The sequence below is a fragment of the Scyliorhinus canicula genome, chromosome 23 (genome assembly GCF_902713615.1).
Source record: "Scyliorhinus canicula chromosome 23, sScyCan1.1, whole genome shotgun sequence".
Classification (NCBI taxonomy): domain Eukaryota; kingdom Metazoa; phylum Chordata; class Chondrichthyes; order Carcharhiniformes; family Scyliorhinidae; genus Scyliorhinus; species Scyliorhinus canicula.
In genome coordinates this window covers 14839544-14983722 of record NC_052168.1, presented here as the reverse complement: position 1 = coordinate 14983722, position 144179 = coordinate 14839544, and the positions used below count along the sequence as shown (strand labels likewise).

General features: G+C 49.2%; 2 protein-coding genes across 5 annotated transcripts; both read right to left on the bottom strand.

The window, feature by feature from the left end:
* Positions 1-26732: 26732 nt before the first annotated feature.
* On the bottom strand, positions 26733-63481 carry LOC119956540 (cytochrome P450 2J2-like). Of its 2 annotated transcripts, XM_038783833.1 has the most exons (9): positions 63098-63475; positions 56529-56691; positions 52853-53005; positions 49200-49360; positions 43942-44115; positions 36340-36481; positions 31344-31531; positions 28816-28957; positions 26733-27938 (listed from the first exon to the last, which is right to left on the bottom strand). In XM_038783833.1, exons 1-9 carry the CDS (start codon positions 63311-63313, stop codon positions 27739-27741), a joined length of 1539 nt encoding a protein of 512 aa, XP_038639761.1. In that variant the 5' UTR covers positions 63314-63475; the 3' UTR covers positions 26733-27738. The 2 variants fall into 2 exon arrangements, with proteins under 2 accessions (XP_038639761.1, XP_038639762.1); XM_038783834.1 differs by lacking the exon at positions 43942-44115 and having other exon boundaries at positions 63098-63481.
* A 4684-nt stretch (positions 63482-68165) lies between these two features.
* csf2rb (colony stimulating factor 2 receptor subunit beta) lies at positions 68166-128004 on the bottom strand. 3 transcript variants are annotated; one of them, XM_038783626.1, is made up of 14 exons: positions 127720-128004; positions 101855-102001; positions 100709-100856; positions 98968-99137; positions 97516-97673; positions 96503-96698; positions 95178-95313; positions 90572-90729; positions 85219-85355; positions 83898-84081; positions 80712-80796; positions 75754-75823; positions 73199-73311; positions 68166-70910 (listed from the first exon to the last, which is right to left on the bottom strand). In XM_038783626.1, exons 2-14 carry the CDS (start codon positions 101967-101969, stop codon positions 69845-69847), a joined length of 2736 nt encoding a protein of 911 aa, XP_038639554.1. In that variant the 5' UTR covers positions 101970-102001; positions 127720-128004; the 3' UTR covers positions 68166-69844. The 3 variants fall into 3 exon arrangements, with proteins under 3 accessions (XP_038639554.1, XP_038639552.1, XP_038639551.1); XM_038783624.1 differs by lacking the exon at positions 127720-128004 and adding an exon at positions 118693-118917; XM_038783623.1 differs by lacking the exons at positions 100709-100856; positions 101855-102001; positions 127720-128004 and having other exon boundaries at positions 98968-100096.
* Between the last annotated feature and the right edge of the window lie 16175 nt (positions 128005-144179).

The window sequence follows — 144179 nt, the reverse complement described above, 5'->3', positions numbered from 1 at the left end:
CAGAATCAGACTTGTGAAGGAAAACGAAACGTTATTGGTGAGGTGGTCTAAAATTTTGAAACTTGAAACTTCCCCACGGTAGGCTATTGCAGAAAATACGGAAGTATGGGATTGTAGGTGATTTAGCGGTTTGGATCAGTAATTGGCTAGCTGAAAGAAGACAGAGGGTGGTGGTTGATGGCAAATGTTCATCCTGGAGTTCAGTTACTAGTGGTGTACCGCAAGGATCTGTTTTGGGGCCACTGCTGTTTGTCATTTTTATAAATGATCTGGAAGAGGGTGTAGAAGGATGGGTTAGAAAATTTGCAGATGACACGAAGGTCGGTGGAGTTGTGGATAGTGCTGAAGGATGTTATAGGATACAGAGGGACATAGATAAGCTGCAGAGCTGGGCTGAGAGGTGGCAGATGGAGTTTAATGCGGAAAAGTGTGAGGTGGTTCACTTTGGAAGGAGTAACAGGAATGCAGAGTACTGGGCTAATGGCAAGATTCTTGGTAGTGTAGATGAACAGAGAGATCTCGGCATCCAGGTACATAAATCCCTGAAAGTTGCCACCCAGGTTAATAGGGCTGTTAAGAAGGCATATGGTGTGCTAGCCTTTATCAGTAGGGGGATTGAGTTTCGGAGCCACGAGGTCATGCTGCAGCTGTACAAAACTCTGGTTCGGCCGCACCTGGAGTACTGCGTGAAGTTCTGGTCACCACATTATAGGAAGGATGTGGAAGCTTTGGAAAGGGTTCAGAGGAGATTTACTAGGATGTTGCCTGGTATGGAGGGAAGGTCTTACGAGGAAAGGCTCAGGGACTTGAGGTTGTTTTCGTTAGAGAGGAGAAGGCTGAGAGGTGACTTAATAGAGACATATAAGATAGTCAGAGGGTTAGATAGGGTGGACAGTGAGAGTCTCTTTCCTCGGATGGTGATGACCAACACGAGGGGACATAGCTTTAAATTGAGGGGTAGTAGATATAGGACAGATGTCAGAGGCAGTTTCTTTACCCAGAGAGTAGTAGGGGTGTGGAACGCCCTGCCTGCAACAGTAGTAGACTCGCCAACTTTAAGGGTATTTAAGTGGTCGCTGGATAGACATATGGATGAAAATGGAATAGTGTAGGTCAGATAGGCTTCAGATGGTTTCACAGGTCGGCGCAACATCGAGGGCCGAAGGGCCCGTACTGCGCTGTAGTGTTCTAATGTTCTATGAACATAATTTTGAAAAACTTAGATGTTGTCAATGAAAGGATTTTAGGGTATCTCAAGGAATATTACGGAATTTTCTGAAAGGTTCCATCAAGAATCCATTGAATCCTCAGAATCCCAACAATGTAGAAGGAGGCCATTCAGCCCATCGAGTCTGCACCGGCCCATCGAAAGAGCACCTCAGTCCCCTGCCCGAAACCCGGAAACCCACCTAACCCGCACATTTTTGGACACTGAGGGGCAATTTCTAGCATGGCCAATCCACCCAACCTGGAGAGAGGAGAGAGTCAAGTATCTAAATAAGAGCAAAATACTGACAGATGCTAGAATCTGGAACAAGAGTAGAAAATGCTGGGAAGATTCAACAGTTCTGGCAGCAGGGAGCGGAACAGAGTCCTTTTGGCTATTCAGATGCTGCCAGACCTGGTGAGTTGCTCCAGCGCCCTCTGACCTTGTTCTAAATAACAGAGCTGCTGTTGGTTCTGAATTATCTCACAAACAAAAAGGTGTTTGCAAAGCCACAGAAATCTGGAGCGATCAGAGGAGCGATAATGAACAGTAGAGTAGAACAGAAGTAAAAAGAATATGGAGGTGCTTTGGAGAGAATTTAAACTGTGCTTCAGTCAGCGATTTTTCTGTTGCCCATTCCTTTGTTTTTCCTAATAAATTTAGAGTACCCAATTCAGTTTTTCCAATTAAAGGGCAATTTAGTGTGGCCAATACACCTAGCCTGCACATCTTTGGGTTGTGGGGGTGAAACCCACGCAGACACGGGGAGAATGTGCAAACTCCACACGGACAGTGACCCAGAGCCGGGATCGAACCTGGGACCTCAGCGCCGTGAGGCAGCAGTGCTAACCATTGCGCCACCGTGCTGCCCATGTCGCCCATTCCTAACTGCCCTTGGATTGAGTAGCTTGCTGCGCCATTTGAGAGTGAACCACGTTGGTGGCTGGAGGTCTGGAGCCACATGTAGGCCAGACCAGGTAAGGGTGACAGATTTCCCGCCCTAAAGGACAGTAGTGAAGCAGATGGGTTTATAACAACAACTGATTGGTGGTCATCATTAGATTTTTAATTCCAGCTTTGTATCGAATTCAAATTGCACCATCTGCCTTGGTGGGATTCGAACCCAGGTCCCCCGCGCATTTCCCTGGGTTTCTGGGTTATTAGCCCAGTGACAAAACCATCACCTCCCCGAATTGTACTATCCTGTCATTGCGGGAGCTGTGTCAAAATTACCCCTTAATGATGCAAACTTCTTTTTTTTACAATAAACTTTTTATTGATGTATTTTCTTTGGCAGTTTAACAGCAACAAAATCCACAATATAAATAACAAGAAAAGAGAAAAAAGGGGGCAGCAGGGTAGCATGGTGGTTAGCATAAATGCTTCACAGCTCCAGGGTCCCAGGTTCGATTCCCGGCTGGGTCACTGTCTGTGTGGAGTCTGCACGTCCTCCCCCTGTGTGCGTGGGTTTCCTCCGGGTGCTCCGGTTTCCTCCCACAGTCCAAAGATGTGCGGGTTAGGTGGATTGGCCATACTAAATTGCCCGTAGTGTCCTAATAAAAGTAAGGTTAAGGGGGGGGGGTTGTTGGGTTACGGGTATAGGGTGGATACGTGGGTTTGAGTAGGGTGATCATTGCTCGGCACAACATTGAGGGCCGAAGGGCCTGTTCTGTGCTGTACTGTTCTATGTACTGTTCTATGTTCTAGATACATAGTGCAAATTCCGCCACTCTCTCCCGCAGGTCCTGCCATTACTTAACCCCCCCAACGCTACACTAACCTAACTTACCCCCCTAAGCTACATTAACCTAACTTACCCCCCTAAGCTACATTAACCTAACCCCCCCTCTGCTGACGTTTAATTCTCTGCGAGGAAGTCGACAAATGGTTGCCACCTCCGGGCGAACCCTAACAGAGACTGCCTCATGGCAAACTTAATTTTTTCCAGACAGAGGAAGCCGACCATGTCTGAAAGCCAGGTCTTCGATTTCGGGGGCTTTGAGTCCCTCCATGCCAGAAATATACGTCTCCGGGCTCCCAGGGAAGCAAAGGCCAGAACATCTGCCTCTTTCTCCTCCTTGATTCCCGAGTCCTGCGATACCCCAAAAATCGCCACTTCCGGAATCATTGACACCCTCGTATTTAATACCGTGGACACGGTGTCGGCAAACCCCTGCCAAAATCCCCTCAGTTTTGGACATGCCCAAAACATGTGGACATGGTTCGCTGCCCCGTCCCCCCCCCCCCCCGTACACTTCGCACATCTGTCCTCCACCCCAAAGAATGAATGATGCAAACTTAATCTTAAGGCGTGATCTAGCTGAAGGAAATGTGCTGCCTCCTGCAGTTGCACAACATTCTGTGAATTTGTAAAAGACAATGAAATATCAGCAAGATCAATGGGTTTGAAAAAAATATATATCCTGTCTCCAAATCGGTTGGAAAGAATAATTGTTCGCCTCAAGAGGTGTCCGAAATGTCTGACGCTTAGTCAGCTGAGGTAATAAAAGAAAAGCGGGGTTGTTGGGGGGGGGGGGGGGGGGGGGGGGGGGGGGGGGGGTTGTTGGGGGGGGGGGGGGCAGTGCTGCAGTGGTATTGTCGCTGGTCCGGTAATCCAGAAACCCAGGGTAATGCTCTGGGAACTTGGGTTCGAATCCCACGGCAGACGGTGAAATTTGAATTCCAATAAAAGTCTATCGATGCCCAGGAAACCATTGTCGATCGTTGTCTGTGCGGGGTGTGCATGTTCTCCCCGTGCCTGCGTGGGTTTGCTCCTGGTGCTCCAGTTTCCTCCCACAGCCCAAAGATGCGCAGGCTAGATGGATTGGCCACGCTAAATTGTCCATAGTGTCCAAAAATGGTTAGGAGGGGTTACGGGGATAGGGTGGAGGTGTGGGCTTAGACAGGGCGCTCTTCCTAAAGGGCCGGTGCAGACTCGATGGGCCGAATGACCTCTTATTGCACTGTAAATTCTATGATTTTATGAATGAAACAATTCACTGAAATCTCAGACTTGCAACAAAACGTTAGAACAGAATGAAGCTTAGTTAATGAAACTTTCTGGCAGTAGCTCAGACACAGGAGAATGCATATGATGAAAATCACATGTATCGCAATCGCATTGGAGCACCTCAAAGTGCAACATGATGTATGCAGAAAACATGAATATTATTGCACTTTCAGGTATTTTGCGAATAAAGTATATTTTTGCAACAAAGAAGAACAGGTGTCAAAGAAGAGTTCAACAGGGGTCTCTCCTGGCTAATGGAGCTATAAAGGAAAATGCGCGAGAAATGGTGACGTAGTGGTCACATCACTGGACTGGTAATCCAGAGAATCAGGCCAATGTCTTGGCGAAAAGGATTCAAATCCCACAAAGGTAGCTGAATGGATTTTAAATTAAATTGATAGATGAATTAATTGAAAGAAAGTCTGGAATCGAAAGCAATGTTAACCAGTGAAACTATCACCGATTGTTGTAAATACCCATCTGGTTCATTAATGTTCTTGAGGGAAGTGAATTTTCCATCCTCACATGGTCTGGCCTACATGTGACTCCAGATCCACAGTGGTTGACTCTTATTTGCCCTCAGGAGGCAATAAAGGATGGGCAACAAATATTGGCATTTCCAGTGATGATCGCTTCTCATGAATCTTTTTGTTGAACTGTTTAAAACAGTGAAAGAGAACTGTAACCCTGCATTTAAACAGGAGGAGAATGATTCGTTTATTTATCTGAGACTGAGACTGTTGCCTCACAGTTCCAGGAACCTGGATTCAATTCCAGCCTTGGGTGACTGCGTGGAGTTTGCACATTCCCCCCCCCCCCCCCCCCCCCCCCCCCCCCCCCCCCGTGTCTGTGTTGGTTCACCTCTGGGTGCTCCGGTTTCCTCCCACAGTCTAAATATGTGCAGGGGGTTGGCCATGCTAAATTTCTCCTTCGTTCCAAATATGTTCAGGCCATACGGGGTTACAGGGCTAGATCGGGGATGAAGGCCAAGCTCGAGTACTATTTTGGAGGTTCGGTACAGACTTGATGGGCCGATTGGCGTCATTCTGCTCTGTAGGAATTCTATGACCTGGCTAATAAAGGACTTCCAGCGACGAATGAGAATGGAGATCCAGGGATTCAAACAAAAATGAATAGGGTGGTTCACAAACTGTGTTTAAAAGTTGACAACGTAATGTCTGATTTTAAAGAGGAATATAAAGGAGAGATTGGAGCATGTAAGACGAGGAGTTGTGATAGAGGATTTTGTCTGGATTTACACCGAATAGAATTCAAAAATCATAGGGATTGCCTGCAAGTAATCATATGGTTCTCAGCAAAGTTACCCAGACTGAACTGATTGTGCAATCTTTAAATCTAGGGTAGTGGAAAACTGTACAACTGTAGAAAGTGAGACTACGGCCCATAACGGAAGACAAAGCCACTAGCTCGAGAGAAAATTCTCATTCATATGAGAAGAAGAAATTTAAAGCCTCATACGAAGCACATTTTAAATCTTAATTGTCACATGCAATTGGCGATAACAAATTAACCTGTGTGGGAGTGTAGTGTGGATTGTGTAATTGCGAAATGTGACAACAAAAGGGAGAGAGTATCACTTGTACTGTGTGCAGTAGGTTAGCTGTTAAAATGTGTAGGATGTTGTAAGTTGTTGCATTTTTTGGATAGCTTTGGAGAAAAATCACCACTTCAGTGATTAGTTTTCATTTTTTTTAGTGGGGGGGCGTTGCAAACATGACACTTATAAGGTTGTTATATTTTGGGACTGCTTCTTTAAGTTAAGGTAGCGTGACGGAATGAAGAGGGTTTGTGACTTCTGAATTCTGCCTGACAACACACTTGGGTAACTTTGTCCTGAACGGCTATAAAGGGGCCCAATTTGTCTTGCTTGGGAGAAGGTAGACAATGATTAGAGCATCTGTGTCAACTGTGGGTAGACTGTTAGTTTCTGAATCTTATAGGGAGGTGTTAGGAACATCAAGTTTATAAACAGTAGTATTTTAAACTGTCCACTTAATTCCAAGTTAGAATGGAGTTGGGGTCTCAAGGATAACTAATTAGTATTTCTACCTAGCTACAAGGCCCAAGTGATTCATGTTGCCATGGAACTTGTATTTGGGATGCGAAGAGCCCATAGCAAACCATTGCTTACAGGGGTTTCTTAAGATATATCTGAACCTCACAGCTAGGTCATTCTGCAAGACTGTGTGTGTGTGTGTGTGTGTGCGAGAGAGAGGGATTGAGTGAGAGTAGAGAGGTAGAGACAGTTCATCCTGGACCTGAAGCAGAGAAATTGATGTCTTCATTATCCACCTGGCAGAATGTAGGTGGGAAGAGACAGACTTTGTGAGGATTTAAATAAGGCTGGAAAGATTCACTTGGCTTTGGCTAGAGGAGTAACAGTAAGAAGTCTTACAACACCAGGTTAAAGTCCAACAGGTTTGTTTTGAATCGCTAGCTCCTTCCTCAGGTGAGCGAAGAAATGGGTTCCATGACCACAGATATAGACAAAGTCAATGATACAAGACGATACTTTGAATGCGAGTCTTTGCAGGTAATTAAGTCTTTACAGGTCCAGACGGAGCAACTGGAGAGAGGGATAATCACAGGTTACATTGACTTTGCATATATATTATGGGGGAATAAAGTGTCTAATTAAGGATCAGAATAAAGTATGAACTTGGGATTTTCATTCATTTTAAAAGTTGAATGGGGAAAATGTCTCTGTAGTTTAGAGTAATATTTGGATAAAGCTACTTATAATTTGTTTGTTACAGTAAAAGCTTTAAAAAGTGAAAACTTGTTTTGTGATCCTTCAGTCAGCCCATGGAAATGTAAACATATTTTTGCAAATGATTGGCCAGATTTCAGAATTTGGGGCTGGTACGAAGATTGGAAGCATTGTCAACTGTGATGATAGTTCTGAGCTTGAAAAGGACATAGACATGTTTGTGAATAGGGCAGACAAGTGGCGGATAAAGTTCAATGCCGAGAGGTGCGAGGTGATACATTTTGCCTTCCTTCTTCGGCGGACTGATGGTCATCCAAAACTCTCCTGGTCAACTAGCGCCTAGTCCTTGCTCATTTATTTTTTAAAATATTTTTATTCTCCTCCTTTTTCACATTTTCTCCCAAATTTACACCCACCAACAATAAACAATAATCAGTAACAAATATGTCAATCCCCATATCAATAACAACGATCGCATCCTCCCACCAATCCCCAAACATTAGCCCGCATGTTCACACAAACAAATGACAAAAAGGAATTAGGGATCATCCATAGTTGCCATTAACACACACAGCCCCCCTCCCCCCAACCCTCCCACCCACCCGCCCCAACTAATATTCAATGTTATCCAGTTCTTGAAAGTGCATAATGAATAATGCCCACGATTTGTAGAACCCCTCCATCCTTCCCCTCAGTTCAAACTTAACCTTCTCAAGAGTCAAGAATTCCAACAGGTCCCTCCGCGCCACGCCAGGGCACAGGGTGGAGAGGTTTCTCCCCAACCCATCAGGATCGGCCTTCGGGCGATTACCGAGGCGAAAGCTACAACATCCGCCTCCGCTCCCGTTTCCAACCCTGGCTGGTCCGACACCCCGAATATGGCCTCCCGGGGCCTGGGTCCAGTTTCACGTGCACCACTTTAGAAATTACCCTAAATACCTCCTAAGTCCTTGCTCATTGACAGATATTGGTCATTTCTTCAACAGCACCTCAATTGTTAATTTCCTTGCCTTGTGGTCTCATCTTTCGCTTACCGTTACCTCCTCTAGCCCTTCAAGCCTCAGGGTGGCACTGCCAATAGCACAGTGGTTAGCACTGTTACTTCACAGCTCCAGGGTCCCAGGTTGGATTCCCGGCTTGGATCTCTGTCTGTGTGGAGTCTGCACGTTCGACCCCGTGTGTGCGTGGGTTTCCTCCGGGTGCTCCGGTTTCCTCCCATAAGTCCCGAAAGACGTGCTTGTTAGGTGAATTGGACATTCTGAATTCCCCCTCCGTGTACCCGAACAGGCGCCGGAGTGTGGCGACTAGGGGATTTTCACAGGAACTTCATTGCGGTGTTAATGTAAGCCTACTTGTAACATAATAAAGATTATTATTATTATCTCTGCACTCCTCCAACTCTGGCCTTATTCTTCATTGCTCCGCCATCAGCAGTTGTACTCCTCAGGCCCTAAGCTCTTGAATTCTCTGAACAAAGAACAGTACAGCACAGGAACAGGCCCTTCGGCCCTCCAAGCCTGTACCGGTCATGATACCACCCTTGGCCAAAACCCTCAGCACTTCCTTGTGCCGTATCCCTCTATACCCATCCTATCCATGTGTTTGTCAAGATGCCTTTTGAACGCCGTTAATGTATCTGCTTCCACAACCTCCCCTGGCAACGTGTTCCAGTCGCTCACCACCCTCTGCGTAAAAATCCTGCCTCACACATCTCCTCTAAACTTTGCCCCACGGACCTTAAACCTGTGCCCCCTGGTGACTGACCCCTCCATCCTGGGAAAGAGTGCCTGCCCATCCACCATATTCATGCCCCTCATAACCTCTTTCAGGTCACCCCTCAACCTCCGTCTTTCTAATAAAAACAGTCCGAGTCTATTCAGCCTCTCCGCGTAGCTAACACCCTCCGGACCAGGCAACATCCTGGTAAACCTCCTCGGCCATCCTCTCCAAATAGATAGAGAAATACAGCACAGAACAGGCCCTTCGGCCCACGATGTTGCGCCGAACTTTTGTCCTAGGTTAATCATAGAATTTTGGACAATTTTTCATGGCCAATCCACCCAACCTGCACATCTTTGGACTGTGGGAGGAAACCGGAGTACCCGGAGGAAACCCACGCAGTCACGGGAAGGATGTTCAGACTCCACACAGACAGTGACCCAAGTCGAAATCGAACTTGGGACCCTGGAGCTGTGAAGCGATTGTGCTATCCACAATGCTACCATGCTGCCCTTAAGAAGTTAACCTACACTCCATTATTCTACCCTAATCCAAGTACCTATCCAATAGCCGCTTTGTGGTATTGTGTGAAGCAAATAATGGCATGATGGGAAAAGTAGTCAAGTCTTCTTAGTACAATTGAATTTAAACGGATTTTGACATAACCTAAGGCACAGATTCAAAATACACAGATATACACAGCCGAGGTCGACTTGACCTAAGAACCGAGTGACTCTAAAATTCTAAGATAAGGTGTTTTCATCATGAGCCTAAATGTAGTCTCAATACATAACAAGCTGAACAACTGTCTCTTCCTGTATAGAACATAGAACATAGAACACTACAGCGCAGTACGGGCCCTTCGGCCCTCGATGTTGCGCCGACCTGTGAAACCATCTGAAGCCTATCTGACCTACACTATTCCATTTTCATCCATATGTCTATCCAGTGACCACTTAAATGCCCTTAAAGTTGGCGAGTCTACTACTGTTGCAGGCAGGGCGTTCCACACCCCTACTACTCTCTGAGTAAAGAAACTGCCTCTGACATCTGTCCTATATCTATCACCCCTCAATTTAAAGCTATGTCCCCTCGTGTTGGTCATCACCATCTGAGGAAAAAGACTCTCACTGTCCACCCTATCTAACCCTCTGACTATCTTATATGTCTCTATTAAGTCACCTCTCAGCCTTCTCCTCTCTAACGAAAACAACCTCAATTCCCTGAGCCTTTCCTCGTAAGACCTTCCCTCCATACCAGGCAACATCCTAGTAAATCTCCTCTGAACCCTTTCCAAAGCTTCCACATCCTTCCTATAATGTGGTGACCAGAACTGCACGCAGTACTCCAGGTGTGGCCGCACCAGAGTTATGTACAGCTGCAGCATGATCTTGTGGTTCCGAAACTCAATCCCCCTGCTTATAAAGGCTAGCACACCATATGCCTTCTTAACAGCCCTATTAACCTGGGTGGCAACTTTCAGGGATTTATGTACCTGGATGCCGAGATCTCTCTGTTCATCTACACTACCAAGAATCTTGCCATTAGCCCAGTACTCTGCATTCCTGTTACTCCTTCCAAAGTGAACCACCTCACACTTTTCCGCATTAAACTCCATCTGCCACCTCTCAGCCCAGCTCTGCAGCTTATCTATGTCCCTCTGTATCCGATAACATCCTTCAGCACTATCCACAACTCCACCGACCTTCGTGTCATCTGCAAATTTACTAACCTATCCTTCTACACCTTCTTCCAGGTCATTTATAAAAATGACAAACAGCAGTGGCCCCAAAACAGATCCTTGTGGTACACCACTAGTAACTGCACTCCAGGATGAACATTTGCCATCAACCACCACTCTCTGTCTTCTTTCAGCTAGCCAATTACTGATCCAAACCGCTAAATCACCTTCAATTCCATACTTCCTTATTTTCTGCAATAGCCTACCGTGGGGAACCTTATCAAACGCCTTACTGAAATCCATATACACCACATCAACAGCTTTACCCTGATCCACCTGTTTGGTCACCTTCTCAAAAAACTCAAAAAGGTTTGTGAGACATGACCTACCCTTCACAAAACCGTGTTGAGTATCGCTAATCAACTTGTTCTTTTCAAGATGATTATAAACCCTATCTCTTATAACCTTTTCCAACATTTTACCCACAACCGAAGTAAGGCTCACAGGTCTATAATTACCAGGGTTGTCTCTACTCCCCTTCTTGAACAAGGGGACAACATTTGCTATCCTCCAGTCTTCCGGCACTATTCCTGTCGACAAAGACGACATAAAGATCAAACAAGTATGTAAACAGGTTTGTCCAGTTCTTAAAACAAAGACAAGATAATGATATGAGACTCCAGTCCCCTAAAGGTCAGCAAGGTGACGCCATTGTAACGATTATTACTTATGTTTTACTTTCGATCAAATTCCTGACCAAGTTGCATTCATGTTATCTTGATCCTATAATGTATAAAAATCATCTTATTCTTCTGTGAGATCGCAGACTTGGGACTGACTCAGCAGTTTATAATTGACTGCTTTCCGACTTCAAATCTCAGCCATACTGCTAGCAGTCAGTTCTAATTCGGAAATAAAGTTGTTTTGCTTACCTAATGAATCATGCTTGTATTTCTCTATCACAGTCAAGACGCCGGGAAAATATAAAATACAACATTTGGCGCTACGAGAAAAAATCCAATATCCCGAAGTGAGCTTCCATGAGGGGCTGAGAAAAAGTGATCAAGGCCACGACCGGAGTAAAGAGACGGACGCTGGCACAAGGTAAGATTGACCTTGGTCTCGCTCTCTCTCGGATCTGTGCTGCGACCCCTCATCCCTGACGGAAGTAACTAAACAGGTGACGGTTCTCGAATCTAAATTTGACTGTGAGTACATTTTTTTTGTGTAATTAACCGCAGGTCAGGGGCCTTGTTGATTTTGTTTTTCATCCGCATCAGATTTATACAGGCTGTCAATAAATTCGGGTCAGGGACCCTTTGATTAAATTTTGGGGTCAGGGACCCTCTCAGTATTTTTTTGGGGTCAGGGACCCTGTCAGTAATTTTTTGGGGTCAAAGACCCTCCAATTTGATTTGGTACCAGAAATTTTGTTTGAGCGTTTTTTTTTTGCCTGGGGCACATTTGTACTGACATTATGCGACAAACTTTAGACAAAACTAGCGGCAATTCCCCTCTATTTTTCATGTGTTTAGAAACCCCTTCTCAAGAACGTAATATTCGAAGATTGGCTGCAGCGCTGCTTTAAACAATAAATTAGGTAACGATATCTGGCCACTAGGTAACACAGGGATCTTGGAACTTTGACAATAGCATTGATGCAGAAAAAAAAACAGTCCACTTAACGCAACGAACAATCACTATTAATGAGTTGGAGAGATAAAGCCCGCAAAAGATATATTAATGAGTGTGTGAATGGTAAAGCGAAAAATTGGGAGACTTTAAAATTGTAATGTGAGCTTTGGGATAGAAAACAGTCAAAACACTAAAAAAGCAATTCGGCAATAACAAACCTCCTGTTAGCAGAAAAGTAGGACTGGCCAATCAGATTATAGGAAAGGAGGATCCTCCCAGTTGCTCTGGCATGCCGATGTTCCCTTATTCAAGCGATACTGAAGACGAGAAGGATTTGAACCCTGGACCCCACCCTCATTTTGCGCTCCCCGATCTTACAATTCCACTTTCCCAAGTCCTGACTCCCACTTCTGATCCCATTACCAATGAAACTCCTGCTAACGTATCCCCCTTAGCGACACGCACTCGGTCACAGACGCAAGCCGTAAATATCGAACAACCCTTCTCTACGGAAGACATGATAATTGACTACAAGGTGTTGATTAAAAGATCCACAATAAGGAAATTATAGAAGTGAAGTTAATAAGTTACCAATTTAGAAGCATGCTGGCAATAATGACTAAAGTTTAACATTGCTTTTGAATGAAATTTAGTAGATCAGATGATGTTAACTAACTACTGCTTGGAATGTTGTACTGGCCTTATTATGATAACAAGTGGTTCTTCTGAAGGACAACAAAATGCGTACTCAAATTGTTTTTAAACTAATGGCAAAACATTCATAATTCCTCTTGCAAATGTTCCCAAAGTTGTTCAGTTCACACTATATCAGTTTAAAAGAAAGTAACTTTACGAATAAGAGTAATTGAAATATGAATAAGTTTTTAGATTGCGTGAAAAGACGTAAATGGCATCACGCCAAGTTCTCCGCCCTTAGATTCTGCAGGAAACATTAACCATTTCAACAGACAGTTGGTCTTTTTTGAATTGACAAAGAATAAATTCTTCTCAAAGAATAGCTATTGCCTCTAAAATTAATCAGTGCAAATTGACTTAAATGGAATAACACAGATAAAGTTTTCGAAAGAGAATGAAAAATTTTTGTTCAAAATTTGTCCGCAAGGACAAGGGCTGAATCCAAGAGAGAGAAAGAGAGACAGAGGAAGAGATTGAAGGAGAGAGAGAGAGCCAGCGACAAGAGACAGGAACTGTTAGAGAGAGCGAAAGAGAGCGAGTCAGGGAGAGGCAGAGATGGAGAGGTAGGCAGATAAAGAGAAAGAGCAACAAGAGTTCCAAAGACAGACAGAGTTATGTAGAGAGGGAGAGAGATAGATAAGAGAGAGAAGGAAAGAATTCATATTTCATTTTTCAGACTTTGACTTTAAAAATTATGTGTCAAGCTGTGATTATTTGAGAGGTAAAGAGATATCAATGCCAACATGGTCCTTGTTATTACCTGAAACCTTCGCGATAAAAGGTTCCCGTTATCTTTGTAAGGCGGGTGGCATAGAATCTTTACAGTGTCACCTTCGAGCTGTTAATTGGTTTGCATGGAGCGCGATTACTCCGTGATTTAAATTATAATCTCCTGCAGATGCGGATAACTCTGCTTAATAACACATAAACAGGGCAAAAATCGTGCGGTCCCTGACATAAAACATCACACACGTAACTTCCTTAATCAATTGTTAAAATTGTAATCGGAAGGACCATCTGGCATCAGACAAAGTGTGCAATGGGTAAAACTTTAGATACAACTTTTTAAAATGGCAGCGTACTGCAAACGCTGTGTGAGGAACTAAAGACTTATCAACAGTAATAGAAGCTCAACAAGTGATTTAGGAAAATAATAGGGCGTCAACTGCTAAAAACTGCTCTATGGAGGGAATATTGTCCAAAATTGAAGGATACCTCCTTGTTAGCCAGCTGGCAGGATAAAGAATTAAAATTGAGTATAGAATTGACAGGTCTTGAAAACGGAATGCACATATGGAAAAGAACCAAGTTAGGCTATCCACCTTGATTAGAAAGTTGCTAAAACACTCCATTAGTTTTTGTTCAGGAATATCTGAGGATGACAAATCTCCCAAAATGAAAAAAAGGGGAGCAAAGTCAATACAAGATTACGGTTAGGAACTTAACAATGGATTCTTGTCTAAAATAACTTCAGATCGTTTCAGGCTGTCCAGATAGACTCGGCGGTGGTTCAGTTTATTTGAAATAAAAAGAAATAATAAACATCCAGTAATGTCTCTTTCCAAAAAACTGGTTAAATAGCAAATATTGAAAATTGACTGAAATATGTCCGACTCATAGCCTTCTCGCAGGACATATTAGGCAGACAGACACTGCAAATTCGGAGCGGTAATACATCGCATTGATAATGGAATGTTTATAGAACTGTCTCAAATACGAGGTCACCAGCTGCAGAATTAAATAACTTCTGTGCCTGCGCCTGATTGCTCTGTGTTCTATGCTGGCAGCTAATGTTAACCCTGAGTACCACTGTTTAAAACACCCAATAGAGTCCAGATGAGAGAATATAGTGACCCAAGCCTTGATAACCGCATTACCATATCACCTATCACGCAGGCCCAGCTTCGAAACTTTCCCCTATTCACTACTCCACAGTGGTGGTCGATTGATTTTGATCCCTCACATTTTTCACCTCCCTTAGATATTCCCAATCCACATGTCACTCTTTGCTACGATCATACAGTAACCTCGCCCGATTTGGAGAGCATTTACCAAGACAAAAGAAGGGTCTGCCTTTCTTGTCGATTTACCCCACAGACTATGGCGTCAGTCGAGACTTGTGTCACCCCACGTGACCCTTTCTGTCAACGAAGGCTACAGTGCCAAGTCCTTGGGATTTCTGGCAGCTGCACTACGAGGACAAGCTGATCCTTTCCTCAATGAAAGTCAAACCCTACCCGCAGGCACTTTAGAATATTTTAAACGCCCATTTGTCCACATTGGCACACTGCACCATCATCATTCAGCCCAATCTACGACTCCTGAACTACCCGCAGATTTATGGGCAGCCTCCAAACACGAAGTTGGTCTCACTAATGTCCCTCCTGTTGTTATTAGAGTCAAACCTGATATGCCCTTGCCCTCAATTTCACAGTACCCCTTGTGGCCCGAGGCTGAAAAAGGAGTCTTGGTTATGATTCAATCGTTCCTTCAACAGGGAATTCTGATACCGTGCCAATCGCCCTGTAATACCCCGATTCTTCCAGTTCCTAAGATAGGTAGACCATCCAAATGGCGTTTGGTCACTCTCAGTTAGTGACATTAGCACCTCCTAGTGGCTCCATCATCATTCAATATGTTGATGACTTACTCCTTGCCAGCCCTGATTTCATCGCTAACCAGCGTGACACCTTTTACCTGCTCATCCGTCTCCATTCATGGGGATATGTGATCCCGCCCACTAAAGTTCATGAAGGTCAACGACAAGTCAAATTTTTGGATGTCCTAATAAGTGCTACTGATCGCTCCCTTACTCAAGAACGCATTACTCCTATACTGCAGACCCCATTTCCTATATCGCCCAAGCAGGTGCGAGCCTTTTTATGATTAGTGAACTTTTGCAGACAATGGATTCCTAATGTTACTGTGCATTCTAAAGAATTAACTCCGTACTCCTCTCAAAATGCTCCTCTTAAGTTTGATCTACCTGATTCAGCAAAGCAATCTTTTATTACCCTGAAAAACGCCCTGGCTATCACCCCAGCACACGACCTATGTATGACAGACCTTTTCACCCAAATTCTTACTGCTGTCCATTTGTTAGTCCAGGCAGCCTCTAATCTAACCCTTCACCAACCAGTACAAGTGCATACTTCACACTATCGTGGCTCTCCTAACGTCTCAGCAAACCCAGCATCTGACTCAAGCGCGATTGAGCCGCTATGAGGTTTCACTATTGCAAAACCCCTACCTCTCTTTTCATTATTGTTCAACCTTAAATCCTGCTGTGTTCCTCGAACAGCCCCCCGATAACCTTGGGGACCCACCACACGATTGTTTGCTTCAGAATCACCCTTTCCACACCTCGCCCGGATTTAACAGACAGGCCTATTGATAATCCAGATCTAACTTTTTATGTTGACGGCAGTTCTTCCATTTCCCCATTTGGCGTCCCACAGTCGGGATATGCTGTGGTAACCGACACTGACGTGCAAGAAGCAGCAGCCTTCCAGACCCCTGTCTCTGCACAAAAAGCCGAGCTATTCGCCCTTACTCGAGCATGTATTTTAGCCACAGATAAAAGTACTAATGTTTACACTGATTCTAGATATGCCTTTGGCGTGACCCATGATTTCGGCCGCCTCTGGCAACAGCGAGGTTTTCTCACCTCTGTGGGAACTCCCATTCAAAATGCACTTTGGGTTAAAAATCTCCTCGATGCTATTCTGCTACCCCGTCAATTGGCAGTCATTAAATGCATTGCGCACATGTAGGGTGACACTCCTGTTCAATTAGGAAATGCCCGTGCTGATTCAGCTGCTAAAACTGCAGCTTCATCAACCTCTTTAATTGTTCCCAGTGGGGCTAATCAGGCTCTAAACCAGGTACCTGCATTACGGACGAAGGGCATGCCAGAGATAGCTGAAGTTCAAAATTTGCAGAGGGACGCCTCTGATTCTGAGCGAACAATATGGAAGTCAATGGGGTGTTCGCACTCCTTGACACGAGACCTCTGGCTGACTCCAGTTGGTCAAGTTTGTATTCCGAATTCTTTATTGCCGTTACTTATTGATTATTTGAATTCTTGTACCCATCTTGGCAAGGAGGGAGTTGTACAGCTACTCCTAAAAACTTGGTGGCACCCAGATTTGAATACAGCAGCGCAAACGCGGCTGGATCGATGCGTCATTTGCATGAAACATAATAAGAGTAAAGGTATTAAAGGTCCTCCGGGAACCACCCCCTTGCCAGATGATCCTTTTGCTTGTATACAGCTTGATTTTATTGAATTGCCAAAAGCACAGTGTTATAAATATTGTTTAGTAATAATCAATGTGTTTAGTAAATGGATTGAAGCCTACCCCACCACTAATTGTACGGAACATACAGTAGTAAAGTTGTTGTTAACGGAAGTCATGGTGAGCTCAGACAATGGACCACATTTTGTAGCTCGGATCAATACTGAATTGTGCAAAGCCCTTGTTATTAAACAGCAACTGTACTGCGCGTATCACCCGCAGGTAGCAGGAATTCTGGAAAGAGCCAACGGGACTTTAAGAGAAAAATTATCTAAATTAACTGAAGAAACTGGGTTAAATTGGCTAAAAGTATTACCCTTGGCACTGTTTCACATGCAAGTGACTCCCCATTCGCGGACCGGACTGTCAGCTGCAGAGATAGTCTATGGTCGGCCAATGAGGACTCCCTGGGATGCCCATGAAAAACCCCTAGAGGGAGTAGACCTCCATGTGATGGGGGAACAAATGCAGAACTATTTGATGCAATTAACACTTTCTTTGAAGTTTCTTCAGTCACAGGTAAAACAGGTACATCTACCAGTAATGACAGGGACAGCCATCCCTCGATATCCAGTGGTCAAACCCGGAGACCTCGTGTTGGAAAAAAAACAGGGACAGAAAGAAACTAAGACAACGCTGGAGCAGACCATTCCTCGTACTACTGACGACGCCAACTTTGGTCAAACTTGAAGGACGTTCAAGTTGGATACATCTATCCGATTGCAAGAAGATAGTCTCCAACCCAGACGAGAACACAGGATGAAGATCTTCAGTATAATTTTTGGACTTTCTGGACTACTTAGCCTTGATGGCCACTCGGTAGTAAAAAAAACGAACTAAACGAGACCTGCCCTCCAATACCTATTTACATATGTCATATCTTTACGCTGAAAAATTGAATATTAGCAAGTGTTGGGTTTGTACCCATATCCCCGTCTATTCAAGGGAAGGAATACCTCTCCAATCCCTCCCCCTTCATACTGCAGAAACAGTTGAATGGATTGTACGACAAAATCAAACAGGCATCAGGGGAGATAGGGGGAATATGAAAATATGGAGATCTGTTGGCTATGACATGACTAAATTTTCAGCTTCGTATCAACCTACCTGTAATCATGCCTTAACTCCACCCTCCCTCACTGTCCACTCGTATAATGTTCAAGGTTCCATATGTTTTAATAAATCAGGGGAAGGAAAGTTAATGGGGCAAAGTAGGTGCAACCTACCAATACAATCCCCTGGATGACATCAGCTGATGATATTACAGTCTACAATGGAACCTATTTCATATGCGGCACTAAAGCATATCCGTGGCTCCCCATTAATTGGACAGGATCCTGCTTTTTGGGATATGTCATACCCCAAATGCGTCACCTACCCACCCTTAAGCACTCCCCCTCGCGAGCAAAAAGAACAAATTCTAAAATGGAACAATTCCTTATGATGGCCTTTCCCTTGTATGGAACAGGCAAGGCTTCCAACGAACTGATCTACATGGCTTCAGCATTGGAAAATCTGGCAAACGTAACGGCAACAGAAGCCAGGGACACTGGACAGGCACTGGCCGAGGTCTCAGCTGAGCTAGTGGCTGTCCGGACCGTGGCATTACAAAATTGACTGGCTTTGGATTATCTGTTAGCCTCGCAGGGAGGAACGTGCGCTATCATAGGCCAAGAGTGCTGTACTTACATTCCAGATGGCTCTGAAAATATCACTAACCTGGCCGACCATATTAAGAAACAGGCTGCTCAAATTCAAGAAATTGGCGGTGAATTTCACGACTATAACCCGCCGGGTTGGCTAGGGTGGTTGGGCCATGGATTATTTGACTGGATCTTTAAGGCCTTTATTCTACTACTACTAATGCTACTAGGGATAGGATTGCTTGCCTGCTTGTGTAAATGCATTTTCAACTGAATCATGGACATACCTATTTAGCTGGTTGTCATGATATGACAAAAGGGGGGAGTGTGGTATTGTGTGAAGCAAATAATGGCATGATGGGAAAAGTAGTCAAGTCTTCTTAGTACAATTAAATTTAAACGGATTTTCACATAACCTAAGGCACAGATTCAAAATACACAGATATACACAGCCGAGGTCGACTTGACCTAAGAACCGAGTGACTCTAAAATTCTAAGATAAGGTGTTTTCATCATGAGCCTAAATGTAGTCTCAATACATAACAAGCTGAACAACTGTCTCTTCCTGTATGTAAACAAGTTTGTCCAGTTCTTAAAACAAAGACAAGATAATGATATGAGACTCCAGTCCCCTAAAGGTCAGCAAGGTGACGCCATTGTAACGATTATTACTTATGTTTTACTTTCGATCAAATTCCTGACCAAGTTGCATTCATGTTATCTTGATCCTATAATGTATAAAAATCATCTTATTCTTCTGTGAGATCCCAGACTTGGGACGGACTCAGCAGTTTGTAATTGACTGCTTTCCGACTTCAAATCTCAGCCATACTGCTAGCAGTCAGTTCTAATTCGGAAATAAAGTTCAGTTTTGCTTACCTAATGAATCATGCTTGTATTTCTCTATCACAGTCAAGACGCGGGGAAAATATAAAATACAACAGCTTGAAGGTCCCTAACGTTTCCGACTCAACTATTTCCACAGGCAGTGCATTCCATGCCCCCACTACTCTCTGGGTAAAGAACCTACCTCTGACATCCCCTCTATATCTTCCACCATTTATCTTAAATTTATGTCCCCTTGTAATGGTGTGTTCCACCCGGGGAAAAAGTCTCTGACTGTCTACTCTATCTATTCCCCTGATCATCTTATAAACCTCTATCAAGTCGCCCCTCATCCTTCTCCGTTCTAATGAGAAAAGGCCTCAACCTTTGCTCGTATGACCTACTCTCCATTCCAGGCAACGTCCTGGTAAATCTCTTTTGCACCTTTTCCAAAGCTTCCACATCCTTCCTAAAATGAGGTGACCAGAACTGCACACAGTACTCCAAATGTGGCCTGACCAAGGTTTTGTACAGCAAAGCTCTGGGTTTTGCTGGCACGGGCAACGTTTCCATCCCAAATGAAATGAAAATCGCTTATTGTCACGAGTCGGCTTCAATGAAGTTACTGTGAAAAGCCCCTAGTCGCCACATTCCGGCGCCTGTCCGGGGAGGCTGGTACGGGAATCGAACCGTGCTGCTGGCCAGCTTGGTCTGCATTAAAAGCCAGCGATTTAGCCCATTGAGCTAAACCAGCCCCTGGGATGGGTAGTGCCCTTGTGAAAGCAGTAGAGAGTCATTGCTGCGGGCCAGGAATCACATGTAGGCCAGACCAGGTAAGGAAAGCTGATTTCCTTCCCGAAAGGACATTAGTGAACCAGTTGGGGTTTTATGACAACTGATGGTTGTTGTCACAGCCATTGCAACTAGCTTTCATTTTAATTCCACCTGTCTCAATTCATTGAATTCAAATTCCACCAGCTGCGATGGTGGGATTTGAACCTGTGTCCCCAGAGCATCTGCCTGGGTCTCGGCATTACTGGACCAGTGACTCGTCTGGCACGATGCCACCATCTGTGTGGCCATTCACAAGATTACAGAATCTTTGCAGCGGCCCATTCGGCCCATCGAGTCTACACTGGCTTCCCTGAAAGAGCATTCTGTCTAATCCCACTCCCCCGGCTTTCTCCCCTTAACCTTTCAAATCCTTTCTCTGCAGATAGCAGTCCAATTGCCTCTTGCGTACCTCAAGCGAACCTGCCTCCACCAACTTCTCAAGGAGGTTCATACCAGACTCCAACCAGCCTGATTTCTTCACATCACTTTCTACTTTTCCCTGTATTTTGAATCTGTGTCCTCTCGATCTTGACATTCTCTTGAATGGGAAATATCTCTCACTATTTACCCTGCCCATACTCCTCAGGGTCTTGAATACTTCGATCAGGTCTCCTCCCAGATTTCTTTTTTCCAAGGAAAACTGATCCACCCTCTCCAATCTATCCTCGTAGCTACAGTTCTTTATCCCTGGAATCATCCTTGTGAATCTCCTCTGTACTCGCTCCAACGTCTTCAAGTATGGTGCCCAGAACTGGACGCAGTTCGACAGATGAAGCCTAACCAGTGTCTTATACAAGTTCAACATCACCTCCTTCCTCTTGCACTCAATGCCCCTATTAATAAAGCCGAAGATACTACATTGAACTTTATCTGCCCGATTCACCAATATGTCTTTGTACTTTTGAAGTTCAAGTCTCTCCTCACCACAGTAGGGTGCACGATAGCACAGTGGTTAGCAGAGTTGATTCACAGCTCTAGGGTCCCAGGTTCGATTCCCGGCTTGGGGGTCACTGTCTGTGAGGAGTTTGCACATTCTCACCGTGACTGCATGGGTTTCCTCCGGGTGCTCCGGTTTCCTCCCACAAGTCCAAAGACGTGCAGGTTAGGTGGATCGGCCATGCTAAATTGGCCCTTAGTGTCCAAAAAGGTTAGGTGGGGTTGCTGGGTTACGGGGATAGGGTGGAGGTGTGGGCTTAGGTAGGGTGCTCTTTCCAAGGGCCGGTGCAGACTCGATGGGCCGAATGGCCTCCTTCCGCACTGAAAATTCCATGATTCTATGCCTGTTATCAGCCCGTCCAATTTTCGTACCAGCCTTACATTTTGAAATCTCACTCTGCATTAATGTATATCAGGAAGAGCGAGGGTCCCATCACTGGACCCTGGGGGACTCCACTACAAACCTTCCTCTTTGTCAAACTTTATTCGTCAATGCTTCTGTGAAGGGCCTGAGGAAATCTTTACTGCTGCAAGGGTCCTATACAAATGCAAGTTGTTGAATTGAAAATAATGAGCGCACACAGTTTTCCAGCAAATGAATTCCGTGCAAAAGGAGCACTAATTGCAAGTATCCAGTTGTCTTTTGAGAAAATGTAGGCATCCCTTCGGTGAATCCAGACGCAGGACCCATGATGCACCTGGAACTGTTGGAATAATTGAGTTTTAACAGCTCAACGTCACCACCATCTGGATCGGAGTGGTACCTCAACCAACCAAATTAATCAAATGCCAAGCGCACAGCTTCACGTCTTAAACTTGCATTCCTCAACACGGGAACAACGGAATGCAAAGTAACTCAGCACGTGTAGCTGACCATCCCTGTAAGTGTACATGAAACACGGCAGCATGGTAGCATTGTGGATAGCACAATCGCTTCACAGCTCCAGGGTCCCAGGTTCGATTCCGGCTTGGGTCACTGTCTGTGCGGAGTCTGCACATCCTCCCCGTGTGTGCGTGGGTTTCCTCCGGGCGCTCCGGTTTCCTCCCACAGTCCAAAGATGTGCAGGTTAGGTGGATTGGCCATGATAAATTGCCCTTAGTGTCCAAAATTGCCCTTAGTGTTGGGTGGGGTTACTGGGTTATGGGGATAGGGTGGAGGTGTTAACCTTGGGTAGGGTGCTCTTTCCAGGAGCCGGTGCAGACTCGATGGGCCGAATGGCCTCCTTCTGCACTGTAAATTCTATGTAATTCTATGAAACGTCACATGGCCACATAAACAAGGAGGAATTCGATAAGGATTCAATAAGAGGACACTCAGCCCTCCATAGTGTCACAGATGAGAACAATACATTTATATACAACTCTCTTCCTGCGTTGGCTAGGAGACAGAAAGCAAAGTTGTGGGGAAAAGTTGCTTATTTAGACTCAATGGAAATATACAGTAGCCCCCCCCCCCCCCCCCCCCCCCCCCCCCACTCCCACCCCCCAAATGCATGCACATTTGACCAAAACTTCTGGGCTGGAATTCTACATCCACAGGATCCGTCTGGTCTTACGATCAGAAAGCCGGCGGCTCCCCCGGACCGATCCTCCGGTGGGGGGCTAGTAGCCGTGCAGCATAAAGCCTGTGGGCACGGCCTCCCCGAACAGGTGCTGGAATGTGGCGACTAGGGGCTTTTCACAGTAACTTCATTGAAGCCTACTCGTGACAATAAGTGATTATTATTATTATTATTATTATTATTATTATTATTATTATTATTAATGGCCGGGTCCGTGGCCGCGTATGCGCCGTGCAACATGGCGCCGGCCGTGCCCGGACCCGGCCCGCCAAAAACCGCCCCCCCCCCTCCCCGGGCAACCCAGCCTCGCCACCCCCGGACCACCCCCCACCAGTCCCCCCAGCCCCCGCCGAAGCCCCTCCGGTCAGCGGAACGCCCCCCCCTCCCCCGACTGTGACACGCTGGACTCAGTCCGCAGCCGCCAGGCAAGGTCCCCGAACGGTGTGAGCACACACGAGCGACTCCCCGAGTACGCCGCTTTTGAGGGGGATCAATCGGAGAATCCAGCTCCTTATATATAAACATATATGGATGTATATGGAGACGGACACTGAAGTTCCTGCTCCAGCGTCGGAAGGAGCGGAGCGAACGAGGACACCATCGCCCCCCCCCCCCTGATATTTATACAATAGGTGGGTTTAAGGGCCCCATTGAAAGGGGGGTGGGTTTATAAATTAAATGAATGCGATGTGAGGGTTGGGGGTTCCGATATTAGCCAGGGGGTGTGGGGGATTTGGGGGTACCTGGAGGTGGGGGTTGGGGTTAAGGACTTCAGGGAAGTTGGGGGGAGGGGGTAGTCAGGGGGTGCCCCCTACAGGGACTGGTATGGGTGTTCAACACAGTTAGTCTGGAGTTAGAAATGTCTATTCAGGGTAACTACGAAGGTAAAACTGTCAGAATTATCTGAGGTTGGTGGGTTTGAATTGCTATGCCAGAGGGTTCCCGGCCCAACGCAATTGTCCAGGGGAAGTTGGAGCTTGTGGACATTGCCGGGTAAACCCTTACCTCAGAACGACAGAGAGGGATTATTCCCCAGCACGTCCCTGGGGTACCCCCCCCCCCCCAAATCTGAAGCTGGGGATCCAGGAAGCTACGGGGGCCAATATATATGTTACGGCAATGTGCTTTTCAAAGATACAATTTCTACTCTTTCATTTTCCGTCTAGATTATTGAAACTGAGAACCTGTAGAGTCACTGGGAAAACTGCCCAGGCTGTTGCAATACACTCAACCCCCTGGGGAGTGCGAAGGACCCCATCCCCTGTCGACTCACCCCACCCGGAGAAGTTTCAAACATTTCCGACGTAAGACATCAAAACGCAATTACCCGTTCTGAAACAATAACTGCAGCAGGCATGAACTAATGGAATTTCTGCTTCGAGGACCCCTTACTAAGCAGGAATAGGAAGAAAAAAGAACAAATGTTGTACTGAACGCAGGCTGATTGAACCGGTGCGCTCTCTCTCGGTTTGCAAAGTCGCCATCCTGAGAAGGAAGACCAACCGAGAACTTTTTAAAAAACTGTAGATATCTGTTCTGTGCAACAGCACCCAGGGTGAGAGCTGAATGAAATGCTCGCAATGTTGAACCACCACATCGAGACCAGTCAAGGAACATCTAACTGTATACCTCTTAGTTTTAGTTTCCCTGAACTTAAAAAAAAAAGTTCTATGAACCAATCCTGTTACTCTGGTTGCTCTACACGTCTGCACGTGCCCAAAGAAATATGTGTGACATACTGAAGGGAAGGTCTGTCACAAAGGGCTGGTTTACCTCTTTAGACAGCTGGTTTGTCATGCAGAACAAGGCCAGCAGCGTGGGTTCAATTCCCGTACCAGCTTACCCGAACAGGCCCCGGAATGTGGCGACTAGGGGCTTTTCGCAGTAACTTCATACTTTTGATAATAAAGGGTTACTGTTAAGAAACTACAATTAATGTGAAGTTGACCACTATCGGGTAATAACTTGCATTTTGCTTGCATCATATTTCAGGAAAAACAATTATAAGTGTTAAATAGTTCAGAGCAGAGTCTTATCTTGACTTTCATTCCAGGGTTGGCAAAACTATGAACAACCTTTCTCCACTGATTCCTCTTCTTCGCTGCTCTCCCTGCCTGACCCATGGAGAGACCAGCCCACATTCTGATATTACCCATCTATGCCATCCTGGGTCTCCCATGTACACGCCCTCAAAATATTTAGCCCCGCATTACCTCTTTTTCTCTGCCTCCCACTCCGCCCCTTTCACATCACGTGTCCAAAATATATTAGCTTCCCTGATATCACTGCTTCAAACAAGCCCCTCTCAACACCAGCTTTTTTGGGAAGCCGCTGGTTTCTCCGCCCATAGAGGAGTGGATACCTAGATTGATTTGATCAAGTTTCTAAACTCACCAAATGCTTTGCGTCTGTTCCGTTCTTCCTGGAATTGGCCTAACTGAATCGGAGTAAGAGAACAAAATGTTCTGCAACTGCTGCCCCACAGCGCCAGGTTCGATTCCCGGCTTGGGTCACTGTCTGTGCGGAGTCTGCGTGTTCTCCCCGTGTCTGCGTGGGTTCCTTCCGGGTGCTCCGGTTTCCTCCCACAGTCCAAAGATGTGCAGGTTAGGTGGGTTGGTCATGCTAAATTGCCCCTTATTGTCCAGAAAGTTTAGGTGGGGCTTACTGGGTTAAGGGAATAGGGTGGGGGCTGCGCCTAGGGAGGGTGCTCTTTCAGAGGGTCGGTGCCAACTTGATAACAGCTTATTTGAGGGGGGATCCTGAGTCACGCTAATTTAATAATCTTTATTGTCAAAAGTAGGCTTACATTAACGCTAAAGAAGTTACTGTGAACAGCCCCTAGCCGCCGCATTCCAGCTCCCTGGGTACACGGAGGGAGAATTCGGAATGTCCAAATTACCTAACAGCACGTCTTTCGGGACCTGTGGGAGGAAACCGGAGCACCCGGAGGAAACCCACGCAGACACGGGGAGAGCGTGCAGACTCCGCACAGACAGTGACCCAAGCCGGGAATCGAACCTGGGGTCCTGGGGCTGTGAAGCAACAGTGCTAACCACTGTGCCGTCCACTATAGCTGGAACCGAGGTTAGATTTCTGGGCAGTTTGCGGCAGTCACGCTCTGGAGATGGGAGCAGGACCGCCGACGTCACCTTAATTAGATGCCCGTTTCCCTGACCCTCTGGCGAGGTTAGTGGGCACTGTAGGAAGGTTCATGTCACATGTGTTACCACCCAGTGGGCCAGTGCACGGTCAATTCCAGCCCCACTTGACCCGGAGGCTCGAAACAATTGAAATTAACTTTTAATTTTAAAAATCGCCAAAAGCTTTGGTCGTTGACTCCCTAATAACTACCGTCACCAGGTTTGTAAATTTAAACTATTAACTTTTACTATTGATAACTATAACGAAGAAGGCAGAAAATACAACTGGTCCATTATTTAATTTCTAACAGAGAGATCTCGGCATCCAGGTACATAAATCCCTGAAAGTTGTCACCCAGGTTAATAGGGCTGTTAAGAAGTATGCTAGCCTTTATCAGTCGGGGGATTGAGTTTCGGAGCCACGAGGTCATGCTGCAGCTGTACAAAACTCTGGTGCAGCCGCACCTGGAGTACTGCGTGCAGTTCTGGTCACCACATTATAGGAAGGATGTGGAAGCTTTGGAAAGGGTTCAGAGGAGATTTACTAGGATGTTGCCTGGTATGGAGGGAAGGTCTTACGAGGAAAGGCTCAGGGACGAGGTTGTTTTCGTTAGAGAGGAGAAGGCTGAGAGGTGACTTAATAGAGACATATAAGATAGTCAGAGGGTTAGATAAGGTGGACAGTGAGAGTCTTTTTCCTCGGATGGTGATGACCAACACGAGGGGACATAGCTTTAAATTGAGGGGTGGTAGATATAGGACAGATGTCAGAGGCAGTTTCTTTACTCAGAGAGTAATAGGGGTGTGGAACGCCCTGCCTGCAACATTAGTAGACTCGCCAAATTTAAGGGCATTTAAGTGGTCACTGGATAGACATATGGATGAAAATGGAATAGTGTAGGTCAGGTAGGCTTCAGATGGTTTCACAGGTCGGCGCAACATCGAGGGCCGAAGGGCCCGTACTGTGCTGTAATGTTCTATGTTCTATGTTCTAATCCCCCCCTCTTCAACTCGTCCCATGCTCTATACAAACACACAAGACAAATAAACACAGAGGGGAAAAGAGGAGTGTAAAAATAAAAGTAAAAGAATAAAAGACTCTGTTTCAGATGGACGCCTTCCAGTTAGACTCTTTCTTCAGTCTAGGCCTCCAGTTGGATGTCTTTGTTTTCAGCCTGCAATGGTTTGCACTGTAGGTTCATCAAGGTCTTGAGACATCTCTGCAGACAGCAGGCAGGCAGGCAGGAGAGAGAGAGAGTGCAACTAACAACCTCTCCTCTCAGCATCCAGGAGGTTTCTCTTGGGTTCTCTGAAAACGCGCCCCCGGCAGGACGCAATTGCTGTTTGTTGCCGGGCAGAGTTTGGTCCTTGACCAATCCATTGACCACCAGCCAACCAATCGAATCAAATACCTCCAATCCCTTGGGTGCCATAAAGTCTGAGTTCTTCTGTTCAAAATCCTAATCTTCACAGCACATTGTACTAATTGGGTTCCTCACTGCCCCTGCTCGACTTGAAGGTATATTGAAGATCCATGGATCAAAAAACGATAGCGACAGAATAAAAGAAATAGGAAATAAGGGAGTCAGCAGGAAGAACACTTGCTCGAATTACAGCCTGTTTGAATTTCAAGTGAAAAATCTTCAGTCAACATACATTTTCTGAAACACCAGGAATTAAAACATTCTTTGCTCTGCCTGAGCAATCAATATCATCGGCACATGGACAAAAAAGGCACTCTAATACACCACAATCGACAATACGTAACTATATTAATCTAATGCCAACGTCACCATCCAACACCATCAAGCAGATGGTCTCTCACAGTTCATCATCTGATGGCTTCCTGCATCTTATTGCCATCTCGTATGGCCGTGGTGCCAGCGTTAATTTGTATACACCTTCCAGGTCTGGAGTTGAAGTTTTGTCGGGCCAGTAAAACTCAAAATTCTGAAGTAGAGAAGCGAAAAACAGGAAGAGCTCCATCCGGGCCAGTTTTTCTCCCGGGCACGCTCGCAGACCTAGGGAATTCAACGTGACACGTTAATGAGTCGAGATGAAAAATGAGTGCAGTTTGAATCAATTTGGAATGGTTTAAGAGTTAAGACTACCTTGCAAATCATGTTGTCAGCAGGTAGTAAAGCACTATGCAGAGTACATTCGGCATCATTCTAGTCATGGTCACAACCGGGCGGCACGGTAGCACAGGGGCTAGCACTGTCGCTTCACAGCGCCAGGGTCCCAGGTTCGATTCTCGGCTTGGGTCACTGTCTGTGCGGAGTCTGCACGTTCTCCCCGTGTGTGCGTGGGTTTCCTCCGGGTGCTCCGGTTTCCTCCCACAAGTCCCGAAAGACGTGCTTGTTGGGTGAATTGAACAGTCTGGATTCTCCCTCAGTGTACCCGAACAGGCGCCGGAGTGCGGTGACTAGGGACTTTACGCGGTGTTATTGTAAGCCTACTTGTGACAATAAAGATTATTATTATTCTATTCATGGTCACAACCTTGGCTTTCCTGTTTGATTCTGGGTTGAGCTTTAAACACCCCTTCCCACTCCAACCCAGCTCACCTACAACGGAAAACCTTATTCGTGCCTTTGTTGCCCCGTGACTATCTCAATTTTATAACTGCAACGTTGTTGGACTGGGAGCGAATGTCAGTCAATTAACAGAGAGGGTGATGGGTGGATGGCACATTGGTGCGAGTTAGGAAATGGGCAGTGGAGCTCTGGGTAAATTTCGGAGAATTCCACAAAGCAGTTAGCGAAGGTCCGCACTTTCCACCTCTATCAAATGAAGGAACATAGGGTAAATCAAATCCTGTCCCCGTTTCTTGATGGGGTAACTTTAAATTTGGTTGATGATAAACAAAAATCCCACCAACCTCTAAAATCTACTCACCCATTGAAAATGGAATAAATGCATCTGGCTTAAAAAATTCCCCATTTTCATTCAGGAAATTCCCTGGATTAAAATGTTTGGAGTCCTTCCATTGGGTCTCCTCAGACAAAACCGAGGGCATGTTTATTAAGATCATGGTTCCCTAGAAAAAAAAACAGAACAAAATATCTGCAGTGCGTTATAAGGTCACACTCATCAGCTCTTCCACAAGACAAGGCGGGGTATTGTGCCCGAGAAGAATTTACAATTTACAATTTACAATTTGAGAGCCAGGAAGGGAAGTCGGAAGGTCAGGAGTTTAGTAGGGAAGGAGACAGGATATCCTAGTTTCTTGGTAGCACAGAACTTGAGAATTGCTGGGAAAAAGAGACATGCTGTTGAAACTTTCCATCCGGCACTCCTCAGGACAGATGTAAGAATACCAAATTTCAAAGGGAACAATAATTTATACTGCATGAGGAAAAAGTGCTGATTGATTGACAAGCTGACCCTAATTGAATGAGGCATGGAGGATGCACCAGGGAAATATTGTTCACTGTATTTATGCTTAATTCAACAGGATGCAACGCCTGGACATGTTCTTCTTACTTGCAGAAGACAGGTCCTTACAAATATCCATGTGCAGCTTCTAGCAAGTATAGGTGAGCTATATTGCGAACTCAAGCAATAACCTGAAATTGGCTGTCAGTAAAATGGCACACTCAAACCATTAGTTTAACATCTGTCATTGGGAAAATTTTAGAAGCTATTATTAAAGGCGTTATAGCAGGACAGGTGTCATGTGAGAGAACCTTTAAGAACTGGGTATTTATTAAATAGCTGTAGTGGATGTACCTTTAAGAAATGGGTGTTTATCGAATAGCTGCAGGGATGTCAGAGTGTGAGTGGAGCTGGGCTGGCTGTCTTTCACTTTCGCTTTGAACTAAAGCTGGTGCGTGTCTGTGGGTTTTTAGTTTCGTTTTGAGAGCTGGATAGCTGCCGGAAAAGCAAGCAGCTGTATAAGGATCACTCTGCAATCTAAAGACTGTCTCCAGATCAATTGGGTGATTTCAAAGTGATAACTGTTCTCAGTAGAGAATTTAAACCTGATCTCTGTGTTTAAAAAGGGTCTTTTGTCTTGTGGATGTTGCAAGGACAGATTAAGGGTTACTTGCAGAATTATGTACCTGGGGGGTGATTGGTGTTGATAGTTGTTAAGATGTTTACTGTGGGTTGATAAAGTGTTAACTGGTTTCATAAATAAACATTGTTTTCATTTAAAAGTACTTTACCGCTCTGTTGCACCACACCTGTAAAGTAGGCCCGTGTGTTCCCCATAACCATAATCTATTTAGGGGCAGCACGGTAGCATTGTGGATAGCACAATCGCTTCACAGCTCCAGGGTCCCAGGTTTGATTCCCCGCTGGGTCACTGTCTGTGCGGAGTCTGCACGTCCTCCCCGTGTGTGCGTAGGTTTCCTCCGGGTGCTCCGGTTTCCTCCCACAGTCCAAAGATGTGCAGGTTAGGTGGATTGGCCATGATAAATTGCCCTTAGTGTCCAAAATTGCCCTTAGTGTTGGGTGGGGTTACTGGGTTATGGGGATAGGGTGGAGGTGTTGATCTTGGGTAGGGTGCTCTTTCCAGGAGCCGGTGCAGACTCGATGGGCCGAATGGCCTCCTTCTGCACTGTAAATTCTATAATTCTATTAAAAGTTGTGGGTCAGGTGAACCCCACGATATACTTTGGGGTTCTCTAAACCCTGGCCAATAACACAGGTTTAAAACATTCAAGGTAATCAGGTAGAGCAACACGGTTTTGTGAAAGGGAAATCATGTTTAACTCTGAATCTGGATAGTTCCATGATCAACATTACTGAGTCCAGTTTAATATTGCAGATTTTATCAGTTGAATTCAAATTCCACCAGATTTGAACTCCTGTCTTGAGAGCAATTGCCTGAGCCTCTGGATTACTAATTCAGTGACAATAACACTATGCCATTGCTTCTGCCATCATTAAGAATATTATGGATGCCTATTCAGCTCGCAATAGTGGCTAAGAGGCTGAACGAGAGTCATCACCTTTTAAAGTTTTCAGACGGTGTGGGACGATCGATTCATTCCAGCAGTGATAATATAACAAATAGGACTTGGTTATTTTATAAACAAACCTTACTAAAATAAATGAAAAGAAAACAATATTTAAAGTTTTAAACTGCAACTCGAACACCAACAGATTGTATGTAGTTTCTTAACTGTAACACACCAGTTAACATCAAACAACACTTCAACAGAACATACAGCTCTCATGCCACTTTCACAGGAAGACAAAGGCAATACTTTGCAATTTTTCTTCTCTCTCTCTCTCACCCCTGCTCTTGCACTCTCTCTCTCTCTCTCCCTCTCTCTCTCTCCACCACTGCCTCCCTGATGAGGAAGAGCCGAGCAGTGACAGTTCTCTAAGTTGAGGGATGGAGTGAAGCCATGAGAGGGACGGAGACAAGTCAGGAAATAGAAACACACTCTGCCGGGAGAAAAAAAAGGAGTCACCTTTTTGATTGTGTATCCCCTGAAGCTCGTGTCCCGCGTTGCTGCGTGGCCAGCTGCAAGAGGGACTACATTCCCGAATCTTTGAACCTCGTGAACAACAGCGTTGACATACGGCATGTTGGGTGCATCCTCCATGGATGGGGTACGTGACCAGCCAATCACCTGGTCGATCTCCTTCTGACACCTCTCTGCAAAGCAAAGGAGAAGCATGATTGGTGTAACAGTTGAGGCCTGGCCACATGCCGCGTCTGAAAGTGAGAATGGTGCGCTCTGTCAAGTCATTCAATAGAAATTCCCCAGGTCTCCATTAATGGTTCTGTTAAGTCCACCTCCTCAGGAAAGTTGGGATGGTGGAAGCAGATAAGGTTTTGGGGGACAGAAGAATCTGTGCGAGGTCAGAGATAGCCAATGTAGTCATTCAAGACCGAGGCGATGTGATAGATTACAAAGTCCTAACAGGATTAGACAGGGTCTATTCAGTAAGAATGTTTCTAATGGTGGGGGGAGCCCAGAACTTTTACAGGTGTGCGATAGAGAGCATCCTATCCGGCTGCATCACAGTCTGGTCAGCAACTGCTCGGTCCAAGGTCGCAAGAAACTGCAGAGCGTGGTGAACTCAGCCCAACGCATCACACACACTTGCCACCCCCACATTGATTCTGTCTACACCTCTCGCTGCCTCAGGAAGGCAGACAGCATTGTCAGAGACCCCTCCCACCCAGGCATTGCCTTATTCCAGACCCTTCCATCAGGCAGAAGGTACAAAAGTCTGAAGACTCGCACATCCAGACATAGGAACAGCTTCTTCCCCACAGCTACTAGACTCCTCAACGACTCCCCCTCGGACTGATCTGTCAGAACACTATTCACGACGCCCTATGCTGCTCTTGTTCATGTATTTGCTTTGTTTGGCCCCTTGTTCCACACTGTAACCAATCACTGTTTTGCCGATGTACCATTTGTCAATGTTCTCTGTCGATTATTCTTGTGTCTATTATGTACGTACTGTGCATGTTTCTCGGTCACTGTGCTTCGGAACATGTGACAATAAATCAAATCAATCAATCAATCAACTAGGGGGTCATAGTTTGAGGATAAGGGGTAAACCTTTCAGGACTGAGGCGAGAAGAAATTTCTTCTGTGGAATTCGAGACCACAGAAAGTAGTTGATGCCAAAACATTGTGTAATTTCAAAACAAAATTAATAATAATAATGATCTTTATTGCCACTAGTAGGCTGACACTAACACTACAGTGAAGTTACTGTGAAAATACCCTTGTCGCCACATTCCGGCACCTGTTCGGGTACATGGAGGGAGAATTCAGAATGTCCAAATTACCTAACAAGCCCGCCCTTGAGGATTTGTGGGAGGAAACCGGAGCAGCCGGAGGAAACCCACGCAGACGCGGGGAGAACGTGCAGACTCCATACAGACAGTGACCCAAGCCAGCAATCGAACCTGGCGCTGTGATGCAACAGTGCTAACCACTGTGCTGATAGCTCTTGGGGCTAAAGGGATCAAGGGATATGTAGGGAAGGCGGGAACTTGATGGTCAGCCATGATCATAATGAATGGCGGAGCAGGCTCAAAGGGCCGAATGGCCTCCTCCTGCTTCTATTTTCTATCTTTCCATGTTAAAGCCACACCCCAAAATGTTTCCATAACACAAAGATTGGTGCTGTTGCACGCAGTGCAAATGGAAACTCCACATCAAGGGAAATAATGATCAAGGGTAAAGTCTTCATATGAATGCGCAGTGAGGTTTAAGAATTAATAAGGAATTAATAGAGAAGGGTCACGGATGTCTTTGTTGAAATGTCAGCAGATCTCTTTGTGGCAAAGAACAGCGTTGAGCGCATTTCAACAGCAGTTGGTCCTCATAACACTTAAAACTACGTCAATAGAATCTCCAGCTGCAAGGCCTGTATTGGCTGACCTCGTTAGCGATGACAAAGCTGTGGAGTCAGATAGCAAGAACCTCCGTATTTGTACCGATCGAGAAGGAGGGAGTAGTCATACCAAGATAAGCTAGAAGATTCTGGAAAGGGTGCATGGCTAGTACAAGGTGTACCTGTTTCAGTGAGATATATGTATTACGTCAGATTGGAAATGTAAACAATGACTGCGCGTGTGTTAAAAACAGGTGTAAATATGTCCCACATTTTGTAAGTGTTAATGGCCAGGGTTTAGAGAACCCCAAAGTGTATCGTGGAGTTCACCTGACCCACAACTTTTAGTAGATCGTGGTTATGGGGAACACATGGGCCTACTTTACAGGTGTGGTGCAACAGAGCGTTAAAGTACAAACAGAGCGTATAAACCCACAGTAAATATCTTAACGACTATCAACATCAATCCTCCCCATTGATACAATATTCTATAAGTAACCCTTAATCTGTCCTTGCAACAACCACAAGACAAAAGACCCTTTTTAACACAGAGATCAGGTTTAAATTCTCTACTGAGAACAGTTATCACTTTGAAATCACCCAAATGATCTGGAGACAGTCTTTAGATTGCAGAGAGATTCTTATACAGCTGCTTGCTTTTCCCGCAGCTATCCAGCTCTCAAAACAAAACTAAAAACCCACAGACACACACCAGCTTTAGTTCAAAGCGAAAGTGAAAGACAGCCCAGCTCCACCCACACTGACATCACTGCAGCTATTCGATAAACACCCATTTCTTAAAGGTAGATCCACTACAGCTATTTAATAAACACCCATTTCTTAAAGGTACTCTCACATGACAGTAAACAATAGAGTTGGTTCAGCGAGCTTTGTTGAGTCATCTCTCCCTGCATATGCTTGAATAACACATTGTAAACTTTTTTCTTTCTTAAATAAATTGAGCGTATCAGTACCCAATTCATTTTTTTTTACCAATTAAGGTGCAATCTAGTGTGTTCAATCTACCTACTCTGCACATCTTTAGGTTATAGGGGTGAGATACACGCAGACAGGGGGGAGAATGTGCAAACTCCACACGGACAGTGACCCAGGCCGGGATCGAACCTGGGTCCTCGGCGCCGTGAGGCAGCAGTGCAAACCACTGCACCACCGTGCCGGCCCTGTAAATCTGCTCTAAGATTCCTGTGAATCGTTCGCTCACAGAAGTTAGCGATAACTGATTGACCAGTGACAACACCAAGTTAAGAAGAGATCTTGATAAATTTGGTCAAAACTGTGGCAAATGTTGGCAAATTTGAGGTCATCTATTTGGGTCCCAAAAAGGATTGAACAGCATGCTTTTTTTTTTTAAATTTAGATTACCCAATTATTTTTTCCAATTAAGGGGGCAATTTAGCATGGCCAATCCACCTACTCTGCACATTTTTGGATTGTGGGGGCGAAACCCACGCAGACACGGGGAGAATGTGCAAACTCCACACGGACAGTGACCCAGAGCCGGGATCGAACCTGGGACCTCAGCGCCGTGAGGCGGTTATGCTAACCACTAGGCCACCGTGCTGCCCGCATGCTTTTTAAGTAGTAATAATAATAATAATAATCTTCATTAGATTCACAAGTCGACTTACATTAACACTACAATGAAGTTACTGTGAAAATCCCCTCGTCGCCACACTCCGTCGCCTGTTCGGGTACACAGAGGGAGAATTCAGAATGTCCAATTCACCTAACAAGCTTTCGAGACTTGTGGGAGGAAATCGGAGCACCCGGAGGAAACCCACGCAGACACGGGGAGAGCATGCAGACTCCGCACAGACAGTGACCCAAGCCGGGAATCGAACCCGGGTCCCTGGAGCCGTGAAGCAACAGTGCTAACCACTGTGCTACCGTGCTGCTCGTTATAACCTGGAAACAATGTAGGTCCCTGCGAGACCTCTGAATCGAGGTAAATAGATTGTTAAAATGTCATGGGATAGATTGTTAAGCATGACGCAGTGTCAAAGTTGATGTTATGCAGCAATAGGGTACATTATAAGTTGGTAATTAAGTACAGCTGCCCCCAAGTGGGTGTCATTGCTCAAGTATAAAAATATGTTCATATTGGGTGTTGGCGGGGGGAGGGGGGGGGGGGGGGGGTTGCAGGATTAGAAGAGTCTGTGGGTGGGATATTCCAAAATGGCCACTCTGCATGATTCTCACTCAGATCGCCAATTTGGCGGTGACCTGTGTAGATCTTATGGCGGATCTTCCTGCAGATCCCCAACCCTAACAACGTAATTGAATCTGCCCAAATGCATCTTTCACTTTGCGATTCTCACAGCCAGAGATGGTGGTATAGTGGGTGTCGTCGCTGGATTAGTAATCCAGAGGCCCAGGCTAATGCTCTACGGGGAAGCGGGTTCAAATCCCACCACGGAAGCTGGTGGAATTTAAATTCAGTTAATGAAGTTTGGAAACGAAAGCTTGCCTGACCAATGGAGACTCTGAAACTATCATCGATTGTCCCAAAAACCCATCTGGTTCACTAAATGTCCCCTCTAGGGAAGGAAATCTGCCGTCCTTACCTGGTCTGGCCTACATGGGACTCCAGAATATGGCTGATTGTTTAATGGCCGTGCAGCCTATCAGGGTAACTAGGGATGGGCAACAGAACCCACGAAAGAATAAACCAGAGCATTTTGTGGTCTTAATCCTAATTCAATACTTCCATCGAAGGAGCGATTTTTCAAGAACCATTATCAGAAAAGCGGAGGAAGGAGCCACTTAGCTCACTGTACTTGTTTGGGCTCTTTGAAAGATGGAGGGCTGGATACTCCATCGGTGGGATCATCCGTTTCACTGGCAGCGCACCCACGCCCACGGATTTCCCGACGGTGTCGGGATGCCCACACAGGGAAACGCCATCGGCCGGCCACCGGGATGGAGAATCCCACTGCTGGTGGGTGCGGGGGGTCGGAGAATCCCACCCATAAAGTATTAACCAGGACAGCATGAAACCACTGAGAATTCAGAAACGCTTTCACTCATTGAACTTATCACCATGGGAAATTCAGCCCATACAGGAAGCCAGAGGCCTGGTTTTACCTTGTATATCTGGATAAGCCATCATGTACAGAATGGCCCATTGCAAAGTAGTTGTCGTAGTTTCGGTACCGGCAACGAACAGGTCACTAACATTGTGCATCAGATTTCCTTCTGTCAAACAACTGTTAGGGGAGTTCTGCTCCTGTAAAATAAAGGTTACTCTTTCAACAATTTAACGTCGGCAGTCCTCATATATCCAACTGAACGGACTGTACACCAACAGCAAACAGTGATGCAATTGGTCAGGATATAAGAATGTGACGTTTACAGCACAGAAAGAGGCCAATTGGCCCATTGTGTCCATGCTGGCCAACAAAAATCTGGCAACGCTAATTCCATTTTCCATCCCTTGGCCCATAACCCTGGAGGCAATGGCAACGCAGGCGAATATCTAAATACTTCCTAAAATGTTTTTTTACCATCAATTTAGAGTACCCAATTTTTGTTTCCAATTAAGGGGCAATTTAGCGTGGCCAATCCGCCTACACTGCACATCTTTGGCTCGTGGGGCTGAGACCCACACAGATACGGGGAGGATGTGCAAACTTCACACGGTCAGTGACCCGGGGCCGGGATCTAACCTGGGTCCACAGACCTGTCAGGCAGCAGTGCTAACCACTGTGCCGCCCAATACGTCTTAAATGTTACGAGGGTTTATGACTCAATCACCCTTTCAGGCAGTGAGTTCCAGACTCCCACCACTTTCTTGGCGTTCTGGGCCAGGGTTTAGAGTACCCCGAAGTGCATCATGGAGTTCACCTGACCCACAACATTTACTAGATTGTGGTATGGGGAGCACACGGCCCACTCTACAGGCGTGGCGCAGCAGAAATAGGCAGCACGGTAGTATTGTGGATAGCACAATCGCTTCACAGCTCCAGGGTCCCAGGTTCGATTCCGGCTTGGGTCACTGTATGTGCGGAGTCTGCACATCCTCCCCGTGTGTGCGTGGGTTTCCTCCAGGTGCTCCGGTTTCCTCCCACAGTCCAAAGATGTGCGGGTTAGGTGGATTGGCCATGATAAATTGCCTTTAGTGTCTAAAATTGCCCTTAGTGTTGGGTGGGGTTACTGAGTTATGGGGATAGGGTGGAGGTGTTGACCTTGGGTAGGGGGTAGGGTGCTCTTTCCAAGAGCCGCTGCAGACTCGATGGGCCGAATGGCCTCCTTCTGCACTGTAAATTCTATGTAAATGGAAAAGTATTTTTTTAAAGCAAAACAATGTTTATTCTATGAACTCAAGTTAACCTTTTTAAAACATACAGTGAACATCTTAACCATTAATTCAAAGAATAAGTAATCTTTACTCAACACAAAGTAATCCTTTATGCTCTCCTTTTAACATCCTTAAGACTTAAAGCATCTTTTACCAGAAGCACATCAGGTGAAAGTCACTACTGCTGTTAATTTTAAATCACCAGGATCGATTTATAGTCTTTAGATTACAGAGAGAGAGACTCTAATACACCTTCTGGCTGTGACTGCAGCTACCCAGCTCTGAAAACAAAACTAAAACACACCCTGCAGCAAACAGTCCAAAACAAAAGTAAAAAGCTGACAGACAGCCCAGCTCCACCCACTCTCTGACATCACTGCAGTAATAAACACCCATTTCTGAAAGGTACTCTCACTACAGAAACTCATATACACACCCATTTATAAATACCCATTTCTTAAAGGTACACTCACATGACATTGGTGAAAACGTTTCTCCTCAACTCCCCCCTTAGCCTTCTGCCACTTTCCTTAAATCTATGTCCTCTGGTTATTGACCCCGCTACTAATGGAAAAAGTGCCATCCTACCCACCCCATCTATGCCCCTCACAATCTCATACACCTCAACCAGGTCCCCTCCCAACCTTTGCTGTTCCAAGGAAAACAGCCCCAGCCTATCCAATCTTTCCAGGATATGTCCAATATTTCAGGCAGTGCATTCGCGATTACAACCAATTTCCGTGGAAACCTTTCCTCCTCCTGTTGCCTCTGATTCCTTTGCCAACTATCCAACATCTGCCTATGGCCCAGACCTTCCTGCCACTCGCTAACAACTTTGACTCCACTGCCTGAGCGATGGGTGAATTGTTTTGGTTGACGTCCAAAATGATTGGCATTCTGGGTCTAATTTTGCAAACAGGTGTAACTCACGCCCTGTAATGCGAACACTCGTGCAACAGCAACCCCGCTGCTGTCCTCATTTGGGATGGAGATGAAGAGAGCTTTTCTCTATCAGACAGCCGTGAGTCATTTGATCTCTCTTTCTCAAAAGGCAATGGAAGCAGAGTCTTTGAATATTTTTAAGTACCGATAAATTCTGGATTAACATGGAGGATGAAAGGTTATCAAGGGGAACGGCAGGAATGTGGGGTTGAGGTTACAATCATATCAGACACGACCTTATTGCATGGTGGAGCAGGCTCGAGGGGCCGAGTGGCCTACTCCTGCTCCTAATCTGTTTTGTTCGTATCTCTTTCCCAGATCTGGGTCTCACACTGGACTTGGATCCTTGAGCTGATCCTAGTCTCATGGGCCACGCCACAAGAGTCCCTTTAAATTTCTTGATTACTGCATCCAACTTGAACAGCAGCCAAATTGATCTCTGTTGACCTCCGTTGTCTATAAGTAACGGGGAGGATCGGTGGGAAGTCTCTCTACGGGCAATAAACAGAAGTGAAGCTCATCAGAAGCTCACGGTGGGCTCCTAATTGCGTTCACGATGCTGAAAACTACAGATCAACTGTTGTGTATTTGGAAATACAATCTTGCTGGTTCTGCATCACATGATGTGTAGTGATGTCAGCAGAGTGTTTGCGTGGCCTTGGGCAGATCAACGTCTTGATTGTTTGATCAACACCCTTTGTAAACCTCTTCGCGTATTTTACAAGAATCCAATGTGGGCACCTCCATAACCTTTTCTCTTTGGGACGACAATGAAATATAACAGGGGAGAAAACTGGCGACGAGGATCGGGGCAGAAAAATCGCAGGAAAGAAGATGGTCGTCGACTCACTTTGGGACGACACCGGGAGTAACGGAAGATTCTCGAGGCCGGGCTTGCGCGCGCACCCAGTCATCGGGCCGAGCACTGCCGCCGATGTGAAGGTTTAACAAAGGTTTTCGACAGCAACTCTGAGTAAGTAGGGCTGCAGGGACTGCGCACGTGGTGAAGCTACGCGGGCTGTGGGGAACGGGGTTTTGAAGTCTGCCGACTCTGCACGGACCACTATTTAGATAAAAAGTTGAAATATGCTCAGGCCTAAAAGGGGAACATTTCATCATTGATTGTTCAAGGGATTGTTCGGGACAGCACGGTAGCATTGTGGATAGCACAATTGCTTCACAGCTCCAGGGTCCCAGGTTCAATTCTGGCTTGGGTCACTGTCTGTGCGGAGTCTGCACATCCTCCCCGTGTGTTTCCTCCGGGTGCTCCAGTTTCCTCCCACAGTCCAAAGAAGTGCAGGTTAGGTGGATTGGCCATGCTAAATTGCCCTTAGTGCCCAAAATTGCCCTTAGTGTTGGGTGGGGCTACTGGGTTATGGGGATAGGGTGAAGATGTTGACCTTGGGTAGGGTGCTCTTTCCAAGAGCCGGTGCAGACTCGATGGGCCGAATGGCCTCCTGCACTGTAAATTCTATGATAATCTATGATACTTCCCAGTAAAAATCGGACGGGAGGAAGTGTAGATCCGAGGAGCTGGAATTCAAAAATGGTGGGAAAAATGGGCACCATGGACGTTGTTGATGAGAATCATGAAACATGGAATTTATTAGAGAAAATATCCCAATTGTTATTAATAGATAATCAGACAGGGGAGGACCTAAAGGTCATAACATTTCTCAGCTCAGTTGGCCATTGGACGTTGATGCTGCTACAGAATCTTGTTAATTCAGCAAAGCCAGGAAACATGTCCTTCAGCGAATGAATGAAAATCTCAGAGGACCATTTCTCTCCTGAACCATTATTGATTGCCCAAAGGTTTTGGTTCCACTGCCCTAGTCAGGAAGAAGGAGAAAGTAATTTGCAGTTTGTACCATCTTTATGAAGATTGGCTAAATATTGCGACTTTGGTGTCGACACTTGATGACACTTTTCGAGAGAGGCTGGTCTGTGGATTCCGCAGTGAAGCAATTCAGAGGAAGCTGCTTACTGTAAGTGGTTTAACTCTTAAAAGCTCTGGTGAGAGTTGCCACATCTATGGAGCTTGCTACCAGAGAGGCTTTGCAGGTAGGGGCTCGAGTGAAGATCCATAAAATGGATAGCTCATGGAACAAGGCTACAGAGGTGCAACTGTCACTGTTGTACACAGGGTTAGATACTCAGTGGGGGAATGCTGGAGTAAATCAAATACATGCAAGTACTAGTGAGAAGAGCCAAATTGCCAAAGTGCGTTGAACTCAGAAAACCTCTCCTACAGCAAGAAGATGCAAGAACAACACAAGTGGTCCAGGGTGCTGTGACAAAAATGAATAGATGTCCACCACAGAGACTGTCCTGGTGAATTGTATATTTGCATAAAAATAACATATTAGGGTGATCTGTTGTATAAATGTTAAGTGTTGTCATTGCACTAATGAAGTAAAGAAGGAGGAGTGATATGTGTCTGGGAATACATTCCTGCTGGTTCTGAATCATGTGATGTGTAGTGACATCAGCAGAGTGTTTGCGTGGGCTTTGAGCAGATCTCCATTTTGATTGCATTGAGCAATAAACCTCACATCGTGTTTTACAAGAATCCAGAGTGTGGGCACCCTTTTCCCTTGCAGCAGCAAAGAATATAACGGCAATGTAAATGTCAACAATTACCGGATAAGTTGGCAGGAGATAAGAACATAAGAGCTAGGAGCAGGAGTAAGCCATCTGGCCCCTCGAGCCTGCTCCGCCATTCAACGAGATCATGGCTGATCTTTTGCAGACTCAGCTCCACTTTCCGGCCCAAACACCATCACCCTTAATCCCTTTATTCTTCAAAAAACTATCTATCTTTAGCTTGAAAACATTTAATGAAGGAGCCTCAACTGTTTCACCGGGCAAGGAATTCCATAGATTCACAATTTGGGTGAAGAAGTTCCTCCTGAGCTCAGTCCTAAATCTACTTCCCCTTATTTTGAGGCTATGCCCCCTAGTTCTGCTTCCACCCGCCAGTGGAAACAACCTATCTATCCTATCTATTCCCTTCATAATTTTATATCTTTTTGTAAGATCCCCCCCCCCGCATCCTTCTAAATTCCAACGAATACAGTCACAGTCTACTGAACCTCTCCTCGTAATCCAACCCCCACAACTCTGGGATTTACCTTGTGAATCTCCTCTGTACACCCTTCAGCGCCAGTACGTCCTTTCTCAGGTAAGGAGACCAAAACTTAACACAATACTCCAGGTGTGGCCTCACTAACACCTTATACAATTGCAGAATAACCTCCCTAGTCTTAAACTCCATCCCTCTAGCAATGAAGGACAAAACTCCATTCGCCCTCTTAATCACCTGTAAACCAACTTTTTGCAATTCATGCACTAGGGCACTCAGGTACCTCTGCACAGCAGCATGTTTTATCATGAAGATGATGAAGGAGGAGAAGTGCCCTGAGTCAGAGGCGATTTCCCCACCAAAGCTCTCAAAACTACATTAAGGACGAGAATGGAGGCCACGCCAAAGCTAGCACTCTCCACAGGCGTGTCTCAGGGAATCTTACTGTCATTTCTGGGCATAAGTAGGCTCTTCTTTCCAAGGGCCGGTGCAGACTCGATGGGCCGAATGGCCTCCTTTGCACAGTAAATTCTATGATTCTCTGATCAGCATCATTCTGAAGGGGAGGTAGTGGTGTATTGTTACTGGACTAGTAATCCAGAGACCAGGGTGATGCTCTCGGGACCCAGGTTCAAATCCCACCACAGCAGATGGTGAAACTTCAATAAATTCAATAAAAATCTGGAATTAAAACTCTAACAGTGACCATTAAACCATTGCCAAGTGTCGTAATAACCCATGTGGTTCACCAACGTCCTTTAGGGAAGGAAATCTGCCGTCCTTACCCGATCTGGCCTACATGTGACTCCAGACCCCACACAGAGGTGCGGTTGACGCTCAACCTCCCCCCCCACTGAAATGGCCGAGCGAGGCGCTCAGCTCAAGGGCAATTAGGGATGGGCAACAAATGCTGGCCCAGCCGCCGACGCCCACATCCCAAGAACGAATAATAAAAACAAATCAGCAAGAATCCACGCAGGCGGTTCGAAATCTGTGTAAATGGTACTCGCCCCCATCCTTCCTTGCTGCAACCACACCCCCACTAACCCCCCAACCCCCCCACCCCCAATTGCAGAGGTCAAAGGAGGAAAGCAGGGTTTGAGGTCAAAGTACTTCCCTCATCATCCACCAGCATCCTGTTACATCTCAGATTAAGATCTACACTTTATGCAATGCTTCTCACCTACTCATACCTTGCCGATGGTTGCCTCACTAAAAGGGAGCTAAGCATTTTGGCCATTGGTCGGATCAAATATCAGTGCTCTCACCTGGAGTGCAACCTGTCGACCCACCCACAAAGTAAATATTTTGCTCAACACTGAGCTCACTTAATGAATAAAGCGACCTCGAAGACTGCAAGAAATGGAGAGCCATTGTTTTAGAACAATAAACTTAATGCGTCATCTTATTAAAGTGACCTTGATAATCTTAATAGTAAGAAATGATAACATGTTTGAAGGAGAAGTTTGAGAAACGCAGTCTGGGATTACACCGGGAGTAGGAACAAGAGAGGGAATATTTAATCTAAGAGCAAGTGGTTAATTTATTGATTGATTTAGTGTCACACGTACCAAAGTACAGTGAAAAGTATTTTTCTGCAGCCGAGGGAACGTACACAGTACGTACACAGTAGACAAAATAATAATCGACAGAGTACATTGACAATGTTACACCAACGAATAGTGATTGGTTACAGTGCAGAACAAGGGCCAAACAAGAGCAGCATAGGGCGTCGTGAATAGTGCAGGGAACAGATCAGTCCGAGGGGGAGTCGTTGAGGAGTCTAGTAACTGTGGGGAAGAAGCTGTTCCTATGTCTGGATGTGCGGGTCTTCAGACTTCTGTATCTTCTGCCTGATGGAAGGGTCTGGAAGAAGGCAAAGTCTGGGTGTGAGGGGTCTCTGATAATGCTGTCTGCCTTCCTGAGGCAGCGGGAGGTGTAGACAGAATCAATGGGAGAGTGGCAAGCGCGTGTGATGAGTTGGTCTGCGTTCACCACACTGATTGGCACTGCTGCCTCACAGTGCCAGGGACCCGAGTTCAATTCCAGCCTTGGGTGACTGTGTGGAATCTGCACGTTCTTCCCGTGTCTGCGTGGGCTTCCTCCGGGTGCTCCGGTTTCCTCCCACAGTCCAAAGATGTGCAAGTCAGGTGGATTGGCCACGCTAAATTGCCCTTAGTGTCCAAAGGTTTGGTCGGGTTACAGGGTTACGGGGATAGAGTGGGTGACTGGGTCTGGGCGTGGTGCTCGTTCAGAGGGTCTGTGCTGACTTGATGGGCTGAATGGCCTCCTTCTGCACTGTAGGGATTCTGAAGCTGATCTGCTAGTAGGAGAAGGTACATTCATCAGCAATGGCGCTTACCTTCTCCATTTCCAGTAGGTAGGCATCAATGAAATCCCGGATCTCTTCCCCATTCAGTGTGTCTTTGTGCTGGTTGATGAAATCCTGAAGCAAGGCTTCAACCCGGGCCTGGTTTTTAAATATCCGCTGGTGAGGCCCTGGAAAGTAGCCAATGAAGGGTGTAATGAAATACACCTAGCAGAAAGCAGAAGGGAATTACCGCCTGTGATTTTGGTTCTCCAATAGAAGCCACTCACGAGGCTTTCAAGCTTTGAAAAGTCATCTTGAGATACACATGGAGCTGGATTCTCCGGTCCCCCAGCCACGTGATTCCTGGCAGGAGGAGCTATGCTGTCGGCGGGAACAAGGAATCCAAACGGCCGGAGAATTCTGGCCACAGCTTCAGTGAAGGGACGACTTTGAATTTATACAGTGCCACTCCATAGCCAGTAGGAACAGGAATACACATTTAGCCCCTGGAGGCTGTTTTGCCATTCAATGGCTGATTTCTGACCTAACTCCATGTACTTTTGGTATTGGACTGAAGTACGTTTTATTTTAAGAAGTTTAAATTCTTATTTTTTTATTTTTTCCAATTAAGGGGCAATTTAGCGTGACCAATCCACCTAACCCACACATCTTTGGGTTGTGGGGGTGAAACCCACGTAGACACGGGGAGAATGTGAAAACTCCACACGGCCAGTGGCCCAGGGCCGGGATTCGAATCCGGGTCCTCAGCGCCGTAGGCTGCAGTGCTAACCACTGTGCCACCGTGCTGCCCTCAGATTGAGGTACGTTTGAAGGATGGTGTACCGATTTGTATGATCTTGGATTTACTTCCTCTAGGCTTTAAATACCTCATCGAAATCAATGCCATTCCCTCTTTTTAAGGCTGAACTGTATATTAAGAAGTCACAGAGATTTACAGCACAGAAAGAGGCCCTTCGGTCCATCGAGTCTGTGCTGGTCATCAAGCACCTATCTATTCTAATCGCATTTTCCAGCATTTCGTCCGTAGCCTTGTACGCTATGGCTTTTCAGGTGTTCAGCTAAATGCTTCTTCACCGTTGTGGGGGTTCCCGCCTCTCCCACCCCTTCAGGTAGTGGCCACTATAAGTGGTCCCCGAAAGCCCTTCTTGCAGGTACTAGGGTCAGCTGCGTTCTCCTTTAGCCTATTCTAAAGAGTTAAAAGCAATACGTTAGGTAGCTTCAACGCCACTTGAAGAGACTTAAAATTGTGATGGTCCAATGTAGTGTCCTTATTGTTCTCTCACATTTTTGTTTCCATGTAACAGGCAAGGGGTTAGACAATAGAACTGGATCTCTTTTAACTTCTTCCTTGGCCAGTCATGTCCCACCCATTAGATTTCACATATTGTCCATTTTTACTGCCAATACTGTTACAGAGATGCATTGATGTCCAAATTTTACATTTGCAGCTGTTGAAAGAAAGACACATGTAAGATGGCTGCCAGAGGTCACCTGCAACTGCAAGTTGGTCAAGCTTCTGGAAATTTCCAAAGTGGATAACAAATGGTCAGGCCGAGTCAGCCCTCCTGCGGAATTTCACACCTGCTATTGTGACGAATTATTGCCAAAAACACAAGAACGATCAGCTCAAATTTCTTGCCTCTGCGCCTGGTCCAGTAACCAAACAGAACTATGAAATCTGGGTTATGTACAATGAGGAGCCCAAAGCAACTATTGCTCACCATTGCCTTTCAATGGGTTTGTAAGTTTAACCGTCTGGTGGGGTCCACAACATTGCCATGAGCAGACCGTTAATAGAATCCCATTGTGTATCAGGGGAGCTGGTGGCATAGTGGTATTGTCATGAGGTTGGTAATCCAGAAATCCAGAGTAATGCTCCGGGGATGTGGGTTCAAATTCCAACTTGGCAAATGGTGAAATTTGAATTTGAAAAAATATGGAATATATGGTGCCCGTGAAACCATTGCCCATTGTTGTAAAAATACACCCAGACCACTAATACACTTTAGGGCAGGAAATCTGCCATTCCCACCTGGTCTGGCCTAAAGGTGACTCCAGGCCCACAGTGTGGCTGTCTCTGAAATGGCCCAGCAGGACATTATGTTCAATGGACATTAGGGATAGGCAATAAATGCTGGACCAGCTAGCGATGCCCCCATCCCATGAATAAATATTTAAAAATAATGGACCCTCATCATGTGACTAAAACTGTTCACCGCCTTTTCAAATTCCCTTTCGTTGCAAAGACACAGCTTGTTTTCCAGCAGAAGGCGTTGGCAGCAGGGCAGAAAGCTGCTTTGCGCTCTCTCTCAACGAAGTTTGGACCGTGAGCGTGCTTTCATCTTTCCTGATCTGGTCGGAGCGATACAAAGGCCAGAACACTGCGGCCATTTGGATTCTCGTTTCCCGCTGGCAGCGCATCGCTGCCCGCGTTGGGGTGACCGGAGAATCCAGCCTCGGGTTATTTCTAATTTCTCCCCATCGATCTTCATTCAGCATTGATCAACGTCAGTCCAAGTCCCCTTGGCAAGCCCTCTGTAAAATATTGGCTGTTATCTCTAGCCCCAGATTTCCCCCGAGATGCTGTAATTTACATTGCGTTGGGTGCCAGATAATTGAGAAGGTGTCCTTTCCCCACAGTCTTCCAAATGAATCAAAATATTGGAGTTTCTGTCCGCAAATATTGGGGTCTAGTTCAGGATCGTAATGATACTTAAAATGTGAAACCAGAACGTGATTAAGAGGGTCTAGAAGGCACCCCAGTCCCCGCGGCACCCACTGGACATGGAAGGCGTGCTCTCTCTCTAGGGACACCTGACCACAAATGTAGCCGTGATAGAGGGGCAGACAATGGAGGTGGATGACCCCCTCGGTCATCTGCTGCCTGGACCTGTTTTTTACCAGACCCAGGTGCAGGCTGATGAGGGTGTCCACCTCCTTCCCACCCTCCTCCACACCAGGTGCCTATAGGTCAAGAGCATGGGGTTGAAGCGCCAGACAAAACTGAACCAAAAGGCTTTTTCGGAAACTGAGAAAGGGGGTGCGGTTTACCACAACCTGGATATAAGTGTCATGGCCTCCACAAGGCTGCAAAAGGACAGGTTATTTTGGAGTCCGTAAACCAATGCTACCTACAGCTGCGTGGGACTGCTGCGAGTAACACCCTCCACTGCAGGCCCCCGATTTAAAGGGAGAGGGACTGCTCCCTCAGGGGGATCTCTACTGGGGACTTTCACCGCTGACAGGCAACGAGGGATGTCCGGGCGATGGGCGAGAGTAAGGAAATGAAGGGTGTATAGCAGCAGCCCACACAGGACACCCCTTTTCCGCCGTGCAGAACGGCAAGGAGGGCATTTGCGCCAGGCAGCTCAGGCTATGGGCCTCCGGCTCCTGAGGAAAGGTTCAGGGCTTGGGGCCTGTACGAAATTCAATCCAAGCAGGGGTGAAAACGGATCATCTGCTCCTTATTCAAATGCTGTGCGTTGCGTGCACGCTTACTGCTGCATTTCCTGCTTCGCAATAGTGACTGCTCCTCCATCTGCCTGACCCTAGAGGGCGCTGGCGACCATGAACTTCCATTATGATTGGCCCTTGACGATGCCTAGCCAAGTAGTGTAGTGGTTTGCCGCTGCCTCCTGTGGTCTGGCTGACCATCAAACTCTGCCACTCTGGATAAACGATGCCCTAACTCTCCCACTCTTACAGCCTGCCATCAGCCATTTTGGGAGGATGAAAATTAAACCAGCAATTGGTGAATTAAATGGTGGCAGCCCCAGGTGGCACCATAACTCAAACATAACAGAAGAAGAAACTTAATAAATTCAATCAAAATGTCATTCCCAGGGGTGATGATGCACCCTAGCCCCCATCGGTCATGGGGGTGTCTCCTATTTATGTGTGCTCAAAGTACTTAATTAAACAATATCCTCCCCCTGTGTATCCTACCAATATAATTAACATACCATTCAAATTTAGGAAGGATGTGAAGCCTTTGAAGAACATGTGGAAACGACTTGTGAGGGATGAGAGACTACAGTTCCCTGGATAAACTGGAGAAGCTGGGAGTTTCCCATAGGGCAGCACGGTAGCATGGTGGTTAGCACAATTGCTTCACAGCTCCAGGGTCCCAGGTTCGATTCCCGGCTGGGGTCACTGTCTGTGCGGAGTCTGCACATCCTCCCCGTGTCTACGCGGGTTTCCTCCGGGTGCTCCGGTTTCCTCCCACAGTCCAAAGATGTGCCGGTTAGGTGGATTGGCCATAATAAATTGCCCTTAGTGTACAAAATTGCCCTTAGTGTTGGGTGGGGTTACTGGGTTATGGGGATAGGGGTGGAGGTGTTAACCTTGGGTAGGGTGCACTTTCCAAGAGCCGGTGCAGACTCGATGGGCCGAATGGCCTCCTTCTGCACTGTAAATTCTATGATAGAAGAAAGGATTGCGAGGAAATTTGATGGATGAGTTCAAAATAATGAGGAGACAGGAAGAGTAGATAGGGAGAGGCTGTTCCCATTGGCGGAAGGGTCGGGAAGCGGAAGGCACTAATTTAAGGCGCTGGACAATAGGATGACATGTAGCAGAACCTTTAAACGCCGTGGGTTGTTAGGATCTGGAATGTATCTACGTGGCCTGCGAGTGCGGTTGAGGCAGATTCAATCATGGCTCCCATTAGGAAATTGGATAATTATCTGATTAGAAAAAGTTTGAAGTCTACAGGGAAAAAGCGGTGAGTGGGACGAGCTAAGGTTGTATGGATGTGATGGACTGAATGGTCTCTTTGTGTGTTGCAACCTTTCTCTAATTTTATAACTCTATTTAATTGGCCAAACAGGCTCGAGGCTGAGGGTCTGAATGGCCTAACCTCTGTGTTCCAGAATCTATGAACCAAATTCTTGGCATTAGCTTCTCTCCATTTTAATAGAACAGTACAGCACAGAACAGGCCCTTCGGCCCTCGATGTTGTGCCGAGCAATGATCACCCTACTCAAACCCACGTATCCACCCTATACCCGTAACCCAACAACCCCCCCCCCCAATAACCTTACATTTAGGACACTACGGGCAATTTAGCATGGCCAATCCATCTAACCCGCACATCTTTGGACTGTGGGAGGAAACCGGAGCACCCGGAGGAAACCCACGCAGACACGGGGAGGACGTGCAGACTCCGCACAGACAGTGACCCAGCTGGGAACTGAACCTGGGACCCTGGAGCTGTGAAGCATTTATGCTAACCACCGTGCTACCGTGCTCCATCCCTGAAGGAAAGGAAGTTTGTATTTTTATTTTACCTGGGCCCATATCGTTGTCTGAAGCCTCATGTTCTCATCGATGAGCTCTACCAGTTGCGTGAATACCTCGTCTTCGTAATGGAAACGCTTCCCGAGAACAATCGAGCAAATCACATTGGACACGGCGCTGGTGATTTTAGAGTTGGGATTGAAGGGTTGACCTGTAGGAAAGGAAAAGGGGTTCTGTGAAAGTGACGGAGCAAAACCAACAGTCCATGGATCGGACTTGGAATGACAGCGAAGTCGGGTCCCAATGCCACCGCCGGACCTGTCTGCAATTTTCAATGTTCTGGTGGAGAGGGAGGGAATGGGCAACCCGCTAACCTTCAATTATAAGCGATGTGTTGGGTAAGCTGGGTCTACGAGGACTGCGTTTACTGCAGCGGTGAGAGAGACAGGCTTCCAACACTTGAAGAAATGCCACTCGATTTTATTGAACACTTAAGGGTAGCAGGGTAGCATGGTGGTTAGCATAAATGCTTCACAGCTCCAGGGTCCCAGGTTCGATTCCCGGCTGGGTCACTGTCTGTGCGGAGTCTGCACGTCCTCCCCGTGTGTGCGTGGGTTTCCTCCGGGTGCTCCGGTTTCCTCCCACAGTCCAAAGATGTGCGGGTTAGGTGGATTGGCCATGCTAAATTGCCCGTAGTGTCCTAATAAAGTAAGGTTAAGGGGGGGGCGGTTGTTGGGTTACGGGTATAGGGTGGATACATGGGTTTGAGTCGGGTGATCATGGCTCGGCACAACATTGAGGGCCGAAGGGCCTGTTCTGTGCTGTACTGTTCTATGTTCTATGTTAACTATAATACATGCTTTAACTGTGGGTTGACACTATGCTGAGTTGACTGGAGATCTGAGGCTAACCTGAACAGACTAACTGACTACCGCATGGTGTTTGCACTGGCTGCTGCTCACGAGCTCTGACTGTCTCAGAGGCTGCATCCCGAGAGAGCGGGAAAACTAAACCCTCTGGCTTTATAGTGGCCGTGTCCTGTCTGGTGATTGGCTGCTGTGTTCTGTGTGCTCACTGGTCATCCTGTGTGCCAATCACTCCCTGTCTGCACACCGTCATATATGACATTAAGCTCTCGGTGTTCCTTCCAGGTCTTGTTCACAGGCCGGGGAGAACGAGAACAGGATTTTTAAAGGGCAAATCGGTGAGAGTAAACAGCCTGATGCGTTCTTTGAGGGGACATCCGGAAACCTCTTTTTAACTGTCGAAATCTCAGTTCATGGAACATCTTGCGCTGAGTTGAGCGCAGCTCCTCTATTTTGGCCACTGTCCTCCGCGCTCACATTCCCAGCACTCGGGAGCTGCCTGCTCTATTTGGCAAAGCAACAACGGACTCCATCATGGCTGCCGCCTGACTTTACTGCTAACTGCAGGCAGGCACCTCCTGGAGACTCTTGGTGTCTCTCATTGGGTTTGCCTCTTTCCCGATTAGGGCATTCGCATTTAAAAACAGTAATTAATAAAAAGTGGGGAACTCAGCCCAACGCATCACACAAGCTTGCCACCCTCACATTGATTCTGTCTACACCTCCCGCTGCCTCAGGAAGGCAGGCAGCATTGTCAGAGACCCCTCCCATCCAGGCATTGCCTTCTTCCAGAACCTTCCATCAGGCAGAAGGTACAGAAGTCTGAAGACTCGCACATCCAGACATAGGAACAGCTTCTTTCCCACAGCTACTAGACTCCTCTACGACTCCCCCCTCGGACTGATCTGTCAGAACACTATTCACGACGCCCTATGCTGCTCTTGTTTATATATTTGCTTTGTTTGGCCCCTTGTTCCGCACTGTAACCAATCACTGTTTGTTGATGTACCATTTGTCAATGTTCTCTGTTGATTATCCTCTTTGTCTGCTATGTACGTACTGTGTACGTTCCCTCGGCCACAGAAAAATACTTTTCACTGTATTTCGGTACACGTGACAATAAATCAAATCAAATAATGTCACCTGAGCAGCATAGTTGAGACTTGAGGTCAGGGCCCAGAAATCATCCCGGTTCGGGTCCCACTTTGAAAATCTGGCCCCTGTTATTCCGAAGAGGTGCGTGAGATAAAGGAACAGAGCGACATTCATCGCCCCGCTTACACGATCACTTAAGAGAAGTTTCCGACTCAGGAGAACCTGCTTATGTTTGGGATGGCCCACACTTGGAAAACAAACACAATTGCCGCGTGTTTGGGGCGGTATTCACCGCTAGCGCAAACGGCGACGTGGAAGCAAAATGTCGCAGATGACAAGAATCTCGCCGGCAAGATCGCGTTTTCCGATTCTTCCCGCTGCCCCTTCCAGCGACACAGCGAGGTTACATGTGTCTTTATGACGTCAAAAATGGTTTCATTGTCACCATTATTTAGAACATCGTCTTAAGTGCAGATTTGATGGACCGAATGGCCTTAGTTCTGCACTGGAAAGACTTTGTGATTCTGTGATTCTTTAATTCTACCAGCTGCCGTGGTGGGATTTGAACCAGTGCCCGCAGAGCATTAGCCTGGACCTCTGAATTTGTCGTGGTGCCATTATAAGTGACACCAACGTCTCTCCATCTACTCTACCCCCGCCCCAATCTCCTGTCTTTTAATGAGATGGGAGAAATAATGGCAACCAATTCATAGCCGAACAAAGGGGGGAGGGGGGCGGTTAGCTGAGGTAATGTTGCTCCTGGCATTTGGGCCTATCATCAGGGCTTCCGATAACCCTGACAACGATCCAAACTTTGTTACCCAATTGGACAAATCCTGGGCACTTGTGAGGCACATTAGTAGTCAATAAATGAAGAGGGTTTTGAAGGAAAGGAACAGAATAACAAAATTTTCCTTAGCTACGATTAATTTTATTTCTTCCCCAAGGGGCTTGTGCCAGCGTCTTCATCATTAACCTTTAAACCTGCGAGACACCAGGGCAAAATTCAGGTTTGGAAACCGTATTGCAAATCTGGGGTGGAATTCTCCGACCCCCTGCAGGGTCGGGGAATTGCCCAGGGCCGGCGTAAATCTTGCCCCCGCCGTGGCCGGAATTCTCCGCCGATCGGCGTGCCCCCCGCGGTGATTCTCCGGCCCGCGATGGGCCGAAGTCCCGTCGCTGTCAGGCCTCTCCCGCCGACGTGGTTTAAACCATCTCTGTGCCGGCGGGTTTGGCGGCGCGAGCGGGCCCCCGGGGTCCAGGGGGGGGGGGCGCGGGGCGATCGGACCCCGGGGGGTGCCCTCACGGTGGCCTGGCCCGCGATCGGGGCCCACCGATCGGCGGGCGGGCCAGTGCCGTGGGGGCACTCTTTTTCTTCCGCCGCCGCCACGGCCTCCACCATGGAGGAGGCGGAAGAGACCCCCTCCATCCCGCATGCGCCGGTGGTGATGTCAGCGGCCGCTGACGCTCCGGCGCATGCTTGGACTCACGCCGACCGGAGAAGGCCTTTCGGCCAGCCCCGACGCCGATCGGCGCAGCGCCAAAGGCCGTTGGTGCTGGCCGGCGGAGCGGGAGCCACTCCGGCGTGGGCCTAGCCCCGAAAGGTGCAGAGAATTCCTCACCTTTGGGGAGGCCTGACGCCGGAGTGGTTGGTGCCAGTCCGCTATGCCGGGACCCCCCGCCCCGCCGGGCAGGGGAGAATTTCGCCCCAGATTTTAAAAAAAATTAAACGCAGTACTTACCAATTGATGCTTTAAAGACTTCAGTCAAATACTGGGCTTCTTGCAGAATTTTCTCCTCAAAGGCAATTTTGCCTAAGCCAAAGTTCCTCAGAGCAGTCAGTGTAAATCGCCGTTGCTGTTTCCAGGACCTTCCATAGGGGGCCATGATAATGCCTTTCAGAAAAGGAGGAGCAATGCATAAAGAATAATAACGAGTTCTTACTTTGAGGAAGCTGAAAATTCAAAGTACTTTTTTTGACCCAATAGAATCATAGAAGCATTGAATTTACAGAGCAGAAGGAGGCCACTCGGCCCATCGAGTCTGCACCGGCCCTTGTAAAGAGCACCCTACTTAAGCCCACACCTCCACACTATCCCTGTAACCCAGTAATCCCACCCAACCTTTTGGACACAAGCAATGCTGATTCCTGTACAATGAACAACAGAAGGTTCCTTTGAGTCTGTTTCACTATAGGCTGTCATTATAGGATCACAGAATCACTACAGTGCAGGAGGAAGTCATTCAGCGCATCGAGTCTGCGCCAGTCCTCTGAAAGGGCACTCTAACTAGGCCCATACTCTCCCTGTAAACCCACCTAACCTTTTGGACATTAATGGACCAATGTAGCATGGCCAATCCACCTAACCTACACATCTTTGGACTGTGGGAGGAAACCGGAGCACCCGGAGGAAACCCACACAGACACGGGGAGAACGTGCAAACTCCACCTAGACAGTCTCCACCTGAGGCTGCAATGGGTCCCTGGCTCTGTGAGTGTTAACCACCGTGCCGCCTCTAAATGCGATCATGTGATCTAAGACCATATACTGACCTGCCTTTTCCCCATATCCCTTAATATGCGTGGGTCAAAAACTACCCATTAATCTCAGATTTAAAATTAGCAATGAACAGAATCACAGAATTGTTACAGTGCAGAAGGGACCATCATGACTGCACCGGCTTAGTACCTTTTCTCCGCACCCCTGCACATTATTTCTATTCAAATAATCCTCCAACGCCCTCTCGTCTGCCTCCACTGAACCTGCCTCCACCACATTTCCAGGCAGCGTGTTCCAGACCCCAACCACTCGCTGTGTGCAAAAGTATTTTCTCACATCACATTTTTTTCTTTTTGCAAATCACTTTAAATCTGCGTCCTCTCGTTCTTGATCCTTTTATCAGCGGGAACAGTTTCTCCCCGTCTACTCTCTCCAGCTCCCTCATGATTTTGAGCGTCTCTATCAAATCTCCACTCAGCCTCCTTCTCTCCAAGGGGAACAGTCCCAACCTCTCCAATCGATCCTCACAACTGAAGTTTCTCATCCCTGGATCCATTCTTGTGAACCTCTTCTGCTCTCTCTCCAATGTGTTCACATCCTCCCTATAGTGTGGCGCCCAGAACTGTGCCCAATATTTCAGCTGAGATTGAAGTAGTGTCTTGTATAAATTCAGCTCAACCTCCTTGCTCTTGTACTCTATACCCCTATTAATAAAATCCAGAATACTATTTACTTTATGAACTGCTCTCTTCACCTACATAGAACAGTACAGCACAGAACAGGCCCTTCGGCCCTCAATGTAGTGCCGAGCAATGATCACCCTACTCAAACCCACGTATCCACCCTATACCCGTAACCCAACAACCCCCCCCCCCCCTTAACCTTACTTTTTTTTAAGGACACTACGGGCAATTTAGCATGGCCAATCCACCTAACCCGCACATCTTTGGACTGTGGGAGGAAACCGGAGCACCCGGAGGAAACCCACGCACACACGGGGAGGATGTGCAGACTCCGCACAGACAGTGACCCAGCCGGGAATCGAACCTGGGACCCTGGAGCTGTGAAGCATTTATGCTAACCACCATGCTACCGTGCTGTCCTGTCATCTTCAATGATCTCTGTACAGATACACTGAGGTCACTTTGCACCTGAACCCCCTTCAGAATTGTATCCCTTATTTTATATTGTCTCTCCATGGGCTTCCTACCAAAATGCATCACCTCCCACTTCTCCGCATTGAACTCCATCTGCCACCTGTCTGCCCACTCCACCAACTTTGTCTTCGTCTTAATGACGTTGATTCAGTGTCAGTTGCCATTTGTGGAAGGGATTTCCAAACTTTTCAGATCCTTTATGTGTAGAAATATCTCTACTTTCACTCTGGGTTTAAATATTTGCGGTGCACTTCCCGGTCTCGCTCGCCGCGGGAATCATCGTAGATGGGGTGGAATATTTGGCGGACCCTTTAATGACCCGTTGACCTCGGGCAGGAGTTCCCATCCCGGGATGGGTGTGACTGCGAAATCCCATCCCTAGACAATGTTCTCTTTTCTTTGACTCTCCAAACAGCAAGAATTCTTTCTCCTAATCCACCTTATGTGCTCCCATAATATGGTGAAAGGTTCGGTCAAATCAACACAGAGCCTGGGGTGGCACGGTGACACAGTGGTTGGCACTGCTGCCTCATGGCACCAGGGACCGGGTTCAATTCCAGCCTTGGGTGACTGCGTGGAGTTTGCACCTTCTCCCCATGTATGTGTGGGTTTCCTCCGGGTGCTCTGGTTTCTGCTCACAGTGCAAAGAAGATGTGGAGATGCTGGCGTGGACAAGGGGTGAGCACAGTAAGAAGTCTTACAACACCAGGCTAAAGTCCAACAGGTTTATTGGAATAACTAGCTTTCAGAGTGTAGCTCCTTCATCAGGTGAGTGAAGAGGTAGGTTACACAAACAAAGCATATAAAGACAAAGGCAATGATGCAAGACGATACTTTGAATGCGAGTCTTTGCAGGTAATTAAGTCTTTACAGGTCCAGACCGTCGACTAGAGAGAGGGATAATCACAGATTAAAGAGGTGTGATTTGTCTCACGACAGGACATTCTGTAGAATTTCGCAAGCCCAGGCCAGATGGTAGGGGTTAAGTGTAATGCAACATGAATCCAAGGTCCCAGTTGAGGCCGCACTCATGTGCGCAGAACTGTGTCCAAAGATGTGCAGGTTAGGTCGGCTCATGGGGTTGGGTGGGGGAGTGGACCTGGGTAAGGTGCTCTTTAAGAGGGCAACATGGTTGCATTGTGGTTAGCACTGCTGCCTGGGTTCGATCCCGGCCCCAGGTCACTGTCCGTGTGGAGTTTGCACATTCTCCCCATGTCTGCGTGGGTCTCACCCCTACAAACCCAAAGATGTGCAGGTTAGGTGGATTGGCCATGCTAAATTGCCCCTTAATTGGAAAAAAAGAATTGGGTACTCTAAATTAACAAACAAAAGTGCTCTTTCAGAGGGTCAGAGCAGTCTTGATGGGCCGAGTGGCATCCATCTGCACTGTAGGGATTCTATCAACCAGTAGATCAACAAATACTACCATAATTTGTTTAATGTCGCCTTGAGCTTAATGTTTAGGTAAGATTCTGGTAAATTTCCACTGCATTCTGAAGGGAATTAGGGGATAGGCTGTAATTCCGAGCCTAGCCAGCAATGCCCACATCCCATAAACGAATAAAAAGATAAATACCCCCCAGGGCTGAGGGAGTGGCTCAGAGCCGGTTATGCCTCAATCCAGCCCAGCCTCCTCGCCACACTCAGGGCCCTGGCATGGTCTGAATTTGAGCGAGGTAAAGTAAAGGAAGTGGCTTAAGTTTCCACTTTTATTTTGAGTGCCATTACTCGCGGAGTAAACCGATTTAAAACCTTAGTACCTTGACCTTTTGTCATTTCGTCAATCAGGGGGAAGTAGGGACGTCCAGCAAATTCTCGACCTTGTTGCACGAGGGCCTCTTGAATGACCTCAAACCCATTGATGACAACAACCGGTGTGCAGAACATGTAGCAAGTAAAAAGGTTTCCGTACTTCTTAGAAAGCTTTTTTTTCGGGAAGGGAGGAGTGAAAAACAAAGAAATTATGTACACCTGTGCCCAACTCTTCATAATTGACCAAGTTCATTGTTGCACACCGAACCAATGTTTAGGAAAATGAGAGGTGGCCTTATTGAGACATGTCGGGATTCTCAGGCGGCTTGACAGGGTCGATGCTGAGAGGTTGTGTCCCCTTGTGGGAGAGTCTAGGACCAGAAGACATAATCTCAGTCAGAGATGAGGAGGATTTTCTTCTCTCAGAGGGTGGCATGGTTGCACAGTGGTTAGCACTGTTGCTCCACAGCCGCCAGGGTCCCAGGTTCGATTCCCGGCTTGGGTCACTGTCTGTGCGGAGTCTGCACGTTCTCCCCCGCGTCTGCGTGGGTTTCCTCCGGGTGCTCCGGATTCCTCACACATGTCCCGAAAGACGGGCTTGTTAGGTGAATTGGACATTCTGGATTCACCCTCTGTGTACCCGAACAGGTACCTGAGTGTGGGGACTAGGGGGTTTCCGCAGTAACGTCATTGCCTACTTGTGACAATAATAAAGATTATTATCATCAGTCAATCTGTGGAATTCTTTACCTCAGAGAGCTGTGGAGGCTGGGTCGTTCAGTATGTTCAAGTTTGAGATAGGCAGTTTTAATCGGTAAGGGAGTTGAGGGTTACGAAGATAAGGCGGGAAAGTGCTCCCCCCAACAAAGAAATCATCGAGTCATTAATGCCATAGGAGTTAGGAAAAGGTAGTTCTGTTAATTAAAGATGACATCAGCACAATAGAGAGGGATGATTTAAATTCAGGAATTGCAGGATGCAGGAAGATTTTGGGTAGAGATGAGGAATGACAAAAGGGCAAGAAGTCACTTGTAGGAGTGGTGCACAGGCCCGCTACCAATTATCACATGGTAGATCGGGGTATCAGAAATAGTGGGAGCTTGTCAGAAAGGTGCGGAGGTTAACATGGGGGATTTTACTCCACTTACAGGTATGGAGGGTGCTAGCTATGAAGAAAGGTTGAGTAGATTAGGATTGTTTTCGTTGGAAAGACGGAGGTTGAGGGGGGACCTGCTTGAGGTATACAAAATTATTTGAGGTATGGACAGGGTGGATAGCAACAAGCTTTTTTCCAAGAGTGGGGGTGTCAGTTACACGAGGCCACGATTTCAAGGTGAGAGGGGGAAAGTTTAAGGGAGATGTGCGTGGAACATTTTTTACGCAGAGGGTGGTGGGTGCCTGGAACGCTTAACCAGCGGAGGTGGTAGAGGCGGGCACGATAGCATAATTTTAGAGGCATCTAGACAGGTATATGAACGGGCGGCAACAGAGGGAAGTAGACCTTGGAAAATAGGAGACAGGTTTAGATAAAGGATCCGGATCGGCGCAGGCTGGGAGGGCCGAAGGGCCTGTTCCTGTGCTGTAATTTTCTTTGTTCTTTGTTCTACAGACTGGAATAATCAGACAGGCTAAGGTAACATAAATGATGAATTCGTAGAGTGTTTTGGGGATAATTTCTTAGATCAGCATATTCTGGAACCAATCAGGCAGTGGGCTGTACCATTCAATGAGATAAGATTGATTAATGACCTCATAGTGAAGGCACCCCTACATAGCAGTGATCATAAACTGACAATCAGTTTGAGGGAGAGAAGAGTGGGTCTAAGACTAGCAGTTTAAACTTGAATAAAGGCAAATACGAGGGTATGAAAGCGGAGCTAATGAAAGAGAACTGGCAATTAAGGTTAAAGGATAGGCCAATAGAGTCGCTTGGGCAGATATTTGAGACATTTCAGACTACACAGAATCGATACAGTCCTTCGAGGAAGAGGAATTCCAAGGGGAGGGCCCTGCATACATGGTTAACTAAAAACAAATATTAATCTTAAAGAAAAAATATTTATGAAAAGATTGGGGGCAGGTCAGTAGATAGACAGACTATTTAAAAAAAAAAGCAAAGAATGATTAAAAATGTAATAAGGAGGGAAAAATGAGAGTACAGGAGAAAGCGAGCCAGAACTCTAAAGGCTGAGAATAAGAGTTTCTATAGATATTTAACAAATAAAAGTGTCTGTAAGTCGAGAATTGGAAAGGAGGGAGGAACTCAGGAAAATTATAATCACCAGGGAAGCGGTACTGAGAAAATTGTTGGAACAATAGGTAAGAAAGTAAGTTGTGTAAAGGCCATAAAGAGGCTACTAAATGATACATATGGGCGAGGTGAGTGGGCAAATAGCTGGCAAATAAAGTCTAATGTGGAAAAATGTGAGCTTGTCCATTTGGCAGACAGAATAAAAATGAAGTGTATTATTTAAATGGTGAGAGATTGCAGAGCTCTGAGATGCAGAGGGACCTGGGTGTCCTAGTGCATGAATTGCAAAAAGTTAGTTTAATAAGGACATGGGGAATCCATACCAAGTAAAGTAAGAACAAAGTTTTTTTAATATAATCGATATATACATTACCCGCTAGATCTCGACTGGGTTCATTAGAACATTAGAACATTACAGCGCAGTACGGGCCCTTCGGCCCTCGATGTTGCGCCGACCCGTGAAACCATCTGAAGCCTATCTGACCTACACTATTCCATTTTCATCCATATGTCTATCCAGTGACCACTTAAATTCCCTTATATTTGGCGAGTCTACTACTGTTGCAGGCAGGGCGTTCCACACCCCTACTACTCTCTGAGTAAAGAAACTGCCTCTGACATCTGTCCGATATCTACCACCCCTCAATTTAAAGCTATGTCCCCTCGTGTTGGTCATCACCATCCGAGGAAAAAAACTCTCACTGTCCACCCTATCTAACCCTCTGACTATCTTATATGTCTCTATTAAGTCACCTCTCAGCCTTCTCCTCTCTAACGAAAACAACCTCAAGTCCCTGAGCCTCTCCTCGTAAGACCTTCCCTCCATATCAGGCAACATCCTAGTAAATCTCCTCTGAACCCTTTCCAAAGCTTCCACATCCTTCCTATAATGTGGTGACCAGAACTGCATGCAGTACTCCAGGTGCGGCCGCACCAGAGTTTTGTACAGCTGCAGCATGACCTCGTGGCTCCGAAACTCAATCCCCCTACTGATAAAGGCTAGCACACCATATGCCTTCTTAACAGCCCTATTAACCTGGGTGGCAACTTTCAGGGATTTATGTACCTGGATGCCCAGATCTCTCTGTTCATCTACACTACCAAGAATCTTGCCATTCGCCCAGTACTCTGCATTCCTGTTACTCCTTCCAAAGTGAACCACCTCACACTTTTCCGCATTAAACTCCATCTGCCACCTCTCAGCCCAGCTCTGCAGCTTATCTATGTCCCTCTGTAACCTATAACATCCTTCAGCACTATCCACAAGTCCACCGACCTTCGTGTCATCTGAAAATTTACTGACCCATCCTTCTACACCCTACTCCAGTGGAACAATTTATAGTTGAGGTGAAACTAAGACCAGCCATGATCTTATTGACGGGCGGAACAGGCTTGAGTGGCTGAGTGGGCGACGCATGTCCTAATTAATATGTTCATGCGTGTGTATCCTTGAATATTAAGCACCTAATCCTCAGCACATTGAAACCATGTTTTCACATTGCCACTATTCCCAACCAGCTATTTGCACCTGTTGGAGTTTTACATCTACAATATCAAACTGTAAGCACCCACCACCCTCTGCGTAAAAAACTTTCCACGCACATCTCCCTTAAACTTTCCCCCTCTCACCTTGAAATCGTGACCCCTTGTAACTGACACCCCCACTCTTGGGAAAAGCTTGTTGCTATCCACCCTGTCCATACCTCTCATAATTTTGTAGACCTCAATCAGGTCCCCCCTCAACCTCCGTCTTTCCAACGAAAACAATCCTAATCTACTCAACCTTTCTTCATAGCTAGCACCCTCCATACCAGGCAACATCCTGGTGAACCTCCTCTGCACCCTCTCGAAAGCATCCACATCCTTCTGGTAATGTGGCGACCAGAACTGCACGCAGTATTCCAAATGTGGCCGAACCAAAGTCTTACACAACTGTAACATGACCTGCCAACTCTTGTACTCAATACCCCGTCCGATGAAGGCAAGCATGCTGTATGCCTTCTTGACCACTCTATCAACCTGCGTTGCCACCTTCAGGGTACAATGGACCTGAACTCCCAGATCTCTCTGTACATCAATTTTCCCCAAGGAGGAGTGGGACTAACTAAAGAGATAGTACAAGTAAATTGGGCTGAATGATCCCCTAATCTGGTGTAGTGTTATCTGATTCTATGAATGCTCCAGTTGCTCGATGGTAATGGTCATCGCTCATGTGATCTCTAGAATTACTATTCACCACTTATCGAAAACTAACCACGCCAACTCCCCTCGTACAGTTTAGCCCAGTTGGCTGGGCAGCTGGTTCGGAATGCAGAGTGAGGCCAACAGTGTAGGTTCAATTCCCGGGCCCGCCTGAGGTTATTCATGAAGGCCCTGCTTTCTCAATCTCGCTTCCTTGCCTGAGGTGCGGTGATCCTCAGATTGAATCATTCCTAGTCCGCTCACTCCTGCCCCAGGTAGTGGTGTTACCACTGGGCTAGAGACCCAGGATAATGCTCTGGGGACCTAGGCCTGATTCCCACTGGGACAGATGGCAAGATGGGAATCCCATGAAAATCTGGAATTAAAAGTCAATATTGTCATTTAAAAACCTATCTGGATCATTTTTCCTTTTGTTTAGGGAAGGAAATCTGCCACCTTTATCCGGGCTGGCCTACATATGACTTCCGATCCACAGCAATGTGGTTGACTCTTAAATGCCCTTGGAAATGGAGATGGAAATCGCTTATTGTCACGAGTAGGCTTCAATGAAGTTACTGTGAAAAGCCCCTAGTCGCTACATTCCGGCGCCTGTTCGGGGAGGCCGGTACGGGAATCGAACCGTGCTGCCGGCCTGCCTTGGTCTGCTGTAAAAGCCAGCGATTTAGCCCAGTGTGCTAAACCAGCCCCTAATTCACTTCAGCCATATCGGTAGGAAAGAAAACTAGGTGGGTGGAAACCAGCAGAATGTGGCGAGCCACTGCGCGTGGGCAACGGGCAACGAGATGTCTCGTGGGCAACTGTCAAAGCACGTAACCGCGGGCCGCAGGTTGCCTCTCACCGGGTGCCTTAGCTGGATTATAGCGAAAGCTAGATAACTGCGTGCGGCAGCAAGGCATAGAAGGAGTGAGGTTAGGTGAAATTGGGTGAAAGGAGACTCGTGTGGGGCATAACCGATGGCATATAAAAGTTGGGCCACATCATCTGTTTCTGTACTGTACGTTCAATGTAATTCGCTGTATTGCTAGTGATGGAACCATCAATTCACGATTCACGTGCTTTAAGATATGAACAGTGGTTTTAATCTACTTACTACAGAGCCAGCCTGTTGCCCGTTGAACTCTCGATGAACTGCAGGCTGGCTCTGGACACGGTTATTTATACAGCAGTCAAGGGGGAGGAGTCGTGGGCGGAGCCAAGGGTGGAGCCCTGTACAAACTCCTGAGCATTCCCAGAGCTAATCCACCTAGTGGTCGGATAACGCTACTGCGCTTGAAATGGTATTGGTAAATACAGTGCGAATTACTACGTTACATTCACCACAGCTAGAACTTCTGACACCCCCCCCCCCCCCCCCCAATCTTCCACCTTCAATCATTTTGTTGCTGTTCTTTTCTTTAAAGTGTAAAGAGATCCTGGTTGGACTGTATCCCAGACTCAGCAATGACCAATAAAGTCACTCAGTTTCTGGGAAATTAGGGATGGACCTACCACATCCTGTAAATGAATTTTAAAACAGCAATTATCACCCATCCCAGGCAAGTGGGCACTGTTCCATCACAATCCTGACTTGTGGACGCTGGACAGGTTTGGCAAAGAACTGAGGGGCTCCCCACCTCTGACCTGCTCTTGCTCTAGTATTCATGTAGCTGGGCCAATTCAGTTTCTTGAGCATTACTGAGAAAGAAAGGATCCATTTTGTCGAAGTTTTTGACTTGCACTCATCGGAACATTTCGCGAGAATACAATGCAAAAGAAATCAACAAAATTAAACTGCATGAGAAAAGAGTGCTGATTGGTTGGCAGGTGGACTCTGATTGGTAGAGGCTTCGCTATGGATAATGCACCAGTTGATGTTGATTGACAGTTAACTGCCTAGCACTGTTTGAAATTTAAACCGGTTTCTGTTCAGTGCTGAAAATACAAATCAAACAAAACAATCACAAATCATGAATTGGGATAAAAATGTACCTGGGGTGACAGTGCAGAACAGGCAAGGTGGGATTGCGTACAATGGGTGGACCATTCCATAGTGGCCGTTCTGTGCCGCCATCCCAGGTGAATTTCTACTCTTCAGGCTTTGTTCAATTAAAGATGGAGACGATCTGGAGTGAATGCAGTTATTACCTCAGTTAGCGAAAGGTGGGGAGCCTGTCTCCTGGTAAAGATGTTTGCCGCAAATGACATCATGGGTGGTCCTGGGGGCAGCTCGCTCGTTCTCCTCACCTTCATTGCAAGCGACACTAACAGAGACACGGCCAGGAAAATCAGTAGGGTCTGTGCAGTGAAGTATCGGAGCCACTTAAAAGGTGGAACCTCCAACAATAACTCCAAGCCCTTCATTCTGAGCCTTGCAGACGTGTCTGGCAGCTAATGCTGTCACCTCGGGCTTCGAAGCGAACGACCGGTTGCTAACTTTGAAAAGCAGCCTCTCCTTCCAAAAGCAGGGGCCGCTTTGTTTTGTGCAAAGTGCACTTCCTGTAACACGATGAGCTCAGAGTCCAGCCTTTCAGCTTTTTAACCCTGTTGTTCAAGTCCTCGGTTAGGAGTGGGTGGCAAACCTCTGGAGGCGGAGCAGGAATAGCTGGCTAACTTTGTTTTTAAATGGGGAACTCTGGCAGAGTTCCGAGCCTGTTCTCTCCCTTTAATAATGATCATCTTTATTAGTAACACAAGTAGGCTTACATTAACACTGCAATGAAGTTACTGTGAAAAGCCCCTAGCGGTCACGGTCCGTTGCCTGTTCGGGTACACCGAGGGGGCATTCAAATGACCTAACAGCACGTCTTTCGGGACTTGTGGGAGGAAACCGGAGCACCAGGAGGAAATTCACGCAGGCACGGGGAGAACGTGCGGAGTGCAAATGTTAAGTGAGACCCGAACTCCGTTCCGTTCAAAATCGGGGGACTGAGCACGAAGATCGATGCCAGCTCTAGAATAAGCGTTCGTGATTTCCTCCATTCTGGCCCCTGCTGAACTCTGAACTCTGGTATCTGTGCCATCAGCTTTCTCTCGTTGCAAAGCTCTGGAATTACCCCCCCCCCCCCCCCTTCCACAACACGCCCATCTCATTCCTCTCTGTTAAAACGCTTCATTAAAAACTTTTTTGATTGCCTGCCCCCATGCCTTCAGTGTCAAATATTCTCTCATAAAACTCCTGAAAGATGATGTTAAATGCTTAATTTTGTTAAAGCTGATGCAAGCCGCTGAGTTTCAGTGTAACATCTGTGCTGGCTGATGTTGTAGAAACGACACTTCAAGTAGGCCTTTCGGCTTGTGCAACACTTTGCCCCCCCCCCCCAGGTAATCTGCCTAATTATATGTGGCGTGACTCCCTTCTTTGGATTTTGCAATCTACACTTGTCACACGGCACTAAGTTGCGTCACTATGGCAACTTTATCGCAGGGAGATTGTCTGGAATGTTAGCAGAAACAAATGGGCGTTGAGCCATTCGGAAACATTGGGAGGGCTGACCTGAAATGTGGTCAATGAGATGGGTGCAGAAGGGGGGGAGGGGGGGGGGGGCATTCGGCCCATCGAGTCTGCACCGACCCTTTGAAAGAACACCCAAAGCCATCCTATTCCCGTAACCCCACCTAACCTTTGGACACTAAGGGGCAATTGATCACGGCCAATCCACCTGACCCGCAGATCTTTGGACTGTGGGAGGAAACCGGAGCACCCGGAGGAAACCCACGCAGACACGGGGAGAACGTGCAGTCTCCGCACAGAGAGCCAACCGAGGCCGGAATCAAACCCCGTGAGGCAGCAGGGCTGACCACTGTGCCATCTTGTGGGATTGCGGATTGTGGGGCTGTAGGTGGCGAGGGAGACGCGAGTGGCACATTCCATGAAAGTATTTAAGCATAATGATGAGAAGGTTAAGTCTAAATTGCGGTCAGGGTTTGGTTCCGGAGGACTGATGGATTACACGGAGGATCTGACCACACTAGAGAGGGTACAGAAGAGATTGATGAGCACGGCGCCAGAAATAGGGAATTGTAGCTCTGAGGAAAGATTCCAGAGGCTGGAGTTGATTTCTTCAGAACAGAGGAGGCTGAGGGAGATTTAATTAAATTCCAGAGCAGACTCAATGGGCTGAATGGCTCCTATATCTTATGGTATAAAATGTTGGGCAGCCGAAGACTCAGGGTGTCCCCATTTCCCGTCGCTGAGACATCAGTAACCAGGGACAACGATTTAGTGGGAAGGTGGTGACACAATGGCATTGTCACTGGGCTAGAATTCCAGGGAAATGCTCTGGATCTCAACACAGCAGATTGTTCTGGGCCAGGGTTTAGAGAACCCCAAAGTGTATCATGGAGTTCACCTGACCCACAACTTTTAATAGATTGTGGTATGGGGAGCACACGGCCCACTCTACAGGTGTGGTACAGCAGAAATGGACAAGTATTTTTTTAAATAGCAAAACAATGTTTATTCTATGAACTCAAGTTAACCTTTCTAAAATAAACAGTGAACATCTTAGCAACCAGTAAATCAAATACACCCCCCAAAGAATACAACACTAAGTAATCTGTAATGTCCTTTTAACACCCAGAAGACTTAACAAACCTTTAAACAAAAGCACATCAGGGTTTACATTCACTACTGAGAACATTTATAATTCTGAATTCATCAAATGATCCGGAGGTAGTCTTTCACCCCAACAGCAGGGGTTCATTTCCTGTACTGGCTGACGTTATCCATGAAAGCCCCGCCTTCCCAACTTTGCCCCTTGTAATGTTCTTGTCGGATGGGCTCATTTATTACAAGAACACTTGTAGCTAAAGCGATAAACGATTTATTAACATTAACTGTGGGTAAACTATATACAAGACAACTGTAAAATCATGCACAAGCAACCTCTCTCTTTAACTTCCTCCAGCCAGTCTGAGGTCAGCTGACTCTAACATTCACATATATTAGTGAGACTCCCAGTGGTTAGTCGGTGAATTGCGACGCAGCCATGAAATCACTACACCCACAACCTTGTAGCAACCCTCAGGTTAAAACAGTCAGCTCTCTCTCAAAAGGGGCGAGCAGTTTATGGTCCCCGGGGACTATGACGTACGTCATTTCTTTTTCAAATTTAAAGAAATTGGCCAGAAGATTAGAGGGGTGTAGAGAAGCAATCTTTCCAGGAGAGGTTGTAGGGGTAGGGGTCTGGAACTCACTTTATTGGTCGAGACAGAAACCCATATCCCATTTTGGAAATAGTTGGATGTGCCACACGGAACTGTGGCCCAAGAACTGGAAAGTGGGACTAGGCTGGATCACTTTTTTTTGCAGGCAAGACATACATGATGGGCTGAATGGCCTCCTTCGACAACATAGACTTTCTATGCTGCATGTTTTGACATGAATGGGAGCCAATTGAACTGGAGAACCCGAGTGGCAAGAGTTCCAGAGGAGCTGACGGTCAAAGAGGGTGGAGAATGGTAGACCAGCCATGAGAGTTCTGGGGTAACTGAACCTAAAATTGAACAAGGCACGGGCGAGGGTTTCATTGACATGTGGGCCGAAGCAGGATGGAGGGAAGACATACTCGGAGGTGAAAATGTGCTGCCTCTGAAGAAGGCGGAGTTGTAAGGTTAACTCAGGTCTAATTGCATGATGAGGTTGTGAGGTCAGGGAGTAGAGTATGGAGTTGCTTATAGATGACAGAGCCACAGCGGATGACAGCGTTAGCCTTCCATCTTTACCTGGAAATTGTTGCAGATCCCAGAGCGATGGAGCTCCGAGGCACGGGTGGACCATAAGTCACAGCCAACCAAATTCAGGACTTCAGCCATGGCTGCCAAGTCTTTTCATGCGCTATTCCTCTAACTTCCATCCTATTTCATCCACCATTGCCTCTTTCACCCAGGTCCCTCTACTCATTAAGAAAAATTTCTGCCTCTTATAGGGAAAGCGCCCTTTGAAGTTAGAAATCCACCCAGTGCTTTCCCCACCTTTTCCCTTACCCCTGCTCTGTTCACTGTAACCCCCCCCCCCTCCCCCCGCTCGCCAGGGCATGCCAGCTTTGCCCCCCAGGCTTACCTTGAAGCCTGGCTCACATTGGAGCACATTTACTTCAGGGACTGACGCAGTCCCAGCAGTGGCCACTTCTCCTGGTGGCGCTGTTTGGACCAGAGACCTTCTCGCCATTTGAAATGAAAATTGCTTGTTGTCACAAGTAGGCTTCAAATGAAGTTACTGTGAAAAGCCACTAGTCGCCACATATCGGTGCCTGTTCGGGGAGGCTGGTACGGGAATTGAACTGTGCTGCTGGCCTGCCTTGGTCTGCTTTCAAAGCCAGCGATTTAGCCCTGTGCTAAACCAGCCCCATTGAAACGAAAATCGCTTATTGTCACGAGTAGGCTTCAATGAAGTTACTGTGAAAAGCCCCCAGTCGCCACATTCCGGCGGTTGTTCGGGGAATTGAACCGTGCTGTTGGCCTGCCTTGGTCTGCTTTAAAAGCCAGTGATTTAGCCCAGTGAGCTAAACCAACCCCTATTGTGAGGGAATGGGGTGGAGCATTGACGTCACCAATGGGGATAGAAATCCTGCCCCCAACCAATTGACAGTTCAACGAGTATTAAATATTTGAGGGGTGAGCTAATCAATTGGGAGGGGGTGTGGGTGGGGTATGGTGTGTGGGGGCGGGGGAGATTTGCAGGGCTGGGGCACATTTAGAGGACGTGAGGGGAGGGGCTCGACCATGAATTTTACATCTGATAGGCAGGATCCCTCCCCCAGCATATAATTCAGGCCGTTCTCTCCATTCCCCTAATCTCCTAACAATTAACTTCAATTCCCCTGAGCTCTGCTGGCTTCAGAAAACGATGAAACGAGAAGCATTTTTGGGGGAGGGGGGAGTCTGAAATTTTCCAAATGAGGGAAAACATTGCTTGGGGAAGATTTGTGACAAAGACAGAGTGAGATCAGTTGGCCCACAGTGTGACAAGCATCTCAGTGGTGGCGTGGGAGGGGGTTATTGATGAGATATCCATAGCATCTGTTTGGGGGAGCATCCATCGCTTGGTTTCATAGTGAGGTGCGTCTGACCACAGGTCACCTATTGGCCTACCTGGACTGTATACCGACTGGGGACACTAGATTATAAGATATATTTTGTAACTTGCGTTATACTTATGAATCTGCAAATGTATAGTTGTGGGCAAAGGAGTGGTATAATAAACAGTTCGCGCTTTCTTGTTTAATAAATGCTTTATTCTTTTGTTAAACGTTTATCAGCTGACTCTGTGACTCTGCTCAGTAGCCACTCTTCACATTCCGAAACAAAAAGTAAAAATTAGGATCGATCAGGCCTCGTTCCACTTTAGGATCTGACTTTTCCAGCCGTAACAGCAGCTGGGCTTCACATGAGGGACTCTCCTCATGATTTCTCACAGGAGCTCCTCGTTTGTCCCAATATATGGAAATTCCCACTCACCTGCGTGAGTGGCACCCATGGTGGGTGGTGTAGTGGTATTGTTGCTGGACGAGTAATCCAGATACCCAGGGTAATACTCTACAAACCTGGGTTCGAATCCCACTGCGGCAGATGATGAAATTTCAATTCAATAAAAATACAGAATTAAAACTCGAATGGTGACCATGATGCCATTGTCGACTGTTGAAAAACCCATCAGGTTCATTGATGTCCTTTAGGGAAGGAAATGAAATGAAATGAAAATCGCTTATTGTCACGGGTAGGCTTCAAATGAAGTTACTGCGAAAAGCCCCTCGTCGCCACATTCCGGCGCCTGTTCGGGGAGGCTGTTACGGGAATCGAACCGTGCCTCTGGCCTGCTCGGTCTGCTTTCAACCCCTGAAATCCGCCGTCTTTATCTGGTCTGGCCTACAGACGTCTCCAGACCAACAGGCCAACACCCCGTTCAGGCGAATGAACAGTTCAGAAGGGTGTAGAGGCAACAGCAATTTAGCGATGGCATCAGAATGGGCGCCCAGCTGCCTCAGGTACTGCCGCAAGGCAATGAGCTTGTTCGAGTCCCAGTTGTTGAAAGGTGCACATTGGATTGTTGGGTGAAAGGTGGGAAGTTTGTGCGTAGTAATCCAAATAGAAGCTTTGATGAACAAGGTTCCACAGCTTGCAAAAACATAAATATCCGATTACATTTTGTAATGGCGTTAAGGCACTATAAACCGTTGTGTCTACAAATGATAAACTACACGTTCTCAATTTCAACCAACATCATGACTCCAGCTAACCGTGTTCAGCGAATTGGAAGAATTATCGTCATCGTCGCAATTTCAGAAATTATTCATCCGAAGGATTCAGAGCCGCTGCGGCGTTCCCTTGTCGGTGTTTTTTCCTTCTGAGACCCCCAGGTTCGTGAAAGAATTGCGAAGTAGCGTTCATCTTTCCCGGCAATAGCGTGCCAAGCAATCGTCTCAAATGAACTGGCAGTGTTCGTGGCATCTCTATGACAGTAAGACGTAGAATCGGAATTAGGCCATTCGGCCCATCGAGTCTGCTCCGCCATTCAGTCATGGCCGGTATGTTTCTCATCCCCCTAACCCGGCATTGAGGGCCAACAGCGGGCGAGGGTGGCATGGTGACCAGGGCCATGCTGCCCTGGGGGAGGACAGTGAAGGAGGACTGGAGGTGAAGTGACTTTGAACGGATGGGCGGACGCCAAACGGAGCCGGCGTTCGGGGATCACAGGCGGCAGGAGGTCAATCGGCGTCTGCTGACATCTCAGTCTGAGTCATGCCAACCTGTGCCAGGGGCTGGTCACCAGCCATCAGCAGAGTAAAAATACTTTGAGTTGCTGTTCTCACCTCTTCCTGTACTTAATGAAGAATACACAGTTGCTTATTATTGTTTCCTCACCCAAGATAGTTTTGAGATAGTCTGCCTGGTCTAAAGTGGGTTCACATTATTGCTTGTGATATAGGGAGATTGGAATGGTGGCCCCCCCTCAGAAAGGGAATGTTTATTGGCAGATTCAGTGTTTGCCAGTGATGGTGATGGGTGGCATTTGGTGAATGTGTCTGCGTTTATTGGAGGGGATCCAGGAATGAAGCAATAGTCTCCGATCTGCTGCAGAAGCAGTGGCTTTTCTCCTTTCTGGTAGAGGATTACATTCGGGCTATCCTTCTGCAGGTTTGCGAGTGATCGAGCTTCCTCTTTGGTTGTAGGTTTCTGGGGCCCCGCTTGGAGCTTTGGCAGGCACGGAGGTGGGGGGCCAGGAGTGGGCGCGTCCCACCTCAAAGGCTCAGAGGCTACACCCCGTGGCTGCTGAGCGGAAAGGCTTTGACCGTCTCCGCGGTTGGGAACGGCGCAGAGCGGCGGACCAGCCGTCGGATTCGTCATTCCGTCTGAGCCCGGGGGCATCGAACTGGAAACACCCGCGTCTTTGGCGTGGACGTAGCCATCTGGCGAGAAGGTTGGGTCAGGGTTGGTTAGTGGGGGGCACAGCACGTAACTGGAAATGGAAGTGGGCAGTTGTCCCGACACCGATTGCCTTAAGCAAGTCCCCGAAGCGTTACCGGCGCCAACGTGACGCAAAGTTGCACTGGGTGAGCCGGACATGGGCTGCGGAGGATTCAGGACGTACATGGACGTGGGACAAGGCAACATTTGCTCGCCGTTTGCCTGACCCAACGCCTGCGGAAATTCAAAGGAAGTCTCTGGAAGCTTCACATATCCGGGAGCATGTTGGTCACATTTGAAGTAACTCTCATTTTTGTTAAATCCATTCTTTAACTCCGGAGGGGACTCTGACAGATCTTGATAATTGAACAGATAGGGGCCATTGTAGTCAGCTGGCTCGCTCAGTGTTGCTGGGTGGTTGGGCAACGCGTCCTCAGAAGGTGATGCCGTTTCAATCACACGATATAATTGCTCGTGGCCAACGTGACCTCCAGTCTGGGGGGGCGAAGAAATGCCTTGTTCCTTCTCTTTCTGTGTGCCTTCTGCTCCTTCCCTGATGTAGCAACAAACACAAGACAATGGGTCAATGTTACAAACATAACCTCGCCATCAATTTCTATCCATTCGTAATAAACACATGGGCAATAGCCAGTTCCTCAGCCACGCTAATTTAGGCCTCTTGCATATCACAGTAATCTTTCTGACATCAGAAGGGCAGCACGGTGGCGCAGTGGTTAGCACTGGGACTGCGGCGCTGAGGACTCGGGTTCGAATCCCGGCCCTGAGTCACTGTCCGTGTGGAGTTTGCACATTCTCCCCGTGTCTGCGTGGGTTTCACCCCCCACAACCCAAAGATGTGCAACGTAGGCGGATTGGCCATGCTAAATTGCCCCTTAATTGGAAAAAAAATAATTGGATACTCTAAATTTAAATTAAAATGTTTCTGACATCATAATGGTGACCTCATTTCAGAAGCACCTCATTGGCTGTCAAGGGGTTGGAGAAAGTCGGTGGTTGTGAAAAACACTAAAGAAATGCAAGTTTTCCTTTCCTGTTTGCAATTCCCTCCCCAAAACCTCTCTCTTCCTTTCTCATTCCTCCTTTGGGACACTCCCGGAAGCCTACCTCCTTGGCGGAGCATCATCCATCCTAATCCCTCCCCATGTGGCTTGGCATCAGATGTCTGATTCTTTCCGCACAAAGCACTTTGGGATGTTTTGCTGTGTTAAATGTACTCGATACATATATTGTTAATTTCATTTTTGGGAGGTGGGTGCCATTGACTAGGCCTGAACTTATTGCCCAACCCTAATTGCCCTCAATTGAGAAGGAGGTGGCGAGCCACCTTCTTGGACCGCTGAAGCCCGTGGGGTGGGGTAAGATCGGCCACAGTTCTATTGTGGAGGGCGGGTCGGGAAGCGGGGGGGGGGGGGGGGGGAGTTTGGTGTTCCAGGATTTCTATCCAGCAACAGTAAAGAAAAAACAATAGATTTCCAAGTCAGGGTGGTGAGTGGAGGGAGAACCTGCAAGTGGTAGTGTTCCCCCATGCACCCTGCTGACCTTTCCCTTCTCGGTGATAGAGGGCACAGGAATGGAAGATGCTGTTGAAGAAGCCCTGGCGAGTTGCTGCGGTGCATCTTGTCGATGGTACACACGGCTGCCCACTGTGCGCCGGTGGTGAAGGGAGTGGATATTGAAGGTGGTGGACGGGGTGCCAGTCAAGCGGGGCTGCTTTGTCCTGGATGATGTCGAACCTCTTGAGTGTTGTTGGAGATGTGCTCATCCCGGCAAGTGGGGAGTATTCCATCACACTCCTGACTTGTGCCTTGCAGATTTGAGCGGGCTTTGGGGGAGTCAGGAGGCGAGTTACTCGCTGCAGGATTCCCAGCCTCTGACCTGCTCTTGTAGCCACACTATTTATGTGGCTGGTCCAGTTCAGTTTCTGATCAATGGTAACCCCCAGGATGTTGATCGTGGGGGATTTGGCGATGATAATGTTAAGGGGGGATTGTGGGAGATGACCATTGCCTGATTCTTTTGTGGCGCAAAGTTACTTGCCACCTATCGGCCCAAACTGTTGTTGCAATGTTGTGTCGTTGCACATGTCTGCCATGTGAAACCTCCCTTTAAGAAAGATGGGGGTGACATTCTAATTTGAATGCTGAGATGGTTAATGTCCAATCTTCGGCCTTACGCTTTTTCTACAACCCTTGGTGAATTGTAAAGGGCCTCAATGGGAGAAGGTGCTCAGGGTTAGACAGAGGGTTAGTGTTCAGGTTAGGGTTAGGTATAACACAGCCAATCACAGAGCAGAGACTACGGTCGCTATTTACTTGCCTCGCCGCATCGCCAAATCGGGCAAGACGAGGCCAGTAAATTGCTCCCTCTTGTGATATTCGCGACGCTTGCGACGGCTCACGAGATTCAATCTTCTCTAAGAAAAACAACCCCAGCTTAACCAGCCTCTCTTCATAGCTGAAACGCTCCAGCCCAGGCAACATCCTGGTGAATCTCCTCTGCACCCTCTCCAGCGCAATCACATCCTTCCGATAGTGAGGTGACCAGAACAGCACACAGTACTCTAGCTGTGGCCCAACGAATGTTTTACACAGCTCCATCATAACTTCCCTGCTCATATATTCTAACGCCTCGGCTAACAAAGGCAAGTATCTCACACGCCTTCTCAGGATGTCTTCAACCCCCTGGCTTGTTGGAAATGGAAGCTTAGGAGGCGAAGAAACATTAAAAGGAGCAACAAGTCAAACTCTTGCTCTCCTGCTTCTCAGTGAGGTGATGCGCAAGGAACAATCGCAGGGCCCTGGGGGAAGGCAACGGACTTACTTGGGAATGATCTGGGGAGACGGATTCAATGATTCATCGGCCACAACTTGACAGATGCTGCCTTCTTCCAGGGTTTGAATTTCCACTGGGGCCCAATATCCCATCAGCCCTTTCTAGAAGGAGAAAGAAATAGATCAATGTCAACAAGGAGCCCTGACCGAATAAAGCCAGCCCTGCCGATATGCCGTACGGTACGTGCGGTGTCTGTCACTGTGATGGCATGACGTGTTGTCCAGCAGTCACTGTGTTTACTCAACAAGTTGGATCAGTTGAAACCAAGAGGCTTCCACTTTGATGATCTAGTCAATTAATATCATTTGGAACTTTGCAATTGGTCTTAGCAACATTGCTGCTGACATTGGAGAAGGGATATTATCAATTGTTTGGATTCATTCCTTCATCGGATGCGGACACCATGGACAAGGTCAGCATGTATTGCCCATTCCTGATCGCCCTTGAGAAGGTAGTGGTGGTGATGCCTGTTCTTGGGCTGCTGCTGGTTTCCAGAGAATTCTCCCCCTTTCTTCTCCCACAGCCACGCACAAATGCAGACTTTCATTTGTTCCCACAGCGAGGTCTTTCCTGGAACAGGTTGCTACGGTAGCACAGTGGGTAGCACTGTTGCTTCACGGCGCCAGGGTCCCAGGTTCGATTCACCCGCTGGGTCACTGTCTGTGTGGAGTCTGCACGTTCTCCCCATGTCTGCGTGGGTTTCCTCCCACAAGTCCCGGAAAACGTACTTAGGTGAATTGGACATTCTGAATTCTCCCTCAGCGTGCCCGAACAGGCAGCGGAATGTGGCGACTAGGGGCTTAGCCTGTCGCTGGAGGCTAACAGCTTGAGGGGCGCCACTCAAGCCTGGCTGACCAGGGGTGTCTCCCCCTCCTACGACCTGCCATTGGCGCGTTTGAAAGGATTGACAATTTGACAATCAACCTGTTTGGACGCAGCTCCCTTGGCCATCAAGTCCTGGGGTGGGACCCGCACCCGCATCTTCTGTCTCAGAGACAGGGACACCACGCACTGCGCCACCAGGTCATGGTTTCCAGGCAACTGAGCGGCCATTTTGAAAGCCGGCAAACAGTCAACTCGGTTGGTCTCAAGTCACATCTGAGGCAGACTTGGAAAGAACGATAGATGTCCTTCAAAAAGGGCATCGGTGCACCAGGTGGATTCCGACAACAATTCGGCGTTTCCGTGGTCAATATTACGTCATTGTAAATCGATTTGATTGGCTGAATTCAAATTCCCCATCCGCAGCCATTGGTGCGATTTGAACTCTTGCCCCTGATTATTATTCCAGGGCCAGGATTTCCTGGTTCTGCCAGGGGGGGGGGCGGGAATCGTCGCTGGTGGGAACAGGAAAGTTTTCCCATCCTGCCTGTGACGATACGCACCAATGGAGGGGCCAGAGAAACCCCAGCAGCCCCGACCCCTGAATAAAGAGCCCGTTGTGTAATTTATTGACAGCGTTCAAAAGGCACCTTGACAAATAAACGGATAGGATGGGGGTAGAGGGATACGGCACAAGGAAGTGCTGGGGTTGGTATCATGACCGGTACAGGTTTGGAGGGCCGAAGGGCCTGTTCCTGTGCTGTATCATTCTTTGTTCTAATCATTGTGCCAAAATTCCCCAGTATATTTTTGAAAAATTAATTTGTACGTGGGTGGCCCTGGCATTTGATGCCCATCCCTAATTGCCCTTGAACTGAGTCTCGTGCTGGGCGATTTCAGAGGGGGGCATTTAAGAGTCAATCTCATTGCTGTGGGTCTGGAGTCACAGGTAGGCCAGACTGGGTAAGGACGGCAGATTTCCCTCCCTCAAGGGGTTGACGACAATGGTCATTGCTGGAATTTTAATTCATGATTTGTTAAAAATTGAGCTCAAATTCCACCATCTGCCATGTGGGGAGAGGTGCGGTTTGCACCAGGGTACACAGAGAATTACCCCAGGGTCCCGAATCCAGTGATAATACCATCAGGGGCAGCACGGTAGCATTGTGGATCGCACAATCGCTTCACAGCTCCAGGGTCCCAGGTTCGATTCCGGCTTGGGTCACTGTCTGTGAGGAGTCTGCACATCCTCCCCGTGTGTGCGTGGGTTTGCTTCGGGTGCTCCGATTTCCTCCCACAGTCCAAAGATGTGCAGGTTAGGTGGATTGGCCATGATAAATTGCCCTTAGTGTCCAAAATTACCCTTAGTGTTGGACTGGGTTATGTGGATAGGGTGGAAGTGTTAACCTTGGGTAGGGTGCTCTTTCCCGGAGCCGGTGCAGACTCGATGGGCCGAATGGCCTCCTTCTGCACTGTAAGTTCTATGAAACTATGAAATTGCACCGCCTCCTCCTCCATTCTGCTGATGATATAAAACCCGGAGATGTATTGGATCAATTATTCGGGGCCTGAAAGGATTTGAAATTCATGAAACATTATCCCCAGGTTAAATTTTATTCCCCCGGCGGACGTGTGTGCATACTGGCGTCCATGATCTATTGTCTTTACATTGTAGAACCTGCGGGGGGCGCACCAGAGCAACAAATCACAGAAGCAATTACCTGAGTCTCTTTGAGGAAAAGCTTGCTCTTTGCCGGGTCTGGGATACTGTCCAACCAGGATCTCTTTACACTTTAAAGAAAAGAACAGCAACAAAATTATTGAAGGTGAAAGACTGGGGGGGGGGGGGGGGGGGAGAGGGGGGGTGTCAGAAGTTCTAGCAATACAGCGAATTACATTGAACGTACAGCACAGAACTGGACCATGTGGCCCAACTTTTATATGCCATCGGTTATGCCCCACACAAGTCCCCATTCACCCAATTTCACCTAACCTCACTCCTTCTATGCCTTGCTGCCGCACACAGTTATCTAGCTTTCGCTATAATCCAGCTAAGGCACCCGGTGAGAGGCAACCTGCGGCCCGCGGTTACGTGCTCTGACAGTTGCCCACGAGACATCTTGTTGCCCGTTGCCCACGCGCAGGGCTCGCCACATTCTGCTGGTTTCCACCCACCTAGTTTTTTTTCCTACCGATATGGCTGAAGTGAATTAGGGGCTGGTTTAGCACACTGGGCTAAATCGCTGGCTTTGAAATCAGACCAAGGCGGGCCGGCAGCACCGTTCGATTCCCGTACCAGCCTCCCCGAACAGGTGCCGGAATGTGGCGACTAGGGACTTTTCACATTGAAGCCTACTCGTGACGATAAGCGATTTTCATTTCATTTCATTTTCAAGGGACATGAGGAGCCTGCTGATTGCTCACAACAATCACAACATTGACTGTGAGAGCCGTGCGCACCCTCTGCGTCCAAAGTGTAAATATTTATTTTCTTTTTGCCATTTGATGTTGATGACAGTTCCATTAATATTTAAACGATTAAGCATTTTCCATGAGTTGCTATGAAATATGCGGCGTGCATTAAATGTATTTCATCTTATTCATGGGGGTCAGGGTTAGTGAACGAGCCCCGATTTCAATCTTGCGGCCCCCTCAGATAAAGGAGGGCCACTCATGCGGCCCACTCACCAGCCTAGATTGCCCATCACTGGTCTAGGCTATTCACTCCTACTCCTCAGCATTCCACAGGGTCACCACACCCCTGGTTAAGGGGGTTTATCCTCTGTGGTGAATGAGATTCACACCGTATTATAATCTGTATATATGTATCAATATTGTAAGTGCAGTTGCACTACCTGACCACCAGGGGGAGTAGCTCTGGGAGTACTCGAGAGTTTGTACTGGGCTCCTCCCTTGGCTCCGCCCAGGTCTCCTCCCCCTGGAGCTGCTGTATAAAGATCCGTGCCACAGGGTCAGCCAGCCAGTTCACCGAAAGTTCAACGGCTAACAGGCTGGCTCTGTTGTAAGTATATTAAACCCGCTATTCTAATCCTACAAGCACGTGTCCGTAGAATTGTTGGTTCCAACATCCTCTTCTTTATTTTTTCACGGGATGTGGGCATCGCTGGTCAGGCCAGCAATTTGTAGCCCCCCTCCCCTTGAATTGCCCTTGAACCGAGGGGCTCGCTGGGCCATTTCAGAGGGAAGTTCAGAGTCAACCACAAGACCATGGGTCTGGAGTCACATGTAGGCCAGACCAACTAAGGGCAGCAGATTTCCTTCCTCTTTTAAAAAAAAAATTATTTTTACGAAGGAGAATTTAATTTATTACAGATAGGATATACAATTTCGACATGGAGAAGGGATGTTATAAAGTGTAGTACCACAGGGACACCCACAAAATCCTGTGGGGCAGATAGTTCATTGTTTCCCCCCTGAGATAGAGCCTCTATACAGGTATGGGGGACCTCTGTTCGCGAGCTCCCGGTGATCGGCCATTGCCCCCGTGTAGTTTTACAACCCCTCCTGTCTTTGTTGTCACTTGGTACTAAAATGTGCCAGAGGGGGGGGGGGGGCGTACTCGGCAATAGCCAGACGCGGTTTGGTCTCGCCATTGTGGCTGCGCCCGCCATTTGCCCATTCCAGTTCCCCTTTCCTGCTCACCCTGTGGTTCCCTCGGCTATCCTCCTCCCAACACGTCCCTCCCCTCCCCCTGCCTATCCGCTTCCCCATCTCTCCTCCCCTCCCTCTCTTTCTTCAGTTGTCTGATTTGTATCTCCCCTCCGCCTTTGCCAATCGGTTGCTGGTCACGAACAGGTCCTGGAAGAGGCTGTTGAATAGCCACCATGTGTTGTGGAAGCCTTCCTCTGAACCTCGGACGGTGTCTCCAGTTTGAGAAACTCTGCTAGATCGGACAGCCAGTCTGCAGCCGATCGCCAGCCGAGCGGGAGTTTCCGGCAGGTAATCAGGGAGGATAAGACTAGTGCGTCCGCCCCCTCTCCCCAGGAAGAGCTCTGGCCAAAGACCGCCACTGGTGGGCTCGGCACCACCCTCACCCCCACCACCTTGGACATGGCCTCAAAGAAGGCCATCCAGTGTCTGACGTGTCTGGGGCAAGACTAGAACACGTGGGTGAGGTTGACCGGGCCTCCCAGGCGCCGGTCACACTTGTCCTCCGCCTCTGGAGGAACCCGCGCATTCGTGTTCTGGTTACGAGGGCCCTGTGCACCACCTTTAGCTGCCTTCGGCTCCGCCCTGTGCATGTGGAGGTGGAGTTCACCCTGTGCAGTGCTTCAATCCAGCGTCCTCCCCCTATCTCCATGCCCATTTTCTCCTCCCATTTCTCCCTTGTTTCGTCAAGGGATGAACGTTCCTCCTCTAGTCGTTGTCCGCACATGTCAGCGCAGTTACCGTCCCCTGGTGGTCAGAGGTCTGTCCAGTGGGTGTCCGGGTCTCCGGGGGAACGTGATTGTCTCTATCCGGGGAAAGTTTCTGATTTGTTTCTATTTTAACTCGTTCCCTTTTGGGAGTTGGAGTTTGTCCCTGAGGTCCCCCAGGTCGCTATTCTGCCGTCTACAAATAGGTCCCCGACCGTCAGTGTCCCTTCGCCCTGTCTCCACCTTTTGAAGGAGGTGTCCATCGTCACCGGGGTGAATTTGTGGTGTTTGCAGCTGGGGGCCATGACGGACATCGCGGTGATAGTGAAGTGGTGCCGCAGTTAGTTCCAAGTTCTCGGACTGTTGACTACCAGTGGGCTTTTGGAGTAACTGGCTGGGGAGGGGGGGGGAGGGGGGGGGGGGGGTGGAATGGGACCAGCGCTCGAAGGGACGTCCCCGTACAGGAACTCTCCTCCCTCTTAACCCATTCCGCCCCCGGCTCCTTGACCCATCCCCGTATGGTTTGAGATTACTATTGAGGAGAATTCCGCCCCCTTCCACCCGGGAAGCAGCGATTTCCCCACCACAAAGAAATCGATTCTGATGTGGACCTGGGTGAAGAAGGAGAACTCCTCCCTCGGATGTGTGGATCTTTATGGGTCTACCGCCCCCATCAGCTTCATTAAGGCGCTCAATTCTCACGCCATGGCCGACTGTTTCCCCGATTTGGGGCTGGATCTGTCTTTCTGTGGGTCCTAGGCACAGTTGAAAACCCTCCCATAATGTGTCGGTGGGAGTCCATGTTGGGGATTTCTGCCATGGTCATCTTTATGAAGTCTGTGACACCCTAGTTGGGGGCGTACACATTTACAAATGCCACTGCTGCCCCTTTCAGGATGCCGCTAACCATGATTTACCGCCCCCCCCCCCCCCCCCCCCCCCCCCCCCCCCCCCGCCACCCCCAGGTCCGTGACCGTCTTTGTCGTTGTGAATGTCGTCCTTTTACTGAGGAGTATGGCCACCCCTCCCCTAGCCCTCGTCCCATAGCTCGCTTGGTAGGTCTGTCCTATCGAGCTCTTTCTTACCCTCAGTCAGTCCGTCTCCCTGACAGGAAGATTCCAACGGCCCTCCGTTAAGCCCCCTGACGTTCCAGGTGACTATTCTGATGGGAGGGGGGGGGTTTCTGACCCCCTCCGACTCCTACAGGGAAAGCCGCACTCACCAGGTGGATGTGTCCCTGCACCCTGAGGTTTCTCTTTGTTTGGGGGCCATCCAAGATGATATCCCATTGGCGTCAGGGGGCCAGAAAAACACGCCCTCGGAAAACGTTCATATCTTCCAAGTGCTTACAAGGCGTTACCTTATTATCAAGAACTTTGCCATGTTTCACTCGTAAGATTTTGTGCGCCTGGGAACTTCAGATGGATTATCAGCGAGAGCTTGCAAACCTATGTCTCGGAGGAAGGGGGCGCTGACTGGAATCTAAGTGAGGAGTTTGGACGGCTTATCGAGGACACTGTGAATTCGGTTCTGGAGTTTATATCCTTTCAATGGGATGTGGGCATGGCTGGCATTTATTGTCCATCCCTAGTTCGCCTCCAGAAGGCAGTGGTGAGCTGCCTTCTTGAACCTTTGCAGTCCATCTGGTGTAGGTACACCTACCATGCTGGTCGGGAGGGATTTTGATCCCGGGAACAATAAAGGAATGACGATATAGTTCCAAGCCGGGATAGAGCATGACTCGGGGGTGGTGTGGTGTGGCGTTCCCATGCCCTTGTCCTCCGAGACCCCCCCCCCCCCCCCCCCCTGCGTGTTTTACGGGCTGCACAGTAGCATTGTGGATAGCACAATGGCTACACAGCTCCAGGGTCCCAGGTTCGATTCCAGCTTGGGTCACTGTCTGTGCCGGAGTCTGCACATCCTCCCCGTGTGTGCGTGGGTTTCCTCCGGGTGCTCCGGTTTCCTTCCACAGTCCAAAGATGTGCAGGTTAGGTGGATTGGCCATGATAAATTGCCCTTAGTGTCCAAAATTAGTGTTGGGTGGGGTTACTGGGTTATGGGGATAGGGTGGAGGTGTTAACCTTGGGTAGGGTGCTCTTTCCAGGAGCCGGTGCAGACTCGATGGGCCGAATGGCCTCCTTCTGCACTGTAAATTCTATGATCTGTAAATTCTATGATCTATGAGACACATTTTAATCAAGCATCAAATATTTTATGCATTAAATATCAGAGATGGGCCAATGAGTTCCATTGGGAAATCGCACAGAGGGAGGAATTGAAATATAAGGAACAATATACTTTACCTTTTTATCAGGCCGAAGCAGGGGTAACTCAAGATGAATAAAAACATTAGAATACAAACTGCTGCAATAATGATCGGCTTGCTATCTAAATAAAACAAAAACAAAGAAAGACATTGAACAAAAAGTTCATCAAACTGTTCTCTAATTGCTTTCCTGAGAGGTTAACATAGAACAGTACAGCACAGAACAGGCCCTTCGGCCCTCAATGTTGTGCCGAGCCATGATCACCCTACTCAAACCCACGTATCCACTCTATACCCGTAACCCAACAACCTCCCCCTTAACCCTACTTTTATTAGGACACTACGGGCAATTTAGCATGGCCAATCCACCTAACCCGCACATCTTTGGACTGTGGGAGGAAACCGGAGCACCCGGAGGAAACCCACGCACACAGGGGGAGGACGTGCAGACTCCACACAGACAGTGACCCAGCCGGGAATCGAACCTGGGACCCTGGAGCTGTGAAGCATTTATGCTAACCACCATGCTACCGTGCTGCCCCTGTACAATGATATCGCCATTGGGACCTGGTCAATGACACGATTATACGACTCTTTTAGCAATGTTTTAGGAGATGTATAATTGCCGAGGTTTAAATGACCAGCTTTAGGTGTGAACCTCTTCTGAAATTTTGTGGCTTAGCCTGTTCCCACTTTTGATTGGTAGAACGCTTCTGGTCGAAGGTCCAGGGAACAAGAAGAAGGCAGACTCCATCTTTGTTTTCAGTTCCGCTTATACCCAGGAGGAGGCAGGAACACAGGCTTGGGTTGTGTCTATCAGCTCTCTGCCTGGTGGTTCAAATACTTTCCCGCCAGTTTGTGAAAGGTTAATCTCCCTCGTCGCCACATTCCGGCGCCTGTTCGGGTACACGGAGGGAGAATTCAGAATGTCCAAATTATCTAACAGCATCGTCTTTCGGGACTTGTGGGAGGAAACCGGAGCACCCGGAGGAAACCCACGGGGAGAACGTGCAGACTCCACACAGACAGCGACCCAAGCCGGGAATCGAACCCGGGACTCTGGTGCTGTGAAGCAAAAGTGCTAACCACTGTGCTAAACAAGACTGCTTTCTGAAACCCAATACATTTTCGGTTTTCTGGATGGCTACTTCAGTCTTCACACTTTCTCTCAGCATTAAGTCACAGCTAATCCCACTCAGCTCAACATTTTCCCTTAAGTAGCTGGGTTAGCTCACTCGGCTAAATCGCTGGCTTTTAAAGCAGACCAAGCAGGCCAGCAGCACGGTTCGATTCCCGTACCAGCCTCCCCGGACAGGCGCCGGAATGTGGCAACTAGGAGATTTTCACAGTAACTTCATTGAAGCCTACTCGTGACAATAAGCAATTTTCATTTCATTTCTGACCCCGCGTCTTTGATTCCATTGTCTTCAGCGCCCCTTTGAGCTTAACCTTTTCAAAAATATAATAACCTTTCATATTTTCCCTACAACCTTCCCTTTTGGTTCAAACATAATTTAATAACCTTCCCTCATTCACTTCTGAAGCCTTTGCAAGCTACAAAATCCTTACTCCCCTTTGAAATTTAACGTCTCTATCTCCTAATGCAAATTTCTAAACTCTACTTACTAGCTTATAAATCGGCTTGACCTTCATGGCAAATGCATGAATTTTTAAAATAAATTTAGAGTACGCAATTTATTTTTCCCAATTAAGGCGCAATTGAAAGAAAAAGAACAAAGAAAATTACAGCACAGGAACAGGCCCTTCGGCCCTTTCAGCCTGCGCCGATCCAGATCCCTTATCTAAACCTGTCGCCTATTTTCCAAGGTCTACTTCCCTCTGTTGCCGCCCGTTCATATACCTGTCTAGATGCCTTTTAAATGATGCTATCGTGCCCGCCTCTACCACCTCCGCTGGTAAAGCGTTTTAGGCACCCACCACCCTCTGCGTAAAAAACTTTCCACGCACATCTCCCTTAAACTTTCCCCCTCTCACCTTGAAATCGTGACCCCTTGTAACTGACACCCCCACTCTTGTAAAAAGCTTGTTGCTATCCACCCTGTCCATACCTCTCATAATTTTGTAGACCTCAATCAGGTCCCCCCTCAACCTCCGTCTTTCCAACGAAAACAATCCTAATCTACTCAACCTTTCTTCATAGCTAGCACCCTCCATACCAGGCAACATCCTGGTGAACCTCCTCTGCACCCTCTCCAAAGCATCCACATCCTTCTGGTAATGTGGCGACCAGAACTGCACGCAGTATTCCAAATGTGGCCGAACCAAAGTCCTATACAACTGTAACATGACCTGCCGACTCTTGTACTCAATACCCCATCCGATGAAGGCAAGCATGCTGTATGCCTTCTTGACCACTCTATCAACCTGCGTTGCCACCTTCAGGGTACAATGGACCTGAACTCCCAGATCTCTCTGTACATCAATTTTCCCCAGGACCCTTCCATTGACCATATAGTCCGCTCTTGAATTTGATCTTCCAAAATGCATCACCTCACATTTGCCTGGATTGAACTCCATCTGCCATTTCTCTGCCCAACTCTCCAATCTATCTATATTTTGTTGTATTCTCTGACAGTCCTCCTCGCTATCTGCAACTCCACCAATCTTAGTATCATCTGCAAACTTGCTAATCAGACCACCTATACCTTCCTCCAGGTCATTTATGTAGATCATAAACAGCAGTGGTCCGAGCACGGATCCCTGTGGAACACCACTAGTCACCCTTCTCCATTTTGAGACACTCCCTTCCACCACTACTCTCTGTCTCCTGTTGCCCAGCCAGTTCTTTATCCATCTAGCTAGTACACCCTGAACCCCATACGACTTCACTTTTGCCATCAACCTGCCATTTAGTGTGGTCAAGTCACCTACCCTGCACATCTTTTGGGTTGTGGGGGCGAAACCCACGCAGACACAGGGAGAATGTGCAAACTCCACACCGACAGTGACCCAGAGCCGGGATCGAACCTGGGACCTCGGCGCCGTGAGGCAGCAGCGCTAACCCACTGCACCACGGGCTGCCCTTCAAATGCATGAATTTAGCACCTCTACTCTTTTTCATCCCTCAATTATCCCAGTGAAGCTGTCCACAGTGGCCTTTCCCAGCTTCGTTACATCATTTACACACACATAGACCTCTTTGTATAATAACACACTATCCGCCCAAAATATTTAAAGAGATATCCATGTTCACACTACACACCAGGTTCGGTTTCCAATAGGGCCTCCTCGCTCCAGGTGCTCCATGGTCCACAGTAGGAATCTGAACTAGATCCACATTTTACCTTTCTTCTTACTCTTATTTTGTATCTGCTGGAAGGCTCCAGTGAATGCTTTGAGATTTGGTAGAATTTGGTGTTTTGGGGAATTGGCTTCATGTTGGCATTCTGGCACAAAAGAATACTGGGGTTAAAATACGTCACAATGTTCTCTTGGTTTGAAAAGCTGTTTCAATTTAACACCACTTTTAAAGAGTAATAATAGATCTAATGCAGCTCTGGGTAATCCTTAAGTTCAACGTTACATTTGAAATCTCATGGGCCTAATTATTGGAGCTGTAATCATTTAGTCGATTGCGAGTGTGGTCTTCACCACTGATGTATTATACTGTATATATGGATATTACGGTAAGGCCCCTGTACTACAGGTACGGGGGTAGATCCCTGCCTGCTGGCTCCGCCCAGTAGGCGGAGTATAAATATGTGTGCTCTCCGTACAACAGCCATTTCGCCATTACATTCTACTCTTGTCTCGTCATAATTGATAGTGCATCAGCGAGGTTACCAGTTTCCCCAGCTTCTGGGACATTCTAATACGATTTTGAGACACTCACAGAAATATACAAACACCACACACATGCTCGCATATGCTCGCACGCACTCACACATGGTCATTGGGTAAACGTATGGATGATAATGGAATAGTGTCGATGGGCTTTAGAGGGGTTTCACAGGTCGGCGCAACATCGAGGGCCGAAGGGCCTGTACTGCGCTGTAATGTTCTATTCTATTCACACACACATGCTTGCACATGCTCATACACGCTTGCACACACAAGCACATACGTGCTTGCAAAAATTCACACACGCCCATGCACACTCACATACTCACACATGCTCACACACATGCGTGCGAACACTAACACGCTCACTGATGCTTGCACACACATGCTCACACATGATCGCACACAAACACATGCCTGAACACACATTCGCACAGGCTCTGTCATGCTCGTACATGCTTGTACATGCATGCTCTCACATGCTTGTATACACTCACACATGCTCACACGCACTCACACATGCTGTCACACACATAAGCTCACACACGCTCGCACACACATGCTCGCCGACGCTCACACATGCAGTCACATACACGCGCCCACATGCTCACACACAAGTGCCCCACACACGCTTGCACCCAGACACTCGCACGCGCTCACACACACATTCAGAAGCTGAAACATACACACCGCAAAGACTCCTGAAAACCTGTCCCTGTCACTGATGTAAGTTCGAAACTGACCTCCCAAGATTCTTCAACCTTCTTGAAATAAACTTCATATTCTGAACTGTACTGAGCTTCCTCCGCCAGCCATTTCAGTTGATAATTCTTATCAGGCATCCGTTCCACGGTCATGTTGAAAGGGGCCTTTGGCTTTACTAATAAGAAAAGACAAAAATTGGAAGCAGTTCACTTCAGTTCTGACTCATAACATAGAAGATAGGAGCAGGAACAGGCCATTCAGCCCCTCTAGCCTGCCCCACCATTCAACTGGATCATGGCTGATCTAATTCAGCGCCATATTTAATTTAATGGCACAATTGTGATAAATATTAGTGTGGTGTTCTGAACACGGTGGAAAGTTGTCGTCCCCAAACTCGCCCTTCTGCCTGAGGCTCCTTTGGTTTTTGATATGAAAATTAAATATGGCAAGCAGGTGGCCGGTGGTGAGCCTTACCAGGGCTGAAGGACCTCAGGGGCAGGAATCCTGCTTCCCCACCCCACATACACCCTCCATCTCCTCCCCCCCGTTTCTCCCCCCCCCCACTCCCTCTGCCCCCCCCCCCGCCCGCGCCCCCCCCCCCCCCCCCCCACACACACACACACACACACCCTGCCATAGGTCGCTGGCCAATCGGACGGAGGCTGCGCTGGGGAAGTGGTGGCAGCTGCTGCTAATGCACCCACTGAAGGCCTGGGATCAGCGAGGAGCCAGCTGAGTGAGGGTGGGGTAGGGTGGCCTCGGGAGAGTGGAGGTGGGGGTGAGGGGGGGGGGGGGGAAACAGGAGGCCAGGGTAGGTAGGTAAGTGGCTTTCAACCCTTTCCCTTCCTCTGGACAACAAGGTCCTCGATCAACTGCTGAGTGCCTGCCCCCACCCCCCCTTCCCCGCCACCCCCTCCACCCACCGGGAGCCCACAAACAAACGTGCCAGGGATTGTTTTCTGGGTTTCTTGCATGGGGTCTACCCCACCTGTTGATGATTGCATTCCAGGATGAAGCCTTTAAGTGAGCATTAATTGCCTGGTTAAGGACATCAATCGGTGACGGTGCAAGAGGACTTCCCTCAGGCCTTCCCACCATGGGCGCAATCAGGGGAGAGGAAGGAGGACAGAGGAATCCGAACCCGGTATCCCTCACCCCCGATTAAACTCGCCTCCGGGGAGGGCATTCAATTTCCGTCCTTCCTATGTAGACCTCGGCAATTAGTGTTGGCGAGCTATTTAAAGGTGAGGGCCATCAAAGCCAATGTTTGCCCTTTCCTTAGTCAAAGTCAACACCGTTGGGTGATGAGAATTGGAGTTTCATTTCCTACATCTCGTGTCGGAATGCCGAGGGTAACCATGGTTCCGAGATTCACTTGAAACCCACAGGCACAAAATGGCCCCTCAACAGGAGTCAGACTCCTGATTATTGCTGCTCTTGGCTGAGGTGACACATATTTCTCCATAGGGACAGACGCAAAGTGGGAGAATGCCCATCAAAAGAGACAACATTAATATAGTTGGCCTTCTCTGAGATTTCTCTGTCCGGTCCTTGAAAGTTCTAATCACACTGACCGGCCTACAGTCATGACTCCATTGTTCCTTAGGCCTGGGCACCACACTTGCCTCGTGGTCAGAAGGTTTTGGAGGGTTCTGGAGAATTGAGCACACACTCTGTGCTGACATTCCTCCAGTGCCAACACACACTGGCAGCCGTGTGTACCATCTAAAAGGTCCACTGCAGTAACACCCCAAGGCTCCTTTGACAGCACCTTCCAAACCCAAGGCAACTACCATCTAGAAGGACAAGGGCAGCAAATACCTGGGAACCCCACCACCAGGAGGTTCCTTCCCAAGTCACTCAACTTCTTGACTTGGAAATATATCGGCCGTACTTCACTGTTGCTGGGTCAAAATCCTGGCCCTCCCTCCCTCACGGTACAGTGGGTGTACCTATACTTCAGGTGGCACAGTGTTTAGCACTGCTGCCTCACAGCTCCAGGGATTTGAGTCTAATTCTTGGGTGACTGTGCGGAGTTACACGTCCTTCCCGTGTCTGCGTGGGTTTCCTCCGGGTGCTCCGGTTTCCTCCCACAGTCCAAAGATGTGCAGGTTAGGTGGATTGGCCATGCTAAATTGCCCCTTAGTGCCCATAGATATGTCGGTTAGGTGGGGTTACGGGGATAGGGCGGGCGAGTGGGCCTGGGTGCTCTTTTGGAGGGTCGGTGCAGACTCGACAGGCCGAATGGCCCCTTTCTGCCCTGTAGGGACTCCATGGTTCTAAAGCAGCTCACCACCACCTTTTCAAGGGTAAAGAGGGATGGGCAATGAATGTTGGGCCTAGCCAGCGAGGCACATTTCCCAAAGATGAATTAAATAAAACCGCCCAGAGCAGGAGTGAGGATGTACTACATTGTTCCTGGTGCTGTCCTTCAAATCGAATGTCAGGCCAGTTTTGATCAATTCCGATCGATTTTAAAGATCCTAAGGCCTTTTTCAAAGATGAGGAAAGTCTCTAAGTGACCCCCCTCCAACGCCTCTATGTTTCTCCCACTAACAATATCACAGCAAACAAATCGTCTGATCCTTTGCTTCCGGACTTGGAATCTTGTTGATTCCAAAATGGCCGCTAAATGTATCTCTCTCGCTGCGCGAATCCACTGGAAATCTGTGCCTTCAGGGAAAGAGGGGTGAAGAGAAAAGAAGGAATTTGGGGTCCAGCGTTCCGGTATTCCCGCTCAGCCGCTGAAAGTCTGGGTTGGTCGGGACTTCCCACTGTTTCTGGGGGTGGACCCTATCCCAAGTTCATGGCGATGGGGTCACAAGTCAGTCAGGTGCGGGTGCCCCGTGTTCGTAAAGGGATGATCGAGGTGGCAGCCTTGAAAGAACATAGAACATACAGTGCAGAAGGAGGCCATTCGGCCCATCGAGTCTGCACCGACCCACTTAAGCCCTCTCTTCCACCCTATCCCCGTAACCCCTCCTCACCTTTTTGGTCACGAAGGGCAATTTAGCACGGCCAATCCACCTAACCTGCACGTCTTTGGACTGTGGGAGGAAACCGGAGCACTCGGAGGAAACCCAGGGAGACACGGGGAGAAAGTGCAGACTCCGCACAGACAGTGACCCAGCGGGGAATCGAACCTGTAACCCTGGCGCTGTGAAGCCACAATGCTATTCACTGTGCGACCGTGCTGCCCAAGGAAAGGCCCCAGGAAATTGGGGCAGCACTCCAGTGCTTTGATGGCGGGGTCTTGTGGGAGGATGCTTTAACTAGTGAAAGGGTTCTCTCCCAGAGAGAACCATTGATCCCCTCTGAAACTGGCTGCTTTTTCTCTTGGCGATCACCTGACGCCGTTTCGATGCCCCGTGTGGAATATGGACCTGCCCTCGATAGGCTTGGCTTCTGATGGGCCGAGGAAGGAATGATGATAGGGTAGATGTGAACATATCAAAAACTATTTTTTTTTTAATTGGTTCATGGGATGTGGGCATCGCTGGCTAGGCCAGCATTTGATGCCCATCCCTAATTGCCCCGAATTGAGTGACTTACATAGTTTACATAGAATTTACAGTGCAGAAGGAGGCCATTCGGCCCATCAAGCCTGCACCAACACCCGGAAAGAGCACCCTACCCAAGGTTAACACCTCCACCCTATCCCCACAACCCAGCAACCCCACCCAACACTAAGGGCAATTTTGGACACTAAGGGGAATTTATCATGGCCAATCCACCTAACCTGCACATCTTTGGACTGTGGGAGGAAACCGGAGCACCCGGAGGAAACCCACGCACACACGGGGAGGATGTGCAGACTCCACACAGACAGTGACCCAAGCCGGAATCGAACCTGGGACCCTGGAGCTGTGAAGCGATTGTGCTATCCACAATGCTACCGTGCTGCCCAAGGACTTGCCATGACATTTCAGAGGGCATTTACTGTGAATGGAGGTAAGGAGGACAAATTTCCTTCCTGAAACGGCATTAGTGAACTAGATGGGTTTTTAACGACAATGGTTTCATGGTCATCATCAGACTGTTAATTCCAGATTCTTATTGAATTCACATTTCAACATCTGCTACAGTGGGATTTGAACCGCAGTCCCCAGAACATTTCCTTGGGTCTCTGGATTACTAGTCCAGTGACAATACCACTAAGCCACTGTCTGCACAGGAAAAGACAGTTCCTCTGTTAAGACCGCTGTGTACTTACGACCAACGAGAATGCCAAAGACATCTACCCATTAAAAAGTCGAATATGGCCAGGAAACCATGGTCTCTGACATAATATCCACTCATGTACATAATGAGATGCAGACAGGCAGTGATTGACACACAGGATGACCAATGAACACACAACACAGAACAACCAATCACCAGACAGGATACCACCACTATAAAGCCCACAGGGCATTAAGACTCTCCCTCTCTCCGGACCCAGCTACTGAGACAGTCAGAGTGCACAAGCTAGTGAACACTATCACCATGCGGTAGCGAGCAAGTCTGGTCGAGCCAGTAAGAGGTCATCAGTTGGATTAGTCGAGTGTCAACCCACAGCCGAACATGTACAGCAGTCCATAGTTAAATAAAACAGTGTTGGATCATCTGTGTCAGACGTCTGTTTCTAGCTCCACTGCATCCAGTTGCAGTCAACGTCAAACCAACCTGCTTAACACATTAGTCGCTTGTCCTGAAAACCCATCTGGTTCACTAATGTCCCTTCAGGGAAGGAAATCTGCCGTCCTTACCCAGTCTGGCCCACATGTGACTCCAGACCCACAGTGATGTAGAATCATAGAATCATAGAATTTACAGTGCAGAAGGAGGCCATTTTGACCATCGACCCTGCACCAGCCCTTGGAACGAGCACCCTATTTAAGCCCACACCTCCACCCTATTCCTGTAACTCCACCTAACTTTCTTTTGGACATTAAGGGGCAATTTAGCATGGCCAATCTACCTAACGTGCTCACCTTTGGACTGTGGGAGGAAACCGGAGCACCCGGAAGAAACCCACACACACACACACACACACGCGCGCGTGGGGAGAACGTGCAGACCCGCACAGTCAGTGACCCAAGCCGGGAATCGAACCTGGGAATCTGGAGCTGTGAAGCAACAGTGCTAACCACTGTGCTACCGTGCCATCAATGTGGTTGACTCTTAACTACCCCTCAAGGGGCGAGTAGGGATGGGTAACAAACTCTGGCCCGGTTAGCGACGCCCCACACCCCATAACGAGGAAGTTCCCTCCATTTGGAATTCGGGATAGAGCACCGCTGGGAAGGAAATGCAGGCCGATCAGAAGAGGCGACCTTTGGCCTCCCCCGACCCCCGGAAATTCAGGAACGTGCTGACAGCGTTAAAGCAGACCCTGACGAGTAAACTCACTGTGTTTGAATGGTTCAAATGTCGTCCTTGGTTCAGTGGGCTTCAGGGACATCTGATAATCATTCAGGCCCTCCTCACCATCCACACGTATGTTACAGACGTGAACGGCGAGATGTGAATAGCTGCGGAGTATCCGCGATTGCTCGCATTCCTTGGTTCTGCAAAGTAAAAGAAAAGGCTCATGGAACGGCAGACATCGTTAATGGACGGATGCACATGGCAACAAAACAAAAATATTGCATTTGCCTAGCGCCTCCTCTGAGCTCAGGACCCCGCGACACACATTGCGGCCAGTGAAGTATTTTCTGCAGGGTGTACGCCGCAGGGAAACATGGCAGCCATTTTGTGCACAGCAAGCTCCCACAATGAACGACGTGATAATAACCTGTTTTAGTGATGACTAAATATTGCCTGGGAGTTGGGGAACACCCATATTCTATTTCCAGCTTAATAACCGAAGCACGGGACACCTAATTGTTCAGCACGCCCTCGCTATAGCGCCAGTGTCCATAATTTAATAAAGGTGAGAGGAGTCCGACGGGTAAACAAAAGAAGACATTTATTTACATGAGGCCCGGTTATACCTCACTGGGTCCTCTCTCTGTGTCGGCCAGTTCCTGACAGGCCGACTTTTTATACAACATGGTTATCAGCCCCGTAGTTAGCAGGAAGCTCATACACCTCGAGCCTCAAACAAATCCACTCCATCTGTGTGCTCCATGGAGGTTGTTACATATAAGATCATACGGAAGTAGGAACAAGAGGGAGGCCATTCAGCCCGTCGAGCCCACTGCGCCGTTTAATAGGATCCTGGCTGATCCAAGTCCACATTCCTACCTTATCTCTGTGACCCTTAATTCCTCAACTGATTAAAAACCATCTCGGCCTTGAAGATGTTCGAGGGCTCGGCCTGCAGAGCTTCCCGGGGTAAAGAATTCCAAGGATCCACCACCCTTTGAGGGAAGAAATTCTTCCTCAAATCCATCTGCAATGAGCGTACTTTTATCCTGCGACTTTCCCCTCTGGTCCTACACTCTCCCGTGAGTGGGAACATCCGCCCAATATTTACCGGCCATCCGCCCAATATTTACCGGCTAACCTCATTCTTCGGGACACCAAGAAGTATAGACCCAACTTGTTTAACCTTCCCTCGTAGGGCAGTCCCTCCACACCCGGGATCGTCCTCTGCATCGTCTCCAGTGCTGAGATAGACAAAATGTTCCACTCAAGCCTCTGGGGTAAGGTTTGAAACCACAATCTTCTGACTCAGTGGCGTGCGCAGAGGGCTAACCACCGAGCCAGCTCTGCCACTTTTGGGAGGACGGGGGTGGGGGGGGGGGGGGGGGGTGGAGGTGGCAGAGGGGAGGGATGAGAAAGCAGATTGAGGCCCGTTCAATATCTCGTCAACAACACGGCCCCTGGTTTAAGTCGAGCGTGAAGGTGTTCGCTTTCAGTTCCTGCTCCGTGCTAAATTTATGACTGACTGAATGGTTTTCTGCCCGTCAAGCAACGTGGCTGCTGTCGCGGAGACACGGGTTCAAATCCTACCGCCACAACAATTGATAAATTTGGCACAAAAGATCCAGCCCCAGTGATGGTCACCACGAATCGAGCAGATTGTTGCAACAACCAATCGGGCGAGCGGCCTGCAGCACAGGAAACATGCTCTCTATAGAATAGAATAGAACAGTACAGCACAGAACAGGCCCTTCGGCCCTCGATGTTGTGCCGAGCAATGATCACCCTACTTAAACCCACGTAACCCGTATCCCAACAATCCCCCCATTAACCTTACACTACAGGCAATTTATCACGGCCAATCCACCTAACCCGCACATCTTTGGACTGTGGGAGGAAACCGGAGCACCCGGAGGAAACGCACGCACACACAGGGAGGACGTGCAGACTCCACACAGACAGTGACCCAGCCGGGAATCGAACCTGGGACCCTGGAGCTGTGAAGCATTGATGCTAACCACCATGCTACCGTGAGGCCCATTTTAAACAGTACAGCACAGAACAGGCCCTTCGGCCCTCGATGATGTGCCGAGCAATGATCACCCTACTTAAACCCACGTAACCCGTATACCCGTAACCCAACAATCCCCCCATTAACCTTACACTACGGGCAATTTAGCATGGCCAATCCACCTAACCTGCACATCTTTGGACTGTGGGAGGAAACCGGAGCACCCGGAGGAAACCCACACACACACGGGGAGGACGTGCAGACTCCACACAGACAGTGACCCAGCCGGGAATTGAACCTGGGACCCTGGAGCTGTGAAGCATTTATGCTAACCACCATGCTACCGTGAGGCCCCTCTCCTCGCCCAGTCCGGCCTGCACTCAATTCCAGAGCCACAGAGAATTACCTCACCGGACCAAACTCCAAATTGGCCTCGCCAGCTGCTGAGTTGCGCGAATGGTGTTCAAAGAGATAAGGATGAAGTTACAAAGGACCGGGGAATCTTAGCCGACCCAAAGATCAAAATAGCCAGCTATTGGGGTGTTCCAATCGACAATACAACGAGGGCTTTGCGGAAAAAAGAGACATGTCGAAGTTTCCCGTCTTGGACTCATCAGGAATTTCACAGGAATAGTGATCGAAGGGAAAAACAACTATTTGTAGTGTCCAAGTATGAATACCATATAAATAGTTGTTTCCCCACTTAAATCAGTAGTCTTGTGATGCTCCTGCTGCGTGCAAGACCAAAAAAACATTGACAGACCTGTTTTATCAGCGAGACTCAAGTCCTAAACTACAAACGATTATTAATACAACCGGGATCTTGAACAACGCAGTCACACAGGTGGAACAAAAATCAGAGGAAATCAAGCTCTCCGAGGTGCTGCTCAGACGAAAGTACTGGCGGGAGGGGGGGGGGGTGGGTGGGGGCGGGGGGGGGGGCGGGGGGGGCGGGGGGGAGGCGGGGGGGGGGCGGGGGGGGGGGGGTGTGCTGGATTACATCTCCCAAAGGAGATGTGAATCGGATCAATGAACGGTAAACTTTTTTTTTCTCCGGAGAGACAATTTCTCTTTGCCCTCCCAACCTTATTTTCCTGAGAGATATTTGCAAGTTGGGAACACCTCAGGTGCAAAACACACTCGTGCCTTTTCCGAAGTTGGTACCTTCATTGAGAGGCTTTTAAGTGATGCTGGGATCTGGGCCGCTGTGTTGGAGAATAGCAATATGGAAAGTATAGGGTAGCATGGTGGTTAGCATAAATGCTTCACAGCTCCAGGGTCCCAGGTTCGATTCCCGGCTGGGTCACTGTCTGTGTGGAGTCTGCCCGTCCTCCCCGTGTGTGCGTGGGTTTCCTCCGGGTGCTCCGGTTTCCTCCCACAGTCCAAAGATGTGCGGGTTAGGTGGATTGGCCATGCTAAATTGCCCGTAGTGTCCTAATAAAAGTAAGGTTAAGGGGGGGGGTTGTTGGGTTACGGGTATAGGGTGGATATGTGGGTTTGAGTAGGGGATCATGGCTCGGCACAACATTGAGGGCCGAAGGGCCTGTTCTGTGCTGTACTGTTCTATGTTCTATGTTCTATCGACATCCTGGGGGTTACCATTCACCAGAAAGAGAACTGGACTAACCATATAAATACTGTGACCACCTGGTGGTTGTGGGGGTGGGGGGTGGGGGTCAGAGGCTGGGAATCCTGCGGCGAGTATTTCACTTCCTGACACCCCAAAGTCTGTCCATCTACAAGGCACAAGTCAGGAGTGTGATGGAATACTCTCCGCTTCCCTGGATGAGCGCAGCTCCAACAACACTCAAGAAGCTCGACACCATCCAGGCCAAAGCAGCCCCACTTGATTGGCACCCGACCCATAAGCATTCACTCCCTCCACCAGCAGTGAACAGTGGCAGCCATGTGTTCACAGGACGTGGCCTTTCGCTCTGCAAACCAACGTTTATCGTCCATCCCTAATTGCCCTGGAGAAGGTGGTGGTGGGCCATCTTCTTGAACTGCTGCAGTCCGAGTGGTGTCGGTACCCCCTCGGGGAGGGAGTTCCCGGATGTTGACCCAGCGGCAGGGACGGATATTTTTTGTGAGGCAGGTGCGTGGTTTGGAGGGAGCTCGTGCAGGACGTGACGCTTGGATTGGGTAGGACAGGCAAGAATAATCGCTTATTGTCACAAGTAGGCTTCAATGAAGTTACCGCGAAAAGCCCCTAGTCGCCAAGTTCCGGCGCCTGTTCGCGGAGGCCAGTACGGGAATTGAACCCGCGCTGCTGCCCTTGTTCTGCATCATAAGCCAGCTGTTTAGCCCACTGTGCTAAACCAGCCCCCATAATCGTTTATTGTCACAAGTATGAAGTTACTGTGAAAATCCCCTAGTCACCACATTCTGGTGCCTGTTCGGGGAGGCTGGTACGAGAATTGAACCCGCGCTGTTGGCCTTGTACAAACCAGCTGTCTAGCACACTGAGCTAAACCAGCCCTACCTCAACCCAAAATATATTAAGGGCAATTGGGGTGCCACAGGGGAAGTACCTTGAGAGCAAAATGGATGAATGAGCTAAAAGGCCTCTCGCCTGCTTACGGGTCTTCAGATCTACCACCAGGAAAGGGTTCGGGGCTATTCAATGACATAACTTACTCAGAGTTGCCTTTTCTATAGTGGAGGTTGAATTTGAAGTATTTACTGGACTCGCTCGGTACTTCCCAAGTACATTCAATCTCCTGGATGCCATCGTAGGTGCACTGTAGATTTTTAGGCATCACTTCATCTTCAGCTGTGAATAGTAAAAGTGGACTGTTACCATGGAAATATAGCGCAAAGGGTCTTCGTTGGTGGCAGCATGAATGCTCCTGTTTTCATCATCTACAACACGCGTTCATGACTGGCAACTTTGCCACCAAAGTGGGGAACTGAATGGCAACTAATCAATTGACCAGAGGCAAGGATAACATAGAATTTACAGCACAGAAACGGGCCATTCAGCCCACAAGGACCATTCCTGTTTTAATGCCCATCCTACCCTTTCTCATCCAATCCCAAGAACATGGGCGGGATTCACCGACGGCGTGAATCCCGCCCACGCCGGCTGCCGAATTCTCCGGTGCCGGGGTTTTAGCGGGGATGGAAATTGCGCCGCGTCCGCTGGCGGCCGCTGGCAGCGCTCCCCCCCCCTCCCCACGGCGATTCTCTGGCCCGCGATAGGCCAAGGGGCCGTCCGTTTTAGGGCGGTCACACCGTTGTAAATTACACCTGGTACTTACCGGTGGGACCTGGCTCTGCAGGTGGCCTCCGGGGTCCTCGGGGTAGGGGGGTGGAAGTGCGGGGGAGATCTGACCCTGGATGGTGTCCCCACGGTTGCCTGGCCCGCGATCGGGGCCCACTGATCAGAGTGCAGGCCTGTGCCGTGGGGCACACTTTCACTCCGCACCGGCCATGCCGGAGGTCCACAGCAGCCGGTGCGGAGACGAACCCCCTGCGCATGTGCTGGGGTGATGCCAGCACACGCTGGCATTCCCGCACATGCGCCAACTCGCGCCGGCCAGCAGAGGCCCTTCAGTGCCGGTTGGCGCGACGCCAAGCCTCTTCCGCCTAGCCAACCCTGCTGGCGCCAGCCTAGCCCCTGAAGGTGCGGAGGATTCTGCACCTTCCGGGTGGCCCGACCCCGGAGTGGTCCACGCCACTCCTCGGCGCCGGGACCACCCACCCCACCGGGTAGGGGAGAATCCCGCCCCAAATCTTTGGACTGCGGGAGGAAAACCGGAACACCCGGAGGAAACCCACCGGGAGAATGTGCAGACTCCGCACAGACAGTCGGCCGAAGTCGGAATCGAACCCATGGCTCTGGCGCTGTGAGGCTGCAGTGCTAACCACTGTGCCGCTGCCGTCCCCTTCGAGCTCTGGCTCTGTGCCGATCTCCGCTAGTTGTGTCCAGCGGCCTAACAAACATTTCCCACGGCAATTACCTGTTGGACGGTCCTCAGCGTTTTTAGTCGTGTTCCATCTGACCTCCGAACTCCACTCACTCCAATGGCCTCCAGCACTCGGCTGGAGCTGTGGCCTCGCACGAACACGGGCAACATACGTATCTGACGTCGCCAGCGACGATTTGCTGATTCGAAACAACCGAATGTCCTTCTGCACACTTTCCGTTATTGAATTCTGCAGGGAGAGAAGATTCTTCAAATCACACGGTTCGGGCAGCTTTAAGCCTGTGATTTCACAGCGCCTGCCGTGAAGTCCCAGCAAACATTCATGCTTTTGTTTATTTTTAAATGAATTAAAATGACTCCCCCCACCTGCCCCCCCCCCCCCCCCCCCCTCCGGCGGGAAGGAATGGCGTGAACTACTCCGGCGTCGGGCCGCTCCAAAGGTGCGAGTTGGCGCATGCGCGGAGCGCCAGCGTGTGCCGGCGTCATCCCAGCGCATGCGCAGAGGGCTTCGTCTCCGCACCGGCAATGGCGGACGAATAGAGTGCCCCCACGGCACAGGCACGCCCGCGGATCGCTGGGCCCTGATCGCGGGCCAGGCCACCATGGGGGCACCTCCCGGGGCCAGATTCCCCCCCCCCCCCACCGAGAACCCCGGAGGCCGCCCACGCCGCCAGGTCCCGCCGGTAAGGACCTACTCTAATTTACGCCGGCGGGACTGGCAAAAAAAAAATGGGCGGCCACTCGGCCCATTGCCGGCCGGAGAATCGCCGGGCGCCAAATCCCCGGTGCTGGAGAATTCGGCAGTCGGCGGGGGCAGGATTCACGCCGCCCCTCCTGAGATTCTCTGACCTGGTGGGGCCTCGGAGAATCCCACACCTGTGTTTTCTCCTTTTCCCGCCATTATTTACTTGAAATCGTGACTGTATCATTGGTCTTCTCGCTAAGAATGCTGCCCTGATCCTTACCGTCCTGACATTCCCACATCCCCTGATCTGTGCACTTTGGCTCATTCATAAAATTTAAAGAACAATGTTGCCAGTCTGTACCTCCCAAAGCTTCCAGGTTCGTTTGTAGTTAATATCGTACTGTAGCTTTCCAAAGAGCAGATTGGATGAATTTCTCGCGTAGACTGTGTCCCAGGACAGTGCGTAGTCCCCTTCCACTGTGACGGCAACACTCAGATTGTCCGGACGTTGTGGTTTCACTGAGCATTGAAGCAACAAAGCAAGGTTAGCCACTAACAATAATCTTTATTATTGTCACAAGTAGGCTTACATTAACACTGCAGTGAAGTTCCTGTGAAAAGCCCCTAGCGGCCGCACTCTGGCACCTGCTCGGGTACGCTGAGGGAGAATTCAGAATGTCCAATTCATCTAACAAGCACGTCTTTCGGGACTTGTGGGAGGAAACCGGAGCACCCGGAGGAAACCCACGCAGACACGGGAAGAATGTGCAGACTCCGCACAGGCAGTGACCCAACCCGGGAATCGAACCCGGACCTTGCCGCTGTGAAGCAACAGTGCTAACTACTGTGCTGGATAACAATTCTTCTTCAGAACTCTGCGTGAAGTCAGGTCCAACCCACGGCACCTTGAACTCTGCCAAAGGGTAGGTCGGGGAAAGGATTAAGGTCCTGAACCCAACCCCTAGCCAGAACGGGAATCGAACCCCACGATGATGGCGCCAATCTGATCTTTACGGTAGCCATCCAGCCCACTGCCCTCCCCCCCCCCCCCCACTCACCCTTCACCCCAAGGACTCCGAGTTACTATGGCAACACGCAATTTTCCATGCATGGTGTGGGTTGGATCTAGGGTTGCGGCAAAGGCTCCAATGCTATTTCCTTCACATAGATCATAGTATTTACAGTGCAGAAGGAGACCATTCGGCCCATCGAGTCTGCACCGGCTCTTGGAAAGAGCACCCTACTCAAGGTCAACACCTCCACCCTATTCCCCATAACCCAGTAACTCCACCCAACACGAAGGGCAATTTTGGACACTAAAGGCAATTTATCATGGCCGATCCACCTAACGTGCACATCTTTGGACTGTGGGAGGAAACCGGAGCACTCGGAGGAAACCCACGCACACACGGGGAGGATACAGACTCCGCACAGACAGTGACCCAATCCGGAATCGAACCTGGGACCCTGGAGCTGTGAAGCGATTGTGCTAACCACAATGCTACCGTGCTGCCCTGGTCACATGGCTGACCAGGGTCTGTCCCGCTCTTACCGCCAGCCATTGGCGTTTGTGGTGGGAGGATTTACAACTTGACGCTCAACCTGTTTTGGCCGCGTTATGGCCGCGTTATGGGAGCACCAACCTTGGCCACCAAGTCCTGGGGTGGGACTGGAACCCAGAGCCTCCGGCTCAGACACAGGGCGCTAACCCACCGCGCCACAGGATCTCCCCGAGGTATCAATACAACAAACGGGAATTTCCATCCGGGAGGGGGGAAACTTAAAGCCTTAACATTTTCCAAATCCAACTCACCGTTTTCCAAAAGTCTGAAGCTTTTGCTCACGTTGACGGGTCGTTCCGGTTTGAAGGTAAACTCATATTTAAACGAGATGACATAACTCTTATCCTTTATGGTGCATCTCCAATTGAGATCAGAGCTGGAATTATTCCGTGGGGATCTGCTCGCGTGGCATCTCTGCTGCCTGAGGGGACAAGAATAATTTTTCATTTTGATATTCCGCCCCGGGCAATGATCGGTGGTCCTCAAGCCCTTTCGTCTGTGGACCACTGAGATGAGGCAGAAGGCCCCCGCAGGCCACTGCCCTATCCGACTCGCCCACCCGCCTTCGCTTGCCACCTGAAAACCCCCATCAGAACTAATGGGAAGGACACGGCTCTGATTATCGCGAGACACCGGTGAGGTGATTTGAAGAAGGGGAGCTTCTGTCTCAGTGCCCGCCTCCGTGTTCAGCCATTTCCTCTTCGTCTTCAGCCTGAGGAGTGAAAACAAAATGGCCGACTCAATTGACGCCTGCATCTTGTGCAGCTGAACACTGGAAGACTCAGACTCGAGCTGGAGGTCAGGCTTTCTGGGCACAGTTAGCGTGGCGATGGGGGCGACATGATGGGCCTCTCCACGACCTTTAAGGTTCAATTCCCACCATTGGAATTTCCAGGATGCAAAGGGACTGGAAACGCAAACGGCCTGTTTTTGGCGTCCAATGGAGGCTGGGATTTCCCAGACTCCTCCCCGACCCCACCCCCCGCCCCTTGCTGGGTTTCCCGGAGGCAGAGGCTGGTCGGTCCACCCATCGGCCAATGGCGAGCTGCCTCTGCCGCCAGGAAACCTGCCCTGTGTGGAAAATCCCGGCCATTCCGGGTGCCCCGAAGCATCCCGTAGCGACCAAATGAAGAATAGTCGCCGTTTTAACAAGGGGAGGTGTAGCAACCAATTTATGTGTGGCAAATGCGATAACGACCAGTCCATCTATTCCAGCGATCTTGGTTAAAGGATAAATATTGCGCGGGATTCTCCGTTCCCCCAGCCGCATGTTTCTTAGCAGCTCGCCGCTCGCTGGCGGCGGGATACACTCTTCCCATTGTTGGGCAATGGGATTTCCCATCGAAGCCACCCCTACACCCCGGAGAAACCCGCGGGTGGGGGGGGGGGGGGGGCGCGCTGCCGGCGGTAAAAGAGAATCCTGACGGACGGAAAATTTCGGCAATTGGCTCGGAGCACTTCAGGGTAAACTCCCTTCCTCTTCTTCCGATCAGTACCGCTGGAAGCGCAAATCGACCCGGGGCGGATCACCGTGGGCGGAACCTTCCGGCCCTCTCCCTGCGCCAGGTCTTCCGGAGATGGCCATTGGCTGCTGGCGGAATCTTCAAGCCCTGTCGAGGTCGAAGCCATTTTGAGCGGCTTGCGCCCTCCGGGGTTGGGGGGGGAGGGGAGGAGGGGGGGGGGGGGGGGGAGGGGGGGCGGCCTCCATCGGCGGGACCCGATCGTTCCACTGGAAGGAAGGGCGGGAAAATTCAACCCCATGTCATCTGAAAGACAGTACTTCCAAACAGCGCAGCACCTCCTCCCTCCTCCACTCGGAGTACCAGCCTCGATCTCCCTTCGCTGTGAGGAGCATTGTGGTTGCCGAGGCGAGAGAGCTTCTCCCTGGGCCTCAGGACCATCAGTGGGAGCCTGCAACTTTCGGACAAAGCAAAAACAAAAAAAAAACCCAATCTCGATTCACCTCGTGCAAAAGAACTGTAAAATACTAACTGGTAGATCTGGAACTTGGATAGCGTCTTCTTCTTGTAATATAAATCCATTGGTAGGTATCGTCTGGCCATGGGATTTTCAGCCCATTGACAATCTATCTCGGTGTTGTAGTCAGTGTAACACTGCAAACTTCTGGCGACATCGTATACTAAAAATCAAAAAGAAAATCAAGTGTCAAAAGCAAGTTGCCAAATCGTTTCAGCCTGAAAAGATAGGCCTACTTTCCTCTAGCGCTTTTCACAGCTTGCCGGCTAGAGAAGAGAAAGGGCGAACAGTGGGTTGAGGGAGCGAAGGTCACGACAGGGTTCGATAGTTTAGGTGTACAGAAGAGGTGGGTGGGAACCGCGAGCCGGCAATACCTCTTCTTTTCCTATCCTCTCCATGGCGATCACTCGCTAGCGGGTGTGTTTTCCACCTGAGTAACTCCTTGTCACTGGGTCATGAGACCCACGTGGCTGCTGAGCCCACCCCTGGAGCCTCAGGTGATTCCGGGAGGCGGGGGGGGAGGGGGGGGGGGGGGGTCGGTCCTTGGAGACTCGGGATCCTTTCTGAGTCTCCTCTTCCGGGCCTCCTCTGGCCGTCGGGTGTCCTCGAAGAATTGTGCCCCCTCGATATTAGTTTTTTGAAGAAAAAAGGGATTGAGGGTGATGGTGTTCGGGCCGGAAAGTGGAGCTGAGTCCGCAAAAGATCAGCCGTGATCTGATTGAATGGCGGAGCAGGCTCGAGGGGCCAGATGGCCTACTCCTGCTCCTAGTTCTTATGTTCTTATGCAGGGGCATTCAGGGAAACCACTCCGCCAAGAGAGTGGGCGAGAATGCGGAGCGCGCTAACACAGGGAGTGGGTTGAGGAAAACAGCATTCAAAGGCGAATCGAGATGAATGTATGGGGGGGGGGAAAAGCAACGGAAGGATCTGCTGATAGGGTCAGGCAAAGTGGATGGGAGGGGCCGTGCGAGGAGCACGATCACTGCCATGGACCAACTGGTCCAAGTGGCTGCTTTCTGCATCTATGTATGATGGCGCCTTTGATGGTCGGGACCCAGTGGAAGAGTGATCGCAGTTGTGCCTTGCTCAAGAAATTGGAGCTCCCCGCTACGTCCCAGGTAGCTAAAAAGGAATATCGCTGAAAGAGACAAACGTGCTCACCTTCCCCGGCACAGGGAACAATGGTGAGGGCCAAAATGGAAACCAGGCACAGATAGTTTGATCTTCCACAGCCTGACATGTTCAAACTTCGGTTAGCTCCTTTGCCACAATTCATTTACATGAGGCAGCCTTTTCAATTCAGTATGTCTGGCGATAAAAGAGAAAGGAAATATCAATCCACTACACCAGGTATCAGTGAACAGACAAACGTACGGACAAGGGGCAGGAGTAGGCCATTCAGCCCCTCGATTCTGATCCACCACTGAATAAGATCGTGGCCGATCTGATAGTAACGTCGAATCTAAATCCCGCCTGCTCCTGATCACCTTCTGTCGCCCCCTCCCTCATTTATCAAGTGTCATAATTTACATCCAGGTATATGATGGAGTGCAGACAGCAGTGATTGACACACAGGATGACCAGTGAACACACAGAACACAGCAGCCAATCATAGGATCATAGAATTTACAGTGCAGAAGGAGGCCATTCGGCCCATCGAGTCTGCACCGGCCCTTACAAAGAGTAACCCACTCAAGCCCACGTATCTAGCCTATCCCCGCAACCCAGCAACCCACACTTAGCCTTTTTGGACACTGAAGGAAATTTAGCATGGCCAGTCCACCTAACCCGCACATCTTTGGGCTGTGGGAGGAAACCGGAGGTCCCGGAGGAAACCCACACACACACACGGGGAGGACGTGCAGACTCCGCACAGACAGTGACCCAGCCGGGAATCGAACCTGGGACCCTGGAGCTGTGAAGCAATTATGCTAACCACTATGCTACCGTGTTGCCCCAATCACCAAACAGGACACGGCCACTATAAAGCCAGAGGGCACCAGTTTTCCCGCTCTCTCGGGATCCAGCCTCTGAGACAGTCAGAGCTCGTGAGCAGCAGCTAGGACAAGCACCATGTGGTAGTCAGTTAGTCTGGTCAGGTTAGTCTCCAGTCAAGTCAGCATAGTGTCAACCCACAGTTAAAGCATGTATTATAGTTAGTTGTTCAATGAAATCGTGTTGCATTTCTTCAAGTGTTGGAAGCCAGTCTCTCTCTACACTGCATCAAACGCAGTCCACATAGACCCAGCTTACCCAACACATCACCAAGAATCTATCCACCTCTGCCTTAAATATATTCAAAGACTCTGCTCCCACCCACCGCCTTCCCAGAGACACTCGACCCTCCGAGAGAAAAGATTTTTCCTCATCTCCGTTTTAAGTGGGCGACCCCTTATTCTTAAACAGTGACCCTTTGGTTTCAGAATCTCCCACAAGAGGAAACATCTCCACATTCACCCTGTCAATAGCTCTGAGGAAGATTGAGGCATTCAGTGCTGGGTGTGTGACCATGAGCGTGTGACCCCCCCCCCCACTCCAGGCCCCGTATTTAGCCCTTGGCCTGGACGTCCACATTATTCGCCTGCAACCCTTCTTCTCCAAAGTCCACCTCCATGGAATTTACCTCAGTTTTGCCCCACTCTTCCTGGTCGCATCTTGGCACATCTATTTCATGGGACGTAGGCATCCCTGGCAGTGCCGGCATTTGTTGCCCGTCCCTAATTGCCCTTGAGAAGGTGGTGGTGAGCTGCCTTCTCGAACCGCTGCAGTCCATGTGCTGTAGGTACACCCCCAGTGCTGTTAGGCTGTTAGTGCAGTAATCTTTAGCGCTGATCTCTCTTGCTGTCCCTGTACTCTGGTGCCCCTGAAAATTTGTCTTTGCCCCCTACCCCTTTTTTCCCCCTCAAGTATGTGACGCCCCTTGACAACATTATCCACAGAAAAAGGGGACCAGCCTCCATATGTGTCAATGCTCTGAGATTGAGGGGTATGTGTGTGCGTGTATGTTTTTCTGTTAGCGTTGCAATGTGCTTAGTTTGGGGTTGTTTGTGGTTCTATCTGTCATAGGAGGGATGCGTGTTGGAGGAATGCGTGTGTCTGTGAGCCTGTGGCTGTCTTTGGAATAGGGAAGTGTACATTTGGAGTAGGTGCGTGAAGGTGTCAGCTTATTTCTGTTTACGTGGAATTTCCCCAGGGGTTCTCTCGATGTAATTTTGATAGACTTCCAACAGGAAGCGACTATTCACTTTGGTGTTTCTTATGAACAACCAGCAAAGTTACAGGCTGAACGTACCCTGTCTGGAGTCTGTCTGGGAGTGTGAGTATGTATGTGTCTGTATATGTGTGAATGTGTGCCTGTGTGTGTGCGCCTGTGTGTGGGTGTCCCTGTGTGTGTGAGTGAGTATGTGTTTGTCTGTATATGTGTGAATGTGTGCCTGTCTGTGTGCCTGTGTATCTGTGTGTGTGTGAGTATGTGTATGTGTTTGTCTGTATATGTGCGAATGTGTGCCTGTGTATCTGTGTGTGAGTGTATGCATGAGTGTGTGTTTATCTGTATATGTGCGAATGTGTGCCTGTGTGTGTGTGCCTGTGTGTGTGCCTGTGTGTGAGTGTGCGTGAGTGAGTGTGTGTGAGTGCACGTGTCTGTGTGTGAACGTGCATATCTGTCTGTCTGTCTGTCTCTGTGTGAGTGTGCGTGCCTGTGTGTGTGCATCTGTGTGAATGTGTGTGTGTTTGAGTGTGTGTGCGTGCATCTGTATGAATGTGTGTGTGTCTGTGCGTGTGTGTGAATGTGTGTGAGTATAAATGTGTGTGTGAGTCTGTGTGTGTATGTCTCTATGTGTGCATGTTTGTGAGTGTGTGGGTGTGCGTGAATATGTGTGAGTGTGCGTGTGTGTGTGCGTATGTATGCGTGAGTGTGAGTGCATACATACGCACCATGAGAGTAAGGGGAGATGATAGGGGTGAAAGGGTTAAATGAGAACTCATTAAGAATAATTAACACTAATCATATTGAGTATTATGTGAGTGCAACAAATGTGTAACCACTTGTTCCCAGCCAATAGGATCCGGGCAGGTTATAACCACCCGGAAAATGGCGGGTCGGGCCCGTTAATTATACGCCCAACGCATTCACCCCACTGCCGAGGGCGTGGCGCCACCCTCGATTTTCGGCTCACGCTAAAGTCTCTGCCCAATCGCTTTTCCCGATTCCGGCGTCGGCCGACGGAGAATCCCACCCATGGGCCAGGATTCTCCGAGAACCCGGCCAAATGTTGATGCCGGCATTAACACCGGAATGGTATACGCCGGAATCAACGGGCTTCCTGGCCCAGCAATTCAGCGGTCTTCAGGGGGCGAGCACGGCGCAGGAGTGCTGCGTGCTGCTCCGATGCCAAAAGGCGGCCCTGCCCGTTCGGCGCCCGGTCCGCGCATGCGCGTGACGGCCGTCTCCACGCCGGCACGGAGCATCATGTCAGCGATCTAACAGTGGGCCCGCGCGGAAGGAGGTAGGCCAGGTATAACATCAACCAGCATCGTAATAGGCACACATCCCTATCGAGATGTGTGTCAAACTGCAATTCTTGCAAACAGCCATCAACAAAAGAAATATCCTTGACAGTGCGAAGCAAACAATTACAGGGGCCCCTGCATTATCACAAGAAGGCTACATCGCTGAAAGGGATTGAAATAACTTTTGTTCAAATTGGCAATGACTATTTATCTCTGTAACTGCAGACTGAGGCTGGTGTTCAGAGATAAGTTTGAGCTGTGAGGCCGAGACCCTTGAAAATGGTCAGGAGGAAAGCGCTGATAAAAAGTAGAACTGCGCTGTGGTATTGTTTGATGAACGCCTTGCCATCTCGCGGAAGTCCTTGATTGTGGGAGCAGAGACCACAGTGACGGCAGAGGTAATAGATTGGCTGCATGCCTGCTTGAGGAAACTGTTGGCGTCAGGCACGGGAGCTGGAGGAGGCCGTTCAGCCCCTCAAACTCGTTATGCTATCCCAACAGATCATAACAGGATGAACTTGCATTGACATAGCGCCTCTCATGCCCTCAGACCGTTCCAATACGCTTTACAACCAATGGAGCTTCAAAGGTATTGCGAAGCTTACACATCTGGTGAGGAATTTAAAATGTTAAAGTGTTAATTCTGAATTAGCGCTCTAAAAAGGACAACTTGACGTGAAAGTTGGCTGCTAAATTGGAATTATTGCCAATTTATAGAGTATAGCTGCCATATTCTGTAAGAAAAGAGTTTAAAAATCCCAAAGCTGCTCAGACAAGCTCTGGCAAGAAGGATGATGGGACAGGGTGGAAAAGGGAGAGGATGGATGAAGGGGGAGGATGGGTAACTGGGTGAGGAATAGGGTGGGTCAGGGTGTAGGGTGGGTAAGAGAAGTGGGCATTGGGATATCACGGTTAAGTTAAGTGGGTAGCAGGGCGGCACAACGGCGCCGTGGTTAGCACTGCTGCCTCACGGCGTCGAGGACCCGGGTTCGATCCCGGCCCCGGGTCACTGCCCGTGTGGGGTTTGCACATTCTCCCCGTGTCTGCGTGTGTCTTACCCCCCACAGCTCAAAGATGTGCTGGGTAGACGGATTGGCCACGCTAAATTGCCCCTTATGTGAAAGAAAAAAATAATTGGATATTCTAAATTTATTTAATAAAAGTTAAGTGGGTAAGGGGAGAGGGTGGGCGAGGAGATAGATTGGGTAAGGGGGTACATGGGGGAGGAATAGGATGGGTAGGGGGGTGGAGGGTGGGAAAGGGAAGTGGAAGATGGGATTCACGGTTAGGTGGGTAAGGGGAGAGGATGGGTGAGGAAGTAGAGTGGGTAAGGAGGTGGGATGGGTATGGTAAGTTGAGGGTATCTTAGTAAGTGAGGATGGGGTGGAGGAAGTCAGTTGCATAGTTATCCTGGTGTTAGGCTGGATTTCAATCTATCTAATACTTCCTGGGTAACTATCCAAATAAGGAAGTTGGAACTGCCAAAAGTCTCCCACTCTAACTCCGTCCACATTAACCCTTACCAACCGTCCACATTAACCCGTACCAACTTTTACGGATGCACTATAGAGAGCATCCTATCTGGCTGCATCACAGCCTGGTATGGCAACTGCTCGGCCCAGGACCGCAAGGAACTTCAGAGAGTCGTGAATACCGCCCAGTCCATCACACGAACCTGCCTCCCATCCATGGACTCCATCTACACTTCCCGCTGTCTGGGGAAAGTGGGCAGCATAATCAAAGACCCCTCCCACCCTGCTTACTCACTCTTCCAACTTCTTCCATCGGGCAGGAGATGCAGAAGTCTGAGAACGCGCACGAACAGACTCAAAAACAGCTTCTTCCCTACTGTCACCAGACTCCTAAATGACCCTCTTATTGACTGATCTCATTAACACTACACCCTGTCTGCTTCATCCGATGCCAATGCTTATGTAGTTACATTGTATATCTTGTGTTGCCCTATTATGTATTTTCTTGAATTTTGTTTAATTCCCTTTTCTTCCCATGTACTGAATGATCTGTTGAGCTGCTCGCAGAAAAATACTTCTCACTGTACCTCGGTCCACGTGACAATAAACAAATCCAATCCAATCCAATCCAAGTGGGAGATTTTTTTGGAGGGTCTGGGGGAGGGTCTATTGTCCTCTGGAACCTCAAACTTCCCAGGCGATTCCCATGGAGTCCATGGAGTAGGGACCTCTGAGGGGTGTCATCACATACCTTGAGGTACATGTCTGGTCCCTGGCTACCCAGAGGCCAGACGTTTGGGGCATTTGTTGTCCTTTCTGCCCTCTCTGTTGGAGTTGCAGCATGTAATGCATCCAGCAATGGCTGCCTGTTGTGAGTCAACATGTTAGTGTTGCTCAGCACAATCGCGACGGCAAATTGACATAATTCCGGAGTTAATGCTGGGTATTTTGAGCATTTGGGGAATTTTTTTAACTCGACATTGACAACAGTAGATTTCTGTTCTCATTTAGATGCTGGGCCAGGCACTATATCTTCATATCAATTCCTGGAAGGTTGCCTCAAGCCACCCCCGTGAGATTTGAACATAACATAGGAACATAAGAACTAGGAGCAGGAGTAGGGCATCCGACACCTCAAGCCTGCTCCGCCACTCAATACGATCATGGCTGATCTTTTTGTGGACGCTGTTCCACTTATCTGCCCGCTCACCATAACCCTTAATTCCTTTACTGTTTAAAAATCTATTTACCTTTGCCTTAAAAACGTTTAACGGGGTCGCCTCAACAGCTTCACTGGGCAGGGAATTCCATAGATTCACAACCCTTTGGGTGAAGAAGTCCCTCTTCAACTCAGTCCTAAATCTGCTCTCCCTTATTTTGAGACAATGCTCCCTAGTTCTGCTTTCACCCGCCAGTGGAAACAACCTCCCTGCATCTATCTTATCTATTCCCTTCATAATTTTATATGTTTCTGTAAGATCCCCTCATTCTTCTAAATTCCAATGAGTACAGTGCCTCTCTCCTCGTCAGCTAATCCTCTCAACTCTGGAATCATCCTAGTGAATCTCCTCTGCACACCCTCCAGGGCCAGTACATTCTTTCGCAAGTAAGGAGACCAAAACTGCACACAGGACTCCAGGTGTGGCCTCACCAGCCCCCTATACAGCTGTCACATAACCTTCCTGCTTTTAAACTCCAGCCCTCTAGCAATAAAGGGCACAACTCCATTTGCCTTCTTAATTACCTGCTGCATCTGCAAACCAACTTTTTGCGATTCATGCACAAAGATGCCCAGGTCCCTCTGCACAGCAGCATGCTGCAATTTTTTACCATTTAAATAATAGTCCATTTTGCTGTTATTCCGACCAAAATGGATGACCTCACATTTGTTTCATAGAATTTACAGTGCAGAAGGAGGCCATTCGGCCCATCGAGTCTGCACCGGCTCTTGGAAAGAGCACCCTACCCAAGGTCAACACCTCCACCCTATCCCCATAACCCAGTAGCACCACCCAACACTAAGGGCAATTTTGGACACTACGGGCAATTTAGCATGGCCAATCCACCTAACCTGCACATCTTTGGACTGTGGGAGGAAACCGGAGTACCGGAGGAAACCCACGCACACACGGGGAGAACGTGCAGACTCCGCACAGACAGTGACCCAAGCCGGAATCGAACCTGGGACCCTGGAGCTGTGAAGCAATTGTGCGATCCACAATGCTACCGTGCTGCCCATAATTTATCAACATTGAACTCCATCTGCCAGACCCAGACCCTTATCCACTCACTTAAACTGTCTATATCCCTCGAACTTAGTGTCATCTGCGAACTTTGACATATTACACTTGGTCCCCAACTCCAGATCATCTATGTAAATTGTGAACAATTGCGGACCCAACACTGACCCCTGAGGCACACCAGTAGCCACTGATCGGCAACTAGAAAAACACTCATTTAGCCCCACTCTTTGCTTTCTGCCAGTTAACCAATCCTCTATCCTTGCTAATACATTGCCCATAATGCCATGCACCTTTATCTTATGCAGCAGCCTTTCGTGCGGCACCTTGTCGAATGCCTTCTTGAAATCCAGATACACATCGACCAGTTCCCCGTTCTCCACTGCCTCGTAATGTCCTCAAAGAGTTCCACTAAATTAGACAAACATGACCTGCCTTTCATGAACCCATGCTGCTTCTGCCCAATGGGAAAATTTCTATCCAGATGTCTTGCTATTTTTTTCTTAACAACAGATTCAAGCATTTTCCCCACTACAGAAGTTAAGCTAACCAGCATATAGTTCCCCGCCTTTTTGTCTACCTGCTTTAAAAAAAAAATTAGAGAACCCAATTCATTTTTTCCAATTAAGGGGCAATTTAGCGTGTTCAATCCACCTTGCACATCTTTGGGGTGTGGGGGCGAAACCCACGCAAAGATGGGAAGAATGTGCGTCTATCTGTTTTTTTAAACAGTGGCTTCACATTTGCTGTTTTCCAATCTGTCAGAATTGCCCCAGAGTCCAGTGAATTTTGGCAAATTACCCCGAGTGCATTTGCTATTTCCCCCTCAACCTCTTTTTGCACTCTCGGGTGAATTCCATCAGGGACAGGAGACTTGTCTACCTTTAGCCCCATTAGCTTGCTCAACACTACCTCCTTAGTGATTGTGGTGAATGTAACATAGTAATTCACACTGTATTTACCAATACCATTGTAAGCGCAGTAGCGTTATCCGACCACTAGGTGGAGTAGCTCTGGGAATGCTCAGGAGTTTGTACAGGGCTCCACCCTTGGCTCCGCCCACGACTCCTCCCCCTTGACTGCTGTATAAATAACTATGTCCAGAGCCAGCCTGCAGTTCATCGAGAGTTCAACGGGTAACAGGCTGGCCCTGTAGTAAGTAGATTAAAACCACTGTTCATATCTTAAAGCACGTGTCTGGTGAATTGATGGTTCCATCAGTGATCGTGAGGTGCCAGTGCCAGGGTGCCTGGCTGGCAAACACAGTGTCAGGGCACCACCCTCTGATCCCCTGGGAGACCCCCACGCGTGCCATCTGGTCCCCGTTTGCGGGTGAGGCTCCGAGGCGAAGGGGACAGATACCAAAGCCTCGGTTACCTCAGTGGACTCCATATTAGAGTGAGACTAGCTGTCTCGCTCTAATATGCAGATTTGCCAAAAGGTGATCCCACCCACAACGGGCGAGATACACGTCGCGATGTCTCACGAGACCGTGTTAGATCTCGCCCGGCATAACGAGCCGGGTACACCCCGGGAGCGGGGTCTCCCGGCATCTACTGACCACGTTACACTGCGGCGTGACTGGTAGATCGTGCCCAAAATATGGCAATTTCCTACATCACGCAAGCCGCTCAGTTGAAGGGAAATTAGGGATGGGCAACAAACATTGGACATGCCAGTGCCGTCCACATCCCCATGATTAAAAAAAATAAGCAGGCACTCATCACTTCACTTCGTGCACCTTTGTCTATTCTTAACTCCTAACACGCCACTAAAATCACTCTGATAATTCCATAATCGCAGAACGTGTTCACAGCCTTCCTAATTCTGCTCATCGCAGGGGATGGATATTTGGGCTTGCGCACCGCATTCAGGATCAGTTGGGAAGTGTGTAATGGGGAAGTTGGGGCGGCAGCAACTGCTGACCGAAAGAGGGTCGCCGTGGGCGACCCTGGGGAGGACGGCGTCGCCGTTGAGTGGAGCTGAGCGCGAAGCTCAGCTATTCATAACCCTGATAAACAAATGAGTTCAAATCGGATTTCCCTGAGCTTTACTGACCTTTCTAAGTTGACGCCTCAGTGGCTATGCAAATAAAGGGTTGGGCAGTATGTGCAAAGATAAATCATACAGCTGCCAAACAGGGATATCTGTGTTCGGCGTGTTCACCTCAGGGGCATACACTGGTTTAACTCAAAGTCAGCGCGTGCTCCTGACGCTATGAATATGTTTGTGCAAAGACCTGAATCAATGTCCAAATAACCCTGATATTCTCATTGTCCCATTATCATTTGTTTATTACACGATACATTTAAGAAGTATTTTTGTCTGATGTTTAGCTGGTACGGGCTGGTTTAGCACACTGGGCTAAATCGCTGGCTTTGAAAGCGGACCAAGGCAGGCCAGCAGCACGGTTCAATACCCGTTCCAGCCTCCCCGAACAGGTGCCGGAATATGGGGACCAGGGGCTTTTCACAGTAACTTCATTTGAAGCCTACTCGTGACAATAAGCGATTTTCATTTTCATTTCATGTGCATATGGGGGAGGTGGTGGTTTAGTGGTATTGGACAGGAATCTCCCTTTCAGCGGCGAACTGATGGCTTAAACGGAGTACTCGCGGGCGTTTTATGACGGCAACATCGTGTTTATGATGCCAGAATCGGCGCCGAACCCTCACCGATTCCGGGCCCGGTGAAGGGCTCGCAGTGGCGTGGGGTGAAACCCCCCAGCTCCTACGCCAAAAACAGCCAGAGAATGGCCGGGTCCGTGGCCGTGCATGCTCACGGCGCTGACGTGCGACGGCCGCGCCGTACAATATGGCGCCGGCCTTTCGCGGACCCGACCTGCCAAATACGGCCCCACAGGACACCCCCTGGCCACCGCCCCCCCCCCCTCCAGTCACTCCAGCCCTCGCAGAGGCCCTCGACCAGTGTCATAGTCCGCGGCCGCCATGCCAGGTTGCCAACCCGTCAGGCCACATGCCAACCGCCCGGTCGCGGGGAACTCGGCCCATCGGGGGAGGGCCTTCCAATGACGCGCCAACGCCGTTTCAATGGCGTGCGGCGCACCACGCCATGATGCCATTTCGGAGAGGGAGGCGACTCAAAAAATGGCGTCAAACCGGTGGGCGCCCCCAATTTGGGCGTCGGAACCATTTCTCCGGTCGATCGCCGATTCCAATATTGGCGTCGGGCAACGGAGAATCCCCCCCCATTATCACTGGACAGCTAACCCAGAAAGCCCCCTGGCTAGTGCTCCGGTAGACCCGGGTTCGAATCCCACCATGGCAGACGGTGAAATTAGACCTGGGATGAAATGTTGAAGCGATTGTCGCAAAAACCCATCTGGTTCACCAATGCCCTTTGGGGACAGAAATGTGCCGTCCGTAGCTGGTGTGGACCACGTCTAACTCCAGATCCACAATAATGTGGTTGACTCTTAACTACCCTCTGGGAAGCGCAATGCCCATGAATGAAATGAAATAAAAACTTTTTTCTTCGTTTCATTGACACATCTCTCTCTCCACAGACACTTCCTGGTCTGCTGACCTTTCCCAGCATTCTTTTTCGGAATTTGGTCATTTTTGCGTTGGCGCATTCCGTTCATAATTTCACCTCACCAACGGGACGCTTCTTCCGTTCGTTACTCAGCTAGTTAGGTGACTAGTTTTCACTATTCTTGCTAACTTTTGAAAGGCAAGCGGAATGGGTGGGGTGGCGGGGTGGGGGGACTGGAATAATTGGAAAGCCCTCTCGAAGGGCTAGCACGGGCACAGTGGGCTGAATGGCTGAGATAGAGCATACAGTGCCATTCGGCCTATCGAGTCTGCACCAACCCACTTAAGCCCTCACTTCCACCCTATCCCTGCGACTCAATAACCCCACCCCAACCCTTTTGGTCACTAAGGGCAATTTAGCATGGCCAATCCACCTAACCTGCACGTCTTTGGACTGTGGGAGGAAACCGGAGCACCCGGAGGAAAACCACGCAGACTTGGGGAGAACATGCAGACTCCGCACAGGCAGTGACCCAGCCGGGAATCGAACCTGGGACCCTGGCGCTGTGAAACCACAGTGCTAGCCACTTGTGCTACCGTGCTGCCAGGCTGCAAGCAAACTGCCCTTTGCCATTTGACGAGTGTGCAGTACGCTCGGGGTTAAACAGTTACTACTCAGACTGACAGGAAACGTGTTCATCTGGTGATGGTACATTGGGACAGAATTTCCTCACAGATCCTGCTGCTTCACTTCGATGGAAGCCCGGCGGAAACTCCGATGAAGTGCAGCTTTGTCAACATGATATTGGACGGTGGAGTTTGAGGAAACTCCCCCACCCCCTGCCCCGTACGGCGATCGGGAATGTTACAAAAGTTGACAATTCCTGCTCTTGGTGAGGGGGGACACTACAACAGGAGGGAACGAATCACAAATAAGAAAACTGCTAAAGTCCGCGGTCGGTGGGGATCAGACACTCACAGTAGCAACGAGGAACAGGCGAATGGTAGAAGACACCATAGATGTCATAGAATAGAATTTACAGTGCAGAAGGAGGCCATTCGGCCCATCGAGTCTGCACCGGCTCTTGGAAAGAGCACCTTCCCCAAGGTCAACACCTCCACCTTATCCCCGTAACTCAGTAACCCCACCCAACACGAAGGGCAATTTATCATGTCCAATCCACCTAACCTGCACATTTTTAGACTGTGGGAGGAAACCGGAGCACCCGGAGGAAACCCACGCACACACGGGGAGGACGTGCAGACTCCGCACAGACAGTGACCCAAGCCGGAATCGAACCTGGGACCCTGGAGCTGTAAAGCAATTGTCCTCCCCCCTCCACCCCCCCCACCCCCCCACTCCACACCCCCCACCCCCCCACCCCCCCCACCCCCCCCACCCCCCCCCCCCCCCCCACCCCCCCACCCCCCCAACACCCCCACCCCCCCCACCCCCCCACCCCACCCCCACCCCCCCACCCCCCCCACCCCACCCCCACCCCCCCCCACCCCCCCCACCCCACCCCCAAACCCCCCACCCCCCCCACCCCTCCACCCCCCCCCCCAACCCCCACCACCCCCCCACCCCCCCACCCCCCACCCCCCACTGCAGGATTCACGGCAGAGGAGGGAGCAAACCCGTTTGCAGCAGCGGGACCGTAAAGTTCCACTGCTGGCCACTGGGGGCCGCCACCCCAAAACTAGTCACAGTGATACTTGGCCCATGGAACTACCAGACCTTGTTCACTAATGTCTTTTAGACCAGGAAATCTGCTGTCTTGGGATGGGCATCAACGAATAATAATAATAATAATCTTTATCAATGTCACAAGTAGGTGAGCTGGGATGGGGTGGGAAGGGGTGTTTAAAGCTCAACCCAGAAACAAACAGGAATGCCAAGGTTGTGACCATGAATAGAATAATAATAATCTTTATTGTCACAAGTAGGCTTACATTAACACTGCAATTAAGTCACTGTGAAAATCCCCCAGTCGCCACATTCCGGAGCCTGTTCAGGTACACAGAGGGAGAATTCAGAATTTCCAATTCACATAACAGGGGCTGGTTTAGCTCACTAGGGGCTGGTTTAGCTCACTGGGCTAAATCGCAGGCTTTTAAAGCAGACCAAGGCAGGCCAGCAGCACGGTTCGATTCCTGTACCAGCCTCCCCGGACAGGCGCCGGAATGTGGCGACTAGGGGCTTTTCACAGTAACTTCATTGAAGCCTACTCGTGACAATAAGCCATTTTCATTTTCATTTCACAAGCACGTCTTTCGGGACTTTGTGGGAGGAAACCGGAGCGCCCGGAGGAAACCCGCGCAGACACGGGGAGAAGCCATGCAGACTTCGCACAGGCAGTGACCCAAGCCGGGAATCGAACCTGGGACCCTCGCGCTGTGAAGCAACAGTGCTAACCAATGTGCTACCGTGCCGCCTCCGAAGGCACCCACACCCTCAGACACAGTACAGAGAAATAAACAACGAAGGATTTGGAGAAAGCGAGGCTTTCGGTGACTTTAAGTATGATCAGGAAAGGAGTTACATACATCGAACCAAAGAGTCAAAAGAAAAAGATTCAATGCAACAGGACAAGAGTACCGAGCAGTTACTGTGCTACAGGAGCCAGATTATGACATTAAGGGAACAAAAATCATGCAGGACCTGAAGGATGCAACTGATTCGCCGTCACCTGGATTTGCTCTATTTCCCAAGTCGAATTTCACACCCTGTAACACAATAATATGACTTTTCGAAGGAATTGCCTTTTCGCTTTCGGTCCGGCTACGTCTGCAACGTCGTTTGTCTTGGGAATGTATCACCGTTCCTTCACTGTGGCTGGGTCAATGTCCTGGAATTCCCTCCCTAACAAAGCATATCGACACCTCAGGGAGGGCAGTGATTCAAGGCAGAAGCTCACCACTACCTTCTCAAGGGCAATCAAATCTGCCCTCGCCGACGGTGCCCACATCCAACAAATGAATTGGAAAGAAAGGCGACCCACAGCTTGGGATGGTAGCACAGCCTCATCTCTTGGATATCTCAAGCGTCCATGAAGGACCCGAGGTGATATTTTCAGCACGCTTACACTCTCCGAGACACACCTCCATCCCATTCCTTTATCGCCCCTCTTGCCTCCCCCTCTCTCCCTGACTCATCAACATTGGGGGTCTGTCCACAGAACACAACTTATCCACTGGGGAGTGGGTGAGTTGAGTTTACCAGCCCTCGAGTTCCGGTACTGGCTAAGGAGGAGGGAAAATGCTTCCCTACAACTGATATTTAGAATTTAGATTTAGAACAGTACAGCACAGAACAGGCCCTACGGCCCTCGATGTTGTGCCGAGCAATGATCACCCTACTCAAACTCACGTATCCACCCTATACCCGTAACCCAACAACTCCCCCTTAGCCTTACTTTTTAGGACACTAAGGGCAATTTAGCATGGCCAATCCACCTAACCCGCACATCTTTGGACTGTGGGAGGAAACCGGAGCACCCGGAGGAAACCCACGCACACACGGGGAGGACTTGCAGACTCCGCACAGACAGTGACCCAGCCGGGAACCGAACCTGGGACCCTGGAGCTGTGAAGCATTGATGCTAACCACTATGCTACCGTGCTGCCCCATTATTCTTTCGGGCCATTGTCCAGACCTCCACATTTCATTAATTCCAGCACATGAGACCCTACGTTCAAATAGAACATAGAACAGTACAGCACAGCACAGAACAGGCCCTTCGGCCCTCGATGTTGTGCCGAGCAATGATCACCCTACTTTAAACCCACGTAACCCGTATACCCGTAACCCAACAATCCCCCCATTAACCTTACACTACGGGCAATTTGGCATGGCCAATCCACCTAACCTGCACGTCTTTGGACTGTGGGAGGAAACCGGAGCACCCGGAGGAAACCCACGCACACCACCATGCTACCATGTATGTCGGCAACATACAGCAAGCAGAGGAAACCGTACCTTCCAACCACGCCACTTAAACAATGAGGGAACACAAAGTAGGGTGTCAAATAATGAGGATCCCATAGAATTGCAAAAAAGGAATTTACAGTGCAGAAACAGGCCATTCGGCCCTTCTGGGCTATGCCTGCGTTTCTCTCCCACCTCGCTTTGTCTCTTCCAACCAACACCCCTTCTCTTCATTGCCCCCTCCCCCCACCCCGCTACTCCCCTCAAGGCCATGGTTCCTGATTGAAATCAGCAACAGAAAACAATGAATAATTAAACTAGCCTACACTCGGAGGGTTACAGGGGAAGGAAGGGGGGAGGAGAAGGGGGGGGGGGGGTGGGAAACGAGGTGAGTTGCTCCTGCAGAGAGGCAGAGTGGCCTCCCTCTGTGCTGTAATCACCCGCCACCCATCCTTTTGATGCTATGATAATGACTCAGATTCGGGTTGACATGGAACAATTAAGAAGCATTTAGCACTTGAAGCGCCCTGACACACAAGGCTACGGACCAGGTGCTGGAAAACGGGATTAGGTGTTTGACAGCCGGCACAGACAGACGGGATGGGCCGAAGGGCCTGTTTCTGTGCTGTATAGAACTCTGCGGCTCTATCTAATGAATACAAAGGCAGTCGCTTCCTGGAGATGATGACATCCACGGCTAATTTTCCCAAAGGAAGAGGCTTAAAAAGGGATTCGGATTCCAGCATAAGCAATGGGGAGGCATGTTTGGCAACAAGCATGGGGAGGTTGGGGGGGGGGGGGGGTGGGTTGGTGGGAGTTGCAACTTTGGGTATCACCAAAGTTCCCAACCCCACAGCTCCTGCACAGTTCCCATTCCCATAGTTTCTGCACAGTTTCCAATCCCACAGCTCCAGCACCATTCCCAGCTCTGCAGCTCCTGCGCAATCCCTAATCCCACAGCTCCAGCACCATTCCCAGCTCTGCAGCTCCTGCGCAATCCCTAATCCCACAGCTCCAGCACAGTTCCCAGCTCTGCAGCTCCTGCAGGGCTCCCATTCCGATAGTTTCTGTAGAGTTCCCATTCCCGCAATTTCTGCACAGTTTCCATTCCCACAGCTCCTGCACAGTTCCCAATTCTACAGCTCCTGCACAGTTCCCATTCCCACAGCTCCTGCACAATTCCCAATTCTACAGCTCCTGCACAGTTCCCATTCCCACAGCTCCTGCACAATTCCCATTCCCACAGCTCCTGCACAATTCCCAGCCCCACAGCTCCTGCAGTTCCCAGCCCCACAGCTCCTGCACAATTCCCAGCCCCACAGCTCCTGCACAATTCCCATTCCCACAGCTCCTGCACAATTTCCAGCCCCACAGCTCCTGCACAATTCCCATTCCCACATTTCCTGCACAGTTCCCATTCCCACAGCTCCTGCACAGTTCCCAGCCCCACAGCTCCTGCACAATTCCCAATCCCACATCTCCTGCACAGTTCCCATTCCCACATCTCCTGCACAGTTCCCATTCCCACATCTCCTGCACAGTTCCCATTCCCACATCTCCTGCACAGTTCCCATTCCCACAGCTCCTGCACAGTTCCCAGCCCCACAGCTCCTGCACAGTTCCCATTCCCACAGTTCCTGCACAGTTCCCATTCCCACAGCTCCTGCACAGTTCCCAGCCCCACAGCTCCTGCACAGTTCCCATTCCCACATCTCCTGCACAGTTCCCATTCCCACAGCTCCTGCACAGTTCCCAGCCCCACAGCTCCTGCACAGTTCCCATTCCCACAGCTCCTACACAATTCCCATTCCCACAGCTCCTACACAATTCCCATTCCCACAGCTCCTGCACAGTTCCCATTCCCACAGCTCCTGCACAGTTCCCATTCCCACAGCTCCTACACAATTCCCATTCCCACAGCTCCTACACAATTCCCATTCCCACAGCTCCTGCACAATTCCCAGCCCCACAGCTCCTGCACAATTCCCATTCCCACAGCTCCTGCACAATTCCCATTCCCACAGCTCCTGCACAATTCCCATTCCCTCAGCTCCTGCACAGTTCCCATTCCCACAGCCTCTGCACAGTTCCCATTCCCACAGCCCCTGCACAATTCCCATTCCCACAGCTCCTGCACAATTCCCATTCCCACAGTTTGTGAAACTGAGTCATACGGACTCGAATCGTTAACTCTATATTCTCTCTCCATAGACACGGGGGGGGGGGGGGGGGGGCCGGACCAGCTGAGTTTTCCCAGCGTTCCCTATTTTAATTCCCACCGTTCCGTCTCCTCTAGAAATCACCCTAACCCCTTGCTATTTCTAACACAGGGTAAGATTGTCGGTGTTCTTACCGCCCTGCTGTCCCATGGCTCTGACGGTGCGATGCTGGAACCGATGCCACTTGGATGTGCATGGAGCCCCGCAGCTGCTGCCCCACCAGTTTTTCCCTAAAGCTTCATTGAAAACAGTTCACTGGGAAAAAAAAAATATCCCCTGGGAACAGAAACTCAAACTGACCCAGGTCCAACTTCTTCTCCACTTCACTAACACGTCCGCAACTCTGACTTACAAATTAATCGAGACCAAAGGATGGGAGGAGCCTTGGGTGGAGCAAAGTTATTGCAACACCACTCCAGCCTGAGAACTGGCACAATGCCACAGACACAAACACTCTGAGACTATCCCAGTGGCAGCTCTCTCCCCTCCCCTGACGGTCGAACTGATTCACGTCTTGAATGTATGCCCAGGAATTACTTTGTTCTTAAATCAGGAGGTTGAAAAGTAACTAAAAGAATTAAAGAACTAGACAGCACATGAACAGGACATTTGGCCCTCAAAGCCTGTGCCGGGAATGACTTGCTGAAGCTTGTCCACGATCTACAAGGCACAGGTCAGGAGTGTGATGGAATACTCCCCATTTGCCTGGATGAGTGCAGCTCCAACAACACTCGACAAGCTCAATACCATCCAGGACAAAGCAGCCCCGCTTGATTGGCGCCCGTATCGCCACCTTCAATATTCACTCCCTTCCCTGGTACACTGTGACGGCCGTGTGTACCATCTACAAGTTGCACTGGAATAACTCACCAAGGCTCCTTTGACAAGGCTCCTACAAGACAGCATGGTGGCACAGTGGTTAGCACTGCAGCCTCACAGCGCCAGGGGCCCGGGTTCAATTCTGGCCTCTGGTGACTGTCTGTGTCGAGTTTGCACTTTCTCCCCATCTCTGCGTGGGTTTCCTCCCGGTTCTCCGGTTTCCTCCCACAGTTTAACGATGTGCAGGTTAGGCGGATTCGCCGTGCTAAATTGCCCCTTGGTATCCAAAAGGATAGGTGTGATTACGGGGATAGGGTGGGGCCTGAACCTGGGTAGGGTGGTCTTTTGGAGGGTCGGTGCAGACCCGATGGGCCGAATGGCCTCCTTCTCCTCACTGTAGGGATTCTATGATCTATGACTTCCCAAACCCGTTACCTAGGGGGACAAGGGCAGAAGATAGATGTGTCATAATATGCACCCATGCACATCATGAGGTAAAAGCAGGAAGTGACAGACACCCAGGTTAGCCAATCAACATACGGGACAGAACACGACCAATCACCAGACAGAACACCAGAGGGGTGCTTCCAACTATAAAACACACGAGGCATCAGCACTCTGCCTCATTCCACTGGTGACAACTGTAGTGACAGTCAGGGTGTATATATCAGTTAGCACCTACTATACGTGGATCAGAGCTAGTCTGGTCTAGTTAGTTATAGTTAGCACACTTAGAGTAGTAGAGAGTCAACCCACAGCCAGTTGTGTGCATTGTTACAGAAGTTCAATAAATCGTATTGAACCAACGCCTACGTTTGGTGTCTGCTTTACCGTTCATCTGCATCCTGTTGCAGCCCGTGTTACCCCAGGGTGACTAACACAGCAACATGGAAACATCATCACCTGCAAATCCCTCTCCAAGCTACACACCATCCTGACTTGGAAACATATCGGCCGTTCCTTCACTGTCGCTGGGTCCAAATACCGGACCTTGCTCCCGAACAGCACTGCAGGTGTACCTACACCACATGGGGGCGGAATTCTCTGGCCCTTCCCAATGGCGGGATCGTCAGTCCCACCGGAGTCAACCCTTGCCCCGCGCTCACTGACGGCGACACGAGAGAGGAATGTAAATCGGCATCGACTTTGGTGGGACTGGTAGCGCCCTCTGGCCTCCACCACGGGGAAACCTGCAGCGGGTGAGGGGTGGGGGGAGGGGGGGGGGGGGGCTGGAGAATCCCACCCATCGGCTGCAGTAGTTGAAGCAGGCAGCTGACCGCCATCTTCTCCAGGGCAATTATGGATGGGCAACAAGCGACGGGCTCGCCAGCAAAGACTGTCTCGCATGAACGGACGATAAAACCTATCTGTTCGACAATCGTTGTCCAGCACAGATGGAAGATAACGGGCAAAAGGAGAAGGGGCGATATGAGGAGACATGTTTTGACCCAGAGTGTGGTTGGGAGCCTCGAATGAAATTGTCTGAGAGGGTGGCGGGAGGCAGATCCAATCGAGGGTATTGGAAGGGGAGCTGGGTTGCTGTCTGAGACGACGGAATGTGCAAGGTTCCGGTGGGAAAGCCAAGGGAGTGCGACCAGGTCGAATGCTAGTGCTGACTCAATGGGCCAAATGGCCTCCTTCTGCACTGTAAATATTCTGTGAGATTTGGCTCACCTCAGTATCTAATGAAAAGGACATTACAGGAGCCGCAGTATATTATCCAAAATGGCAAAAAGTACTTAAGCTGTGGTGTTTAATTATTCACTCTACTCAATCTTCACTTCACTCCCAGACACGCCGAGCATATTTTATGACATGTTAAAATGCTGCAGAAATGCCAGATTTCTTTATTTCTTTAACACACACTCACATATGAGTAAATCCTGCAGGGACCTATTATATTTTTGTTTCGCTCAGTGTACGTTTAAATAATCTCCCGATATTTATACTGTTCATTAGCTTCAGCATTTAACCTGGACAATATCTGTTCTCGGTTTGCAGTTGATGTGATACTGCCTCCCCTACTGGGTCTTTTTGACAGGTACTACCCCAGCCTCAGGAGTGGCCATTGAGTCTTTTTCATTACCTGGGTAATTACCCACTTCTTTACCACTTTCTGCTCCTCCCCCTTTAAGAGGGTTCTTAAAATTGCTCTCTTTGATTAAGCTTTTGGTCACCTGTATTGGTTTCTTTTTTTTTCATAGAACATACAGTGCAGAAGGAGGCCATTCGGCCCATCGGATCTGCACCGACCCACTTAAGCTCTCACTTCCACCCTATCCCCATACCCCTGTGGCTGATGTCGATTTGCGTCTACTTTGTCTCCTTTGAGGCTCAGGGGGATAGAGTCGTGGCATCATAGCATCACCACAGTGCAGAAGGAGGCCATTCAGCCCATTGAGTCTGCCCGGGGCCCTCCGAAAGAGCACCTGACCAAGGCCCATGCCCACCCTATCCCCATCACCCAGTAACCCCGCCTAAACTTTTGGACACTAAGGGGAAATTTAGTGTAGCCAATCCACCTAACCTGCACATCTCTGGACTGTGGGAGGAGCCCGGAGCACCCGGAGGAAACCCATGCAGACACAGGGAGAAAGTGCAAACTCCACACAGACAGTGACCCAAGCCGGGAATCGAACCTGGGACCCTGCCTCCATGAGGCAGCAGTGCTAACCACTGTACCACTGTGTCCCCCTCCCCACAACATGTTTTGCTATGTTATTTCAATGCAACTTGTTGTTGACATATATTCCTTCTGAATATGGATATTGGGTCTATTAATGCAGCGTAAATCACAATGCCAGTCGGAGTTTATTGGGTGGCACCTTTTCCTTCGAGGGAGATGGGTGTGTCTTAGAACATAGAACATAGAACATAGAACAGTACAGCACAGAACAGGCCCTTGATGTTGTGCCGTGCAATGATCACCCTACTCAAACCCACGTATCCACCCTATACCCGTAACCCAACAACCCCCCCCCCCCTTAACCTTACACTACGGGCAATTTAGCACGGCCAATCCACCTAACCCGCACATCTTTGGACTGTGGGAGGAAACCGGAGCACCCGGAGGAAACCCACGCACACACGGGGAGGACGTGCAGACTCCACACAGACAGTGACCCAGCCGGGAATTGAACCTGGGACCCTGGAGCTGTGAAGCATTTATGCTAACCACCATGCTACCGTGCTGCCCACTCCATGGGGCTTGAGTTTGTGAACTGGGCTGTGGCACTCCAGTGCAGTACTGAGGGTGTGCTTCACTCTCAGGGGCTTTTGGATGGAATGTTCAACCCAAGATCGTGTGGGCCCAGTCAGATAGCAAACAAATTTCTCTCTGGTGTCCTGCCCGGTATTGATCCTCATGTAACACCTTAAACGGACTGTCCTGTCGTTGTTGTTTCGCACGTCACAGAATCACGGAATTGTTACGGTGCAGAAGGAGGCCATTCAGCCCATTGTCTGCACCGGCTCTGCAAAATTGCAATCTGCCTCAGTGACATTCTCCTGCCTTTTCCCTGCACCCCCTTGCAGATTGTTTCCAGTCAAATGATCAGCCAATGCCCTCTTGAATGCCTCGATTGATCCTGCCTCCTGCACGCTGCCAGGCAGCGTGTTCCCGATTCACTGGAAAGTCCCTTTGACAGCACAAAGATAGCGAATAACCAGCGAGCATCCTAACAAGTCATCACAGGGCGGCAAGGTGGTGCAGTGGTTAGCACTGCTGCCTCTCGGCGCCAGGGAGCTGGGTTCGATTCTAGCCTCGGGTGACTGCCTGTGCGGAGTCGGCCCGTTCTCCCTGCGTCTACGTGGGTTTCCTCCGGGTGCCCCGGTTTCCTCCCACAGTCCAGGTTAGGGTGGATTGGCCTTGCTAAATTGCCCCTTAGTGTCCAAAAGGTTAGGTGGGGTTACTGGGTTACGAGGATAGAGTGGCAGACCTGATGGGCTGAATGGCCTCTTTCTGTACTGTCGGGGTTCTATGATTCTACGATACTGGTGAATCGAGCTCTTGCGGGGATCGCACTCCATTGAATATTTCCAAAACCAGAAGAGGTCAGTACGAGATGGCCACCAGTAAATGCAATCGGTAAAAATGGGGAAAACGTCAAACTCTCGCTGCCAACGTTCCCACTGAGGTGTGCAGCCGAGCGGCATTCTGGAATGTGCAGCGAAACTTCAAAATCAACATTCCCATTAAGAGAGGCACATGAGTACCACCTAGCAATCTTAACGGACTGCGCAGTTCAACACCCAGGTGTGGGCGACAAAGAAACCTCTGAGGGAATTTGCTAGCTCCCAAATAGTGCAGGTAAAAGACAGAAAACAAAGACTTCCGTTTATGTATTCACCGCGCGGGACATTCCCCGGTGCCTTACAACCAATCAAGTACTTTTGAAGTGTAGCCACTGCTGTGACGTAGGAAACATGGCAGCCAATTCACACACAGCAAGATCCCGCAAACAACAATTTCTCTGATCGGCTCATCTGTTTTAGTGATGTTGATAGAATCATAGAATTTACAGTGCAGAAGGAGGCCATTCGGCCCATCGAGTCTGCCCCAGCTCTTTGAACGAGCACCCTACCCAAGCCCACACCTCCAGCCTATCCCTGTAACCCAGTAACCCCACCCAACACTAAGGGCAATTTTGAAAACTAAGGGCAATTTAGCACGGCCAATCCACCTAACCTGCACATCTTTGGACTGTGGGAGGAAACCGGAGCACCCGGAGGAAACCCACGCACACACGGGGAGAACGTGCAGACTCCGCACAGACAGTGATCCAAGCCGGGAATCGAACCTGGGACCCTGGAGCTGTGAAGCAATTGTGCTAACCATTGTGCTACCGTGATGGCTGCATTAACATTGGTTAGGACATCAGGGAACACCCCCTGGCTCTTCCTCTAAGTTGTGCCACGGGCTCTTTTACAGCCACTTATGAAGGTTTAACACCTCTCCCCCCCCTTCTAACAGCACAGAGGTGCCAGCCGAGATCCCTGTGCTCAAGTCACTGGGCAGAACGCCACCCCACGGTCTTCTGACTCAGGGGCGAAAGCACTATCCATTGAGTCACTGCTGACACTGTCTGAGATGAATAGTACAAAGGCTTCTATGGGGGAGCGAGATAAACAGGGGCTGGTTTAGCTCAGCTGGCTGGACGGCTGGTCTGTGATGCGGAGAGATACCACCAGCGCAGAGTTCAATTCCCGTATTGGCTGAGGTTATTCATGAAGGCCCCGCCTTCTCAACCTTGCCCCTCGCCTGAGGTGTGGTGACCCTCAGGTTAAATCAGCTCTCCCCCTCAGCCCATTGTCATCGAGGACTATGGAGACTTTCATTCACAGAAACACATGAGGGATAAGGGCTGTGATGCTTGAGGTGATACGAGGTGAGTTATGAGGAACGTCAACATTAGTTGGGCCAAATGACTAGTACCTGTGCACGAGATAATGTATTGGTTTGGTAGCCTTCCATCCAACATTAATGAGTTAGAGCGGAAATGACTTCATAGAATCATAGAATTTACAGTGCTGAAGGAGGACATTCAGCCCATCGAGTCTGCCCCGGCCCTTGGCAAGAACACCATACCCAAGCCCACACCTCCACCCTATCCCCGTAACCCAGTAACCCTACTTAACCTTTATGGACACTTTATGGACACTAAGGGGCAATTTAGCACGGCCAATCCACCTAACCTGCACACCTTTGGAAACGGGCGGAGGAAACCCACGCAGACATGGGGAGAACGTGCAGACTCCGCACAGACAGTGTCCCAAGCCGGAAATCGAACCTAGGATCCTGAAGCCGTGAAGAAACTGTGCTACCGTGCTGCCCGGTATGTTCTAAGGTGTTTCTCTTGAACAAAAGGCAAGGGAACGCAGATGAAATACCTTCTCTTGCCTTTGACACTTCCCAGATTCACCAGACTGATCCCTGGGATGATCTTATGAGGAGAGATTGAAGAATCTGGGCCTGCATTCTTTAGAGCTTCAAAGAATGAGAAATGATCTCATTGAAAGCTATAAAATTCTCACAGGGCGTGACAGGATCGATGTGGATAGAATGATTCCCCCGGGCCGGTGAGTCTAGAACCAGGAGGCATAATCTCAGGATAAGGAGTTCGAAGATGAGGAGGAATTTCTTCAATGATGAACCTTTGGAATTCTCCAGCCCGCGGGGGGGGCTGTGGAAACTCAATCATTGAGCACCTTCAAGGCAGAGGTCGATACATTTCTGGGCGGGTTTTTCCCGTCCTGTTCTGCTCCGTAACGGCGGGGGGTGGAAAGTTTGACAGGCCGGCAAAAATCCGTTTGACTTTGGGCGGAAATTTATAGTCCCGTAGTAGGCGTGTCCGGATAATCCCACCCCTGGAAACTAATGGCATCAAGGGGTATGGGGGTAGTGGCGGGAATGTGCCGTTGAGATGGATGCTCAGCCACAATCTCAGTGAATGCTGGAGCAGACACGAGGGGCTGAATGGCCTTCTCCAAAGTTCATTGATTCCTGCCTCTCAGTCTCCAGGTTGAAATTCCTGTCCAAAATCAAGTTTGGCGGATGCTCTTTCGGAGGGTCGGTACAGACCCGATTGGCCGAATGGCCTCCTTCTGCACTGTAGGGATTCTATGGTTCGATTCCCGATTGGAGGAGGTGATTCTATGGCCGAGATGTTTCACCTGAGGCCCCATCCGCCTGCTCTGCTGGTTGTAAAACTTCCCATGGGGCAATTCCGAAGACGGCCAAGGGATGTTCCACGGCTGATGCTGATCCCACGTTCAAAGTCACAAACGCGGATTGACACCGCTGCTAGCGGGGGGCTGGCATTGCGCAAGCCGGCTGCTCCGATTCCTACTTTCGGACAACGACTCCATCCTGGTGGCTGGGGAAGGCTCCATACCAATGCAAGTTGTTGTTGTACACAGAAAAGGACATTGTTGGGGCAGCCTCACAAGTGCGGCAGTGAGTGGGCCTTCAGCAGCAGCCCTTGATAACGCCCCCTCCCCCTCCCGCGACCCCTCACCCCACCACCACAACCCATAATAATCAAGCAAAAGTTGAGGCGCCCTACACTAACTTTTCTTGGGCAGGGAACCTGTTCCAATCGGGAGGTGGGGCTTCCTCTTGCTTTACCCATCTGGGGGGTGGGATGGGGGGGGGGGGGGTGGGGGTGCGGCACGGTGGCACAGTGGTTACCACCACGCCCTCACAGCTCCAGGGACCCAGGTTCGATTCCGGCCTTGGGTGACTGTCTGTGTGGAGTTTGCACGCTCTCCCCGTGTCTGCGTGGGTTTCCTCCGGATGCTCCAGTTTCCTTCCACAGTCCAAGGATGTGCAGGTTAGGTGGATTGGCCGTCCTAAATTGCCCCTTAATGTCCAAAAGGTTAGGTGGGGCTACAGGGATGGAGGGGCGTGGGCCCAGGTAGGGCGCTTTTTCTGAGGGTTGGTGCAGACTCGATAGGCTGAATGGTATCCTTCTGCACTGTAAGCATTCTATGATTCTTTAATTCAAAGTGCTCTCCAGTTCTGCTTAAGGAGCCTCAGCTAGGTGTCTGTTATAGATACAGTCTTGGACGGGGCAGAGTTTGTAAGGAGCATCCAGGAGGGCTTCTTAAAACAATATGTAGATAGTGCAACTAGGGAAGGGGCTGTGCTGAACCTGGTATTTGCTTTGTCTGAGCAAAATCCGACTACGCCCACCAAACCCACAACCTTTACCATCTAGAAGGATAAGGGTAGCAGGCACCTGGGGACACCAGCACCTGGAAGTTCCCCTCCGAGCCACACACCATCCTGACTTTGAAATATATCAGCCGTTCCTTCACTGCCGCTGGGTCAAAACCCAGGAACTCCCCCCGCTAACAGCAGAGTGGCTGCACCTACACCCCAGGGGACTGCAGCGGTTCAAGGCGGCACCTTCTCAAGGGCCAATCAGAGGGTGGGCAGTAAATGTTGGGTCCATTGACGGCCAGTGAGCGAGTAACTGAATAAAAGTTCCAGGTCTTTCAGAAAGAGATAATAGTAGCGGGAAGGGGGCATTTGTGAATGACTGGACTTTCCTTGACCATCAAGTCTTGGGGTAGGACTTGAACCTGGAATTCAGAGGCAGGGACGCCATGAATTACGCTACAGATACTCCCAAAGATATGAGAGTCACCAATAAATCAAAGAGAATTCAGGGTAATCCTCTTTTTGAGCCAGAGAATGATTGCTCTGAAACGTCTGAAGTAAATCAGATTTGTGTGCGGCGCTCTGCAGAGACAGACCGAGGTCAGACATGAGTGGACACAATGAATCGATGTTAAAGCTCCTTCGTTTGAAAGCTGAAGCAAACTGGTTAAGCGCTTACCTTCTCCGTCTCTGCCTGTTGCTCCAACTCCGACCGGCTCGAACTGTTTAGCTCGTTGAGGATTTCCTCTCTGATGTCACCTGGACCAGGCTGCTGACTGGAGTGAAGTTTTCTCACAGGCTACACCAGACAAAGACCTTTAAGATTGCCGAAGGTTTAAGTGTCAGAAGTGTGCCTGGGCCATGTATTTCCCCAGAGCGTTTCTGAAACGTTGTCGAGACGGATTCATCAAAAACATCGGCCTGACTAACTGGAAACAGATTGAGACACTGATCTTTTTTTTTGGTTGAGAAGTTGGGAAATTCCAAGGATAGGTTTTGGCAGATGTCGGAGTGTTTCAGTGACGCACATTCCATGTGTGTGTGGGTGGAGGGAGACAGGCCAGAGTCAGGGAAGCAGGAATAGCAGTCACACACATCAGGAAGAGAGGGGCACAGAGAAACTGAACTGAAGGCACACGACCAGTCAGAGATCAGGATCAAACATGGCCCGAGGGTTAATCAGTCACAGGAACTCAGAGGAATAGAGGAAATACAGTTCAGAGATAGAACACAGCGGCAGGCAGAGAGAGAGAGAGAGAAAGTCAGATATAAAGGGACTGGATTTTCCATTTTTGGGACTATGTCCCTATGCCGTCATAAAAACTGCGGCCTTTAGGGGCAGCACGGTGGCCTTTAGGGGCAGCACGGTGGCCTTTAGGGGCAGCACTGTGGTACAGTGGTTAGCATTGTTGCCTACTGTGCTGAGGACCCGGGTTCGAATCCCGGCCCTGGGTCACTGTCACTGGAGTAAATCAGATTTGTGTGCGGCACTGTCCGTGTGGAGTTTGCATATTCACCCCGTGCCTGCGTGGGTTTCGCCCCCACGACCCAAAAGACGTGCAGGGCAGGTGGATTGGCCATGCTAAATTGCCCCTTAATTGGAAAAAATAATTGGGTACTCTAAATTTATAAAAAAATAACTGTGGCCTTTCAAAGGCCCCATATTCATAGCCCTGCAGTGGGCTAGCAGGGACCCACCGGGAAGCTCACAGCTTTAGCTGCAGATATGGGCCCCTGCACTTCCGGGTCAGAGGCCACGCGTGCGCACGGCGACGACCTCCAGCGGCCACGCCATGCTCCATGGTGGACTCAGACCGTGGAGCTGGACCAAACAAATAGTAGAACGCTCGGGACGGGCCTAGCTCTGACGAATTTCGCCGTGGATTCGGGGTTCGCGTATATTTTGGCCTTCACTCCTCGTATTTGGCCAAGCTCGGTTTGAGACGTAGCCTTGTACTTGCACAGGACCTCTTGAAAAATGCCGTCTGCTATCCTGAAGGTTTTCCAGCCAGTTTAGCTTTATCTGACGTAGCCAATCTCGCCCCATCAGGCTCCCCCCCGTCCTTTCCACAACGATCACGGGGAATTGAGCCGACAGTTGTTGATATGACACTGGCGTCGCCGTGGCACCTAAAACCTTTAAGGTTTCCCCTGTGTACGTTGCCAACTTAGCAATCGTGCTGCTTAGACACAGGAGTTGAACTCCTCCTCGATCGAATGTACTTGTGGGTTTATTCACCCACCACTGTGGCCGACCCCCCTGTGTCGATCTCCATTCTCAACGGTCACCCATTGACCATACGGACTGTTTTTATTGCAGCCGTCTTGCTTACTTTAACCATGTTTAACCTGTAAATCCCAGATACCCCTTCGGGACTTGTCCCTACTTTATACACTGGGGTCACGCTGTGGTTTGCTTTTTAAACTGGGTGCACCCTATCTGGGGCGGCAACGTGCTTGAATGTGAACCTTCCTGTTACATTTGAAGCAAACAAAATCTTTACAATGGCACATCTCCTGGGGGCAGTCTCCCCAGCATCTGTAACACTCAACAAAATTCCCGGGCAAACGGCCCACTTTTCCTTCTTGCCTCTGACCACGATCCTTCCCCTGGGATCTCTGTTTAGTCTCCCCTGTGCCTGTCATTCGATGGGTTCACCTAGCGGCCACTCCACGACAAAACTGATTTACCTCGCCTTTGTGCACGCACCGTAGCTCAGGAGCCACCTTCTCGCCGCTCCCAGTGGTTTGGGCTCGTTTGATCGCTTTATCGAGCAAAACTTCTGTTTCAGCTAATAATTCTCTTTGTATGTTGATATTGTTGATTCCACAAACCAGGCGGTCGCGAAGCATGTCGTTTAACGATGAGCCGAATTCGCAGCGTTCAACCATTTGCCGAAGTTTTGGTAACAGAAGCCATAATTGTCGCCCCTTTACTGGTAGCACGGTGGCACAGTGGTTAGCACTGTTGCCTCGCAGTGCCAGGGATAAGGGTTCGATTGATCGGAAAGACTAACGAACTGATCATCGACTTCAGGAAGCGTAACACGACCCCTCCCCATCTACATCAATGGCTTCGAAGTGGAGATAGTCGATAGCTTTAAGTTCCTGGGGTCACCATCACCAACAGTCTGTCCTGGTTCACTCAAGCTGATGCGACAGTCAAGAAAGCCCAACAACGTCTCTACTTCCTACGGAAGCTAAAGAAACTCGGCATGTCTGCATCGACTTTCACAAACGTCTACAGATGTTCCATAGAGAGCATCCTATCCGGCTGCTCTCTTTTGCAAAAAAAATCTAATTAATTAACTAGATAGTGGAATAACTAAACCGGAGTGAAGAGGTCAATATTTAGCATTTAAATTTACAATAAAAATCATCTAGCGTCAGGGCTATATAGTTAATTGTAACTCAATCTAACAATAATTCAAGTGTTTATTTTAAATTAATTAATTAGTGCTTAAATGTCACTCAGCGGGGTGCAGTGCTCCAACTGTGATATGTGGCAGATCTGTGACGTTTCCAGCGTTCCGGTCAACTACATCTACAGCAAGTGTAACCAATGGCAGCTCCTCACAGAGGTTGGAGCAGCAGTTGGATGCACTTAGGAGCATGCAGGTGGTGGAAAGCATCATAGATAGGAGTTACAGAGATGTGGTCGCACCCAAGGTGCAGGTAGAGAGATGGGTGACCACCAGAAGGGGCAGGCAGTCAGTGCAGGAATCCCCTCTTGAGCAGGTGTACCCCTTTGGATACTGTTGAGGGGAATAGCCTATCAGGGGAAAATAGCAGCAGCCAGAGCAGTGGGGCCACGGCTGGCTCTGATGTTCAGCAGGGAGGGTCAAAGCGCAGAAGAGCAATAGTCATAGGTGACTCTATAGTCAGGGGCACAGATAGGCGCTTCTGTGGACGTGAAAGAGACTCCAGGATGGTATGTTGCCTCCCTGGTGCCAGGGTCCAGGATGTCTCCGAACGGGTAGCGGGCATCCTGAAGGGGGGAGGGCAAACAGGCAGAGGTCGTTGTACATGTTGGTACTAATGACATAGGCAGGAAGGGGCATGAGGTCCTGCAGCAGGAGTTCAGGGAGCTAGGCAGAAAGTTAAAAGACAGGACCTCGAGGGTTGTAATCTTGGGATTACTCCCTGTGCCACATGCCAGTGATGCTAGAAATAGGAAGATAGAGCAGCTAAACACGTGGCTAAACAGCTGGTGTAGGAGGGAGGGTTTCCGTTACCTAGACCACTGGGAGCTCTTCCGGGGCAGGTGTGACCTGTATAAGAAGGACGGGTTGCATCTAAACTGGAGAGGCATAAATATCCTGGCCGCGAGGTTTGCTAGTGTCACATGGGAGGGTTTAAACTAGTATGGCAGGGGGGTGGGTACCGGAGCAATAGGTCAGAATGAAAGCATTGGGGGAGAACTAGGGAATCGGGCCAGTATGGCTCTGAGGAAGAGCAGACAGGGAGATGTTGCTGAACACAGCGGGTCTGGTGGCCTGAAGTGCATATGTTTTAATGCAAGAAGTATTACGGGTAAGGCAGATGAACTTAAAGCTTGGATTAGTACTTGGAACTATGATGCTGTTGCCATTACAGAGACCTGTTTGAGGGAAGGACAGGAATGGCAGCTAAACGTTCCAGGATTTAGATGTTTCAGGCGGGATAGAGGGGGATGTAAAAGGGGTGGAGGAGTTGCCCTACTGGTTAGGGAGAATATCATGGCTGTACTGCGGGAGGACACCTCAGAGGGCAGCGAGGCTATATGGGTAGAGATCAGGAATAAGAAGGGTGGAGTCACAATGTTGGGGGTTTACTGTAGGCCTCCCAACAGCCAGCGGGAGATAGAGGAGCAGATAGGTAGACAGATTGCGGAAAGGAGTAAAAGCGACAGGGTTGTTGTGATGGGAGACTTCAACTTTCCCAATATTGACTGGGACTCACTTAGTGCTAGGGGCTTAGACGGGGCAGAGTTTGTAAGGAGCATCCAGGAGGGCTTCTTAAAACAATATGTAGATAGTCCAACTAGGGAAGGGGCTGTACTGGACCTGGTATTGGGGAATGAGCCCTGCCTGGTGGTAGAAGTTTCAGTAGGGGAGCATTTTGGGAACAGTGACCACAATTCAGGAAGTTTTAAAGTGCTGGTGGACAAGGATAAGAGTGGTCCTAGGGTGAATGTGCTAAATTGGGGGAAGGCTAATTATAACAATATTAGGCGGGAATTGAAGAACCTAGATTGGGGGTGGATGTTTGAGGGTAAATCAACATCTGACATGTGGGAGGCTTTCAAATGTCAGTTGAAAGGAATTCAGGACCGGCATGTTCCTGTGCGGAAGAAGGATAAATACGGCAAATTTCGGGAACCTTGGATAACGAGAGATATTGTAGGCCGCGTCAAAAAGAAAAAGGAGGCATTTGTCAGGGCTAGAAGGCTGGGAACAGATGAAGCCTGTGTGGAATATAAGGAAAGTAGGAAGGAACTTAAACAAGGAGTCAGAAGGGCTAAAAGGGGTCACGAAAAGTCATTGGCAAATAGGGTTAAGGAAAATCCCAAGGCTTTTTACGCGTACATAAAAAGCAAGAGGGTAGCCAGGGAAAGGGTTGGCCCACTGAAGGACAGGCAAGGGAATCTATGTGAGGAGCCAGAGGAAATGGGCGAGGTACTAAATGAATACTTTGCATCAGTATTCACCAAAGAGAAGGAATTGGTGGATGTTGAGTCTGGAGAAGGGTGTGTAGATAGCCTGGGTCACATTGAGATCAAAAAGACGAGGTGTTGGATGTCTTGAAAAATATTAAGGTAGATAAGTCCCCAGGGCCTGATGGGATCTGCCCCAGAATACTGAAGGAGGCTAGAGAGGAAATTGCTGAGGCCTTGACAGAAATCTTTGGATCCTCACTGTCTTCAGGTGATGTCCCGGAGGACTGGAGAATAGCCAATGCTGTTCCTTTGTTTAAGAACGGTCGCAAGGATAATCCAGGGAACTACAGGCCGGTGAGCCTTACATCAGTGGTAGGGAAATTACTGGAGAGAATTCTTCGAGACAGGATCTACTCCGATTTGGAAGCAAATGGACATATTAGTGAGAGGCAGCACGGTTTTGTGAAGGGGAGGTCGTGTTTCACTAACGATAGAGTTTTTCGAGGAGGTCACAAAGAAGATTGATGCAGGTAGGGCAGTGGATGTTGTCTATATGGACTTCAGTAAGGCCTTTGACAAGGTCCCTCATGGCAGACAAAAGGTGAAGTCACACGGGATCAGGGGTGAGCTGGCAAGATGGTTACAGAACTGGCTAGGTTATAGAAGGCAGAGAGTAGCAATGGAAGGGCTGATTGGAGAGCTGTGGCTAGTGGTGTTCCACAGGGACCTTTGCTCTTCGTAGTATATATAAATGGTTTGGAGGAAAATGTAACTGGTCTGATTAGTAAGTTTGCAGACGACACAAAGGTTGGTGGAATTGCGGATAGCGATGAGGACTGTCAGGATACAGCAGGATTTAGATCGTTTGGAGACTTGGGCGGGGAGATGGCAGATGGAGTTTAATCCAGACAAATGTGAGGTAATGCATTTTGGAAGGTCTAATGTAGGTAGGGAATATACAGTGAATGGTAGAACCCTCGAGAGTATTGACAGTCAGAGAGATCTAGGTGTACAGGTCCACAGGTCACTGAAAGGGGCATCACAGGTGGAGAAGGTGGTCAGGAAAGGCATACGGCATGCTTGCCTTCATTGGCCGGGGCATTGAGTATAAAAATTGGCAAGTCATGTTGCAGCTTTTTAGCACCTCAGTTAGGCCACACATGGTGTTCAATTCTGATCGCCACACTATCAGAAGGCCTTCGAGAGAGTGCAGAAGAGATTCACCAGGATGTTGCCTGGTATGGAGGGCATTAGCTATGAGGAGAGGTTGAATAAAGTCGATTTGTTCTCACTGGAACGACGGAGGTTGAGGGGTGACCTGATAGAGGTCTACAAAATAATGAGGGGTATAGATAGAGTGAATAGTCAGAGGCTTTTTCCCAGGGTAGAGGGGTCAATTACTAGGGGGCATAGGTCTAAGGTGCAAGGGCCAAGGTTTAGAGGAGATGTACGAGGGAAGTTTTTTACACAGAGGGTAGTGGGTGCCTGGAACTCGCTGCCGGAGGAGGTGGTGGAAGCAGGGACGATCGTGACATTTAAGGGGCATCTTGATAAATACATGAATAGGATGGGAATCGAGGGATACGGACCCTGGAAGTGCAAAAGATTTTAGTTTAGACGGGCAGCATGGTCGGCACAGGCTTGGAGGGCCGAAGGGCCTCTTCCTGTCCTGTACTTTTCTTTGTTCTTTGTCGCCCGCTGCCTGGACCTGTTTATGGCAAGTGTGGCCAGACCCACCAGCAGGGTCACAAGGAGGTCCTCCTCCCTCCCCTGGGTGCCCCTAGATCAGGAGCGTGGGGCTGAAGAGCAAACAAAACTGTAACAAAAGGTATCTCAAGGAACTTGAAAAAGGGGCTGCGGCCGAAAGCAACTTACATACGCATGGCCCACTGATTCCACAAGGCCGCCAAAAAAAGGCAGCGGTCTCTCCTCCGGGCCTGTCGTGTTTTTCATGCACTTTCCATTTGTGTTGAATATTTCAGGTCGATATCTGATGAAAAATGTTCTCTCCTCAACAGTAGCGAAGCAAATCATGCTTTTCTGCTCATTCCAATTCCACAAGTAGGTGGCAGGAGGCGTCAATTGTTTCCTGGGATCCCTGGCGAGGGGAGAGGGTCAGTCGGATTTCATTTCGATTTTCTACAGTCACAGGTTTAATGGCAAGATTTCTGGTACCATGCGTTGGTGCTCGGTTCATCAAACCCCTTGGGCTCACAATGGCATCGATCAGCAAGGCCTTGGCATACAGCGGGGTGGGGGGGTGGGTGGGGGGGGGGGGGGTGTGGTCATGGTCTCCGGATATGGAGTCAGCCATTTGGGACGGAAATTAGGAGAAACCTCTTCGCTCAGAGGGTGGTGGTGAACCTGAGGAATTCTCTACGACAGAGGGCTGTGGAGGCCAAGCCGCTGAATGCATTCGAGGAAGAAGGACAGGCTCCTCGACTCTAAAGGCATCAAGGGGTTAAAAAAATAAAAATAAAAGCTTATTGTCACGAGTAGGCTTCGATGAAGTCACTGTGAAAAGCCCCTAGTCGCCACATTCTGGCGCCTGTTCGGGGAGGCTGGTACGGGAATTGAACCTGCACTGCTGGCATTCTTCTGCATCACACGCCAGCTGTTTAGCCCACTGTGCTAAACCAGCCCCTATGTGTATGGGGAGAGCGCGGAAGTACGGAGTTGAGATAGAGGGTCAGCCATGATCGCGTTGAATGGGCCGAATGGCCTACTCTGGCTCCTATTTCTATGTTTCTAAGTATGGGGATGTTCTTGACCTCAGGTGCACACAAGAAATAGGAGCAGGAGCAAAACATAAGGCCCATCGAGCCTGCTCTTCACTCAATGCCATTTTGGTTCAGTTCAATTCTTTGTCTCGGCGATGCCAATCTACATCAGTGTAGATGCGGCCCATCAGGGTTCTGACTGCAGCCCATATGAGATGAGGAGGCCGCTCATGCGACCCCCTCACCAACCTAGGTTGCCCATCAGGAGTCTATATATTCTTGGCAGCATGTCACCAATAAAATGGTATTGACGGCGAGCGGGCATTCAACCTACCTGACCACCGGCCTTCACACAAACTCTCTTGTCATAATATACACATCAATATGTAATGGTGCAGACACGCACTGACTGATCAGACCCGTTCGCTCCTGCTTCGTCTACCGGATGGCTCTCTTCTGCGCCGCAATCGGCGTGCGCTGCGTCTCATCCCGCGCTCGCCACGTGATCTTCAGGTCCTGCCACGCCATCATGACGACCCCGCCATGGACTTTGCAGAGCTCCCTGTCGCTCTGCCACCCTCTGACTCTGACACAGTCCAGCCCGATCCAGAACCGGCGGCTCTTGACCCACCCTTGAGGCGGTCAACCAGAATTCGTCGCCCACCTCAGAGACTAACTTTATGAACTTTTTGAATTCATGGACTTTCTGAATTGTTTCGTTGCTTTGTTTAATCGCCTCACTGGTTTGTACATAATATTGCTCTAGTTACTCTTTTGTTGCATACTGTCCATCTGCACTAGGCACCTTCCAATGTAAATAGCTTAGTGTTTATGTACATAGTCTTGTAAATACACCTTCACATACCACACGTAGTTAGGAACATTCTCACCTCACATTATTTATTACCACAACCACACAATTTTTTATAAAAGGGAGGGTGTCATAATATACACATCAGTATACGATGGTGCAGAGACACACACTGATTGACACACAGCAAGACCAATAAACACACACAACACAGCAGCCAATCACCAGTTAGAGCGCACTCACTATAAAGCCAGAGGGCACTAGTTTTCCCGCTCATTCGGGATGCAGCCTCTGAGGAGGACAGAGCTCACAGCTTGTAGCACAGATCTTCACCATGTGCTGACAGTCTAGACTGGTCAGGATAGGCATAGGTCTTCAGTTTAATCTAACATAGTGTCAACCCACAGTGAACGTATGTTCAACACTTCCTGGCATAATAAAATAGTGTTGTACTATTTTAAGTGTTGGTAGCCTGTATGTGTTTCTGCTAGGGGAAACGCAGTCTCCACAGATCCAGAGTACCCAACACATCACACTCAATGTCAACTCCAGCAAATCTCCTCGATGCCCAAAAACAGAACTGGGTCCAGTCGCTCGTACTTTATAGTTCCAGCCTCAATCTGTCCAAAAAAAGGCCATTTCCTCTTTTTGCAACACTGGTCTGCCAAAAACCTGGACCGATTGCAAAGGATCTTCAGTGGGCACCTCCCCGTCCTGCTACTCATAACTAACGTGGTATTCCTGGCTGTGAGTTCCGTGCTCAAAGTTAGGAGAGGGTTCAGCTGTGATGCAATCTCTGCAGGAAAGGAAGGTTCGCTGTTCAATGATCATATGCTGGAAAGTGGGGTGAGGCTGCGTGTCTCGTTTTACAGCCGGTGCCTACAGAAGGGCCGAGTGGCCTCTTTTTGTGCTGGAACAAAGAACGAAGAACAATACAGCACAGGAACAGGCCCTTCAGCCCTCCAAGCCTGCGCCGATCACGTGTCCTATCTAGGCCAACCACCTGAATCCTTCTATACCCCATCCGTTCATGTGTCTATCCAGATAAGTCTTAAAGGTGGCTAACGCATCTGGTATCTGCCTCACCCACCTCAGTTGGCAGTGCATTCCAGGCCACCACCACCCTCTGTGTAAAAAACTCTCCCCGCACATCTTCAGGGGCAGCAGGGTAGCATGGTGGTTAGCATAAATGCTTCACAGCTCCAGGGTCCCAGGTTCGATTCCCGGCTGGGTCACTGTCTGTGTGGAGTCTGCACGTCCTCCCCCTGTGTGCGTGGGTTTCCTCCGGGTGCTCCGGTTTCCTCCCACAGTCCAAAGATGTGCGGGTTAGGTGGATTGGCTATGCTAAATTGCCCGTAGTGTCCTAATAAAAAAAGTAAGGTTAAGGGGGGGGGGGGGTTGTTGGGTTACGGGTATAGGGTGGATACGTGGGTTTGAGTAGGGTGATCATGGCTCGGCACAACATTGAGGGCCGAAGGGCCTGTTCTGTGCTGTACTGTTCTATGTTCTATGTTCACTGAACCTTTCCCCCCTCACCTTGAACCTGTTGTCCCTTTGTAATTGTCATTTCCGCCCTGGGAAAAAGGCCCCAGCTGTTCACCCTATCTCTACAAGTTTATAATTTTATAAACTTCTATCAGGCCGCCCCCTCAGCCTCCGTCTCTCTCAGGAGAACACGCCCAGTTTATTCAATCTCTCCTCATAGCACATACCCTCCATACCCAGGCAACATCCTATATTCTGTCCTTTCTCCAAAGCCTCCACCCCCTTCTGGTAGCGTGGTGACCAGAATTGGAAACCATATTCCAAATGTGGCCTACCCAACGTCCTATATAACTGTAACATAATTTTCGAGCTTTTATACTCGATACCCCGCCCTATGAAGGCAAGCATGCCGTATGCTTTCTTTACCACCATTTCCACCTGTGCTGCCACTTTTAAGGATCTGTGGACCTGCACGCCCAGATCTCTCTGTGCATTTTTACAGAATAATCGAATGTTACGGGCAGAAGAGGGCCATTCGGCCCATCGTGTCTGTACCGGCTCTTCATATGAACATTGTGACTAAGTGCCGTTTCCTTTGCCTTCCCCCCGCCCCGCTGCACAGTGTTTCTACTCAAGTAATCATAGAACATAGAACAGTACAGCACAGAACAGGCCCTTCGACCCTCGATGTTGTGCCGAGCCATGATCACCCTACCCAAACCCACGTATCCACCCTATACCCGTAACCCAACAACCCCCCCCCTTAACCTTACTTTTTTATTAGGACACTACGGGCAATTTAGCATGGCCAATCCACCTAACCCGCACATCTTTGGACTGTGGGAGGAAACCGGAGCACCCGGAGGAAACCCACGCACACAGGGGGAGGACGTGCAGACTCCACACAGACAGTGACCCAGCCGGGAATTGAACCTGGGACCCTGGAGCTGTGAAGCATTTATGCTAACCACCATGCTACCCTGCTGCCCCATCATCTGATGCTGTCATAACCTGGGGTTAAGTAGATCATGGGATACGAACGAAACCTTAAGCAGGCCATGGGACACTTATTGCCTCGTGAACCTGCTCCTGGGCATGGCAAGACTTGCCATTAACAGGTCCAGGCAACCGGCGACTGAGGGGGGGGAGTCATCCGACCAGACTGTCTGCCCCTCCTCCGCAGCTTCATTCATGGCCGGGCGTCCCTGGAGAGGGAACGCGTGGTGTCCACGGGCACACTCAAAGCCTTCCGTGCTCGGTGGGCACCGCAGGGGTTGGGCTGTTTTATCGATCCTTCTTTCATTTGATGTTTTTACGTTTCCGTTTCACTTTTGTGGTTCATGGGCTGTGCTCCTACTAGGAGCGGCCCCTTTTAATTTGTTCCTTGGTTACTTTATGTTAATCTATTCAGTTGTAATGCCCAATAACATCATGGGACACTTATGAGACTGGGGGATGGGGAATACATCCCCCCCCCTCCCCTCTGAGGGGTGGGGTGCCCCCTTCTACATCCTGTATAAAACCGGAGGACCATGAACTGTGAGCTGGCTTCTGTAGTACAGTAACTGCTCTGTACTCTTCTTCTGTTGCATTAAACTTTATTCCTTTGACTCGACCTGTGGACCTTTTAATAAACGCCCTCTCCAACGCCTCGATTGAACCTGCCTCCACCACACTCCCAGTTAGTACATTCCAGACCCCAACCACTCGTTGTGTGAAAACGTTTTTCCTCACAACACATTTGCTTCTTCTGAAAATCACTTTAAATCTGCGCCTCTCGTTCTCGATCCTTTAACGGGCGGGAATAGTTTCTCCCTGTCCACTCTGTCCAGCCCCCCCCCCCCCCCCCCCCCCCCCCGCCCCCCCTCAGGATTTTGAACACCTCTATCAAATCTCCTCTCGGCCTCCTTCTCTCCAAGGGGAACAGTCCCAACCTCTCCAATCCATCCTCACAACTGAAGTTTCCCATCCCTGGATCCATTCTTGTAAACCTCTTCTGCTCTCTCTCCAATGTGTTCATATCCTTCATACAGTGTGGTTCCCAGAACTGTGCACAATATTCCAGCCGAGGTCTAACTAGTGACTTGTACAAGTTCAGCACCAGCTCCATGTGCCTTAGGGAGCATCCTATCCGGCTGCATCGCAGCTCGGTATGGCAACTGCTCGGACCAAGATCGCACGAAACTGCAGAGTGTGGTGAACTCAGCCCAACGCATCTCACAAGCTTGCCCCCCCCACATTGATTCAGTCTACACCTCCCGCTGCCTCAGGAAGGCAGACAGCATTATCAGAGACCCCTCCCACCCAGGCATTGCCTTCTTCCAGACCCTTCCATCAGGTAGAAGTTACAGAAGTCTGAAGACCCGCACATCCAGACATAGAGGGCGGGATTTTCCCAGCCCTGCGCCGGGCCGGAGAATCCTTCGCAACGGCACCACGCCGCCTGCACGCGATTCTCCGCACCGGCGCGATTGGTGCGGTGCCGGTTGCCGGCCGCTCTTCGCGGCCGGGCCGCCGATTCTCCGGCCCGGATGGACCGAGCAGAGTCCCACCGGTGCCATCCACACCTGATCGCAGCTGGCGGGATCTCGACAGTGCAGAAGGAGCCCATTTGGCCCATCATGTCTGCACTGACCCTCTGAAAGAGCACCCTATCTAGGCCCAGTCCCCCGCCTTATCCCTGTAACCCCATCTGACCCGCACACCCTGGACACTTGGCAATTTAACATGGCCAACCTACTTAACCTGCACCTCTTTGGAATATAGGAGGAATCATCCCTCCTCATCTTGGTCTCAATTGACCTACCTCTTTGTCTGAGCCATCTGCCCTGGTTGTAGATCCTCCAGCCAGGGGAAACGCTCTTCCTGCATCTACCCTGCCGAGCTCTGGAAGAAGCTTCTGCACTTCAATTTGGTCACCTCTCATTCTTCTGAACTTGAGAGAATACAACGGACATTCCCATCAATATCTCCTCAGAGGACAATCCCGCCATCCCAGGAATCAGTTTGGTGAACCTTGAGGGAGAGATTTGGGCCGTAGGGGGTGATTTCCAGAGCTGAGAGAGTGGACAGCTGAAACCATGGCCACTAATGGAAGAGCAATGAAAATTGGGGATGCGCGAGAGAGCAGAATCGATGCCACATAGAGAGACAGCTGAGTCTGGAGGAGGTTGCAGAGAGAGGGTGCAACAATGGACGCCTTCATTACAGGGTGTGACCTTGCTGTGAACAAACCTTCACACACGCCAGCAGTCACCGCCTACAAAGCAACTCTTCACCTGTGAAGTTGCTTTGAGGCACTTCTGAGGTAGGTGATCAGGCAACGTAAGAACTGCAAATTCCTTCATTTCTTCCTTGTAGTAAGGATAAGGGCAACAAGACAAGGGGGTATTTGGGTGTGTAGCCTGACCTGGCATTGATATCTATGGCTCGCCACCCATGTGGCAAATCAAGGGTGGAGAGGAAGAAAAAGTGTTAAATAAGTGGAGAAAAATATTAAACTGTTTTAAGGCCATTTTTGAGGAAGTGGTTCATGGTTTACTATAGTTCACTCCCCTCAACAGAGAGATATAAATATTCCGTTACAATCAGTGGTAATTCTCCTTCACTGCTGTGAAGTCCCAAGCAACCCAGACATCGGGGTGTGAGAAATTGGGTGGGGGACCACCACGAGAAGATAAACAGAAGATAAAGGCCCCAAGAGTCCATTTCAATCTTGCACGGTTAGAGACAACTCTTTTATTTAAATAAATTTCGAGTACCCCAATTATTTTTTTCCAATTTAGCGTGGCCAATCCGCCTCGCCTGCGAATCTTTGGGTTATGGGGGTGAGACCCACACAGAGATGGGGAGAATACAACTCTTATTCCAATCTTTTTCCTTTTTTTCTTCCACCCAATTGTTTCTGGGGATCTGGGCATTGCTGGGAAGGTAGGTCATCCTCGATCGTTGCTGGGAGAATGATCGTGAGCCACTTTCTGGAACCTCTGCCCTCTTCCGTGTGGTGAATATTCTCCAGGGCGCTGCCAAACGACAAGTCACGGGATTCTGACCCAGCAACAGCGTGTCCAAGTCAGGATGGTGTATAACTAGGAGGGGAGTTTGTAGGCCATGGTGCACTCGTTTCCTCCTTGGCAGCACGGTAGCATTGTGGATAGCACAATGGCTTCACAGCTCCAGGGTCCCAGGTTCGATTCCGGCTTGGGTCACTGTCTGTGCGGAGTCTGCACATCCTCCCCGTGTGTGCGTGGGTTTCCTCCGGGTGCTCCGGTTTCCTCCCACAGTCCAAAGATGTGCAGGTTAGGTGGATTGGCCATGATAAATTGCCCTTAGTGTCCAAAATTGCCCTTAGTGTTGGGTGGGGTTACTGGGTTATGGGGATAGGGTGGAGGTGTGGATCTTGGGTAGGGTGCTCTTTCCAAGAGCCGGTGCAGACTCGATGGGCCGAATGGCCTCCTTTGGCACTGTAAATTCTATGATCTAAATTCACCTTGTCCTTCTAGGTGTTGGGTTTTCCGTCCTTCTTTCCCGATTGTCCGTATTGAACTATGCGCCTGTTTCAATGTGCCATCTAAGTGCGAGCGTCGATATTCAGCAGCAGGTTAACCAACCCCCAGTTTACCTCAAAGTCCACTTTACAATGGCTGAAACTGGAGGTTGATCAGGAGCAGGAACAGTTGTGATACACTCTTGAGAGGGTGTGGGTTTGGATTTATTTTTGCTCGAGGGAAAATGATGCAACGTGCGATAACCCTGACGAGGACTGCGGGGGATCGCTCGTCGATCGTCCGCGTGCGGCTCGTGGAGTAAGAGTTCCCATGGTAACGGGCTGAGGTCCGCTCAGCGGGGGACACATTACCAAGCCCTGTAAATGCCACTCCAGATCCAGACCGAGTGTCCTGCTCGTCCTGGACTGGGACATTTGTATTGTGAGCCGTGCGTGCGGCTTATAAACTCTTGAGTTTATAATAAATGTGCTTAAACAGGGGGAAGGCGGTGGTGTAATGGTATTGCCACTGGACTAGTAAACCAGAGACCCAGAGTAATAGTCTGGGGGACCCAAGTTCAAATTCCGCCACTGCTGATGGTGAAATTTGAATTCAATAAAAAGTCTAATGGTAGCCATTGTCGATTGTCATAAAAGCCCATCTGGTTCACTAATGTCCTCCAGGGAAGGAAATCTGCAGTCCTTACCGTGGTCTGGCCTACACGTGACTCCAGACCCACAGCGTCACGGTCGACTCTTAACTGCCCCCTCAAGGGCAATTAGGGATGGGCAAAAAATGCTGGCACAGCCTGCAAGGCCCAAGGCCCATGAATGAATAAAAAAAAACATTAATATTTGTGTCTCCTGGATTACCACATAGTGGATCGTGTGATTCAGTCTGTTCCGAGGAAGCTCCCATCTCCGACACGTGTTGTCCTCCAACTGTGCAATAGTGCTGCCAACTTCTCAACTCTTCAATAAACCAACCGACATGTTTTCGTGGCAACGAACCCCTTATGCCTGGATGGTGCATCAATGTTTGTCCATTCAATGAGCACAAGGAGAAGAAAAATACAACGGGAATCAACGGGACAGCACGGTAGCATTGTGGATAGCACAATGGCTTCACAGCTCCAGGGTCCCAGGTTCGATTCCGGCTTGGGTCACTGTCTGTGCGGAGTCTGCATGTTCTCCCCGTGTCTGCGTGGGTTTCCTCCGGGTGCTCCGGTTTCCTCCCACAGTCCAAAGATGTGCAGGTTAGGGTGGATTGGCCATGATAAATTGCCCTTAGTGTCCAAAATTGCCCTTAGTGTTGGGTGGGGTTACTGGGTTATGGGGATAAGGTGGAGGTGTGAGCTTGGGTAGGGTGCTCTTTCCAAGAGCCGGTGCAGACTCGATGGGCCGAATGGCCTCCTTCTGCACTGTAAATTCTATCTATGAATCGTTGAGGTAATTCTTCCCTTGTACTCGAGCCGCAGAACACTGAAATTCCTAACCTTGTCGACTGCTGTGAGGTGAATTCACAGCCCTTCGTTGGGGGCTCAACCAAGGTTCTTTGTTCTGAGGTGCCCCAGCAGCACATGGCTCAGCGCAGTTACACATTGTGCCTCCAGGGGAGCTGTTGCCGGTTTCCAGACAGTGGGAATCTCATCACCCCTTGGCACTCAAACTCTTGAGGCAGATGGGAAGGTCCCCCACAAACATTACAAGGAGCAGGGGTAGGCCATTCGACCCCTCCAGCCTGCTCTGCTATTTAATGAGATCAGGGCTAATGTGATAGTCACCTCAAATCTGCGTCCCATCTACAACCCCTCCATAACCTATCACCTCCCGCCCCCACTTCTTACCAAGAATCTATCCACCTCTGCCTTAAAAATATATTTGCTTCCACGCCTTTTGAAGAAGAGTTCCAAAGACTCATCAAAGATTTTACCTCAGAAATTTCTCCTCATCTCTATCTTAAATGGGCGATCCCTTATTCTTAAAAAGTGACCCCTAG

What these genes read in the sequence shown, in the direction of transcription:
- LOC119956540 (XM_038783833.1), bottom strand. Translation starts at nt 63,313, where the DNA reads ATGAAGGGCTTGGAGTTATTGTTGGAGGTTCCACCTTTTAAGTGGCTC. An exon ending in ACCTACTGGAAATGGAGAAG is followed by an intron (nt 36,482 to 43,941) that starts GTAAGCGCCATT and finishes TTTATTTTACAG; the next exon opens with GAGCAGAACTCCCCTAACAG. An exon ending in GGCTTATCCAGATATACAAG is followed by an intron (nt 31,532 to 36,339) that starts GTAAAACCAGGC and finishes TTTGCTTTGCAG; the next exon opens with AGAGGTGTCAGAAGGAGATC.
- csf2rb (XM_038783623.1), bottom strand. Translation starts at nt 99,922, where the DNA reads ATGGACTGGTCGTTATCGCATTTGCCACACATAAATTGGTTGCTACAC. An exon ending in ATTTGAACCATTCAAACACA is followed by an intron (nt 85,356 to 90,571) that starts GTGAGTTTACTC and finishes TTTTCTTATTAG; the next exon opens with TAAAGCCAAAGGCCCCTTTC. An exon ending in TTTTCCTCAAAGAGACTCAG is followed by an intron (nt 73,312 to 75,753) that starts GTAATTGCTTCT and finishes TTCTCCTTCTAG; the next exon opens with AAAGGGCTGATGGGATATTG.